The 144,179-nt window shown below is 40.8% G+C and overlaps 3 protein-coding genes across 8 annotated transcripts; 1 reads left to right on the top strand and 2 right to left on the bottom strand.

Moving 5' to 3' along the window:
- Positions 1-10,613: 10,613 nt before the first annotated feature.
- Atp1b4 (ATPase Na+/K+ transporting family member beta 4) lies at positions 10,614-28,244 on the bottom strand. The gene is made up of 8 exons (XM_034485585.2): positions 28,092-28,244; positions 23,721-23,970; positions 19,857-19,985; positions 19,495-19,599; positions 14,998-15,194; positions 13,949-14,005; positions 11,762-11,857; positions 10,614-11,039 (listed from the first exon to the last, which is right to left on the bottom strand). Exons 1-8 carry the CDS (start codon positions 28,152-28,154, stop codon positions 10,878-10,880), a joined length of 1,059 nt encoding a protein of 352 aa, XP_034341476.1. The 5' UTR covers positions 28,155-28,244; the 3' UTR covers positions 10,614-10,877.
- A 46,243-nt stretch (positions 28,245-74,487) lies between these two features.
- On the top strand, positions 74,488-125,709 carry Tmem255a (transmembrane protein 255A). Of its 4 annotated transcripts, XM_034485034.2 has the most exons (10): positions 74,504-74,749; positions 81,551-81,693; positions 89,411-89,473; positions 91,938-92,027; positions 98,733-98,801; positions 100,539-100,610; positions 101,017-101,105; positions 107,266-107,428; positions 115,850-115,993; positions 123,344-125,709. In XM_034485034.2, exons 1-10 carry the CDS (start codon positions 74,692-74,694, stop codon positions 123,506-123,508), a joined length of 1,056 nt encoding a protein of 351 aa, XP_034340925.1. In that variant the 5' UTR covers positions 74,504-74,691; the 3' UTR covers positions 123,509-125,709. The 4 variants fall into 4 exon arrangements, with proteins under 4 accessions (XP_034340926.1, XP_034340925.1, XP_034340928.1 ...); XM_034485035.2 differs by lacking the exon at positions 98,733-98,801 and having other exon boundaries at positions 74,488-74,749; XM_034485036.2 differs by lacking the exon at positions 100,539-100,610 and having other exon boundaries at positions 74,536-74,749.
- Positions 125,710-125,963: 254 nt separating this feature from the next.
- Zbtb33 (zinc finger and BTB domain containing 33) lies at positions 125,964-133,193 on the bottom strand. Of its 3 annotated transcripts, none has more exons than XM_076918575.1 (3): positions 133,054-133,193; positions 131,336-131,418; positions 125,964-130,753 (listed from the first exon to the last, which is right to left on the bottom strand). In XM_076918575.1, exon 3 carries the CDS (start codon positions 130,749-130,751, stop codon positions 128,736-128,738), a length of 2,016 nt encoding a protein of 671 aa, XP_076774690.1. In that variant the 5' UTR covers positions 130,752-130,753; positions 131,336-131,418; positions 133,054-133,193; the 3' UTR covers positions 125,964-128,735. The 3 variants fall into 3 exon arrangements, with proteins under 3 accessions (XP_076774690.1, XP_034340922.1, XP_034340923.1); XM_034485031.1 differs by having other exon boundaries at positions 132,880-133,177; XM_034485032.1 differs by lacking the exon at positions 131,336-131,418 and having other exon boundaries at positions 132,880-133,151.
- Positions 133,194-144,179: the final 10,986 nt, after the last annotated feature.

Here is a 144,179-nt window from a genome sequence, read left to right as displayed (position 1 = left end):
GGCCTTCAATTTGGATCCCCAGTACCTATATATGGTGGGTGGGCATGGTGGCCTGCATGTAATTCCAGTGCTTGGAAGGTAGAGATGGAAGCAAGCGAGTTAGCTGAAACAGTCATACTATTGATCTCTGGGTTCAACTGAGTCACCTTGCCTAAATGAATGAGGCAAAGAGCAATCAGGAAAGACTCCTGAGATCTGTACATACGTGTGAGCACACAGACACATGCACAGAGATTACCACATACATACATACGTATACACACACACACACACACACACACACACAAACACAAACATGCACGCAAATAAGTTAACATGCAAAAAAGTGCAATTGAGGAAGATACCCAATGTCAACCTCTAATCTTATGGGCACACACACACACGTACCTGTACACATACACATATGAACACGAGTGCACACATGGATACACACAGAAGTACTAGCATATGCTCTAACATGGGTAAATCCTAATGATATGAAGAGAAATGAAGTAAGCTAGCCATAAAAAGTAAATGGTACATGGTTCCACTTCCCTAGGATATCCAAGCAGTCAAATGCACAAAGATTGAAAATAGAATAGTTGATAGCAGAGCCTGGGAGGAGGAGGAGTTGTGAATGCCTATAGGATTTCAAATTAGCAAGATTTAAATGAAAGAAAAACAACCATCAATTTGAGAAAGGCTGAAGTGGGCACGGGAGGAAGCTCGCATGGGAGGGGCTATATTATAGTCACAATATAAATACAGTATATGCCACTGAAACATGTATTTAAAATGGTTAAGGTGTCAAGCTGTGTGTGCTTGAAAACATTTTTTGAAATAAAATCTCATTCAGCATCCCAGGTTAGCCTCAAACACATGGCAATGCTGTTCTTCAGTTCTCCCGAGTGCTGACACTCCAGATGTATGCCATCACCTATTAATTATGTGAGATTTTTATCATAAGGTAATGTAACCTGAACAAACAGAAGTATGCAAATTTCTATTTTCCATAAGAATGCTCGTTTGTAAACCCGAATGGCAATAAGCCCAATACACAATTTAGAAACAGTTAAATAATCTTTTTTTTTGTTTTTTTGTTTTTTGAAACAAGGTTTCTCTGTGTAGCCCTGGCTGTCCTGGAACTCACTCTGTAGACCAGGCTGGCTGGGAACTCATGGAGATCCGGCTGCCTCTGCCTCCTATGTTCTGGGATTAAAAGTGTGTGCCAACACTGCTTGGCAGTTAAATTCTATGTATTTCTATTCTAAAATAATATTTTTGTACAAAAGTTATAATGCAAAAAATTATAGTTGGCTAAAGCAAACCGAATAGTGTAGTGTGATCTTTATAACACGCAGTAGAAAATGTATAAAAATAATGGCACAAAAATGAAAGTGTATGTTTGAAACTTCCTGTGTTGTTTCATGTTTCAGTCCTATAGCAAAGTATCTAAGGCTGGTTACTTTATAAAGAAAAGAGATTCATTATCTTACAGTTCTGGAGATTCAAGAGCAAAGTGCTAGCATCTGTGTGGCTCTAGTGAAGGTCTCCAGGAAAATGATATCACAATAGTGAGAATTCATGGGGGAGATCATATGGTGAAACAGGAAGCAAGATATAGCCACACTTCCTTTATACCAGCCTCTACTGCAAGCTGTCTTCACATAAACCTTTATGAAACACACCCAATGTCCCAACATAGCACCTCCCATACCAATTATTAAATGGTATATTATTATAGTATAGGATGTAACATACAGTAATAAGTTAAAGGTATGTACTATGACTCTCAAAAACTGGTATCTTAGTTAGCGTTTCCATTGCTGTGAATAGATACCATGACCAAGGCAACTCTTATAAAGGACAACATTTAATTGGGGCTGGCTTACAGCCTCAGAGGTTCAGTCCACCTTTGCATTATGGCAGGGAGCATGGCAGCATCCAGGCAGACATGATGCTGACAAAGGAGCTGAGAGTTTTACACCTTGATCTAAAGGCTGCCAGGAAGAGACTGTCTTCTGCAGCAGCCAGGAGGAGGGTCTCTTTCACATTGGTGTGAGTCTAAACATAGGAAGAGACCACAAAGTCCATCTGCACAGTGACACACTTCTTCCAACAAGGCACACCTCCTAATACTGCCACTCCTTATGGGCCAAGTATTCAAACACAGGACTCCATGGGGGCCATATGTATGCAAACCACCACAAGTGTTTTATAAAAAAGATACTATGGCTTAAAAATCCATAAGAGGAATGAAGTGGAATGATTTAAAATTACTCTGTAGGCCGGTAAGTATCCACCAGGCCTCACAACCGGGAGTTTAATCCCCTGGCCCAACATGGTAGAGAGGACAGCTTTTCCAAGTTTTATCCTTCACGTATACCCTATGGCATACAGACTCCCCTCCCCCCCCCACACAATTAGAAAATAAAATTAGAAAAGCACATATTTTCTGTCTTCTTGGGTACATTTTGTTTTGAATATCTGGAAGCAGCTTTACAGGACTCCCAAGAGGATTTTTTTTAATAAGGAAAAACTTAGAAGAAGAAAGAACATTAAATTGAAACTAATTATCAAGCGCTGGAAATTTAGCCCCATACTAGAGCGCTGGCCTGCCATGTGTGAGGCTGTGAGCTGTGCCCACAGCTGCAAGCCAAAATGGAAAAAAAAATGCCTCTTGTGTTGGGTAATCATGATTGTTAACTGGACTGCATCTAGAATCAACTAAAATCTAGGTACTTGGGCATACCTGTGTGGGACAATTGATTATGTCACTTCAATTGAGAAGGCACACATCAAATCCAGTACATTTGAGGTGGAAAACCCCACCCTCAATCTGGGCCACATTTTTTTATGGCAGTCTACATACAAGGACCTGGCTAAGGATGCTTTTGTCTTTTCTGACTTCTCTCACTCTCCCTAGGAAGTTCATCCATACTGTTGCCAAGGCATTCCATCACTGGTGGTTCAGCCTTCCAGATTCCAGTGTAAACTGAAGTCTCTAGGAATTCCCCAGTTCTCTGACACCAGATTGGGAATACTGAGGCATCTAGTTTCATGGAATGAACAACTACTGACTCTTTGCTTTTCCATCAGGAGACAGTAATTGTTGGACTTCCTATATCATAACCCGTAAGTCACTATAATAATATATATGGGCATATATATGCTATACATATATCCATGTATATGAATATATAATATATATCCCATATATGTATATTCATTCTATCAGTTCTGTTCTTTTGGAGAACCCCGAATAGTACAGTATTTTTTTCCTCTAAAACCCATTATACATTCTCCTTATTCTCAGTTACTCCATTGGCTGATTCACTGGCCCATTCACTTGCTGGTTTGATCTTGATCTTTCTCCTTAAGATGCCCAATTCTCTATTAACATCCCTCCCTTCTTTCCTTCTTTCCATACTCTTTTTCCTCGTCAAAAAAGAATGAAACAAGGCTAGATTAGGGTGAAAGGATTGTTTGTTGGAGACCTTACTGTAAACATTTCCAAAACACTTTAGTCTGAATGTTCAGGCACAAACAAACGTAAGGTGGTGTGGGGTTTGGCAAATCCCTGAGGAAAAGGAGTAGATAGATTTGTCCTATATGCCATTGACACCCACTCCCCCTTGTTTGGTAATATTATTTTAGATTTCTTTGGAGAGATAATTTTTTCCCCAGACTTCTAATTTAGGTTGTTTGAGTGGCATCAATATCAACCTATCAGGCACAAGATTCAAGCATGACAGTCAGAAAAAATTCTCAGGGTATCCACAGAGTCAGGTTCAAAGATTGAAACCAATTTGAGACAATGGGGAACTTAGGAGACTTTTAAAAATTATTTTATTTAATTTGTTTAATTATTTCGATGGCTAGAATAAAAACGAATAGGTTTCATCATGGCATTTTCATACATCATTGTACTTTACTCTTATGTCTTCCCTCTTGTTATTGGATGCTGGATGCTGACTTAGTATCTTGTTACTTTGCCAAAAAAAAATGGTTGTCAGTTCCCAGAATTTTCTGGTGGAGACTTAAGGATCTTTTTAAGTATAAGATATTGTTTTCTGCAAATATGGATAATTTGACTTCTTCCTTTCCTAATTATATAGTTTTAAATTCTGTCTTACTGCTCTAGCTGAGACTCTGGGCACTGAATTGAATAGGTGGATATGATGGAAACCCTTGTTCTGTTCCAGATGTTACAGCGAATGCTCCCAGGTTCCCCCATTTTAGATTTGTCATGTATAGCATTTACTATGTTGAGGTATGTTTTTTCTTTTTTTTCTCTCTCTCACTCTCTTTGGTTGAGACAGGGTCTCACTGTGTAGCTCTCACTGTCCTGGAACTCATTCCATAGACCGGACTGGCCTCAAACTCACAGAGATCAGCTTGCCTCTGCCTCCCAAGTTCTGGGTTTAAAGATATGTGCCCTCCCACCCAGCTATTAATTTATTCCCTTGGTGTAGGTGAGTGTTTTTCATTATCTGCACATCAGAAGAGGGCTTCAGATTCTATGGGAGTTATAGATGGTTGTGGGCCACCACAGGAATGCTGGGAATTGAACTCAGGGCCTTTGGTAAAGCAGCTGGTGCTGTTAACTGCTGACACACCTCTCCATCCTGAAGGCATGCTCTTTCTATCTCTAGTTCTTCAGGGCTTTAATTGTGGAACTATTTTGAACTTTGTTGAAGGTCTTTTCTGCTTGAATTTGGATCAGTGGTTCTTAATCTTCCTAGTGCTGTGAAAACTTCTCATGTTATACCGACCCTCACCTATAAAACTATTTTGAGCCAGGCAGTGGTGGCGCACGCCTTTAATCTGAGCACTTGAGAGGCAGAGGCAGGCAGATTTCTGAGTTCAAGGCCAGCCTGGTCTACAGAGTGAGTTCCAGGACAGCCAGGGCTACACAGAGAAACCCTGTCTCGAAAAACAAAACAAAACAAAAGAAACCTATTTTGTTGCTACGTCAGAGCTGTAATTTTGCTACAGTAAGTATCTAATATGCAGGATATCTGGTACGCAGCCTCTGTGAAAGTCATTCAGCCTTCAATGGGGTTGTGACACCCTGGTTGAGAAGCACTGATTTAGATGATTGTGTGGGTTCTGTCCTTAAATCTTATGTGTTTAATTGTACTTATTGATTAACATATTGGAAATGAATTTTGCATCTCTGGATTGAAACAAGTTTGCATCATGGATGCAATTTTTCTTAATATGTTCTTGAATTAAATCTGCAAGAATTTCTCTGAGAAGTTCACTATCCGTGTTCATTAGGAAAATTTGTATAATTATGCCTTTTTTGTTATATCTTTATGTAGTTCCAGTGTCAGGGTGATGTTAGCTCTTAGACTGAATTTTATACTGTTCATTCCCCTTTCGGTTTTATAGAAAGTTTTGAGGGACTCAAACGTTTATTTTTCATGTGAATTTTCAGAAGAGACCTTTCTGCTTTTTAGGGTACCATTAGCCCTTAGGGTTATAGTCTAGCAATGCTGGCCGCCTGTCAATGTGGCCTCTTTTGATTGTGGAGCCTGATTATGAGGCTGTCATGATGGAGAGCAAAGGGAGACCTGGGGAAAGAAATACGAGAGGCCTTAATGACATATTTGAGTTTCTGGACATGACTTATACCAGAAGACAAATTGTATCCAAGTTTCGAAATCCCCTTTGTTTCTTCAGTAAAATTGAATGTTGGTGCTATTGTTGTTCATTGGTTTGTTTTGTCATGAGCAAGCAAACTAATTCAAAATGATGCACCAAAGGACACTGGATTAGAGAAGTCAGGGCATTTAAAAAGAGAATGGATACTAAAGAACAGAGAAAAGCTTCCTACAATGGTAAAGTTGATGCTTTTGTTTGTACTGGCACAGAAAAGAGTTGAGTATAAAGGCAAAATTGACCCCGTGGCTGAAGTTGGTTCAGTGACTGCTTATATTCTTCAGGCTTCAAAGAATCTTTGCATAGAACTTCCACCTGACAGCTGTGCTAGGCACCTGCTCTTTTAATCTTCCAGATACACAATTTTGCATTCTGCATTCTGGATTCTTCCCTGGGAGGCTGACCTGCATAAATCACATCAATAGCTGCTATTTTTGTTCCCTTGGTCCTGACTGAGGAGAATTACTAGCAGGAGGCAGAGGGAAGAAGATTGAGTATGTATTCTTTTCCCCCTCTCTAAATGATCACCTATCACCTAGGCTCTCTTGATCCTTCAATGAGGCCACCACTCTTCTCCAGGCAGACAACTCTACATACCCCACATCTGCCCCAGAACCACAAGGTCTAGGAGTGGCAAATGTTCATTCAGCCACTGCTAGGCCAGGTTACTGTGCTATTTGCATTTTCTTTCATCTATGCTTTCTATAAATGATGGTTTTGTAACTAAGCCGCCTTCTGATTATTAAGTTACCCATTGCTATTTACTTCTTACTGGGACTCTAATTAATGCTCTACTCATCAAAGGACCTATAAGACAGAACATCCTGGAGAGAAATCTGCCAGGCTGAGCCTATCATGTTCTTCTTAAATCTTTTGGATTTCCCTATCAAAAATTTTTAGCTTCTGCTATACTAAAGAACTTTGTGAAGTAGTCTTTCAACTTCTTTTCCTTGATTTTGCAGTCATCGATCTTGTCTATGCTCACTGCCCCCAAAACACATTGCCATTTTCCCTGTCTGCATTCTATCTCTCCTCCCCACTTCTCCCTCCTCCCTTCCTCCACCTCCCATACAGCATCCCCACAAACAGGCACTGACATTTCTGTATAGAGAAATGAATGCACCGTGTAAATCACATTTTTGTATGATTCAAATTATTTTAATGTATACAGATATTTTAAGGGAAACTCAGTAAAAGAAGAGCCAAGAACAGGAAAATGTATTTTTCCCCTTTCATAATATACCATAAATCAAACCATGTAAGTCTAGTAGATGGTCAGCCAGGGAAGCTTCCAAGGAAATAAAATAGCCCTGTTGCAGCCTAGCCTCTACGTTGAATGAAGAGCTGGGAATATTTGTCTTCGGTTGCTATGTCTATGAAATATTTGTGTTAGGAGACAGTTTGGGTGGTTAGATATGCCTGGAAGCCACTTAGCCAGGCTTCCATTGAGTGTTTTCAGGGTTTCTATTTAGATGATCTTGTTTCCATCCCCCTACCTCAAAGCAGTACTTAATGTATGCATGTCCTATATAAACAAACAGAACAATTTATAGCAGGATTCAGCCTTGATAAAGGAAGATGCTGATCATGATGGGGGCTAAGGCAGGTAGATTGTGACTTCAAGACCAGGCTAGGGGTAAAGCTCCTGTTTAGAAAAAGAGGATAAAATAAAGGGACCAAGCAAGGCTGCTATGATAAAGCATTTTTTTGAGAAATTGAAAAATGGATACTAGAAAAAAATGCTCTCAGATAGATCAGCTTTTAGCTTTATGTCCCTATCAATCAGCAGTTCTCAACCTGTGGGTTGCAACCCCTTTTGGGTCGAACAACCCTTTTCATAGGGATCACCTAGGACTATTGGAAAATACACAAAATTACAGTTATGAACTAATCTTATGGTTGGGGGTCACCACAGCATGAGGAACTGTATTAAAGGGTCGCAGCATTAGGAAGGTTGAGAACTGCTGTCATAGATGAAACCCTAACAACTAATAAAAAAAACAATATTGAGAGGAAAGCCAGTCTTCAGGTTGTCGGTTGTCAAGCTTTTCCCCCATATGGCTTGCTGCCCAATATCCGTGTGTGTGTGTGTGTGTGTGTGTGTGTGTGTGTGTGTGTGTGTGTGTAGTTTGTGTGTATGGTGTGTGTGTGGAGTCAGTGATAAGATCCAGAAAGAGAAATTGTACATTTTCTTTTTATTTCATTTATTATTGTCACCAACTCCCCAAGACAGTATAAATATTTTCTACATGAAGACCCCAAGTAAATGGATGCCTAAGAAAGATTTCTTTAAACTAATGATTTCAAAGGACTGAAAAGTGAAAACTCATACACAAAGTATAGCAAGAACAAAAGCATGAAGCCATGTGGAAGTAGTATTTCTCATTGACAATCAAGTAAAGCCAAGTGCACTGCAACAGATGGTATGGAAATCAAATCCTGGTACAGCACAGTATGGGAGCCCGTTTAAATTAATCAACTAGAAATTTATTGAACAGTTAGAATTGCGCATGAACGAACATACTCATTAATCCAGTTCTGTATAATATCCAGTTTTGTATAAGAAAGCTATTTTTCGTGTTCCAGCTGACAGCCCAAACTTTCTTAGTACTTTTTAATACTTCTTTGAAACTGTGGACATTATATCTGCCACTGAATGAGAAACACATATGACAAAATCATTCCTAATTCCTTATCTAATAGTTAAACATATTCAACAGGATCATGTATTATGTATAAAATATAGCACCAGTAGTTGAATTCCTGTGAAATGTTAACTATTTTAACTCAAGTTTGACATGTTTCAGAATGTTTGGGATATGGTCTATTGATTTTTCAAAAGATGGTACTTCCCGGTAAGCAGCAGCTCTGAGGTGAGAGAGCACTGGACCTGGAGTCAGATGCAATGCAGGTTGTTTCCCTTAAAGATTCTTTCCAGATCAGATGCTGTATACTCTTTTGCTATTAAATCTTAAGGTTTTCATTAAAGCCATTTTTAAATGATCTCAAGCTCTTCTCATTTTCATTTTATTAGTTTTCTGTTCAAAGGCTAGGAAACTTGAACTTGGTGAGAAAGTAACTCTGGAGGAGTCGGGATTTTTGTGATGGTGTCTTATGTAGCCTTGCTGTCTGGCTCATCTTCTGTTGCTTGTTAAATGCTATTTGCCCCTCACTAGTCTATGGAGAATATTTAGAAGGGCTCTGTAAGGGAGATTCCCAAGAGTAATAGCAGTCTCTTCGGCCACTAGACCCAGAGAAAAGCACCACATTAGGAGCTAGATCAGTGTGTTTACATAACCAGCCCAAGTTCCCAAGATTAAATATTTCCTAAATGAGTTCACTTAATCAAATGTTGCTTTTTGTCTTCTGCTTTCCTTCTCTTCTACTCTACAGGTGTTCATATCTCCACATCAATGTCTGACCAGAGGAAATTGCAAGATAAAACTGCCCCAAAGTGATCTTGACAACTTCCTTTCCAATCTCTTTCTCTTTTATACCTCATCTCGATTATCAGTTATCACTATCTCACTGATTTTAGCTAAGCTCAAAATTCTGGGCTCATTTTTCCACTTTTCTTCCTCTTCCCCCATTCCTGTCTTGGTTTCGTTCTTTCTATCATGGATTCATTCCTGATGTTATGACTGCCCCGTGCTCTTGATCAAATGCAAATGTGCTTACAGGGCTTCACTGATTAAAACACTTTAAAGACTCCCTTTCTCTCAATGTCCCTAAATACTTGTTCAATCCAGTCTCCTCATCCTTCCTCTGAGCTCTCATGTGAACTGTTCAGAATTACCAAAACACATGATGTCTTCATGTTTATGGCTTCGAATGTGTAAGTTCCTCTGCTACTTTCTCAGCTGGAGAGAGTCATTGTGCCTCATGTTTCCCATAGCATTTCCATGTACTATTTTTAGGTCTCTTGTCACCCTATATTATAGCCAAGTTTCACTTGTTTTTCCCCATCAGTCTTCCAGTTCCCCGTTTTGGGAGAAACTAAACATTATAGAGTAGATTCAGACTCTGCAGCCTTGTAAGTGGAATTTAAGCTTGCTTTGGACCCTGAGACAGGATGCTAGTCTGTAATGCTTGCCTCCTCTTTTTGTCCCAGCCCTCCCTCTGGTGGAGGTGTTAAGAAGCTATTGGAATGATCACATGGCCAAAGATAAAAACAAAGCAAGTTGGCTGATCCACAAACTGGATAAACATCTGCCTCATGATTTTTTTTCAAAGTAGATGCAAAACTGGCTAATGAGCACTGGCTTCAGGGAGGCCTGACAGAAGCTTTCTGTCTTGCCATGTTTTAGCTGGAGAACCCTAACTTCAATCCCCAAGGTTGTAGCTGGGGGTGGGGGTGGGTTCAAGGTACCCATCCCTTCTGATCTCTGAAAACCACACAACTGTAAAGCATATGGGCTAAGAAGATTTGACCAAAGAAGATTTTTCATGTTTTCTCTTCTGCCTGGAGTGGAGAAATCCTGTTTGCCTTTGGATAATTAAACTACAGAGCACTCAACAATCAAGCACACCCTGTGTTAACAGTTCTTCTCACTTACACTAGGATCTAACTCTCCCCACAAAAAGTATCACAGAAGGTCTTCTTCTCTAGCCCAGATCAATAACCTGTCAGCATTGCTTGCTGTCCTGCTGTCCTGGCTGAAAATAATAGTCGTTGAATCAGTATTGAGTCACCTATGGGAGACAGCCAAATTTTCAACCCCCACCCCAGATATAAAGTTCTGTAGAGAGAGTAGTAGACTGGGTTGGTCTGATGTTGGTTTCTAAGGAAAGACCTTGACAGACAGTTTTAAAGGTGTGTATGGGTTGGTTAGATTATTCACCTGTCTGGGAATAGTATCACCTCTAAAATCAACATATTTTTAGAAAACATGATAGAACATTCTTCTGACCATGGTGAATGTTATCAGATACTGTTTTTGTATATAGCAAGACTTCTAGCAGCAAGAATAGGTCTGAATTTGAAGTGAAGGAAAGGAAATTAATATAGTCATATTTGTCATCAAGAGAGATGATGACCTTAAAAAACCAAGCAGGTCCCACAATATCACTTCATACACATGTCAAAGGCAAGGAAAGATGATCTGCTGTCTTAGGCGTCCATCTGGCTATGTCTTAACTGAAAAAAAAAAAGGAATTGAGGGGCTACCAAGGATAACACAAAATAGAACATAATCAGAATCAGAGCTGGTGGGAGTAGCCCCCTGGAGTTCCTAGGTTTCTATGTTTAGGGTAAAGATTATCCTCCCAACAAATCGATCATTGATGACATCATTTACAATGCCTTTGCCCTTCAGCTGGCACTGTACAGGCACTGCTTGGTTCTTCACCACGTCTGTAAAATGCATTGCCACCAGCGGGGAGGTGTAGTTAACCTGTAGGTGCGAGAGTAATGAATTCTAAATGGGTCAAGTGGGCAGCAAGGATGGGGTGGGGGTTGTGATCATATACTCAAGGCAAGTTAGGATAGCATTGGCAAAGGGAACTGTGCAGATTTCATGATGCCAAATCCCAAATGACCCCACAGCAATCAACATGCTTTCCCTACTTTGAAGAAATTGTATGACTTGCTTTTAAGTCTGTGTCAAGATGTCTGATTATCCTCTGGGGGAAACCAATTCTGACTCAGAATGATTTGGTTTTTATGGATAGCAGACTATAAATCAAAATCAGAACTAGTATACATCAAGATGCCATACTGGACATGAAGCCTGTGGTGGCCCATGGTGTGTAATGGGAGAAACAGGAAAGTGTTATTACTTGAACATTAAATACACTGCTAATATCTGTGTCTTCCTGGCTTTGCCACTAATTAACTGTGTAACTTTAGGTAAGTCTCTTCCCCGTCCTGAGCTCCAGTTTTCTCATCTGGAGACTGAAGTGCTTAGATGAGACTAGATAAGACAGTCTTTCAGATTTGGAAAGATTTGTGGCTGTTAGAACTGTGTGGAGGGAGCTGCCCCTGCCCCCAATCCCATTATAGTTTACAGTTACTCATCTGTTACTACCACCATTCCCTAATGCTCTCAAATCCCAGGCAGCCCTTTCTTTGTCTTTGAGCCCTTTGTGACAAAGGAGAAGGAAGGATACAGCTTACGTGAGTCAGTTTGCCATAGTAAGGGTAGTAGCGGAGGTCAAAAGAAGCCGACTCTGGGTAGTAATTGATGGATCGAATGTCATTTTCATCACCTTTCTGTAAGCAAAAGCAGATGTATGTGGGATGTTGGGTTACAGTTAAGCCTAAAGGAACTTTGTGCTCAGGTAAAATCACTGTGTGACTCTCAATCAATTGTCCCAAACCTAAAATTAAAATTGGGCAGAGCTCAACTCTGACTTGTCTTCAGAGGAGAATTTCTAGGGTGTGACTATGCCTTTCTGAGTACTTGGCATTGTTCTAGAAAGAGCCAATGATTGCAGCTTATCTCCAAAGAATTACAGCATGGTACCCTGTCTTGGATTTTGGAGCTGAGGCAGGTATAAATTAGAAAACATTACCTAAGTCTTCACTGGAGGTTCACTTCTATTGGAACTCAGATCAGGCACACAGGAACCTGATAGATAGCCATACAGTCTGTAGTGAGCTTACCCAAACTCATGTTTCTGTCCACATTCTCTGTATAGCCTAATTACTGTACAAGGATTCAGAGAGTAAACAAGAGGAACCAAGTAATGGGACTGATTAAACAGGGCTACCCTTATCACATCACACCAGGTAATAGAGCGCTCGTGAGCTATGGCTGTTATAAATAGGAGAGGTTTGGAGGCTCAAGTGGACAAAGAATGCATCTCTACTAGCCAATTACTCATTAGGGCCATGGGATCACTTCTGTCAATATACTATATCCAATATAGTATAATTCTTTTTGGTAAAAATTGAGCATCCTATAGTTCATTCTGGTTATTAACCTATCCTGCTTGATTGCTACAAAGTAGGTGTGGATTTGACCAGTATTGATTATTAAAAAAAAGTATAGAGTGTGTTAATGTTTCTATTTTTTTTTAAAAAGAATCATTCTCAGTAAGGTTCAGTATATAATAACTTGGAAAATGAACAGCTTACATTAGGGAAATGCAAATAGAAGCTAGCCCAATTAATATGTTAGATTAAGAGCTAGGGATGTGGCTCAGTGGCATAGCACTTGCTGCTACTTTAGACTGCATTGGTCTTTATGATTTATTCATATATTAAAAAACGAACGAATTTATCTTTAATGAGGGCCTGTGGGATCAATTCCATTAGTTTGTAGTCATATTCCACATGTGACTTTATGCACACACACGTCCATCTGAACAGAATGGATGCTTTTCCCACCTTGTTCGGCTGGCAAATAGTTCCTGACCTTATGAAGCTCATCTTCCTTATTACCACTTCCCACACGGAACTGACCTTTCTCTCTTCTGTGTCTCCATAGTACCTTTCATTGTGCCTGTTAATATTTCTTGGCCCCGATTTCACAGTTATGTTTACCCTGATAGCTCCAGCAGCTAGTCAAATACCTAGTACATAATAAGTGATCAATAAACACTTGCTGAGTGTGTGAAACTGGCTTAACAAGTACTTTTTCTATTTTCTGGTCTGAAGATTAGAGTTGTCTGCTTTATTCCTAGTCATGACAAAGACTGTTTTTGCAATGTTTGCAAGACAATTGTCCAAGGCTAGAGGGTAGAGATGATGTCACTGAACAGAAGGGAGCTACTGCCTGTTTAAGAAGCAATGCCAAGAGCAAGGGCTTTTGCCTACAAAGGAGCCAATTGGTGAAGATGAGATAGGAGTTAATGGTCCCTTGAAGGACAGTTAATTAGCATATTAATGGACTTCTGTTTACACTTCCCTTGTAGTCATTTGTTATTGCAACATCCAGTGCCACTGGTCATTGCTGTAAAATGTGAAATTCAGTTTTAAAATCAGGGACTAATGACTCTAATGAAAGCTGCTTGTTTAGTTCAAAGAAACAAGCCATTAAAGCTAAAAGCAAAAGTGTAAATAGAATCCCAATTAATGTTTTGGCACAGCGTTGTTCCTGGCTGAGGCCCCTAGCTGAGGTTCAGTCTCTGGCTTTCACAGGTGTAAATGGCGCGTGCGCATGCACACACACACACACACACACACACACACACACACACACGCCATATTTTTTGGAAGTAGGAAGTCCTAAATTCATTAAAATGAGGCATAATTATGAAAAACACTAAAGCTCCCCCTATTCAGACCCTTGTAGAAGTTCTTGGAACAGATGAACTCTCTGTTTATCTGAGATAATACCTACTCAAAAGGATAGTTTACCTGAACTTTGCAGGACACCTTCACAGGATCTCCAAACTCAGGACGAAAGCCTACAATCTAGTGAAAAACAAGAAAAGAAAAGAAAATGAAAGGAAAGAAAAGGAAAGGAAAAAAAACCCAGTGCTTTATTTATTAATATACTTTAAAAAACAGGTTTCATAGCAAAAATGGATATTTTTCTCCCTGCTTTTGGTCACCACTCCTCACATATAAATTTCAACCATGCTCCTTTTCAGAAATGTTACAAACAACTTCAAAGTTGCATAGCTCAGTTTACTTACTGACACATTTGTATCTCAGGTCCATACACAGAAAAAAAGCTGCAAAGCCACCAACAGGATGTAAAGAACTTTCCACTTTCAATAAGAGTGTATCTGCCACTCCCTAAGGAAGGCATGATCAAAAACAGATGCATTAAAAATTAATTATTAATTTATGTGTATGGATGTTGGACTTACATGTATGTGTGTATATCTTGTACATGCCTGATGCCTGCAGAGGCCAGAAGAGGGCATTAGATCTTTTGAGACTGGAGTTACTGACAGTTGTGAGCTGTCATGTGGATGCTGAGAATCAGACCCAGGTCCTCTGAAAGAGCAGCCAGTACTCTTAACCACTGAGCCATCTCTCTAGCCTCGAACATTTTTAAATGATATGAGAACATAGAATTGCTCTCCACTATATTCCTATATCAGCTCTGTGTTTCAAACCTCTCAGAGCTCTCATTTTATTTTTGAGATAGGGTCTGGCCTGGATCTTGAGATCCTCCTGCCTTTGCCTCCTAAGTGCTGAGATTAGAGACATACTTCATTACATTCAACTAGTGGCCCTCAAGGGGCAGGTTTGGGCATGGGAAAGAAGAATGATGCTAGGAAATGTTCAGGAAAGATGAACTGGTCAATTTGTCTGGTTGTTTGCATTTTTGATGCTGTGGATAAAAATGGCCAAACCTGCAGTGTGTGAATACCAGAGTCCAACATAAATGTGGTTTATGCACTCTCCAACTCTGCTCATCTAGTATCACCAACAGATCCCAAGGGCTAAAATACCCGGTTCATCTTGAGGAGGATGCAAGGCTGTCCAGTAGAGTATCCAAAAGTGGGGTCCTCCAGCCCAGAGCAATTCTTCAGGAAGGAACGCTTAAATTGACAGGCCTTCTTGTCCTCATCTTCATCTCCATCTTGGATGAAGTACTGACCCGGAGGACAATCTATATTCATTTCCTCTTGAAGACTGTCATTATAGCCTGCAGCATAGGGGTTATGTTAGAGAGGAGCTAAGAGAAGCCCATGCTTTCAGTGGTTTTTTTATAATTTCTTTGCCTCATGTATGCTTGTACTACTTCAAAAGTTCACCTGTTCTACCTTAATCCCTGTGGACTGTTACTGGGTAACCAAGAAATATTCCTAGTAGCATCCCTTTAGGACAGTGGTTCTTAATGAACTATAGAAATGATTCATGAAACATAGTCTTGGTTCTTAACCTTCCCAATGCCACAACCCTTTGAATACAGTTCCTCATGTTTTGGTGATCCTCAACTATAAATTTACTTTTGTTGCTACTTCATAATTGTAATTTTGCTGTTATGAATTATAATGTAAATATCTGTGTTTCCCTACAGTCTTATGTGGCCCATGTTAAGGGGTCCTTTGACCCCCCCCAACAGGGTTGTGACCCACAGGTCAAGAACCACTGCTCTATGAAGCCTTCTTGTGTAATCACCTCAGCCCACCCGATGATATAATTCCTTGCTTCTCATTCTCTCAGAACTTTCAAGTGTTCATGTCAGAGTCATAGGTTGATAATTTTATACCTTTTCTCTATTTCCCATCATTTCTTTTGGAATATGGCAGACACTAAAGTTGGGGTAACCATCCCTTCTATTGTGAGAAAGGAATTGACACGTATCAGTAGATTTTTGGAAGAAGGGCTGTATCATATCAAGGCATAGTACATGTTAGGAAGCTGAATTCATAGGTTAAAATTCCTTAAGTTCAACTTGGGAAATATATCCCTTTGAAGTCAAGGACAGACAGCTGTGTTAGGGGAACAGAAAGAATATAAAAGGAAGTGAGAAGAGAAGAGGGGCAAGGAGGAGGGAAAACCCCAACAACTCTTCAAACTCTAATATAAAAGAACATAAGTCCAAAGTATCTCAGAAAAAGAGAAGTTTGCATTGGAGATAGAAACTTATGACAACCATAGAGTCTCCACTGAGAGAGTGAGGGGTGAGGTCTTCTCTAATTAAGTCTGAAATATTTTGTGTTCACATCCTTTTATATTAGATGGAGTTTAACATTTGTTCCAAGTACACATCTCAGGCAGAGAAACGGGGCTTTTGTTTCAGCTGCACATCTCAGAGAGAACTGGGACTATTTGTGTGTTCACTCTTCAAGCCATTGGATTCCATAAAACTGGGCTTTGGAGATTTACTGCATCAGTCTAAATAATGGAACTCTTAGACCCAGACATGCAGTCATGTGCAAAGTTACTCATTTTTTTTTCCAGAAAAGATTGTATACCTATGACCCACTGGAGGTAAAACTCAAAAAATACTGTGAGATCCACATCTCGACAGGTTGTGACTTGGATATAATGTTATTGTTATATAATTGGTAGTTTTATTTTTTTTAAATTCTTTGACTTTTGAATATTTAATTGCATTTAAGTTAGTATACAAAAAAAAAATAGGTTTCTTTATAGTATTTTCACACATAGATACCATTTTGTCTTTATCTCCTTCCTCCAATGGGAATTTTGCTTGTAGTGCTGGGGATGAAACAACATAGTAGGAAAATGCTGTGCCCTTATGCTGCTCCCAGCCCAGAAAATTTTAGGTGTACACCAAGCATGACAGCATTTTAATTTTTATTTTGACATGACTACATTTAGTTCAAGGATTTCTTTTAATGTTTTTAAGGACTAAGAAGTATGCTCAAGTCATAACTTTTAAAATATAAACTTCACTCAAATAGTCAGCATTTTTTCTTGAGGCAGTTCCATTAAGAATGTGACATGGGCATGGCATTTACTGCAACATCCCATCCTCCTGGGAGTGAAACTGATGCTCTGGAATGTCTATTTCAGATGCTGTTATTTTTGAGAAGGACATATCTGCTATTCTTTCTTCCTTTCATGTGTATGGATTATGTATATGGTGTGTGGGTACACCCATTGCACATGGTCATGTGGAGGCCCAGGATTGATGCTGGGATTCTTCCTGGAACACTTATTGATTGAGGCAAGGACATCTCAATATAACACAGAGTTCAACAATATGGCTAGTCTCACTAGTCAGTCTTCCAAGTCTGCCTTCTGAGGCTGGGGTTATGGGTTGTCTACCATATCCATACAGCATTTATGTGGCTTCTGGAGATCCTACCTCTGGTCTTCTTGCTTGCTTGGTAAGTGGCAAGTGCTCAGCAACTGCTGAGCCACCTCCTCAGTCACATATTACTTACTCTGTAGAAGTAACCCAATGCCTTCCTGCTGTTCCCTGCCTTCATCATCAGGTCAAAATTGGTATTTCCCCATCTACTATCTCATTGCAGGGATTTCCTCAGCAGAGATTCTGACAACATGCATACTTGAAATAGCTCACAAGCATTATTTCTTTCTTTCTTTCTTTCTTTCTTTTTTACAGAAAGACACTATGCTGACTAAGATGCCCAAAAATACTTTTGCAGCCCAAAATAGAACTACATGGATCAGAAAGAACTCAGCTCTGTCATTCTACAGGTGCAGGCTCTGAAGCTCAGTTTAACCTGAATGACAGTGAGTCTTACAAGCACAAAGCTGAATTTCTTTCTTTTTTTTTTTTTTTGGTTTTTATTTATTTTTTTTAAATTTTATTTTATATTTTATTTACATTTAAGATGCCATCCCCTTTCCACATTTCCCCTCCCTAGAACACCCCTGTCCCATGCGCCCCCCCTTTCCTTTTCAAAGCTGAATTTGTAACATCCGCTTAAATGGCAAATGGCAACAGCAGAGTTAGGACACAAGACATTTCTCAAGCTTAAAAGTTCATACAAATCATCTGAAAACCATGTAAATGGAGACCGAGTCCAGAGCTATGGGGTATGAGCAGTCTGAGGCTCTACCAACACCTGTGTGCCGCCTGTGCTGCAGCCCCCAGGCTAACACTTTTGAGTAACAAACAGCACTGAAGCATGCGCACTCCTAAACTGACTCTGCTGCTAGGAGATGGGGATCAAGCTGCTCCCTCTTTTCTGAGCCTCAGTTCTCTCATTTCAAAACTGAGGATAAAGAATTCTATTATGCCTGGTGAAAGTTGAATGACAAAAAGTTAATAAGACTTCCTGGCTCATGTTAAGAGACGGTTCCCCTAAATCAGTGTGCATTCTACTACCTATCTTCACCCCACCATCCAACCCTCATTTCAGCCAGGCCAGGCCATCCAAAGCATTCTAGCTAAGTTTCCCTATTCACAAAATTTAGCTGCAGCAATACAAACTTCAAGAGGGTAATCTATCTATCTATCTATCTATCTATCTATCTATCTATCTATCTATCTATCTACAGGTGGTTATCTCCCTAAATAGCAAGGGCTGGTCTTGAACTCCTGAGTCCAAGTTATCCTCCTACCTCAAACTCATAAATGTTGGTTTTACAGGCATGTGCTATCATTTCCAAGTTGAGGTTCTTAGTTACTTTTCTGTAGCTGTGATAGAATACCCTGGAAGAAGCAAATTAAGGGGGAAAGGGTTTATTTTGGCTTACAATTCTAGAGGGAGACAGTCCATCATGCTTGAGAATATGCGGAAACAGGAAAGGCACAGTGGGAGGAGCAGAAAGCTGGATAGCCACACTGCATCCATACCCCAGAATGAACAGAAGTGAGGTCTGTCTATAACACCTCAAGGATTACTCCCAGTGACTCACTTTCTTCAGAGTTGCTCTCTTTCCTAAAGCTTTTACAGTCTTCCCCAAACTACTACTGCCTTAGCTCTCACAGAGTGAAGCACAAGCCATTCATTTGTTGCTGAAAGTGTACCTGCTAACACTACATACAGATAAAGGAATTCTTGAAATATTTGAGATCAACATGCTAGTCAGAGATCTAGTCCTCTGACTCTTTTCTAAGTTGCTGTTACAAAAAGACATTTTCTCTCACGATAGCTAATACTCAGGATTCTCTTTTGGGGAAAGTATGGGAGGCGGGATGTTGCTCTTGGAGTATGTTGCTCTTGGAGAACATCCTCCTTTCCTCACTATTATCTCCCCCAGAGTGATCTTTTATAAGAAAACACTAATAAAGATGATCACTTGGATGTGCTCAGCGTTTAACTAGGTGCTGTAGGGTGTTCATGAAGAGAAAACAAGTTCTTTGCCTTAAAGAGCTCACAGTGGGCAACACACAATCAGAGCATTTTTAAATATAATTTTATAAAGGGTGCTGGCAGGTATGCAAAACAACACAGGTAGGGGGGACTTAATCAGATTTCCGGGCCCCATGGATTTTGACTTTTGGATTCCCACCCACTACTTTTCTAAAGAGCTTTCCACTCCCCAGGGGAACTTACCCTGGAGAAAGCCATTTAGGCTAATCACATAACGCTGCCAAGTTTCAGGTTCGGAAACGTTGAAGTTGAAGTTAAGGCTATGAGCGAAGGGTCTGATCATAACTCCTGCCAATGAAAACAGGTCTTGGATATATTAACCCGATCTTGGTTAGTTTTTATATAAATTCCCATGGCACCATCCCCTCCCAGGCAATCAAAATGAAAAGGACCATAATTTGCCAAGTATCATTTCACCTTTCCTCTTAATAATTGAATCTGTAAGTCATTACCAGGAAGAGCCAAAGTTAATTGAGGCTGAACATGGTGTGCAAACGGATTTCAGCCCAGAGTTCTGACAATGCAGGGCATTTGGGCACACTCACCAGGAGGTTTCACCTGCTCAGTGAAGGTCGGCATGTAAGGACTGATAGCTAGGAACAGCATGTATATGAATAGGGTGATCACAGCAGCCAGGGAGGCATAGAAGAAGAAGTAAATGACTAAAATAAGACCTGTAGAGCAATTGAAGATGACAGTGGTCAGTGCTTGCCAAGAAGCCCCACCTCCCCACTAAACTCACAAACCAGAATCAACTCAGGCAGATTCAGAATCTCCTTGCTTATTCAGTCTGGAATTGGTGACTGTCAGGGGGTCTGAGTGCAGTTTTTCTTCCCAGTATCTCCAATAGAAAATCTCGATGAGCACATGATGACTATGAACAAGATTATAGGGCTTCGACACAGAGCAGAGGGGAAATTGCTTAGGAGTCTTCTGGGCAGCCCACGGCTGATGTCCTGAATGTAGATCACTATTCATTATGGCAGATGTCTTGAAGAGACCTAGCCACTTGGTTTAAGTGATTAGAGATATTTGCAAGAGGTGAAAGCAGCAGTTTTCCTCACATGGTCTAGAATTCAAACCTTTGACTCATTTCCACCGGACTTCCTGCTAATCAAGGCTTATGCTTGCCTACTCATGTCAAATCTTATTCATCTTTAGTAAAGTTTAAGTGGCTCTTTCTAAAGGGAACACTAATGAAGGATGGGAAAGACAGTAGGAGAAATGATAATCACTGACACTTGCTGTATATGAACTTGGGAAAGCTGTAGAATCTATAACATATATTTATCTGCATCCCTGGCAATATATGAAATTCCCTCTTTTTATATTCTTATTCTGATCCTACCACTTCTAGCTGTTTAACCTTGGACATGATGTTTGCCACTCTAGGCCTTGGTGTCCTCATCTGGTAAACAAGGACAGTAGCATAGTACTTGCTATATTAAATAAACATTAAATAATGCATATCAACACTATGGCACAGAGCCTGGCAGATCCTAAGTGCTCTATAAATGGCATCCATCATTATTGCTATTCTTAATATTGTTATTATTGCTATAGGCTCAGATGCACAGTTGTGTGAATTGCCCTTCTGTGGGTTATATTGGGATTATGTTTGTCCCAGGACTACAGAGCACATGATGAGGCAAATGAGCACGAGATAGCTGCCCAGAAGCTCTCTTCCCAGTCCTTTGTGGAGACCTCTCAGGCAAACATATTTGGCTTTACTCATAGGGGTGACATAATGTTGGAACTACATATTTGAACTGAATCATGAACCAGAACCTAGGATAAACCACACAACTTTGCTGTACCCCCAAAAGAGTTCAAATGTTAATTTTTAAATTGAACCATGAACCAAATAAAATTGGGGGAGCAGGGAGAGAGATTGACTGTAGTAATCTAGCTGCAAATGGAACTGATCCTTTATGTTTGTATAAGATGAACTAAAAGTAGAAGTGGAGCATGGACACATTGATTTAGTTAGAGTCCCTAGAGAAGAAGCAACCATGCCTGTGGCTTGTGGTTCTTGCCTGTTGCCCACTAACTATTCTAAAGGGATATGTCCTGTGTTTCTGCCTCCTTTTCTCTACTCCTATTCCCATCCTGGGAATGGATAGACAGCCTAGAACCATTCTAGGGGGCAAAGAGATCCAGTTTCATGCACAAAGGGGAATCAGTGTAACATAGGTTAATTTCCTTGGCAATACCTTCTTTCCTCCTTAAGATGTGTGGGCCATACAAATGTAGATAGAAATGGCACCAGTAATGAGTCCCCTTGGCCCCACGTGGGGAAAGGTGGCTTTGACACTGTGATAGCCTAGTATCTCACCTCTCCTCAGACACCAGCTCATTTAAACTCATCAATCTCTGGAGTCCTTCCTGCCCCAGATAGATAGTTTTACCTTGGGCCCTTCTCTAGGCTTCTGTCCTGAATAACCCCCACCCAGGCTCAGGCTCCCAACTCTTCATCCAACAAAGCAGCCAATCTCTTGAGGCCTTCCAACTCAGGGAAGGCCTTGTTCATTGTTCAAATCCATGAAACTAGTGAGGCATTCTGACAAGAAAATGAAAACATATATTTCCTAAAAATTGGCATTGCCCATCTAACAAGGGAAAAAAAGAAGACCATATTAACACTCTGGGTGAATAATCTGTGTCCAATCTGGACACATGCTGATGTCCAGATTGGAGCAGGGTTAGGAAACGCTCAAGTGGTCACTTAACTGTCAGATAAGAGGGCAGCAATTCCTGCATCTCACGATGTAAGCATCATATGAATATTCAGCCTTTACCTTGAGACAATCTAACAGGTTTGTGAATTGCTGGGCTAGCCAAAGACCTGTGAACCACTGGTCTGGCTGCAGCCTACAGTGAAGCATCCCCATGGCTGTGTCTTCTCCCAAGTACATATACCTACCTACCCCATCCCTCTTTGCTGCCCCATGGCTTGTCATTCATCAGAGCAATTGAGATAGATGATATCTGGTGCAGTTCCAATGGCTGTTTAAGGGTTAAAAGTATGGTTCCTCCCCTCCCAGAATTGTGCTTGCACGTCACAAGGCCTGGTTTTCCAGTCCTCTTTAGGCAAGGAAGAAACAGCTGTGACCCCTCTGGAGCTCCAGTGAGTGTCTAGCATTTGTCTGCAGCTTCCAGAACAAATTGGAATGTCCCTTAAATGGTATATTAGTTCCAGTTCCAGGGATGGGCACGGGTGGGGCTGGGAACTGAGGAGGAGCAATGAGAGATGGGTGTTGTTTAGATCCTAACACCTGCTATTCCTAATTCTAGGAAATAGAGCTGGCTGTTTCATGCAAACTGAGCTGAATTAGCAGCATTGACTATAAAACCTGACAATTCTTAGCCAAAAGGGCCTTTGGAAGGAATGGCCATCAACTTCAACAACCTAGTCCCTTGGCAGCAGGGGACTAGTACTTCATCCATGATATCCACTGTTTTTGTTTGTTTTTTGTTTTGTTTTTTACATTCCCTCCTGTGGATTAACCTCGTTAGGAATCAGCAGCTGCTTTCATTTTTTTTTTTTTTCTGGGCTGTGTAGAACATGGCAAGCATGGATCTTACTACCCACAAAATCTTCTGAGGAGAAGGCTCGACAGTAATAGTTGAAGAAGTGAGTAGAACCCTGGGAAGGGAGATCTGGACAATTTGTAAAGTAGAAATGGGGGCAACATGTGATACAACAAGAAAGAGCTAAGCCATTTTATCATTGATCAAACAACAAGGAAACTGAACCTTAGTCCCTAGCAATGATCGTTTTAAAAGCAATTCTTCTGTGTCTACCATGGAGTTATAAAGCACTCGGAAGCTGGATAGGCTTCTGGGCTCTCCTTCTCTAACACAGGTAAGTGAACTAACAAGGCTTTATAAACCCTTGGTCATGTTAACAGGGCTTTGGTGTTGTATCCTAAAACCAGTCTTCTACACATTCCTTTCAACCTTATGGTTTTCAGAGTCTTATGCTGATTATGTTAGAGTGGCAGAGCAGAGTCCCCCATCTTCCAATTTGGCATGTGGAGAAACTGAGGCTACGAGGGAAAACGATGAGCCCATGGTGACATGCATAGAAAGTGATGGGACTTGGGCATGAAAAACAAACCCTGTGCTCTTTCAACTCATCCACAGTGTTATTTTATACTGTGTATGGAGACTAGTAGATTGGAGTCACACATTCACTCTTGTCCATCTATTTAGTGGCTTTTCTGATGAATCTGATCTGTTCACCGTCCAAGGATGGCACCAGCCATTGGTGTATTTCTGTGAAATATTAAGAGGAGTCTGTAACGAACCTATCCAGTGTACGGCCAAGGAGCTCTGGATACCACATCAAAAAGCCAAGGACACCAGACTGGGGCATTGGGATGAATGGGACTTACTCCGACTCTGACCTGTTCGGGCCAGAGACATCCTTTTCTCCGGGTCCCGCAGGTATTCATTCACGATCTGCAATTTCCGCCACCAGGCATTGCCTGTTGACTGACCCTGACCTTCTTCTTCCTCCCTTTCTTGCTCCTCCTCTTTTCCTTCCTCCTCTTCTTCCTCTTCCTCCAGACCAGGCGCCATCATCACCTGAGCCTCCTCTTCTGCTTCCTCCTCTTCATCTGCTAAGTAGTTGTGATTCACTTCATCTTGATCATCCTAGAGTGGTGACAAAACACAGACCTCTCTGTGAAAAAAAAAAGATCCCAGTGGCACATCCCAGAAACCCAAATAAATGGCAACAACTCAGTATTTGGAGGTGTTTCAAATTTTCAAATCCCCAGGAAAATACCCATTGTTGCAAGAGGCGGATTTTCTTTCTCTGTCCCCTCTGTTGGAGGGAGCATCCTTTCTGTGGCTCATCTTGAATCACGATTATTTTTAATTCAACATCAGGTATTAGGTTCTTCCTCTCGGGTATCTTATGTCAATTCTCTGTCCAGGGCCTTGAACTCCCATTTAATTTTGACCTATCAGGAGTGAGCTGAGCTCACACTGAAGGACTGAGTAGTCTTTGGAATTTATGTCTATGATGGTAACTTCCCAGCCAGAGCCAGCTTTGTCCTAATGCTCTGTGCACTTTCAGCTGCTTGACCTCACCATCCTAAGTTGGGCCTAAAAATAGGCTCAGGCAGATCATCAGGAGGAAAAGGCCAACTGCTGTACCCCTCCTCAAAACTTCCACTGCCTTCCCAACACAAACAAGGACTCATTTCCTGCTTCCTGCCTTAAGCTAGATGGACAGAACCCCCTGAGAGATGAGATCCCAACAGATATTTCCTTTGTTTCCCACTCTAGTTTAAAAAGTTGGGCACAGCTTAATTTGTTATCCAAAGCCAAGTGGTCAGTCCTGAAATCATACATATCTAAGTAACACTAAACAGACTGAGCAGATTGCATTTATACATATATATATATATATATATATATATATATATATATATATATATGCATGCAACTAAAGGAAGAGAGGCCATGAATTTGACAGGGAGTAAAAGGGAGGTAGATAGGAGGGTTCGAGATAGAAAAGGGAAGCAGAAAAAAATTAGCTAAAAATATAAAAACAAAAGTTGTGTACAAAGTAAGTACTCAGCATATATTTGTTGATTTATCGCAACTAGCACTTGAGATTTGAGACAGCAATATTTGAATTGTTTTAAGAAAGTTCAACAAAGCAGAAAGAGAGGAAGAAAGAAAGAAAACGAAAAACCCAGACGCCGCCAGTGGTATTTCAAATGTCTCAGAGGTAAAGCCTGGAGGGCTGCAACATCGTTCTTTGGGAGTTTGCCAAGGCTCACTGCAACAGCAGAAAATCAGGCCACCCTCCCTTCTCTGTGCTGTCCAAGTCTGAAGAGTGTCAAGGCTGGTGCACCTGTTGGGGTTGGATGTGTCAAATGCTAGAGGCCATGGACTCTGTACTGCCCCCTTCTTGCCTGATTCCTCAAAGGCCACTTAGAGGGCACTCAGCTACGCATGCTGCCTCTATCAGAGAGTTAAGAAAATTGGATTGTTCGGAATCAGAAAAAATGTTACAGACAAATCTCTGCTCTTTGCATTTAATCTTCCCAGAACTCCCTAGTTCTTGATAATGAGCGCCCTTGAATTGTTCTCTAATTTGTTCAAACATACAGCTCCATATCACATACCATATCAGAACTTACGGGGACTTCCAAAATATGATTGTCCAACTGAGCTCCAGAGAGGGGAGAGGATCTGGCCAAAGCCACACAGCAAATCCATGACAGAGTTGACAGTCTCGGAACTTGTGTCTCTTGATACTCTGCACAGTTTCTCCTCCATCACATTGGACACAAGTGGCTAGAAGTGGCTTAGCAGATTTATGAACATGATGATGTCTTAGCGTCTGTGTTCCCAAAGGATAGGTGCTTATAATCAGGGATTTCTGACTTTGACATGGATTCACAGTATAAGATTTAGGAAAATCAACCTTGCCTATCCTTCAGTGTTAAATGGATTAATGCACACCCTTAAATCTTTTACTTATGTGTGTACTTATGTATATATGTTTTTTCTCCCAAACCAGGTTTTGAACTTTGTTGTCTATCCACAGTGTGAAGCCCACCATGAGGTAGTTAGTGGATACTATCAGTGCTACTGCCTGGACTCTGGAGGAATATTCTCACAGATTTTGCCATCGTTAACCTCAGAAATCATGTATACTAGATTGGCTAGTCCACATGATCTCCAGAAAACCCAGGCACCAATTTCTCATGGAATATGAAATGTGACATTTCATCAGGAAGGGTTTCAAATCCCTTTAGATTTCTGAAATGATTTTCTTTTGTTGCCCATGCCTGCCTTCCACATCTTCTCTACAGAGGAAGCAGCTGGACACGGCCTCAGCCTTATCTTATTTGTAGATATGTACTCTCAAAATAATCTTAGTAAAATGACTGCCATTAAAGTCTTATCCTCCCAGGAAGAATTAATCTTCTTGGAGCTTCCCCCCCCCCCCCCGACGTCACAGATTCCTACCACCTGAGCCTTATTTCAGGAACCTCAAATAGCTTCTTTCCTCCTCCCTGCATCTAGGGACAAGGAAATGTCACACTGTGCCACACAGGCGTTTCTCAAAGGCTCCTTGTTAACGAAATCCTGTGTAAAATGCACTTCCATGCAATCATTTAACACGGTCCAGTAGGAAATGCTTTGGTGATGAGGGCGTGCATCTCCAAGGTTCTGCTTCTGTCAGTTTCCTAAAGTGGCACCACACTCATGTGATGGTGTGTGTGCGCATGCTCAGATATGGTAGTGGGTGTGTGCTGGGGCCCTCATGTTTCCCTAAAAGGGAAGCCTGAAGGACAGAGAGTAGTTCCATTTTGAGCAACCTAAATATATAAACATATAAACAAATATACAAACAAACGGTATGACCCAAAGGATAAATTTGTATCTTGCGCTGAGTAATATCGTTGCAAACATCTGGATGGCATGTTAATTTAAAAGGAAAAAAATTACACATACAATTGCATCAAATGATTTATTTTTAACTTGATCAGATAATATAAAGAGCAAGATCCCCCGTGGCACTTAAAATTCAAACGTCTGGACAAATTGTTGAAATTATACACAACAATTTTAGCAATTCAACATAGAAAAGAAGCCCAATAAGGTACAGCTACATATACTCCATAAACTGTGATTGGTCTTAAGAGAGGAAAGAACCTGCAGGTATCAAAGGAACGATTCTACATCAGAGTGCTAAGAAATTCCCTTAGTTGTTGACATGAGGATAGAAGAATTGTGGGTTTTATTTTCCAGCTTACTCTTGACAGTTTTCCCTTAATTCCCTAGGTGCATAAGTGGTCATATGTAAAGAAAATTGGTTTCTGCTTTGCTTCCTTTGGGATTCATCTTATAATCATTCTGCGAGTGTTGTAGATTCCCACATTTATGGTTTAAAGCAAAATAAATGTGAAGACACGTTTGAAATAAAAGTGTTTGTAAAGGAACTTGGAAGTAAACAGTGATACAGAAGGGGTGTTCGTTGTAGATGCATGTGTGCATGCTTGTGCCTGTGTGCATGCATGAGCATGTGTGTGTGTGTTTAGTGAGCTGTCAGACAGGTGATGAAAGGCATGACAGTGCATCAGAGCTTCGAGGGGTTGCATACCGCAAACACAGTGGAAAGAGCACAAGTTAGAAACAAGATGTCCATTCTCATCTTGGGATTCCCCACTAACTTGCAAGTCAGTCTGGCACTCTGTGACCCAGCAGTCTCTTCAAACATGACGAGGGGTTCTGGAGAGGTGAGGTCTAAGCTTCCTTCTAGTTCCTATCAAGGATTCTGTGATCTTTAGCTATAGTTTGAAATTTATGCCTTAGATAAAGAGCAGCTGGTTCCTAAAAGCCACCACCCATAGGGACTGAGACAGCTGGGCAAACAGCGCCTTTCATTTCCTCTTCTCTTTCCCCTTTCTCCTGACCAAATTTGCAATGAAACCTCTTCTCCCATACTCCAAAAGTCTGCTCATATTTTAGACTCCTACAATAAAGCTTCAGAAGGCTCCTAATTCCCTGGTATCTTCCCACTCCTTTATCTCTGTTTCCCTGCGAAGAAAGGAGCCCTCCTTCCATTCAGTAATTTAGAGTGCCCTGAGTTACTGGGAGTCACTGCTCTTCTTCCGAAGTCTAGGATTTCCAAAACTTTGTTTATTCCTGTTTATGCCAGGACAAGTCAGCCATAATTCAAGGTCTACACAGCACCCAACCCAACCAATTAAAAAAGGCAGCAAAATATTCTGCTCCCTGAGACTCACAAGTCTGTAGCGATAACCGTAAGGAAAGGCCGGAGCCCTTCTGGAGCGGAGTTGCCGTCTCATGGCTGTTCAGTGGGCCAAGATGCCGCAGAGGCAGGCGAGTAGGGCAGGGTTCTGGAGCTTCTGCTGGTACAGGAGACACTGGTTGCTGGGGACACTTGGCGCCTACTAAAAGTGAACCTTGCTGGCACGAGCCCTTCCCCAAAATAATCTAGCATGCTCCACTCTCATTGGTTGGCTCCTTCCTGGAATCAAAGGAAAGCCCTTTGGAAAAGCAAGCTCATCATTACAGGGAGGGGGAGATATTCTGGGTCACGAGGATGAGCAATTCACTGCCCCCTTCATGTGCCTTTCCACCCCTTGCCCTTCTCCAGGACCCGAGAGAAGATGGGCTCAATGGAAATCTTAAGTCATATTCTTCTCAATCAAGAGTTGGATATCAGTGTGTGTGTGTGTGTGTGTGTGTGTGTGTGTGTGCACGCGCGCGCTCGTGCGCAAGGGGGTGGGGCGTGGATGGGAGTTAGGGTGAGGGGAGATGGCCAAGAATAACTTGCTTTTTTCGTAAGGCTGATCTCATGCAAAAGGATCTAGGGTGTCAGGGAAGGTTCCCTTTGCTCTCCCTACCCTCTTCTCCCTACACTCTCTAAGCCACCTATAAAATATTCCTTACTGGATCCTGAACTTCTGAAAATGTCTATTATACCTTTTTAATTTTAGATGAAAAGCTTCTGCTTTAACCCTCCTTATCCCAAAGAGGGTCTTCGATATAAAGAAGCCTTTTTCTAGGCCACATGTCACAGTGGCCCCATCCGTCACTGCCCCTCATACACACACCCTTGGAATCCTGGCCAAATTTCTGTAGTGGTTGAGATCTATATTTATCCCTTAGCATCAGGGCAGGGAACAAGCCAGAACTTTGCAGTGTCAGTTTCCCAGACATATATAACTCCTGAAGACAAAATGGGATCCAGCAAAAGAAAATGAATAGAAACTGCTAGAAACATTCATTGTCTAGCACTTTGGGTCTGTTTGGTCCACCACTCTAGGGTCTCGGTAGAGTTTGTGATCCTCCCTTGAAATCCATTCTATCCAGGTGGCTGAGAAAATTGAAGAAACTAAGGTTCTTGGCATAACCAAGGTAAACAGCATAATCACCTAGGCAAAATTAATCATAATTTGAAGTCTATGCTGTTCTGATGACAACAGTTTTAAAGACTTCATTTATTTTAATGTCACTCATTAGGACTCTTCCTCAACAGAGCCTCTCTAGGATACCACTGCCCCATTTTTAAGAGAAAGAAGAAGCCACGTACAGAAAGGAGAAATCCATTTCTCCTTTTGGACTTCAATAAAATTAGGCTATATTTCTGGGAATGATTAGCACTGGACAGATGCCGTGTTCTGTGTCTTGTACTTCTCTACTCTGTTACTTTGTGTTATCCCTGGTGTTGAATATGAGAAATCTTAGGCCTATGGAAGCCTCAAAACTAAATGCAGGATCCATTCACTGGTCCTGTCTTCCTGGAGATTGGAGGGATGGCCTAGCAGTAAGAACATGTGCTGCTCTTGCCAAGGATCCGATTTCTGTTCCCAATATCTATGTCAGGTTGCTCACAACTGTCTGTAACCCCAGCTCCAGGTAAAGCAATGCCCTCTTCCGGGCTCCATGAATACCAACACTCACTTTGCCTGAGTGCATATACAAAATAAAATACATCTTAACAAAAGAGAATATGATAATTTTAGTTACTTTTCAAGAATCAGAGTAGAGAGACAAAGGATTTGGAGTGACAAAATATTGCATTCTCCAGAATCTTTTATCCTATAGCATTCTGGGTAATGAATACATACTTAATATATTTGCAATGCATTTTGACTACTGTTCAGATTGCCTTCTGTAGTGTCAACTGCTGGTAGGGGAAAACAAACCCATATCCTGTAGGATGTCAAAACCACCCCCCCCAAAAAAAAAACAAAAACCAAACCAAAACAGAAAAAAACATCACCACCACCACCACCACCAACAACAACAACAAAAAACCCCAAACTGTATAGTATATGTCCACATTCAACTCTGATTAAAGACAAGCTGTCAGAGTTGGAGAGATGGCATAGTGGTTAAGAACATTGGCTCCTCTTCCAGAGGTAAGTCATTCAAGCTGAGAAGTGACAGACCAAATTAGGGCCTGAGGCTGCCCATAAACACTTCCTAACAAAGGGTCTACTTCTTGTAATGAATAGAAGAGGGAGAATTCTCTTCTATTGTAGTGACCATGACTATCAAGGGAGGGTTTCTAGAATAGGCAGGCTTCAGGCCAGACCTTGAAGGACAGTTCTTCAGACTAGAATAGTTACTGCCTGACTTTTATGGTGTCATCCCAGTTCCTGGTGTCCAATGTTCCCCCTCCCGAACAGCTAGCCTCTGAGTAATGGCCCGTAGCCATAGCCAGCAGGCTCACTGGCTAAGATCAGAGGGTTTCCTTGACCTAAATGGTCCAGATTATGGCTCCAGATCCCTATTTCACTGAGTTCCAGGAAAATCCCTTAGCACATCACATTCCAAAGCAGTTTCCATCTGTCGAGTACAGTTGTAAAGTAAGAGATGCTTTCATTTCGAGGGACTGAAGGCCATGGGTTTGTGACTATATAAGACTAGACCCCAGGGGAAATAAATGGAGGCTTGGGAAATTGTGAAGTCCTTGTGGAAATTCAATCCTATTTCTACTGGCTAAAAGGCACCAATGAATATAATGCAGGCAAGAGATGTTGGTTCAAACAAACAACTAATTGGAATTAAGAGAAGAAGTGTGCAGAGGCCTGTAATGAATGGATATGCTAATTGGTCTTCTTTGCTAGCCCCTTGGGCTTTGGCTGTGACATAGCCTAGCCTATTAGATGCCTGCTCTGTAATAGCTGCTGAACGCTGGGGCCCTTTATTGCCATGGTAACATTGATGTCTAGAGTCTAGCTGAGCCCTGGATCTCTTAATTTACTACTCAGGCGGCTACAATTCTTTGGGTTTTATTATTCTTCGTGCCCCGGGTGACAGAGTGGCAGTGAATCATGCTTATTCATCCTCTGCACCACCCACGGTGTCTTTGAATAAGTCAGGGTGTCTCTTACTGTGTGTGATGAGCAGATTATTAAGTTAGAGCCTATTTCTGCCTTTGCTAGGTTGGTACCTCTCAGAAACCCAATGTGCCTCTGTAAATGCTTACTTACCTGCTGCCTCAAATAGCTTTTGGCAAGCAGAATGATGGCACCGCAGTGGACCCATAGTGGTTCGGCCTCCAAGCAACTTTTGTTTGCTTGGTGAGCAAGGTGGAGTGGTTCAATCTAGGAGAGGCAGGACTGACTGTGAAAATGAACTTCAGAAATACACAGGGAAGAAGGCATTTCAGAGTCCCCGCTGGGAACCAATGCCAGAACTTTTAGTTCCTATGTGGGAAAGCACAGTCCTTGTTCTGAAAGGAAGGCAGTGGCCTCCAAAGCAAAAATACTACAGGGCTAACAGATTTTCTTTTTGGAAGAGTTTTGTTAAACAAATCAGAGAGATCAGGTGCCTCTGCAGGTTAGGAAGCAGCTTGTCACTGGAGCTGCTCAAATTTTGGTGTCATAGGACAGAGGTGTCCGGAGCATTCACTGTCCCATGAGTAAGGAAGGCTTTGCTGCATGACCTCTTAGTATTCGCCTAACCTTGAAATGTGCTGTGTCTACAACTGATGCCGGCTGTTTTCTTGGGACATATGCTAAACTTGGATGATACTTTATATGTTCATACATTTTATTCAACAGTACATATGCTAAAATTGGGATGATATTCTATATGTGTGTGTCTGTGTCAAGCTGTAAGTGAGACTTTGCAACAGGTGCACACATACTTTCCTGAGACCTCTATCACTAAAATATGACTGGTCTGAAATTAAATGTTCAATGAAATCCCACGTCACAGATGGACCTTTTGAGCAGAAGAGTCTTTGGATTGTTGTGTTTGGTGCGTTTGTGTGCATGTGTGTGGGTGTTGACTATAATGTGTGTTGCTGTATATTTGTGTGTGCATGTGTGTATTTGTGTGTATGTGTGTTTGTTTTCATACATTTGTGCATGTATGTTGGTGTGCATTTGTGTGTGTGTGTTGGTGCATACTGTGTGTATGTGTGTTGGTACATATTTGTGTGTTGGTATGTATGTGTATCTGTGTGCATTTGTATGTGTTTGGTGCTTACTTCTGTATATGTGTGTGCATTTGTGAGTTAATATATATATATATATATATATATATATATATATATATATATGTATTTACATGTGCACATGTGAGCTAGTGTCTATGTATGCACATATGTATACATGTGTGAATGTATGTATGTGTCATGCGGGTCCTACTGCTGCATTTTCTGTGCATCCTTAAGCAGGGAGCCAGCCATCAGATAGAGCTGAAGGAACATGGTGGGGGAGCTGGCAGAAAGACTGGAGGAAAGGAGAGGGATTTCAACCCCATTGGAAGAACAACATAGCCTGGCCTGACTACCCAGTTCTTCCAGAGACTAGACCACCAACAAAGGAGTGTACCTAGTGGGATCCATGGCTTCAGATACATATGTAGCAGAGGATGGCATTGCCCGACAGCAATGGAAGAGGAGGCCCTTGGTCCTGGAGAGGTTTGATACCCCATCATAATGGGATGCTAGAGTGGTGAGGCAGGAGAGGGGTGGGTGGGTGGGGGGCACCGTCATAGAGGCAAAGGGGAGGGGGAGGGTAGATGTGGGATGTGGGGTGGGGTAACCGGGAAGTGGATATCATTTGAGATGTAAACGAATGGAATGATTAATTTAAAAAAGAAGAAGAAGAAGAAAAGGAAGGAAACTGTGGGCTGCAATCACTTGGCAGAGGATGGAAGGTGTAGGTGAGTGTGAGAAATCTCCTGGAAACAGTTATATGTTAAGAGGAGACTTTTCCCTGTAATACACAGGAAAGAGCTGCAAGCCTTAGGAGAGCCAGGCAAGCATGCCAAGCTTAGAAGAGGCACTTAGGCAACACTGGGCTTTCCTATGAAATCCTGCAAACCTGGTTATGACCAAGCACCTGCATTTCAGCAAGCCGAGGACTGTGACATTCGTCCCACATGACCTCACTCTAGATTCAGGAAAGCACTAGTCAGAAATCGCAGGGGCTCTCAGCTGCCTCATTAATCAAAGCAAACTCATAAGCAAGATTGAAAGGTCTCTCCACCAGCAGCCAGGACCAGTTACTCATTTGAAGTAAGGCCACAGGAATGTCAATTGATGTCTCAGAGGCATCATCTGCCAAAGCCCTCCTTGAAAGTCAGGTGACTGTGCTACCCCACTCTCAGGAATGTTTTGCGAACCTGGAAGTTTTGAAAAGAAACTGGGAAGAATTTTCTGAAGTCAGATAGATTATTTATTGAGGGGTATACTGTATAAACATGGATTCTAAAATGAAAACTGGGCTTTAATCAAGTATCCACACTTATTTGTTTGTTTATTTATTTATTTATTTATTTGGCAGTGCTGGGCATCAAATCCAGGCCATTGTGTATGCTATGAAGTGCTCTAACTCTAAGCTCCATTCCTTTGATGGGGTGCTTTTATGTAGCTGAGGATAGCCTGCAACTCAGGATCCTCCTGTCTCTGTCTCATGAGTGCTAAGATTATTGGCAAGTGCCTTTACCTCTACCTCCCTCTCACTCCATTCCCTCTGTGTTCTCGTTCTCTTTCTCTGTGTTGAGAGAGACAGAGAATACACACACACATACACACACACATACACACACACATACACACACTCACGGGGGGGGGAGAAAGAAGTGTTATATTCACTCATGAATGTGAGTGTGCATACCTGTGGACAAGCACACAGAAGGAGGGTTTCTCACCAACTTAGAGGGATCCACCTGCCTTTGCTCCTCAGTGCTGGGGTTACAGGCATGGACAGCCATGACTTCCTTTTCAAGAGGGCACTGGGGATTTGAACTTACGTAGGTTCCCATGCGTGCAGAGCAAACACTCTTACCCAATGTGCCATCTCCCCAGCCTCATTCCTGCTCGTAATAAATGAGTGAATATAATACGTCTCTGAGCCTTCCCAGACCCCCAGGTGTGCAGTCTTCAGATTGGTATAAAGATAAATGGCTAAACTTAAAGTGCCTGGCTTGGTTTACTATTATATCTTTTATTTGAGACAGGTCTCATTATGTAGTTCTGTCTAGCTTGGAACTTACTTCATAGACCAGACTGGCTTACAGCTCATAGAGATCTGCCCGTTTCTGCCTCTCAAGTGTTAGAACTAAAAGTCATTGCCAAGGTATAATATCTTGTATGACTGCTGTTGGTAAGTACCACCAAGAACACGTGACTTCTTAGGGATCTTTCCTCTTTTTATTAATACAATAATTGAATCCATGGATTCTAAAACTGTTGGTGAAAAATTTCAGGGCAAACCTCATTTCAGTTTTCAGTTTTTTTTTTCTTTTCAGGGAAAACTTAGATTTCATTCTAGAAGTATTGCTCCAAAGATTACTTATTACTTCTTAGCTAAGCCATCAACTTTACTACAGCTAAAAACAGGGTCATTGTTAATAACATGTGAACATTCAACTGATGTAGTAATGTCTTAGTTAGGGTTACGATTGCTATGAAGAAACCTCATGGCCAAAAAGCAAGCTGGGGAGGAAAGGTTTATTTGGCTTACATGTCCACATCTATAGTCATAACAGGAACTCAATCAGGACAGGAACCTGGAGGTAGGAGCTGATACAGAGGCTACTGAGGGGTGCTACTTACTGGCTTGCTTTCCATGGCGTGCTCCCAGGACCACTAGCCCAGGGGTGGCCCCATCCACAATGGGTTGGGCGTTCTCCATACCAATTAAGAAAATGCCCTAGAGCTGGATCTTATGGAGGCGTTTTCTCAGTTGAGCTTCCCTCCTTTCTGATAACTTTAGCCTGTGTCAAGTGGGCATAAAATGAGCCAGCACAAGCAGGGTATCAAATAACACTAATTCTGTAGTGCCCTTGCCCCAAATATTTAATCTGAATGTGATCATGAGGAAAACATCAGAAACATCCAGAAGGTGTGAAACACTTTTCTGGACTCTACAAAAATATTAGTACTAATAGAGGGGGGAAACAATCTTTTTTCAAAATCTAGATTAAAGAAGACTTAAAAAGACAAGGAAATCAAATCCATAGTTCTTTATTTAATCCTGTCACTGCAAACAACTTGGATAATTTGGAGGGAATTTTAGAATATTGAATCTATGTTATTTTAGGTTACTAAAATGTTGGCTTTCTTGGATATAATAATGCTATCTGACTGTGCAAGAGGAGATGATTCTCCTATTCTTAGAAGATACTAGGAGCATTTAACTGTGAATTGGTATGACAGTAATTTTATTTCTAATACTGTAGCCAAATGCATTATGTATGCATCATGTATATATGTTTATAAGTAAATATATATGCTAATATCAAATATTAACAATTTACAGATAAAGGGTAAGTTGGTATTTAAGCAAGGTTACTTTCAGTTGCAATATACTTTCCAAGTAAAAATTTGGTACTAAATATTAATACCTCTCCTACTTCATCTAATATGCACCTTCTCATATCCCAATAGCTACCTATATCCCACTTTCTATACCCCTAGTATCTTTAATCTCTTTTATTTGAAGAGTATTGGAGTTAAGGAAACAGGAAATCAAGAAAAGCTTCATGAAGGCAGGTATACTGGAGTTTAGCCTCTAAGGATGGAGTAAACTTTTACCTCCTGAGGGGAAAATTGGGGAAAATATTTCTAGAGCTGGGTAATAACTCACGGAGAGAATATAGCTGAGTCTCCAGTACACACAGAAATAAGCGGAGAGCACGTCAACAAGGCTGCTTTCCCAGCCCAATCCCCAAATTCTGATTCTGTAGCTGCGATGTATAGGTACAGAAAACTGAAAAGTTAATGTACCCAAGGATGAATGTGATTCAGGGTTCACGTGTCATGGTTTTGGAACATTGGCATGCAGAGCTACTTATTCCACATAGAGGACTTGTTTTTCTCCTGTTCAGTTGACTTTCTACTTGGTCAGTTTTCCCTAAAGCTGGACATTCCAGAGGGAAGTGCTCTACTCTGGGCCTGTCAGCTATGATGTCTGCAATGTCCAGTATTTAACTCATTCTCATCTGATCAGGGAGGCAGAGTCAGCCAGTTGTGGACATTAGTCCCAATTTTTTATTTGGAAAAAATGCTACACATTAAAAGCAAATGGTGATAAACAGCAGTACGCCCTATATCTATAAATTGTTAATGTTTGACCTTTACATACATACTTTCTGTTATGGACACATATATAGGTAATATAATTGTTAATATTTGACTTTTACATATATGCTTTTGTTATAGACATATATAGGTAATACGCATACATATGTATTTAATCTGTGAATTTGATTGTGTCAGGAATGAACCATAAATTTGATTATGGGCAAAGATACACAGAAGACCCTACCCAAATGGACAGATAGTAGCAAGCTAAGAGAATCAGAGTAACACCCTGTGGCATTATTTCTATCCATTATGAATTTTTCCAGTCAATGGTGAGAATAGAAAAATTAAAGAGGGACTCAGGAATATTACATGTGAGAACAGAGGGACTGGAAATATAGTTCAGCTGACTTACCTGATACACACATGTGTGGAAAATGGCATACTGCTGCCTAGAGATAGTTTGGAATCTCTGATGGCTTTCTAAAATATGTGTATGCTCCCCAAAACCTTTCCTTTCTTGTGGTATCCTAATGAAACCTCTGTTAGTGATGATGAAAGTGTTAAATTAATGCATCCTTGATAAAATTATCAGTTCTTAAAGAATTACTAGTTCCAGTTTTTTGGTCTTCTCTCTCTCTCTCTCTCTCTCTCTCTCTCTCTCTCTCTCTCTGTGTGTGTGTGTGTGTGTGTGTTTGTGTGTGTGTGTGTTGGGAACCAAACCCAGGGCCTTGTGCTTGCTAGGTAAACACTCACCAGTGAGCCAAATACCTTACCCTTACAGAATTCCTAATTCTTGGATCATGAAAAACAAAGCATTCTTATGGCTGCTGCTGCCCACCAGAGGTGTTGGAAGGGCAGAAATAAACTATTTTCTTTTCTTTTGCATCTTCAGGCAGACACACAAGTCAAGAAAAGGAACCTGGAGTCAACTTGTTTAGGACCCTCCTGACCATGTAGATCAGTAGTTCTTAACTTGTGGATTGTGATCTTTTTAGGGTTGAATGACCCCTTTCACAGGCCTAAGACCATCGGAAAACACAGATACTTATATCATGATCCATAGGGTAGCAAAACTATAGTTATGAAGTATCAATAATTTTATGGTTGGAGGTCACCACAACATGAGGCACTGTATTAAAGGGCCACAGCATTAGAAGGTTGAGAACCACTGGTTGTAAATGCTTGTGACCCCCCAGGGCCCACCTTTCCTAGCTCTAGTCCTCCTTGATTAGTTTGGAGTGGAGGAAACTTTATTCCCTTTCTGAATTTATTTTTTCCCACCACCTCTGGCTTCAACTGAGGTAGAACCCAGCCTAGAGAATCTATTCCCCAATGATCCAATTATCCTTTTTGCATGCAGTGTCAATAGCTGCTGGAGGAGCTCAAGGAGAAGATAGCAAAGGCTAGGGGGACTTCTGTAGTCCCCACATTTTTGCAGTACACCAGTCCTTAAACATCCCAAATGTTCCTTTTCTGGATGGAAACATGACACAGAAGAAGACTGATTCATCTTGCTGTTTGCCCTTGACTTTCTGACTTCTGAACACCCTGGACCAACTCTTCCAGAATCAAAGAGTCTTTGTCTTAAGGCTCTTATCATCCACCTCCTTGGAACTCCCCTCTGAACTTGCCAACATCCCGGGTAGGAAAAGGAATTCTAGCACAGGGCTGCTATAACTGCAGCGTAACGATGGCCCAGTCACTTAATCTCTTCAGGCCTTGGTGTCCTCAGAGGGCTATTGTGAGGGTGGCATGCAATCATTTTGATGAAAATCCTAAACAAATCATCAGGCCTTCTGGTGGAACCACCCTCGGGGAGCATGATAAATGAAAATGGCCTCGTTTCTCCACAGTCTCCTGTTTCCTCTCTCTCCAGCCCCAGGATGGCAGCTGTTTCTCTAGCTCTAGTGAACAAAGAGACAAAAAGGATTTGTAAACAATGAAAGGAAGAGACCTAAATGAACAATGGGGATGCTTGAGACACCTGAGATTAGAAATAGCATTGAAACTGCTTATGCAACTAATTGGTGGAATAGAAATAGATATAATCTTAGGATCCTACCACTCAAGTGGCCCAGAACTGATAAACAAAAGCAAGTGTTTTTAATGTGGGGTTTGGTCAGCATTCTTCAAACTGCTAAAAACTAGCTCTTTATTTATGAAGTGTCTAAGGTGCTCCAGTTGTACCACCTGAGGGTTCTTCCCATTGATATAACTACCTGGCACAATCCTGACTCTCACAAGAAACAGAGCCCCAGAAAAGAGCATAATTAAGCAAAAAAAAGTATTCCCACTAACCCAGAATATAGCAGGAAAAACAGTCAGACACTTTAAACTTGTTCTGTTTGTTCCAGATGGATCACCCATTCCCCAAACATGAAAACCGAGGTCAGGTCTAGTGGCCCATGGGTATGAAGGACCGCTCAGGGTAGAATGTCATCAAATGTTAAGACCCGCAACTTCTGAAACAACACCATCCTGGGTAAAGCATGTGAATGCCAGACCTAAAGAGCTCTGGGTACAATCCTTAAACATTTCACCTTGTGATAGAGAAGAGGTGTGAAGATGTAGAGATTTAATATGACCTGCATGCTAACCAGGTAGCTTGTCACATTTTCCCAGATACTATCAGAAGACATGAAACTCCCGACTTAATATCCTGAGAGATAAGCAACTGTCTCATAGCAGTAGTACTGGCCAGAATATAAACATTGTCATAGATTAATATCTTTTGCCCCCAAGTCCTGCCAAAGTTGCTCAAAGAGGAAATTTCTGAACACACTGAATTTTTCTTTCTTTCTTTCTTTCTTTCTTTCTTTCTTTCTTTCTTTCTTTCTCTTTTCTTTTTCCTTTTAAAAATTTTTGACATGGATTTTCTGTGTAATAGCCTTGACTGTCCTGGAGCTCACACTATAGACCAGGCTGTCTCAACAGAGATCCATCTGCCTTTGCCTCCTGAGTGCCAGGATTAAAGGAGTGTGGCCACCACTGGCCTGCTGGAACATACTGGATGTTGTGTTACAGGAAAGCAACACTGAGCTTTAATAAATCCGAGTCTTTCACGAGAGGAAGGAAGTATGTCTGACTTTTACTTGTTCCAGAGGGAATCTGTCTTCTAAAGCTATCAACATAGACCTGACAAGGTGGACTGGAACAGTGTCAACCAGTGTGAGTTCTCATAAGAGGTCCAGAAACCCAGGAAACCAGTAGAAGATGGTCATAGGAGAATCATCGTGAGCTAATGCTCATCTGTCGACTCTCAATTCTTCCTTATCTCTATAGCATGTTTCATAATAGTACTTATCCCTGGAATAATGAAGATGAAATGAATTCATACATGTTAAAGTAAGTACTAGGCGGTCAGAAGATGCTCAACAATTGTTGGTTCATATCCCCATCCTCACTCTTTCTCCATAATTAGAATAAGGTTCCACTTTTCCCATTCTGATCTTGCAGTCATTCCCTGGCTCCCACCAAAGACGTCAGCTTATTTTTTCACCACCCTTCCTCATTTATTTGCTAGTTTTCATCAACACTCTGTCAGGACTGAAGTCTGGTTTAATTGGTTTGTTAAGTAATGAAGCCATCCATTTATAAACCAAATGGTCAATAGAGCACACTATGTCAGAGAGTGGTACTCGGGGGAGAGAATGAAAAAGGACATGCTCATCTCTCCTATGATATTTACTCTTTAGTTTGAAAAGAACCAAATGAATCACATGAAATTATTGTTCATCGGGAAAGCATACCATTTAGAATAGAAGACTGTCCTCATTTTGCTAATTTGATATGTAGTGCCCCACCAAGAGAAAGGTACTGTCTGTATAGGGCCATGTCTCTCCTTACTTTTCCTTGAGGGAGTCAAACTTCACTCCTGGGCCTTAACTAGATGAAAGGTCAGTCTAAACTTGTAGGGCAGCTGAGATGTAGCACACTGTCCAAGGAGAGGAGTCCTATTTCTTCTTAACACAGGCAGCAACACTGGTGATAGAAATGAAGGTCATGGAAATAAGGCTCCTGGAACCTGCTAAGGTTTTTAAAGAACAGATCCCAGTAGGCTTTAGCACGGCCATTCTTCATCTTTCTCTTTTTACCTTTTCTTTCTTACCATCTTTTTCTCCTATCCTTTCTTTGGTAAGATCTCACTGTGTAGCTCAGGGTGGCCTCAAATGTGTAATTCTGCCCTGCCTTAGTTGTCCAAGTGCTGGGATTTCAGGCCTGTGCTACCACACCTGCTTTAGCAGGGCCATTCTTTAAAACACCTATCAGAGAGAGGGATGTTTGAAAATAAGTATTTTGTCTTTCATTCTTAAGGAGCATATACAGTACCTCACATTTTTAAAAGATAGATTTTCATGTAGCCCAGGGTAGCCTTGAACTCAAAATCCTTCTTCCTTGGTTTATCAAGAAAGAAGGTTTTACAGGAGTGTGCTGCCATGCCTGGCTAGTGTCCTCATTTCCCCAGTTTATTAGCCACACAATACTTCCTCTCATAAAAACTCAGCCTCACTCCAGATAGAAAGGACTGTATACTGGTCAGTTTCTATCCTTTCTCTTCTCCAGTGAATGTTTTCTCTCTCAAATAAGAGTATATGAATTTTGAAGGCAAGAAGTACACCTTATAAATCCCTTATAACTTCTGCTCCTCCCATTTACAGCCAAGCCTGTATCTGTTAAAGGATAAAAAAAAATCTGTTCCTTAAAAAACTATGGCTAAAAAAAGAAATGATGCCATGGAATGGTGTTTACAAGCACAATCATGGCTATTTTATTTATAAAAATTCCCAGACTTCTTTAGTCAGTCACCCTTATGGTATCAACAGAAACACTTTCTCCCAAGTAATTTTTTAGCCTAGACATATTGGTTTACCTGTTTTCACAGATAGAAAGTCAAGTGTTAGATTGGGCCAATCACATGCTAGTACAGTACTGCTAGGAATAGTAGCAAAGAAACAGTATCCCTAACTCTCACTTTAATCATTAGCTTGTCTTCTTTCTTGGGCTAATCCCCTTGATCCCAAGTCAGGAAAGTTTCCAAGTGTGATGTCAAAATTCCTTCTGTGCTTCATCCTGGGAGATGGGTAGGAAGCAGGTGCTGATTGACTTCTAGCAAGGGGTAGCAGAGGGGCAGAGGGATCCCCCACCTATTATGACTTTTGGGGGTCAAGGGGAGAAGTTGACTCCTTAGCAAGATCAGGATCTAAAGGAGCCTTCAAATATAGTGACAAAGGAACCTTTATGAATAGAGGAAAAGAAGAAAGCTACAATAACTATAAAAATTGGTCTGCTTACTAAATCTTACTATTCAGTTGTTGGGATTAGAACAAAGAGTTTTGGGGAAGTCAATACTTCCTAACTTGATTCTCCATAAGGATGATATAATGGAGAAAACATAGACTTGGAAAAGACATTGAATTTGGATGGAGACATCTCAGTATACATAACTAGGTCCAAAATTAACCTTCTGACTCCTACCAAAAATAAAAGAACCTGGCCAGGCATGATGACACAGGCCTTTAATCTCAGCACTTGGAAGGCAGAGGCAGTTGGCTCTTTATGATATTCAAGGCCAACCTAGTCTAAATAGCAAGTTCCAGGCAGTCAAGACTACAAAGAGATACCCTGTCTCAAAAATAAATAAATAAATAAATAAATAAATAAATAATAACCAGGAAGCATTATAGTTACAATAACTTCTCAGACACTTATCTATTTCAAAAGTGTGAAAGAAATGCATATAATCATTTTCTTTACATTGCTAGGGATGCAATGCAGGGTCACATGCATACTATGTCAAAGTTCCACTACTGAGCTGCAGCCCTGATAACAATACATTTTAATTGGCTTTATTCAGAGCCTTTTTGGGTCACAGAAAGATAGGGCACCAAATAAAGATAACTCAAATATTCCCTGCTCTCTTCCATATCTTTCCCCACTACCAATGTCCTCCATCAGAGCGGTACACTTAGGATAGTTGATGAGCCCACACTGACACATAGCTATCACCCAAAGCCCATAGTTTACATTAGGATTTACTTTGTGTGACAAATGTATCTTGACACGTGTCCATTATTCACATAGCATCATTCACAATAGTTTCATAGCTCTCAAATCCTCTGTATTCTACAGTTCGTTCATTATTTCTTAACACTTAGCAACCGCTGATATTTTTATGGTACCTAGTTTAACCTCTTTTAAAAACAAGGTTATATAATTAGAACCACACAGTACATGACCTTTTCATATTATCCAAAAAGATAGATATTTGTTAGTATACCTATAATGTTTATATCCATAGATATTGTTCAATATAGGACTACCATTTATATTTCACTGCAAACAATTTGATACCCAAAAGTAATTTTGATAGTATGAATACACTAAACCTATAACAGCACTAAGAAAATAAAATTACAAAGAAGTTTTAAAAATTAAAATGTTGCATTTAAAATATACTTATGTAAAAACATCAACAAATGGATAATACAGAAACAAATGTAAAAGACGTGGCACATACAACAAAACAAGAAACAGACATGAATCCAACTCTACAAGTAATGATATTGAAGCTGGGTGGGGTGGCACATGCCTGGAATCACAGCCCTTGGGAGGCTAAAGCAGGACATCTTGGGCTACAGGCGGAGATCTTAGCTCCAAAGCAGTGACATCTATGGTATTAAACAAGCTTTCCAACAGGCAGAGGTTTCAAGAAAGATTAAAAGACATAGCTAATATATGCTACTTCAAAAAAAAAACAGTTTAATTTCAAAAACATAAAATAAGTTAGAACTAAAAGAGAGGGAAGAATACATCATATATGTGCATACAATTATTAAGAAATAATTTTTAAATAAAGTGGAACAAGGTAGATTTTAAGAAAAATGCTAGAACATAAAAGACATTTAGTTAGTTAGTTAGTTATTTTACATCTCTATAGCACCCCCACTCCTCTCCTCCCTGCTCAACTTTCACATACCCCTCCCTCCATTACCCCTCCCCTTCTTTGAGGAAGGGAGCATCTCCCACTGACACCAAACAAGGCAGCCTAGGTAGGGGAAAAGGATCCAAAGGCAGGCAATGAGTCAGTCAGTCACTGCTCCAATTGTTAGGGGACCCACACGAAGACCAAGTTGCATATCTGCTACAAATATGTGGAAGGGATAGGTCCAGCCCCTAAATGCTCTTTGGTTGGTAGTTTAGTCTCTTTGAGCCCCCACAGTCCCATGTTAATTGATTCTGTAGGCCGCCTTGTGCTGTCTTTTGACCCCTCCAGCTTGCTCAATTCTATCCTCCACTCTTCCACAAGACTCTTGGAGCTCTGCCTAATGTTTGGCTGTGAGTCTCTGTTTCCATCAGCTGCTGGATGAAGCCTCTCAGGAGATAGTTATGCTAGGCTGCTGTCTACAAGAATAGTGGAGTATCAAAAGTAGTGTCAGGGGTTGTCTCTCTCTTATGGGATGGGTCTTCAGTTGGGCCAGTCACTGGTTGACAGTTCCCTCAGTCTCTGCTCCTTCATCTTTATCCCTGTACTTGTAAGCAGGAGAAATTTTGGGTTGAAGGTTTTGTGGGTGTTTGGTGTCCCCCTCCCTCCAATGGAAGTCCTGCCAGGCTACAGGAGGTGGCTACCTCAGTCTTCATATCCCCAGCTACTAAGAGTCTCAATTAGGATCACTCCCGTAGACTCCCTGGAGCCTCCATCTCATCCCAGAGATGCCCCCAACTGAATTCCATTTCCTCTGCCTGCCCTCCATTCTCTCAAACCTGATACCTGATCTCTGCCCCCATTCTCCTCCCCATCCCTGTCTGTCTCAGTGTCCTCTCTCCTTCCACCTCTGATGTCTATTTTAATACCCCCTTCTGAATGAGATTCAAGCATTCACCATGTTACTTACTTAGCTTCTTTGGGTCTGTGGGTTGTAGTATGGTTATCCTGTACTTTACGGAGAAAATCCACTTATAAGTGACTACATACCATGCATGAAAGACACATTTTGTAATGAGAAAAGTTCAATCAGTGTTGTATATGGAAACCAAATTAAAAGTTCAAGGATCTAGCCCTCCTCACTCCCGAAGACACCTCTGGACCACTTCTGTCTTCTGTGATGTTGTTATGAGTGTCAGTGTTTACAACAATGATCCAAGGGCACAAGAACAGAATGAGAGCGGCTGAGGCACCTAATGTGGTGTGGCTTGCCAGAAACTTCTTCGATGGATAACTACCATTTCAACCAAGAAGTCAGATAGTAAAACTTCTCTTCATCAACTTCCTGAAAGTACACAGCACCTCCTTTCTGAATACCTATATCAGTTTCCATCTGTTGCCCATCACAGCAGCATGGAGTGGCCTCTTCTGGGTCTCAGTCCAAATTATACAACATGGATGGATGTCATGGAGAAGTATAGCTCTCACACACACATTTAGGAGACTAGCCTATACTTGAGGTCATCAGTGACTGTGTAGAAGCACGAACAAGAGATGTTGCATTCTGAGACCAGAAGGCAGGCCTACGGTTAGCCTCATCTCTAATAAAAATAAAAAAGAGTGATGGAAGGTAATTGGCAAAATACTTACAGAGTGATTGATTGGCTAAGACAGAATGCAATTAGCTACACTAAACCATGGAGTTGAATTTGCCACATACCCTTGCATCAGGAGTGGTCCAAAGAACCAAGGAAACATGAAAGCATAATCCACCAGTGGCTTAAAAGTCACTTTTTTTCCCAGCAGCAGTGGACACTAATAAAATGGGGGTTCTCGAGCTGTATAAAAATATGTTCATGCATAATAAACTGCAACAGCATTAGTAATAACTAAGTTTACTTTACTTTTGAAAATACATCCTGTGAACTTCATTCAACAGCTTAATAGTGTGGAGGACTGTAAGTTGAGGGAGTAAAGTAGGTATTATATCTTGAGGCCAATGATTACACAACTACATATTTTCTTTTCTTTTTTTTTTTTTTGTTTTGTTTTGTTTTGTTTGTTTTTTTGAGACAGGGTTTCTCTGTATAGCCTTGGCTGTCCTGGAACTCACTCTGTAGACCAGGCTGGCCTCAAACTCAGAAATCCACCTGCCTCTGCCTCCCAAATGCTGGGATTAAAGAGGTGCGCCACCACCTGGTGAGACAGCAAATATTTTTTGTCTTTTGTTTTTTGTTTTGTTTTGTTTTGAGACAGGGTTTCTCTGTGTAGCTCTGGCTGTCCTGGAACTCACTCTGTAGACCAGGCTGGCCTCAAACTCAGAAATCCACCTGCCTCTGCCTCCCAAATGCTGGAATTAAAGAGGTTCGCCACCACCTGGTGAGACAGCAAATATTTTTTGTCTTTTGTTTTTTGTTTTGTTTTGTTTTGAGACAGGGTTTCTCTGTGTAGCTCTGGCTGTCCTGGAACTCACTCTGTAGACCAGGCTGGCCTCAAACTCAGAAATCCACCTGCCTCTGCCTCCCAAATGCTGGGATTAAAGAGGTGCGCCACCACCTGGTGAGACAGCAAATATTTTTTGTCTTTTGTTTTTTGTTTTGTTTTGTTTTGAGACAGGGTTTCTCTGTGTAGCTCTGGCTGTCCTGGAACTCACTCTGTAGACCAGGCTGGCCTCAAACTCAGAAATCCACCTGCCTCTGCCTCCCAAATGCTGGAATTAAAGAGGTTCGCCACCACCTGGTGAGACAGCAAATATTTTTTGTCTTTTGTTTTTTGTTTTGTTTTGTTTTGAGACAGGGTTTCTCTGTGTAGCTCTGGCTGTCCTGGAACTCACTCTGTAGACCAGGCTGGCCTCAAACTCAGAAAACCACCTGCCTCTGCCTCCCAAATGCTGGAATTAAAGAGGTTCGCCACCACCTGGTGAGACAGCAAATATTTTTTGTCTTTTGTTTTTTGTTTTGTTTTGTTTTGAGACAGGGTTTCTCTGTGTAGCCCTGGCTGTCCTGGAACTCACTCTGTAGACCAGGCTGGCCTCGAACTCAGAAATCCGCCTGCCTCTGCCTCCCAAGTGCTGGGATTAAAGGCATGTACCACCACTGCTCAGCACAACTACATATTTTCAAAAATGATTTCTACTAAGACTATATTGTTGCAGATCTCTGACAGCTTAATAGTGGAAGTTTCTCTGGATAATATAGAATATGAAATACTTTAATAACTGCTGGTTATTATTTATGAACCATGATGTTTCATCACTTACTTGTATTTGATGCGACCATTTGGTTGTATTTGATGTATTAGAACTATTTAGTGGAACATAAGCCCTAGATATTGCTGATTTTGCTACATTAAAAAAATAGTGTGTGGAGAAGGGAAAGCTTCAAAAGGTTCAAAGAGGATATGAAGTCTCCTTCCTTTTCCAGTCAAGTCCCCTTCCAAAAGGCAACGACTAAAACCGTGGAGCCAAGGAACTGTTGGATGGGGAGGAGCAGGCCTGGAGCAAGAGTGGGGTCCAGACATTTCCAAGGAAATCTCATTCTGGGTTCAACAGCAGTAGGCTTGCTCCTCGGCCCCTGTCCTGGGCCTGAATGTCCTGGTGGAGGTAGCCCTGTGCCCCCTCCCTTGCCTCACCAGAGGAGGTCACTTAGCCAGTAGCTAGGTTAACCTTCCTTTCTTCTTACAAAGTCATGTAAAGGAGGCACCCCCAGTACCCTGGCCCCAGGTCAATGATATACACTCACCCCAAGACCCCTACCCACTCCCAAAAGGTTTAAATAGCCTTTGTTCCTATCCGCAATTAAACTGGCTGTCTGGCTGAAGTCTCTCTCCTCAGAGTCTGTTCTCACCACCAAGCTCACTAGCGGCCTGAGGTCTCATCCCCGCTCTGTCCCCCCATATCCCCCACTCCCTCACCCCCACCCAACCCCCCTTGTTCCCGCCTTGCTTTCCCTCTCAGGCCACCAGTTGTGATTTCTGGCAATCACACAGCTACTGGTGTGGGAGCAGAGTGAAAATGACATTCAAACTGTATTATTTTTTATCCATTTGTGGACAAGTAGACATTTGCCACCAAACGGACACATTCTTTACACACACATGCAAGCACACATAATTAGTAATATACTATGTTGTTTCTTCTTACATGTTTCATTCTGGTTTATCTATTTACAATTAACAGTAGACACTGAGAAGTGAAATTGCGGAATCAAGAATAGCTATAAATTTTTTGCAGATTTTACCAAGTTACTTCTAAAGAAGTTTGGGTAGTCAGTGGTGTCACCAGCCTGATAGCAAATATTTTACTTTTAAAGTTATCGTGACTATCATAGATCCAACAGCCATTAGAATTTGAAATATGATTACATTCCCTGTTTGTATTTTTAATTAATCTCTCTGTTGGTTGTTAGCCTTGGTTTTCTATAGAATATGTGCTTTAGGTATTATCTTTTGACAGGAAAAGAGGGGAGGGAGCTGGAGAGAGAGTTCTGTGATAATGAGCTCTAGCTGCTTTTCCAGAGGACTCAGATTCAATTCCCAGCATCCACACAGTGGCTCATAACTGTCTGTAATTCTAGTTTCCAAGGGTACCAGATACCTTGCAGTGCACAGACATAAATGTAGGCAAAACACTCATACCAATAAAATAAAAAAGTAACACATAAACAGATAAATACATATTTAAGAATACTGGCAATAATATTTTCTTTCAAGATTGTGTTTTGATACTGACTTTAATTTTTGACATGTAGAAATTTGTATTTTCTTGCAACATTCTTATAAATCTTTGTACTAAATACTTGTTATGAGTTTTTCAATTCAATATTCTTTAAAATGTTAAAAAAACCCAGCTTAACCCATCTTAAAAATCATATCAAATATATTTTTTCTTAACAAAAGGTTACTCAAATGCATAAAGCAAAGTTAGACAATTAAATGGAAAAAATAGACACATTAACCAATATCCTATTCTCAGAATTGACTAGGACTACAGAGAAGATTCATAAGAAAATGGTGGATTTGGCCAGTAATAGAAGTCAAACAGCTCTAACAGTTATTTGTAGAACATTATCTTAATTTAGGTTTCCATTGCTGTGAAGAGACACCATGACCAAGGCTACTCTTATAAAGAACATTTAATTGGGGCTGGCTTGCAGATTCAGAGGTTCAGTCCATTATCATGATGGCAGGAAGCATGGCAGTGTGCAGGCAGACATGAAGCTAGAGAAGGAACCAAGAGTTCTACATATTGATCCAAAGGCAGCCAGGAGGAGACTGTCTATTCCAGGCAGCTAGGGGGAGGGTCTCAAAGCCCATCCTCACAATGACACACTTCCTCCAACAAGGCCATATCAACTCCAACAAGGCCACACCACCTAATATTGCCACTCCCTGGATAAAGCATATTCAAACCGCCACATTCCACTCCCTGGTCCCTATAGGATTGTTCAAACACATGAGTCTGTAGGGGCCATATGTAGCCATAGCATAATACAAAATACATTCATTCCAACTTCAAAAATCCCATAGTCTATAGCAGTCTCAACAATGTTAAAAGTCCAAAGTTCGAAGTCTCTTCTGAGATTTATCCAATTACTTCACTGTAATCCTTACAAAAGCAAAAGAAAAAAGCAAATCACATATTTCCTACATCACAGGCTATACATTGCCATTCCAAAACATCATAGTGAGGAAATACTGGACCAAAGCAAGACCAAAAACCAACTGGGCAAACTCTACATCTCCATGTCTGATGTTAAAGAGCTCTTCAGATCTCCAACTCCTTTTTGCTTTGTTGAGTGCTGCAGAAGTTTTTCTCTTTGCCAGGTTCAATTCCCTGTTAGCATCCTTCCTCAGCAGGTAGCCCACAGCTCTGGTATCTCAAACATCATGGGGTCTCCAAGGCAACTTCAACACTGCAGGTTCTTGTTCCAACGTCTGGGATCCACACATGATCTGCTGGGCTCCTACAAAGGGCTTGGGTCACATCTCCAGATCTGCCCTCAGTAGCACTCTAGGCTCTGGTTGACTCCACTGTGCTGCTGCTGCCATTCTTGGTGACCACTCCATGGTACTGGCATCTCCAATACACTGGGGTCTTCCACTGCAACTAGGCTTCACCAATAGTGTCTCATAGGCTCCCTTCATGGTGCCAAGCGTCAACTTCTTTGCATGACCCCTTCAGTCCTAGGCCATCAACTACAACTGAGGCTGTACCTTCACCAATGGCCTTCCATGGTCTCTCATAGTGCTGAGCCTCAGCTGCTCTCCATGACCCCCTCATGCCTTCAAAACCAACACCACCTGGGTGACTCTTACACATTACCAAGTCCAGCTGCAGCTTCACCAAAAAAGTCTCTAGGCTACATATTAACATTCTTCTCCTTTGAAACCTCTTGACCCAGTCCCCCACAGTTCAAATAACCCTCAACAACAATGTCAAACCACAAAACTATGACAATAAACCATTCTTTCTTTAAAAGAGCACTGGCTACTCTTTCAGAAGACCCAGGTTCAATTTCCAGTACTCAGAGGACTCAGGTTCAATTCCCAGCAGCCACATAAAGGCTCACAACTGTCTGTACATTTTTGATGCTTATTTATATTTATCTTCTGTGTATGGGTGTTTTGCCTGCATGTATGTCTGTACACCATGGACATGAGTGTTCTCCAAGGAAGACAGAGAAGGTGTTGGTTTTCCCCATTGAAACTGGCATTATGGGCAATTCTTAGTCACCTTGGGTGCAAGGAATTCTGAACTCAGGGCCCCTGGAAAAACTATCACTGCTTTAACATGAGCCATCTCTCCAGCCCTACCACTGGCTTTAGAATGACATGACATCTCCCCTCCATTTTGCATAGTGCCAAATCTGTCATGATGTATCACAAATCTCCATATTATAGGAATTTGTTTAGAGCCATTCATTTTGGCTCCTTCTCTCTAATTCTGCCAATATTATACTGCCTTGTTTGCTGAGGCTTTACAATAAGTCTCATATCTTGAGCTGAGGAAATGGCTTAGCCAGTAAAGTACCTGCTTCATAAGCATGAGGACCAGAGTTGGGACTATAAGATGCTGGGCAAAGTAGTACACATATGTTGGTGGTGGCAGGGGTGGTGGTGGTGGAAGGAGACAGGAGGAGCCTAAAGCTCATTGGCCAGCCAGAATAGCCAGTTAGTGAGCTCCAGGTTTAGTGAAAGTCCCTGCTTTCACACACATGCACACACACACTGGCACATACACATATACATATGCACACATACGCTATGTACACTCTCCCATACACGTGTACATGCATACATACATGAACACATGCATAGATAAATAAGACTCATATTTGGGAAAGCAAATCTTTTATTTTCTGCTTCATCAAACACGTCTTAATTCAGCCTTGTTTTTCTAATACATGTATTGCAATATTAGTTTTTTGGTCAAAATACCTGCATATGATGTACATTGAAAATGGCTGGATGGAAATAACAAAATTATCAGTAGTAGTTTTCAGTCCATGTGGAAGATTCCTTCAAGTTGTGAATATGGACTTCTTTGGTAGTCTGAATTTAATAGACAAAATCCAAATTTGAATTCTTTTGCTTTGTTTTGTAGTGCTGAGGGTGAAACCCAGATCTTCCACAATGCTGGGTAAAAATTCAACCACTGAGCTACATCTCAATCTGAATGTGAGCAATTTATGAAAGTATTGTCTGTACATAGGGATGCCCTTTGAGGGTGGTCCCCGAGGAGAGCAGCCTTGTTATGGTGAAAGCAAATACAAGGGTTAAAAGCAATGTTAGGGTTAAAATGCTGAGACCTTGAGCACTTGGGGAGGATCATAAAGCTTGATAGTTAAGCTGAACAGACAAGAGAAAGGACAAAGCTCTGGGCAAAACAACAAAGTTGTTTTGGGCAAGCTCTGACCAGCTCCCAGGCACTGCTTCCTGGGAAAGGATATGGGAGGCATTTGTTTTCCCCTTGTAAATTCAGCTTTGTGCTTAGTTACACCTTACATCTAACAGACTGAATGCATTGTAACAGATTCAATTGTGGGGAAAGATGGCTTCTAAGAAAGCCTATGCCTATTCCAGGAAGGAGAACACTAGAGGGGTGGGCAAGGGAGGAGAAAATGGTGGGTTAGCTCTAATGAGTCCAGCCTTTTGCCATTGCCTCTGTTTGGTGCTTCCTCTACCCTGGAGAGTGTGTTTACTTTCTGCTTTTATTTTCAATTGCCTGCTGCAATAAGCCTTGGTTACTTGATTGCTTTACTAGATCTGATCTCCAGCATGAATTCTTTAGAAGCAGGAATACTGAGAATGCTGCCTTTGAGATGAGAGGGAATCTGAGAGGAGGCATCTTTTCTCCCAGTTTCCATTGTCACACTCCCGGGATCTCCAGCATTTCTTTTCAGCCACCTCAAATTGCCCCCTCCCATTCTCTTCACACAACAGGGGCTTTTGGGGCATCCATATGCCATTTCCAATGCCCTTTGACCTGTTCTATAGTTACTGTTCTTCTAAATCACTCACGATGCTACTTGAAGTCCCTCATGACTCTTAAAAAGATTCATCTATTTTAATTTATGGGCATGAGTGTTTTGCTTGCAGGTATTTCTGAGCATCTGAAGAGACCAGAAGAAGATGATGAATCCCTTGGAAGTAGAGGTACAGATGGTTGTGAGCTGCCTTGTGGCTGCTGGGAATCAAACTTGGGTCCCCTGGAAGTGCAGTTTGTGCTCTTAGTCACTGAGCCATTTATATAGCCCTTTCTCAAGATTCTGGAAGGCACAAGTAGTTAGTCTCTCTGAGCCTTTGTACTCTGGAATTCTTTGTTTTATGTTTACTATAGGATTTGCTTACTTATTAACAAGGTTGTGAACCGTACTAGGCTGTGAGCCTACTGGTGATAAAAAAGTAAATACCCCATAGGTAACTAGCACTACTCCGGGGCTGGAGAGATGACTCAGTGGTTAAGAACATATGCTATTCTTCCAGGGGACCCACATTCAAGTCCCAGTACCAACATGAGTTGGCTCACAACCAACTGTAACTCTACCTCTTTGGGCTCCAACACCTCTGTCATTTTGGGGCACCTGCACTTATGTGCACACACCCATACAGATGCATAATTAAATATGATTTTTAAAAAATTAAGTAGACTGCTCAGTAAATACTAAACTAAATTTAAATTTACCTTCCATCCAAAATGGAATCAAAGAAAAATAAAACCAACAACAACCAAAGTATTGAGTGTATAAATACTTCAGTGGTAAGGTTGACCACCAAGAACAAAACCTGTTGTCTTTAGCACCTACACCCCCAAAATGAATGGATGATATCAGGGGTCAGTACATGAAACTTGGAAATGCTAGAACTTTATAAACACAAGTGAAAGACTGCTCCAAAACTGCGTGTCTGGGATTCAGAATACTGTGCATTTGCTGCAGAGCAGTGGCAAGGATTTCCTTTGACTCTAGTTACCAAAGTTAGCAAGCTAGGTCATATGATTGTTTTTGTTGATTTGTGGTATTACACAGGTATTAAAAAACAGAGCCATTCTCTCAATGTCAGAACAATTATCAAACTCAGAAATTAATACTGATACAACAACATTATTAGATGTGTCAAATTCCTATTTAAAATTTGGTTTCATCAGTGTTGAACTAGTGGCATTTGTAACAAAAGAAAAAAATCTAGTCTAGGATCCAATCCAGGACTATACACAGTATTTAATTACTGTAACCTTTTAGATTCCTTTAAATCTTTCACAGTTCCTCACTCTCTGTCTGGATGTGACTTTTTCAACAATTAAAGGTCTGCTATTTTTAGAATGTCTCTTAATTTGGGTTTCTGCTGATTCCTCATTATTAGATTTAGTTGTTGCACTCAGGGCAGACGTGTCACAGAGCTGCTGTTCTTTCTGTTTTTAACTACTGATTTATTTATTTTTTTCTGTGCATAGATGTCTTTTCAGCATGTGTGTTTTTGCACCACTTGCATACCTAGTGTCTGTGGAGGCCAGAAGAAAATGATGAAACCCCAGAAACTGGAGTTACAGATAGCTGTAAGTCTTCTTGCAACTGCTGTGAACTGAACCCAGTCCTCTATAAGAATAGCAAGTGCCTATTACTATATATTCTTTTATTTATTTATTTATTTTTTATTGGATATTTTATTTACATTTCAGATGCCATCCTCTTTCCCCATTTCCCCTCCCTAGAAAACCCCTGTCCTATCCCCCCCTTCTCCTTTTTGCTTTTATACAATTTTTTAATGTTAATCAAAGGCTTTATAAGTTTGGTAATGCTCAATAACAAGATGCCCATACAATTAGAAGTGTAACCCAATACCTAACCTAGATGTATCAACTATCTTTGACTGGCAAGTGCCTATTACTGATGAGCCATCTTGTCAGCACTGATGTTTATGCACAGTGCATCATATTGGAGATACACAAGACTCCATTGTCCTTTGGTTCATAATTTTAACTCTATTTCTTTAATGTGGTCCACAACAGAGGACTTCTTTCCTTCACTGTAACATTATATACATATTGCAGTCAATGCACATAATTGCATAAACTAACTATTATATTGAAATAAATACACATTTATGGATTCTTTGAGACTTCTAATGGTACCTATTTTCCCCTATAATTTCACCTGCTGGTTTTAGCAACTGTTCATGATTCTTGCCCAAAACAAATATTATTATGGTGGTTGCCAAATGTTAATTTTTAAATTCCATCATTTGTGTCTTACATTTACCAACTGATATTTTACAGTATGAAAGTGTTTATTATTTATTTTAGTGTGTTTGTAAACATTTGTTGCATATGTATTGTAATTTATTACTATTCTCTATACTGTTCATGAATTTGTCACGTATTTGGCCAGTTGGTATCATTTCAGGTCAGTTTCTGTGTCCCTTTGACATTTATCTATCATATTTTCAATATTTCTTTTTTAAAATTTATTTTTTATTTGGATATTTGCTTTATTTACATTTCAAATGTTATCCCCTTTGCCAGTTTCCCCTCTGCAAAGGGGTTTGCATCCCCTCCCCCTCCCCCTGCTTCTCTGAGGGTGCTCCCCCACCCACCTACTCCTGCCTCCCTGCCCTAGCATTTCCCTACACTGTGGCATCGAGCCTTCACAGGACCAAAGGCTTTCTATATTTATGATTTTCCAGTAGTGCAAGGCATATGCTTTTGTTCTATCCTGGATCCAGCCATTTCTCTAAGTTTTCTGTTCCTTTACTTAAGTTTACTTAAGGATAATAATCTAGATACCAAAATACAGGCACTAGATATGCTCATTACTACAAGGGCATTTTCTCCTTCCTTCCTTCCTTTCTTTCTTCCTTCCTTCCTTCCTTCCTTCCTTCCTTTTTCTTTCTTCTTTCTCTTTCTTTCTTTCTTTCTTTCTTTCTTTCTTTCTTTTTTTCTCTTTCTCCCTTTCTCTTTCTCTCTTTCTTTCACTACTGAGCCTTAATTGTTGTATCAGTCATACATATCAATAATCATGAATTCCCATTGACTATAGTGTTTCAGATCCCAAACAAAAGGCTACCTCCTAAGCATTCTCTTTCTATTTTGTGATTCCCTCCTCTGACACCAAGAAGCCTGATGTCTGTTGTTTTTGAGTGCATTTACAGAAACTTCCAGAGTTGTTGAACTCTGTCAGTGCATAAAAATATGCTTAGTAAGTACTATTTCTTACAATTCCTTTGTTTTTAACTTGATGACATCCAGTCGAAATAGTGTTAAAACATTTCTCTGTGTATTTTCCCTCTATGTATAAATCCCCCAAATGATTATATTATGTATCTGAAATATTGGTAGGTTTGTTTGCTTCTGCTTATATTCCATTTTAGGTTCCCATTTCAACCTCTTAATTTTGGAATGTATTTACTGAAACATCGTTGTTTTGTAATCAGCAAATTTTATGCAAATATTGCCTTGTAGTTTCATTGTATTGCTTCTGTACAGCACCAAACATACAGGGTTTCTTTAGTTTGCTTTTTCAGACTTCCTAACACATTCAACAACACTCATTCACTGTTTCTCTCTTATTTTTTAAGTTTATTTTTATGAATATAATTTTAGGTTTATATGTTGTGAAAATAATGCAAAGATATACCTCATCTAGAATTGACAACTTTTGAATTGTTTAGAGGGCCACATTAAAAACATAACATTCAGGAACAAAGCAAAATATTTTAGATAGATATACATATAAATAAAGATATACTGGCAGAAAGATAAAAAAAGATCCAAGAATCCATAATGAAGGATACAGACTGATTCTGTTTTAAAAGGCTTCCAAAACGAGCCTGGATTTGAGCAAGAGTTGAAAAGATTAGCGAAATAGACAAACTTTTGTCTGGTACATGTAACAAATGTCATTGTTTGAAGAAGAGAGCTGCTGCTAGGCTAGATACAGGCATTAGTGATTCTATATCAGCAAGAAGCAAGATGGGGACTATCCTGGTTTTCAAACTATGGATGGCTGTCAATAAGAAATTCATTTCAAAAACGTAAGTTTTCTGGTTCATCTTGCCTTTTTGATCATGCTTTCTTTATCTTCTGTTTTTCTCTAACTTTTAAGTATTTCTGTTCCTTAGAGTTCTGTCTTCAGGCTTCCAAATCCTTCAAATTCTCATTGAAAGACCAATCCACTCCAATGGCATCTTCTACTTATATCTTATATTATCTCTTATACTAAAATTCAAATATTAATACGCAGCTTCACAGAGGATATGCCTGCATATCTGTATACCAACAGATAACTGCAATGCAAGTTCAAAAACTGTATCAGCGTGATGTCAGAAATAATGGTGTGGTAAGGAAGAGAAAATGTTTTATGGAAGGAACAGAGCTGTGGTCATAATGGTAGGAACCAGGAATGAGAAGATGCTCCTGTGGTTAAAGAGCACTTGTTCTACTTGTAGGGGACCCAGGTTTAGTCCCACCACTAAGGTGACTCAAAACTGTCTATAACTCTAGTTCCAGGGGATCCAACACCCTATTCTGACCTCTGTAGGCACCAGGGACACCTGTGGTACAAATACATATATGTAGGCAAAACACTCAGAAAACATACAAGGAAAATGTGAGAAGAATAAGCTCTTTGGTGTTTTAAGGTGTGACATGACCATCTCTGGCTCTCTAGCTCTGGAGTTGTTTGAAAATTGGCATTCTAGAATCATGTGGAAATACAGGACCTGACAGCTATCAGAGGAGGCAGAATGGAGCTGCAGCGTCTATAAAGTCCTATGCTCTTATTTATGGCCATTAATTGGCTTGTCCCATCATTTCTTGGAAGATGCCATTAAAAAAATCTGTCCTTATTTGTCCTAATTCAGTTTGTCTTTTCACTGAGTTGAAAATAACAAGTGGGAATTATTTGAAAGCAAGGCCATTTGATAAAGATTGGAACAAACAATGTAGGATGACAAAAAAAAATTCTCAAAATGAAAAAATTGAAAATAAAGGTACATAGGGTGCTGGCAAAGTTCTGACAGATCCAGAGAAGCTAAAAAGTCCCACACACAAATAAGGCTGTATATTCACAAGAAACACTGCAGAGTCAAAAATCTCCGCAAGCTGATATAGAGGCTCTACAGGAACAGATTTGAAGAATGATACCAAGTTAAAAATTGTGAAGCTGAGTGTTGCTCGCCTTTGAGTGAACACAGGGCCCCCAGAGAAGACATGCTATCTCTGTCAGGGTTTGTATTCCTGCACAAAACATCATGACCAAGAAGCAAGTAGGGGAGGAAAGGGTTTTTTTTCAGCTAACACTTACTCTTACTGGAAATCAGAACTGGAACTCACACAAGGCAGGAACTTGGAGGCAGGAGCTGATGCAGAGGCCTCAGAGGGATGCTGCTTACTGGACTCCTTCTCCTGGTTTGGCTCAGCTTACTTTCTTACAGAACCCAGGACTACCAGCCCAGGGATGGCACCACCAATGGGCTGGGCCCTCTTCTCTTGATCACTAATTGAGAAAATGCCTTACAGCTGGATCTGATGGAGGCATTTCCCCAAGAGAGGCTCCTTTGTCTGTGATAACTCTAGCTTGTGTCAACTTGACACACAAAACCAGCCAATACACACGCAAACTCATTGGTGCCAGCAATTTTTAAAAGATCTATTAAAATCCTTACGGGACCACTCAAACTAAACAGAGACTTCAGTGACCACACATGGCAAGGGGTATAAACATCACAAAGTCACTTCAGTAAACCATACAACAAACTAACGGAAATAATATCAAAATAATTAGTGATTAAAGTATAACACAGGATTTAAAAAAAAAACTAATTTCCATGATTGCCATATTACATGACTTAAAATATCATTAAAAAATTAAGAAATAAAAAGAGCAAAGAATGGGTGATATGTTGATAGAGAAAAATAATAAATAAGAATTGTCACTGAGAAAGCTCAGGCTTAGAACTTATTAGGTTAAGTTTATAAGTGAGTTCTTCTTTACAATAGAAGAACTCAAATCTACAGAAGTATTATACGATTTCACCAAGCAATCAGTAACAAGACAACAATTCTGATGTAGAAAGTGAGGAGTTGAGTCAGGTGTGGTAGCATACACCTTTGATCCCAGCACACAGGAGGCAAAAGCAGATGGATTTCTGTTTGAGGCCAGCCTGATCTAGAGCACGAGTTCCAGGACAGCAAGAGCTGCATAAAAGAGAGGCTCTATATAAAAAAAAAAAAAAAAAAAAAAAAAGATGAAAAGAAGAAAAAGAATAAGGAAAAGAAATTGTGGAGTTGAAATATAAAGTAACTGATGCAAGTGAGTCACTATGGAAACAGACACAGGAAATAATCAGCAAGCTCAATGATAAGTCCATTAATATTATTAAGCACAATGGCTAGAAAGAAAAAAATGTCTTAGCGAACAGAGACTCATAGTCATATTGGATCAAGCATTCCAACATGAGCACAATGGGAGGCCAAAAAGGAGAAGGGAGAAATTTATTTGAGAGAATGTAAAGTCAAATCCTGCATTTCATTATAGTTGCATGATAACATGAATCTACACATGTAAGAAATGAAGTGAACTCCAAATAGTATAAATTCAGAGCTCCATGCCTAATTCTATAATAACTAAACCATTGAAAGATAGCAAAGTTTGCAAGCAGAAAGGGAAAAGTAACTCATTGCACATAAGAGATATTCACCCAAATTAAAAGTTACATTTCTTATGAAAACTATAGAGGCTAGAAGGCAACAAGATAGCATTAAATATATTCAAATAAAAAGATTGTCATCTAAGAATTCTATATCAATCTTTAAAGAGGTTGTACATTCCTAAAATCCTAGCTACTTGGAGTCTAAAGCAGGAAAGTCACCAGTTGAAGGCCAGTATGAGCAACAGACTGAAAATCTGTCTTACAAAATGAATTACACACACAGTAAGACTATTCATTGAAATGAAAAGGAAGAAACTGAGTGTGGTGGGACATGGTTGTGATCCCAGCACTTGAGGAAGTGTTATTTCAAAGAAAAAAGGTAAAAGAAATTAAGATGTTTCTAGATTGGGATGGTTTGTATATGATTGGCCCAGGGAGTGGCACAATTAGAAAGTGTGGCCTTACTTGAGGAACTGTGTCACTGTGGAGGTGGGCAATGATACCCTCCTCATAACCACATGGGAGCCAATTTTCTCTTAGCGGGCATCAGATGAAGATGTCGAACTCTCAGTTCCTCCTGAACCATGCCTGCCTGGATGCTGCCATGTTCCTGCCTTGATAATTGACTGAACCTCTGAACCTGTAAGCCAGCCCCATTTAAATGTTGTTCTTACAAAAGTTGCCTTGGTTATGGTGTCTGTTCACAGCAGGAAAACCTTAACTAAGACACAGATTAACAAATAGTCATATTGCCAATAGACTTGCTTTATAAGCAATGAAAAATGGTAATATTCATGTGGAAATGAAAGCACACTGGGAACTTAGATCCCCATGAAAGGAACAAAAAGCAAGTAAATGTAAAGGATACTGTTTTTCCCTTTGAATTTCCTGATTTGGGTCATATCTTCAATTCACTGGTGAAGGACGGATCCTCATAGGTTTATAGAAATAGTTAAACATGTAACTCTTGTTATTGCTCAGATGAGACTGACAGTCAAAAATACAGACAACCTAACAGAGGGGGACACTTTGTACCATGAAAGTCCACAAGAAGTTGTACTTGACAATAGAGTGAACAGCAGGGTTCAGCTCTTGTAGGTTTTTATGTGCCCCTTGGATTCCATGGAAGGTTGTGATTAGCTTCTTTGAGTAATTCCATGGGCTCTTCAAGAACTGATCCCGCCCACATAGGGATAAGCAAGAAGTGTGCTAAGTTTGTATATATATTAAAGATCAGGGGTTGGCTAGGAATTTTATCTACAGGAACTTAGTGGAGAACGAAATGTATGGTTAAGCTATTTTATTTTTGTGATTTTTCCAGATGTCAAAGAAGTACTTAATTTTAGGGCTTATGCCATCCATGGTTGATCCTCTGTCATAATCACCCTAATTTAAACTGGTGACAGTTGAGACTTGTGGAAGAGTAGAAGTATCTTCCTGAGAGCTGAAGCAGCCACTTAATTAGGACTATGAGGGTCATATGGTCATAAAAAACCATGATCATTACAGTTATCCCCATATATAGCTAATAATGGCATTTGAAGGACCTATATGGTGCTTATGTAGAAGATGCTGGCTCCTATGCATGAATTTAGATTAATCAATGCCTTTGGCAAAAGTGACATTCAGTGGGGTCCATTTGTCACTTTTCAACTTAAGAGTTCTCTGAAGAGCCCATTAGGCTTGCAATTAAAGCAGCTGCCCATAGAGAAGGAGTTATCCTGGATGCCTTCTTTTTAGCGTGGTACTTTTTCAGGCACTGCTAACAGGGCCTGAAACTGCAAACGGGGTAAGTCCATTTACTGTTAACTTAGTATATGCAGAGATATAGTACATTGATTTATAGTTTGAATATCTACAAAAAAAGAAAATTTAAGAGTCCTTTATTCTAAAAGAGACAATTTTAAGGCAACAGTCCAAGAGTAAAGTATATATAAGATCATTTATTTGTTGACCAGGACATTCAGTTGACTGTCTAAATCGTGACCAATTATGTTAAGTCTTGGTCACATTCTTCTCAGGGAAATTCTGGCAAAGGGAAGAAAAATAATGACATTCTAAACTATGGTGATATAGCATCCGTAAAGTGGATTAATTCATACCTAGCCAAGGGCCTGTGAAAAGTTTAACTTCCGTATTATGTACTATGGCATATAGCAAATGATGGAGGATAGGGAAGTCCAATATCTTTGGTAGATAGGGCTCACTAGAGGGCCCAGACTCAGGTTCGTTGTGAAGAAAGGAGGCTTCAGTAGCTTTGCCTGCACAAAGGCAAGGCTTGTGTTCTTGAAGCAGAGATGGTAAACTACATTGAGAGGTTGTTTAAATAGACATTGAATAGAACATCCAAACCTATATTAACATAGTATTTACTGCTTCCTAATTGGATAGAGTCATCAATTCTAGTAATGTTGGCTGTTGAGCCTAAGACCCTTAATGGATGTGACTTATATTGAAGTGCAGTTACCTACTGAGGCATTATTTTTTTTCAGGTTTAAAACCAGGCACATTTGGAACATTAAATAGAAAAGCAATTGGGATAGTTGCCCCTTTTGCTGCTTAAGTCTTCTACTTTTTCATTATTGAAGACCCTGGTATAAGTCACACTGTGCCATCATTCATTATTTTAATGAAGCTATTGCATTTTATTTAACTGAGCCAAGTTTAAAGCGCCAAACCTTCAATTATTTATTACTCAGAGTATCCATGCCCACTTAAAGGATTTTTTTAGTATAATGAGTACAACGCGACCATAGGGACTTTAGGCCAAATAATGATTGTGACAGTTGAGTTGAGACGCACATATGTGCCCTCCATACTTAATAACTCCCTTACCATTGTTGGGAGTACTTTGTTTAAAGTTCGTGGACCTCTCTATAAAGCTATAATTTGATCCTCTATATTGATTCAATCTATAAAGCTTTACTAATTGGTACATTTCAGCAAAGGAATTCAGAATCTATGCTGCAATAGAGGGGCACAAAAGCTACTTTGCCCCATTTTGTGCTTCACCATATACATTATATTAATTAGTTGTGGGTTTCCAGTTTTGTCATATTCTGCATCCATGTTTCAATCTCTTTTCTGCACCCCTGAAAATGGAGTCCTTTGTTGCAATGACAACATATGTAACAGAGTGGAAGAGTAGGAGAGCATTAACCCTACCAGTCCGCTGCAGTGTAACTATACACTCCCTCTTTGCTCCATAAAATGTTTCTCACAATAACTTAGTGATAGTCATCTTTTTACAGAAATCACACAATATTCTCTTTTTTTATGATTTAAGAGACAGTTACAGAAAGCTATCCTAACAAATCTGCATCACTACACACCCAGGGATTTGTAATTTCTATGACAACCATGAACAAAGGAGAAATGCATTGAACTAGACTGAAATAATGTTCTTTTTTTCCCTCTTTGTCCTTGTGTTTTTTCTTTTACTAATTAATGTTTAAGTTAGCATACTTTTACTGTGAAAGAAAAATGTCTGTTAAAAAATGATCCAAATGATCTTATTCAGGTGTGAACCCTACAAACATTAGTATCAGCCATCTAGGCGCAATTTGTCTACTTGTGCCTCAGCTATTATGGTGATAATTAGTTAACCACCCTTTGATTGGATTTGAGGCTTACTCCACAGGAGGGAATCCATGCCTGGTACTGTAACCCAGACAAAAACACATGGCTGAGGAAGTCCTAGGCTCCAAAGGAGAACTTATTACTATTCTTTAATTGACATAGCACCAAACTGCCTTCTAAATACCTACATGTATACCCATAGATGAATGCTGCTCTCAGCCTTGATCAGAGAAGTTTCTCTTTGCAGAAAATAGTGAATTCATAGACTCACAGCTTCACAGAGTGCTGAGTTCTTAGCCATAAATAAGACATGTATAACAGCCCCTCTCAGACTCAGGGGGACAGCATGGATGAAGAGGCAGAAAGAATGTAAGTTTCAGAAGATAGTGTGAAGGGTTGTGGAAAGCCATCTCTGGGCAATCATGAGCTCACAGTAGCTTCAGTTACCTGTACTGCGTCTACACATGGCTGGCCATGTCAATTAAAAAATGTGGTGACTGGAATTGTAGAGAAGAAGGAGGGATTGACTGTCATGGGAAACAGATAAGAGAGGATGGGGTGAAAGTAATTAGAATGTATTATGTGCATGTAGGATATCATCAAAGAACAAAATTAACACAGTTTTTAAATGATCCAACTATGGGCTATCTGCAAGAGACAAGGATTTAGATTAAGACAACACAATTAGGTTACAATAAAAAGAGAGATCAAAGTAGACCATGTAATCTGACCGAAGGAGAATTGAAGCACATACACTCCAGACAAAATAGACTTTGAGATTAAAAAAAATTGTTAATAGACACAAGGTGCTATATTTCATTGCTTAAAATGGTCAGTAATTCATAATCTATAACAGTAATAAATGCACACCTAAAACTACACCATATTTCTGCACTACCAGGATCTCTTGGTTGTTATGTCTCAGAGCTAGTGTCTCAGCTAGAACAATGAAAGAAAGGAATGATTCAGTAACTGTTGAAGATCTCACTAGCCTACTTTAATACAATTGCATAGTAGTAGATCAAAAAAAGAGAAAGAATATGAATTATCTAAACCTGTTCATCTTTTTAAAAACTGATCGATGTGTGTGTGTTTATGTGTGTGTGTGTGTGTGTGTGTGTGTGTGTGTGTGTGTGTGTGTACAGGCCTGGAGGCCAGAAAGGAGAATTAGATTGGGTTTCTTGAAGACAGAGTTACAGGTGTTTGTAGGATGCTACCTTTTTATATTACCCACATTGGGATCTGAGTTGGGGGTTCTCATGATGGCATAGAAAGTGTTATTATCCATGGGGACATCTTTCCAACCTCTAAACCATATAGTCTGGACAGAAAAGTATATACTGTCCCTCATGTATCTCAAGTGATTAACACTCGGATTGGCACATATATGCACGTATTCATTTGCTCACTGAGCATTTATTGAGTTTCTATAATATTCCTGGTACTATCCTTAGCTTTAGGCATACAATAAAGAACAAAACTAGTCCCTGACTACATTCATCAAGAGTAAATATTTTAATAATTAAGTCATGTGACACTTCCTCTGCACCTCCATTCTATGGACCGCTTCTTAGTCCTCTCTCTCACTAGCCAGAACACAACTTTATCAATATCCTTAAGTGTTTGTACTGGAAAAAAATTGAAAGAGTCTTGCCATGCAGCTCACAGACTTAGCTTCCAACCTGTGGTCCTCTGCTTTGTGTCTTCCGGGTGCTAGAATTACAGATACGTGCTATTAACCCTGGCTGAAATAATGTCTCAAAATTTGTCTTGCATGCATTTGTCTGTCTACTCCCAGGTAGCAGGGTATGCATTTTCCTCATTTCCTGTGCTCACTTGAGGGTCTGTTCCATATTATTTGCATTGTCTTTTAACTAGGATCGGTTCCATACTATTTATAGTAACGTTTAACTATGGCTAACATTTCTTCACATTTCATTCATTCCTATTTCATCTCTATAACTCTCCTCCACCACAAACCTACCTTAATATGGCTAGGAACTCTAACCTAGCTTCAGTTTTCCCTGGATTTCACATTTATTTCAGACACCCACATTTATTTCAGACACTGGGCCCTCAGGAGATGTGTATGAATCTTGAAGTATTCTCAGTAACCCACAGGACAATAGACTGTTCATCCTTTGATGTTAGATAAAGCTATTCACATTCTATTGTTCTATTCACTTTGACCCTTCAAAGCTCTCTTCCTACTGTGGACTGTAGGCTTCATGGTTTCAAGTACTGTACTTATTCTGAATCGCACATTTGTGATTCTGGGGACAATCTGAGATTCAATGAAAAAAAAAAAAAAAGCAACGTCCAACTAGGGCAACAAAGTTCAGCAAAGAAATTGTGACTAGCTCAACGGTATTATCTCTTCTATTAGGAAAAAAATCTCATGCCATAGATCCACACATCCTGTCAGGGAATGACCCATGTAATCAGCTTGCATGCAGAGTACACCATTTGTGCTAGGAGATGCCAGGCACATAAGCCTGTGCTGAATTTCCTACATATTATAGAGTATAATACTGAGCACAGAATTTCTGCAAGTCAGTGTAATCACCTCTGTGCTTCTGATGCTTCGGAAAACAGGGCAAGAAGGGTTAATTAGACCTGAACATTCCCATCATTTTCTGTGAGGCAAGGCCAGTTTTTGTTTCATTTAAACCGTGAGAATATCTGTGAGGGGAGGGGAGGGGAATTCGTTGGTGTGTATGTGCAAGTGTGTCTTGAGAAAGCTGTCAGTGAAAGCCTTGGAGCTGCAGTGTGAGGGAGGTGCTGAGTACGATGGATCTGAGGACACACTGGGAATGGATAGGAGGTGGGTAAAAAGAGCTGACAAGGAGGGCCCCAGGGGTGGCCAGGAGACTGATAGCAAAGGTCCTTGGAGTGAGGAGGAACTGACAGTCTGACAGTGATGACCCTATGCAGAACCATGGAAGGGCCAATGGTATTTGCTGGATTTCCCTACTAGTTGATCTAGTGTCCTAGTTGGGGCCCCTTGGGTTGAACTAATAATGTACGTGCCCTACTACAATGCCAACACATCAAACAAGCCACCATTAGAACAGGATCATTTTCCTCCAGGCAGCTGCTTGCTGCAATCATTCTGCTGATTAAATTTCATTCTGGAAAGTACTGCACAGACATTAATCAGGTGTCACAGCCACTCCATCCTATAGAGCCAAAGCCTCTCTGACCTTTAAAAATACACCAAACAGTTGCTAGAACACATCTCCCCAGGGAAGACAGAGCCTTGGGCCAACCCATGGAAAGCTATGCTATTCTACCCCCTTTCTACCAACTTTCCTGTCCTTTGGTGAGACTAAAGACTAACAAAGATGTTTCTAATAATTCCACTTAGGGATCTCTGGTGAGTTCTTTCCTGATGAGAACATCATCTTGAACATACGTGTGTTTGAAGGTCTGGAAAGGTTTCTCCATTTTAACATGGTTCTACTCTTTGATGTTTTTACTGTAGTAAGAAGTCTTCTCGTGCCCTGTTATCCAGAAACCCAATTGAAATAGTGAGAGATGAAGCTAGTTTATTAGAACAAATAGTTCATAAGGAATACTTACATCATATAATCAAAGAGCTCTTGCTTACATCTTTATATTCTCCTCATGAGAAAAGATATGAAATACTGAAAACAGAGATCTGCATGGTTCCCATTTCACAGGCATTAAAACAGATTCAGAGAGATTTGCTAATTTGGCCAATACTTACAATGGAAAGTGGTCTTCTGATCCCAAGATTTAAACATACTTAGCCATGCCAATACAAATGAATACTAGTAGATAGACAGACGTGCTAAGACGAATAAGTTTTAATGGAGGTGTCACACAATGGCTAAAGAGTTCATCTAAAGTAGGATATCAAGATAAAGGCTTGTAGAGAGCCAGAGAGCATGTTTGAAACAATGAGTGATTATTTCAATTTGGGCAAGGGGAGGCAGATAGGGTGGAAGACAGCAGAAAGCAGCAGGCTTCCTTTATTGGTTCAGATGGTCATACAGGTGTTTGTCCCCTTCTTTCCTGTCAAACAATAGATGGCGCATAAATGCCTTATCTGAAAATTGGGCCTTGTGCCAGATGCTGGAGAGATGCTGGGTGCGAGTGGAGGAGCAACAATTTATGCATCTGTATTTGTGCTACCCTTGGTCATAGGTACCAGCAGCCTCTGGCTGCCCACACTCTTCAGACAGTGCTCATTCAAGTTCAGGATATTAATATCAAGATAGGACATTATAACAGTATCAATAATGTAAGACAGCTCGGTGTCCTTAAAGCACAATGTAATTTAAAATGCAGTGTGTAGTAGACTGCAACTTAATTGGAAAGGATGCCTTGAACTATTCGGGATGCTACAGAACATTTGGCATACCCATTAAAAACTGTTCTCCAGAGCCCAGGAAACTAATTGCAAATGGTTAGGTAATGCATATCTGATGGAAGGAAGATTTTCTCTTAAATTGATTCTGTGGTGTGCACGAAGGCATGTTCACCACATTGCTTATACGTATAAAAAAAAACCCTGGGACTAAATTAAATGTCCAATCATGGAGAGTTTTTTTTAATCTAAAACCCTATGGAATAATATGCAGCAGCTTTAAAAATGAGGTAAATTTATATATAGTGACATAGAAAATAGATTCACAAAATGTGTTGGCTTTCTTTAAGTATGTTACAGAATAATGTTTACAGTATGGTTCAATTTTTGTTCACGATTACAAATATGTGTGTACTCATGTGCTTATTGTATATGCAGAGGAAAAGTAGAAATGTCTGAAAATATATACATTGGACTTTCAATAGAGGCTACCTTTGGAGAGTGAAATTGGGGGAAGGGAAGACTCGTGTTTTAATGCAGTATTTGTTTGATTTGAGATTGCCCTGTATATTTTTACTTCTTTTGTTTAGGAGTTTTTGTTGAAGGAAGATAGCCTTTACTGAACAGTCCCCTCCTTGATATAAAAAGATTCTGAGTTCCTGACAGAGATGGGAGACAGGTGTGAGTTTAGGTGCATTTCACCTCCAGCAGGATTCCTTATAAGTTCACTTCTATTCCCTTTAAACAGTAATACATCAAAACACTGTCTTAGGGAAATCCTCTCTAGTAAATATAGTTACTGCCTGTATCGCTCTCTATATTAGGTCTTGCCTCCAAATTTCTGTCCCTCTTCCTCAAGTGTCTGCACAAAGTTCCTTTTATCTTCCCAGATAGGCCAGCTTTCTACCAAACGGTGCTTTCCTTCCGGGCACTTCACAGAGTAGACAGCCCTCTACTGGTGTACTTTCAGGGGCATGAACAGCTGTACCAAGATAAGTACTTGCCCACCTGCCAGCACCAACAAACATTAATCACACCAATGAGAACTACAAATTCCCTTGAAAGAGGTGTCACATTTTCTGAAACTTGTACAAAGGCAAACAAAACCGAAATAGGGGTGTGTGTGTGTGGGGGGGGATGTACATCTAAGTAACTTCAGGCATGCACTGCAGGGTTGAGAATATAATTAACACCCACCCATTTATTTAATTGATTTATTGAATGGAATTGGTTGGCTGACACTAATTTTAGCAGGGCAATTTTTAAAATATACTTGAAAAATACAGGAAAGTATAGGATAATTTGCCATTTTCCTACTTAGATATAATTAAAGTTTCAAACGTCCTTTGAGTCATTTTGTCTGGACATGTGTGAAATTTTAAACAAAACTGGGATCAAAGCATACATGTAGATATTAACCCTACCCCTTCACTTATTGTTATGTATATTTCTAGGTTCTTGAATATTTTAAGAGACAATTTTTACTAGATATAGTCCAAATTCATTATGTGGCTATGGCATCATCTTTTTAATCATTCTCCTAATTTTGAGCATTTTTCCCTACAATTTTTAGGCTGTAAATAACATTGCTATTGCTGTCCTTCCACATAAATCTTAGTCTTTCCCTAGTGCAGATTCCCAGAAGTGGAATTACTGGGTCACAGAGTGTAAACATTTCTAAAGGTTCTGCGGAGCAGTTTTAACTGGTAGCCGATCTATTGATTCCCAGAAACTACTGAACACAGAAATCCTCTCCAGGCTAAACCTGAAAGAAGCAGTTGGACACACACACACACACACACACACACACACACACACACACACACACGCTTGTGACAACGCACATGTAATCAGTTGTTTAATGACTTTTTTATGAAAAAAGGAAAAGGATGTACTGAGCTCAGTAATTAGAGGAAGGAAACAGGCCAGCTATGCCTTAACTGAATTCTATTGTATGTACTAATCTTACCAACTGCCACCTGCCGTCAGGCAAACCAGAGCATTTAAATGATGATATACCCCTGAATGTTTCACCAAAATAGTTCCCATGGGCTTAAAGCCCTTCCTCTACCACCTCCCCCCATTTTCCGGTTATTTTCTTTAATAAATATTTACACTGCAAAATATTTTATTCCTTGACTGATCTCACTCTGATTTTAGCTTTTAAAAAACTTATTAGAATCTGTTGCATTTATTCTAAAACTTAAGCATGTATTCTAAAATGCAAGCATTGTCTAGCTGTTTTAGTATCACACTGTTCGCTGGGTACCCATTGTCTTGTGCATTATTGTTCTCTGTTGCACTTTTGTGCCTTCACATTAGGGAGACGTGAAATTCTGTGGGAAAACACATGCTTTGACCTTAAAAAGAAACCATCTCCTTCCTGTAGTAGGAAACAGATTGCTCATTCTTCAGAACATTCCTATCCAGAATTCAGTAGAAGTATGTATCCATGTATCACTGTGATGTTCTGTTAATGTTTCCAAACAAAGTAATTTGAAATAAAAATGTTTTTGTTCTATTCATTCTCACAGAACTCTCTTGATACTTGTTACCACACATTAGTAATGAGAATGGAGATGGAATTTCTACTCCCTTCCTGTACCAACTCAATATGTGTCATAAAGTTGGAGGAGGTCTTATGACCTAGGAATGAACTCCTGTTCAGTTTGGTTTGTTGAAGATAGACTTTGATGTAAGACATTTGTGAACTATTAAATATATCATAATGATTAGTAAAAGATTTACTGTTTTGTTATTTCAAAAGTTTGCTTTTAAAGAAGTTCATTTAATTCTCAAAATTGACGAGCAAAAGTAAAAATATTCAAAGAGAAAAATTCTGGAAAATGAAAAACAAACTATAGATCCTTATTTTTATTGTATAGCAGAATTGTGGGGAGCTAGTAATCTGCTACGGTGAAACTCAGCAGGTAAGGGAAGTTTTACAACATCACCATGTATTTTAATTAAGCAGAAAAATTATAACTACAAAGTGTTATATATTCAACAAGTATTTAAATGCCAGCTCCATACCAGATATAGCTAAGTGATTAGTGTAGAAAAATGGAAAGCCATGTGTAAATACTATGTCTGTGCAAAGGAGGACAAAAGACACTTCAACAAGGGAACCTGGGTTCAAGTCCCAGCACCCACATGGTGGCTCATAACTGACTATAACTCTAGACCCAGGGAATCCTGTTCTGGCGTATTTGGGAACCAGGCTCACACAGACATATACTTGGGCAAAACACCAAGCACATAAAAAGGTTGTTTGGTTTGTTTGGTTTGGTTTTTCGAGACAGGGTTTCTCTGTGTAGCCATGGCTGTCCTGGAACTCACTCTGTAGACCAGGCTAGCCTTGAACTCAGAAATCCGCCAGCCTCTGCTTCCCAAGTGCTGGGATTAAAGGCGTGCGCCACCACTGCCCGGCAAGGTTTTTTTTTTTAAATAAAAAGAATGTACTGATGAAAACATGTGAGTAGTTGGAGGATTTTAAGATATGTATGGGCTGTGACCATGTTTTCTGTCTGCTAGGACTGATTTCAGCTTCTGTATTCTATATCTGTGGTGCCTACTGGAAACCATTTGCTCAGGGGAACCCCAATTCAGCTTCCCGACTCTCTCTGCATGTTAATGACTTTATTGTGGTGTATCTTCAGCTAAGTATCTCCTTTTCTATGGCAAACCCAAAAGGTATGGAAACTGAGATACTTTCCATGTCTTTCCTCCCAGTGTTTTGGAAGGCAATCTGATGATACTTACTAAAAACCTTAAAGGAATTTGGGCTTCAGGAGTCCTCAATCTTACACAAAGAACTACAGACAACTGAGGAAAGTTGGGAGCAGAAGCAGTGGTCCTCCCTAGGGACGACAGCACCAATTAACTCTCCTGTGCCAAATGGTCAGCTCAGAAAACATACATATGAGTAACATGATATGGACTTGATAGGTCATATTTAGAAATACATATGCATAAACAAATGCATATATGCATGCAATAGCAATAGGAAGAGAAGCCATGACTTTGAAGAAGAGAAGGGGTATATAGGAGGCTTTAGAGGGAGGAAAGAAAAGGGAAATGTAATTAAAATACATTTGCCAAAATAAACCAAAAGTATATGGGCTTGATGACAAACATCAGAGTACTGGTAACTTCTTGGAGGGTAACTGAGAAAGGGCATCCATGTTGGAAACCTTCATCTGGTTGTCTGGTTTGTGATTGTGTGTGTGTGTGTGTCTGTGTGTGTGTGTGTGAAAGAGAGAGAGAGAGAGAGAGAGAGAGAGAGAGAGAGAGAGAGAGAGAGAATAAAATGTATCCACGTTTGCACTTTATGTATGGGGATAAAAATTCATTTAACAATATACAGTTTGGAACTCTTGAATTAATAATTCCACTGTAGACCTGTAGCCTCTGCTTAAAAAGGATGCAAGATTCAGTTCAAGTTTGAAGATTGGAAACTTCTAAAATGTCTAGTAACCGTAGAGTTGTAGGCAAATGATGGCCCATTCACTTAAATGTCACATTATGATAAATTTCTTACTGCTATTGGAAAATAGTGTTTGATAATCAAAGAACAGCATAAATAGAAAACAACAGCAAAGCACAGACAAGTGCCATTGTTGTCCCCTGGTGCTATAGTTATTTCCCAGTTACCCAAAGAACATGGCCAACTCACAATGGGAATGAAATTTCATGGATGAAATAAAACCTTGAATTATGGGGTATCTCGAGTAAAGACTCATTTTGTGCTATAGACACCGAGCAATAGTCATTGACCTAAAGTAGTCGGGTAGATACAATGTTTAACCTTAATTAGGAATGCGTGAACTCTGAGATGCTCCATTTTTCTGAAGCTCCTCTGTGTCTTGGGTCAACAGAAATCTGAAAGCTAAGAAGTAGGTGGTAATGATCAGTGTGTAGAGATAATGGTTTAGATGTTCATAATAGATGCATATATGTATAAATATGTGCATATTATGTTTTTGATATGAATATATATGACTACCACTTTAAATATACATGCATAATGTGTGTGTGTGTGTGTGTGTGTGTGTGTGTGTAGACATGATCCTTCTAGCCTACAGTCCTGAATTTGGAATCTGGAAGGTACTACAGTAATTTAACTAAGTCAAATTGATCATCAAAATAAGGAGGTGATTGTTGTGAGTATTCCCAGGGTGAACGTGTTAGAGATAGAGGGCCATCTGGCATCTTTCTAGTCTGAAGGCTTCTGGGAAGAGTCTTCATTATTGGCTTCAAGAAGATAGAGAGAATTAGGTTGCAGATCCATTGGCAAAGTTTCCTGATGCTGTAAAATAGTTTGCAACCCAGGGCAGCACTGTATGCTTGATTAAGCATGCAATGAAAAGGATTTATTTTAAGCTACTTTAATAATTTCTCTTTTTTTTAATCAAAAGCTAACCAAGCAATTTTACAGTAGCCTCCATTTGCATGAAATACCTGTTCCTTCATCTAGATAGTTTGACTATTGGTAAAATTTATCAAGAGTCCATTTATGCATAAAATCTGCATATGTTTTGACAGGAAGAAAATCAGGATGAAGTCCATGAAAAATTCCCCTTTGCTTTTTAGTTGCCCATCTCATTATGAATTCAGATAAACTTTCTTTGGATGAAAAGAAGTTTAGGGACCTGAAGTAAGTCCCTCACCAGGTCCCCTGACCCCACCAGTTCTCATTACATATAGCCCCCTCCCCCAGATCCGAACAAGAACACAATTTCGGGGCAGAAGGCTGCTACTACTCCCTGCCTTGATATGGCTATGCTGTTCATCTCAAGGTCATGTTTGACTTGACTAAGTGTTTGCTGTGTTCCAAGTCCCAGAAGTTCCCACCCCCTCTGCAAGAGACAGTATAGAACACACACACTGCACGTAAGTCTTTTAAACAGCTGGCTCCTCTAGCTCTTTTAGAAATGATGTTTAGCTTTCACAGATACTGCAGAAGGCAAAGCTTTTCCCTCCCTTCATTAAGGAGTTCTCACTGGTTTGTGGATCTTTTCATAAAGGTCCAATCCCATCTGCTCTCTGCTTCATTGGATGGGTAATGTATTTCTTTCTAAAATGAAAAAAAGCTTAGTCGAGTCCACTTAAAGCAGCATGCTACAGTAACAAGTGTGTATTTGGCATTTTCAGGCTCTCTAGCTGCATGGCTAAAGAAGGTGGTGGTAAACATTTTTCTCTAGCCTGTATTAAAAACTTCTTTTCCTCAAGGCTACTTTCACAGAAGCAAAATAAGCTAATTATGAAGCACTCCTGAGAAATCAGTGCTGTTCACAAGAGTTCTTCACATTAAATATGAGATATTCAGAGTGGTGGAAGGAAGGGCTAAACAAACAGGACTGAAAGACTGACTGTCTTTTCAAAAGCAGAAATACAAGCTTTCCTTCCGCCTTGGTGTAGTTCCTGGAGAATGACCTACACACCGAGCTTGATCTTTACAAGAGTGGCCATCTTGTCTGTATCTAGGACATGGGCCACAGATCTTTAGTCCATGTCTGTAGTGTAGGACTGCTAATAGTACGTGACAAAGCACTCAACCTGGCCCCTGGGGTATCCAAGCTCTTTACAAAAGCCTTCCTTTTAACCTTCAGGAAGAATCTTTTCTTCCTTTGGAAGGTGAAAAAGGGCAAGGGCCTTTGGTTACATTTCCTGGGTAAGGAAACAATGTCTCACAGCAGATTAGCAAGGCAGATCTGGGAGGAACCCAGAACTTTCTTTCACTGGGTTCATGGTCAAGTCAGGAGTGTGTGTGCACTCGCCGGGTGTGTGTGTGTGTGTGTGTGTGTGTGTGTGTGTGTGTGTGTGTGTGTGTGTGCTCGCACATGCTTATGGAGGCAAGAGGTAGGTGTCGGAGGTTGTCCTTAATCACTCTCTCCACCTTATTTTTTTGAGACAGCATCTCACACTGGACCTAAAAATGGCCAGCAAACTCCTGGAGATCCTCCTGTCTTTGCCTCCCCAAGACTGGGATTGCAAACAAGTACTGTTGCACCTGATTTTTTCCTTGGGTTCTGGGGAATGGGACTCAGACCTCAGGCTTGCCAAGCAGATGCTTTGTCTATTGTCCCATCTCCCCAGCCTGTTTGGAGAAGTTTACACTTAGCTTGGATTGAGTTGTGGAAACTGGGCTGTAGAGATGGCTCAGCCTTTAAAGGCTAGGCCTTCACAACTTAAAATATGAGTTGTAGGAACAGGGGCATAGAGGCCGCTTCCTTAGTAAGAGCACTTGAGATCCAGGTTTGCATCTCACCTCTGGTAACTTAGCAAACGCATGGAGATTTTCAACTGGTATTCAGTTTCTTCATCTACAAAATAGGTTTATGAATCATTCCTCTTTCTCTCTTACACAGCTTGTATGGTCTAAAAAGCCTACCAGGATATAAAATCTTCTTGAACAAAAAATACAAACTGGGGTACTGGTATAGTGTCATGTTTTCTTTGGCTGAACCTCCTTATAGCTCTTAGGGGGCTGCTGGTTCTTGAATTATCAGTTGTGATGAATAAGGCTGTGTTCTCTGTCTCTAACTGCATAATTTTATACACTCTGGTCACATCCCTTCTCAGCCTTCATCGTTCTAGACTAAAGAGTGCACATTTGTTTAATCTATCTTCATAAGGCATTCTGCCCCCCCCCTCCAACTACCACCATCCTTTTGATTATAGAGTGGCCCTTCTCTAGATCGTCTCCAGCTCCATTCATTATGTTATTCTGGAAGCCTTAAGATCAGACCTGCACAAGTGTGTGCGCGTGCTTGCGTGTGTGCGTTTGTGTGTGTGTCTGTCTGTCTGTCTGCCTGCCTGTCTGCCTGTGTCACTGTGTGCGTTCTCCAGCTCTGAACTTCTAACTCTGTCCCCCTCCCCAATTATGAATCTTGTAAAAGATGATTGCCCAAGACTCTCTGTTCGAACTGCAGAGAAAGCCCCTTGGCCCCAGGCTGAAGCCTCCTTTTTCTCTCTGCGCAGCTTTGGCCCCAAGGGGCGAAACCGTCTCCCTGTCTGGCATGGGAGGCTGGGAGGTGGATAACTAGGATGGGGAGGCCGAGGGGGAGGAAGAAAGGGGGGTCTTGCGCAAGCGCACGATGCTACACGGACGCCAATGCTGCTGGCTCCCAGAGCAGAGGGAGGCAGAAGAGGAGGGAGGGAGAAGAGGGGGAGGGAGGGGGAGGCGGCACTTGGGCTGCAGCTCTCAACCCGAGGCAGTCAGTCTCTCAGCGCTCGGGAAGACCAGAGAGGCAGCGGCAGAGTAGGATGCTCTGCGGGGCGCCCTGAGCCAGGGGCTCTTGAAGCAGCTTCAGGGACAGGGACAACTGGACAGCTTTCACCATGCATCAGTCCCTGACTCAGCAGCGGTCCAGCGACATGTCCCTTCCCGATTCCATGGGTAAGTCCTGTCCTCCGGGAGGCAGCAGTAAGGGGGTAAGTGCGTTGTCCTTAGGACAGCCAGTTCCTGGCTGCCACAGTACCAGAGAGAGAGCAACTGGGATGGGGGTCCACAAACTCGAGTATCTGGGAGGTGATCGAGAGCCCCAAGGGAGCGGCCCAGCTGTGACAAGTGTGACGCGCTTGAGATTGGAGCGCCAAGCTAGGGTTGGAGTATCCTTACCTAGCCCTAGCCCGGAGTGCATGCGTGTGTGTGTGTGTGTGTGTGTGTGTGTGTGTGTGTGTGTGTGTGTGTACAGACTTGCAGCCTGTGGTAAATCTCAGCTGTCTGGGCATCAAAACACTTCCTTCAACCTGTGCCTTTGCTTTCGATTCGACACTCTTCTTTGCAAAGTCCACATCACTTCTAAGATCATCACGACTAAGGATAATTAGAAGAAGCAGGGTCTTGCCTCCTCACCTCCCACACACACACACTCTAGGTGATGTCTTGAAATTCATATCTGCAGTGGTCGGGAAGCTGATTTACACTTCGCAGACGGGGGGGGGGGCGGGATGTGGGGGGTGGTGTGCTACTCAAGGGAATGGGGGTGGGGTAAGAAGAAAGGGTACCGTGGCGGGACAGGAATTCCTGGGGGAATCACTCAAGACACCTCAGCCTGGACATACGCAGCAGAACCATCAGTCCCATTCTGCCCCAAATGCACAGAATATTTGTGTGTGTGTGTGTGGGGGGGGGGCTGAGAGCACCAGAAAAATAAGATCCAGCTCAAGCCCGCGCATCTTCTGAAGTCGCGCTTTCCTCTTCAGCGGAATGAAGGGGGAGGGGCACCTTTCAACACCTTCCTAAAAACTAGGGGGACTGCTAGCATCATGCACCAACTTGGAGGCCCCTCGAGGGTGCTTTTCGGTAGCTACAAACAAATTTTAAAAAATAAAAACAAAAACAAAAACTTGCCTTTCGCTGTTAGGCACCTTCCTAAGTCTTTGCTGGAAGAAGAAATTAATTTGGAGCCTTGGGTAAGCGGGAGGGGATTGCGGAGCCATAATTCCACCTAAACTTAAAAATTTGCCTTGGATTCACTTTAATCAAGTCCAATTCGTCTTTTCTATCATACTTCACATTCTGCAAAACTCTGTCCCGAATCTCTGCCATTCAGTTTTCTCAGCTCTTCTCCGATGAATTTGCTGGAACATCCACAGGGGAGGGGCGAGGAGAAGATTGAGCCCAGTGTGAGCTCTCTGCTGCCTGCAAAAGATTCAGTCGCAACAAATTTCCGTTCAAGGGCCCCTGAAAGTGTTATCATCTGGATGGTGCAAGGCGTATCAGTAGAAGCCCCGAGCTTTTCATTTTTAAGGTCGTAGTTATTTGGAACCGGATGCAAAATGAGGCCAATGTCTGGGGTCCAAATCCAGAACCCAGCAGTACCAGACTTTCCAATACTCTCCCCGCCCCCCGCCCCACCCCACGCATACTCAGGCACACAGAACTCCAAATGCACTCCTTGCCTTGGCCAGCTGTGGCGCTGCCACAGCCTAGTCTCCCAGACATCTAGCTACAGTAGCCTGAAAGAGCTGGGCGCAAGAGGGCGAGGGTTCTGCAGAGCCCATCCCAATTGCGTGCAACAACCACCTGCAAACCAACCCTCCCCACCCAGAACCCTATGGCTACGGGGACTGAGCAGATCAGAGGGGCAGGGCTGAAAGGCTTGCTACTTGACACTACTCTGTGGGTTTCAGAACAAGAGGAAGAGAGTTCTCTCTTGTATTCCCAGGGCCCCCAGCCTGTCTTGCATTTTGCTAAAGGTCTGCGCAACAAGAAGCTGAGTTCGGCATTGCAGGGAAGGGAGTCAGATCTCATATAGACAAGGAACAATCATCACGAGAATAGCGTTTGGTAAAGAGTCCACAGGCCGAAGTCAGTAGAAAATTCTTGAGTAGAGTGATAATTCTAGGTTCCCACAGTGTGAACAGGGGAGTCTCTTCGGAGTTCCCTGGCGCTGGTCCCACAGCTTAGGCCTGAATCAGCATCTAACATCTAGGATACTTCCACTTAACTAAGCTCTGGTTTAGTGTTTCTGCCTCCAAGGGCAGCATTTCTGACGGGATTCCTTTTACAGGAAAGACACAGCCACATTCCCCCAAAATGTAACACACACACACACACACACACACACACACACACACACACACGCACACATAATCACCGCACCAAGGTGTCTGCACTACTTTTGCGGGCTGCCTCAGGATCAGCTGTTAGTGTAAGGCTCTGAAAGAAGCAGACATTTGGGAATTGTGAAGATAGTAATTTGACTCCTGCGCACCTCCATCAGCTCCCAGCAACCCCCTCCTCCACTTTGACAACAGCGCCCCCAAGCGTTGATGCACCTCTACTACATCAGGGCATCCTCTACTTCCAACAACACGTTTGTAATTTACTGAGCCGGGTTTTTTTTTTTTTTTTTGGTTGTTGTTGTTGTTATCTCCATGTCCTGAATAATTTACTAAGAAGGTGAAAGTAGTAGATTTCAGCACCTTTAGGGAGACGTTTGGGAGACTGGCAGAGCTTTAAGGTTCTTGTGTGAGCAGCCACCTGTTCCCAGGGATGCTCAAGGCTGGGACTTCCAGAGATCCACTCTGCAGCAAAGCTGACTCAGGTAAGCAAATCCAAATCCATTCAAACATTCAAACCTGAGAATTAACACGTTACCAACACCGCAGCGTATCGAGCATCTTCGCTACATTCCAATAAACATTTCACACTCTCTTTTAGGAGAGGGTTATCAAGAAATATGCACAAGGTAAAAACACAAGTGTGCAGAAGTAGCATCCTATCTTATAGCACTCCAAGCTCGGCTCCTGTCAGATATGCAATCCTGGAACTGGTGGACATCATATGGGTTTGTGGAAGAAACCTGCTGTCACAGTTTATATACGTACTGAGTAAGGCATCTAGGCCATTAGAAACCAAGCTAATGGGTGGTTAGAGTAGTGGGAGCTTGATTAAGATAAACTTTGTGGTGGAGGAAGTTTTGAGCTTGCTTCAAATGAAGAGAGGAATTCAGATTCAAATACAGATGAGGGTTTTGATTAAAAGGACCAGGAGGAGCAAGATGATCCTGTCTGAAAGGGTGAAGCAGGACTCCAGAACTCCATCATAGACCTCCTCTGGTATCTGGCATGGAGGTGGGGCACTGCAGAGAGGGAGGGCTGCAGTGGTTCTGCAGAGAGGCTGCTGGGGGGAGCAGGCAGTGCCAATGACGAGATTTTGGACTCTCACTACTATTGCTTGCAATAGTAGTTTAAATGCTAGGTACCAAGTAGACAGGGTGGTGAAGCTCTTGTGGTTCTGACACATTAGCCACAGAGTTTTCAGTTCTGGGGAGCCCTCAGAGTGTACTCCATTTCAAAAAGTTAATTCTATGAGCACAGCCAAATTCATTTGCACGATTCCTCCAACAGACCACTAGAGGGAAAACAATTATGAGATGTTGCCACTTGTTTGTTTTTTTCAGTAACCACCAGCTCCTTCTTTGCTGTGTATCTGATACAGCAGAAGGCACTGCATTCCTGCTCTTGAGGGTATTTTTAAGTAGCTCATGGTGTCTGAGCTTATTTTTAAAAAATTAATCTATTAAATAAAACCTAAATAAGATGGTCCTGTGCTCACAGAATCATAGTAGTAAGAACAGGGTTCTCCTGCCTTCTAAAGTAAAGCAACAAGCAGGTAAATGGCACGAGTCCATCAATTATCTGAGTTTTAGGATCACTGGCCACACCTCTTGAGTACTTTAAGGTATGCCTTATCCAAGTAGAAATGGACTTTATGAAATCAAATTGAAACCACAGGCAAATGGGGGGATACCTCTTTATTTCAAAAAGAATTTACCCAAGCGTTCTTTTAAACAGTCAACTCTCCAAGTGCAATTAAAAACATTTGACTTTATGCAGTTGAGGTCTTTGTAATATAAAATAGAGGGTGACTGGCAGAACAGAGAATAGATAGTTTATCTAGTGCCTTAAGAGTTTTCTTAGCAATTTGATCCAAAAGAAATCTTATCTGGAGACAAGCCCCCTGTAGGGTGCTAGGATCTTTCTGTTTTTCAACGGACTGAATTTCAATCCAGATTCTAAAGCAAAAGGGGGAAAAAAAGATTTTCAAATGACACCATGTGGTTTGCTGAGTCACTTTTCTGACCTGCTCCTGTGCTTTTAAGAGTTAGAGTGATATTTGCAAAGCAGACTCAAGGCCTGTAGAGAAGATTAAAGGTCAGTGGGTAGGAATGAGCAGGTCGGTGAGGCAATAAATTAGAAAGATCATGCCGACACTCGTGCTCCTCCAATTGAGTCTCTAAGGTTACACAGCCTCTATGTGAGTCCATCTCGGTGTATTCTGGGGCAAAAAAGGCTAGAGCTCCTGTGTGCATGGCAAACAGGAAGGCAAGAAACGAATGAGGCTGTGTTGGTAAACTGATGTTAGAACCCCACGGTGAAACCAACTGGGAGACTCACCAAGTATTTATCATGAGATGGAATTTGGAACCTTGGTTTACAGACTCCTTTGGGTACTTGGGTATTACAAGATGAATAAGGAACCTGTAAGTAGATGAAAGAAATAAATCTTGTCCATCCTAACCCCACCCTTCTTCTTTCCCCTTTCAGAACCAGGCGGTCCAAATTGCTGGCCTTTGCTCATTAGTTTACCAACAATCATGCTGTTATTTGTACCCCTGATAGCCACCACTGATATCATAGGTGTCTAGGGACCTTCCTGTCTTTCTGCATGGGAGATGGCTTCCTAGGTCACTGCAGAGCAGACTCGTTTGCAGCTCCCTTTACCTCCTCTCCCACGGTGAAACTGGAACTTTAATGTTTGCTAGGGGCCTATACCTGCTCAAACCACTTCTATATTTTGATGTAAAAACAGTCTTAGAATAGTATTGTATTAGACTTGTATCTGATGAGTCACATCTCTTAGTTTCAAGGATGATGTCAGGGGAGGCCGCCAGCCCCTTCCACCCCACCCACCTCAGAGCCCACAGGGCTCTGATTCCACAGGGAAAGCTGGGATGGCATTTTTGTCACTGTTCTTCTATGTGAAAAGAGGTTTCTGCAGGAGGCTGTGAGACCAGCCATAGCCCCCTGCTCCCCATGAGCTCTCACTACCAACAAGCCTCCTGGGTCTCTCTCGACTGCTTTCCACCCCTCCTTCCACCTTCCTCTTTTCTTTCCCTCCCTGTCACCCCACAGTAGTGCAGTCTGGTCAGCTTCTCTGCTCCACAGCTTGCAGAGGGTGCAGTGAGGCCTCTCAAAGCGCTAAGTCTTATGAACAGGCAGAACCAAAGGTTCTCTTTAGTCCCACACACGATATTTAAACCATATATCATACAGCTGCCTACTGCTTCTTTGTCGTTGTCCTCTTTAAGGCTTCAAAGGAACTGGATCCTAATAGCCTTGCCCATTTGTTTTGTTTTGTTTTTTTTTCTTCTTCTGAGAACGCCTAGGTGGTTAATTCTCCCATTGTATTTACTGTGAAGGACCCCTTTCTTGTGCTAGAAAAAATACCTACATAGAGTAAGATAGTGTTTAGAGCAGTGCTTGGTTCTTTAAAAATTGTAAATTGAGGCGAGCCTAGATACCATTTTTTTCTATCCAACTTAATAAGCTTGTTTTCGAAAAAACATTGCATAGGAGGAGCTAAGTGGGAAGGAGTACTGAGAGGAAGAGATGGAGTAAGGAGAGAAGATGAAGGAGAGGAGAAGCTAGGTGATGAGGGGTGGGGGAGACAGGGAGGCAGATGTTCACATGTCTCCACCAGTCAAAGATAGTTTATATATCTAGGTTGGGTATTGGGTTATACTTCTGATTGAGCATTACCAAACATATAAAGCCTTTGATTAACATTTTAAAAAATTGTATAAAAGCAAAAAGGAGAAGAGGGTATGGGATAGGAGTTTTCTAGGGAGGGGAAATGGGGAAAGGGGATGGCATCTGAAATGTAAATAAAATATAAAATAAAATTTAAAAAAATCAAGTAACATATAAAGGCAAAGAAAAAAGAAAAAATATTGCTTGGTGCTATCATGTCTGATAAGCCGTGAGCACGAGCAGGGGCTTCTTGCCATTTAAATTTATGCCACCCTCACATAAGCATAAATGTATGTAAGTTATATCTTTCTAGTCTACTTCCCTTGATACAAATCTTCGTGGACTAATAGCCTTCAACAGTTTATTTTATTACGTACATTTGTTATGTGACACATCTGGCCAGGACACCATTTTTAAGTTTATGCACGAGGCAGCAAATGTCAGAAATAAATGAAAAAAAAAAAAAATAAGATGCTGGTACCTGGCTCAGGTCTGATATTTACACTAAAAATGAAATTTCATATCTCTAGCTTTTAAGCGAAAAGGTTCTTCATTACCTACTGGCTTTATAATATTTTCACTTAATACCCTCATACAAACACTTCCCATTTGTGCCTTTGAACCTGCCCTTAAAAAAATACTCCACTGAGTAGGTATGATACATCTTTTCTAGAATGTCAAAAACCCAAAATTGTCTTGCTGTTATATACTGGTTGTTTATTTTCAAAGAAGCAGTTTTTTTTTTTTTTTTTTAAAATTAGGAAAGGGTCACCTAATGACTGCAGAATGGAAAGCTTCATTCTTTCACCATAATTCCACTCCCTAGAGATATCCCAGTTACCAATAGGGGGGAAGAAAGAAAACTCTTATGAGTAAATTTTCTCTTCTTTTCCCAGATGAAATGAGCAATTTCAATGTCTCTCTATTCTTTCAGGAGCCTTCAATAGGAGGAAGCGGAACTCCATCTATGTCACCGTTACTTTGCTTATTGTGTCCGTGTTAATTCTCACGGTGGGCCTTGCTGCAACTACCAGGACCCAGAATGTGACTGTGGGAGGTTATTACCCAGGAGTTATCGTAAGTACAGAGAGCATAGGTCGGCCTCTACAGCTTGCTTGCTACAGCGTTCATGACTTTTCTGTGATGGTTTTCAATTCTGTTAGAATTTATAGTTTTTGCTCTGATTCCCTCTCTCTGTTTCTTTGTAAGTACACAGAAAGGCAACTCTCCTTAGGAAAAACACGATTTGACTGAGACTTAGAAGCGTCCCAGTGTCTCCCTCAACTAAGACTGGGATGCTAAGGAAGTCATCTTATTGTCTGGGCTCTGGTTTTCTGGTTTTAGGAGATGCTCCTTTCTAGCCACATCAGCTTTAGCTCAGGATGTGTTTCCTATATGAGGTCCCTGATCTTTCCTGGAATCTGACACCTCTACTTTCTATGGCTAATGCCACTCCTCATTCATTTGCAACAGGGTCCTGCCAAGAAAAGGTGTGGAAGACATAGTCTTAATACATGCATATTTATTCATGTGTAAATCATATACACACTCACAAAATGTATGTAAAATGGAAATTCAAACATTAGATGAAAATGGAATGCCAATTTTAATATCTCTTTTTATAAACTGTAAAATGTAGGATGTTATATACTTAGTGTGAAGTTTGTCATTAAAGACAATACCTAGAAATCCTCATTTCAAATGACCAATGAGCTATTTGTGAATATTTTTGACTGGCTTCTTATCATACATGTTTAAGTTGTTATCAGAGCTGCTGGTCTTTTAAATATCCTTTAAAATGTGGCCCTCACAGAGTGTCTGACTAAAAGCTCCTACGGGAGGGAGAAGTATCAATTCTGCCATATTTCACTGGTCATTTGTTATCAGGGTCAGCTTCAATTTACAATTTCTCAATAGGATTTTCAAATCTCTCATCCATTTTGCTAGTGCTAATTTGGTTAAAACTAGACAATATATCTGCACATACAGAAAGCCCCTTATCACTAACCCTTCACTGCTTGGAACTTGCCCTCTTCACAGAGGATGGTCTGGCCTTCATAGCCATAGAGGAATACGAGTGACCGTCCATTTATGGAACATCAGTGATGGCTTCAGTTTTCTCATTTCAGATAATAACTAAGAAGCAAGGTTCTAATGACTTCTTTTCATAGTCCAGTGGGTAGTTTACCGTCCCCTGCAGTGCATGCAATTCATTTTTTCAACATGGAATTTGCTACATAAAAAAAAAAACCTCATTTACTAGCTTGGTAACATAGTAAGAGTCTGTCAAAACAAACAAACAACCCTCGTTTGGGTCTATGAATAATACTGTTTAACCCCAAGTCTTAAGTCTAGCAATTAAATCTTATTTTAATAACAATTGAATGATTCCTGAATTATAATTGCTAAAGAGTAGAAATATGTTAAGAATGGCTAACTTTTTTAAAAAAAATTAACACAGCAAAGAGATCAGACATGGTTTTAGGTTTCTGTGTTTCTCAAAAGAGAAGAGGTTAAAGATGATGCTTTTAACAATCCATCACTATGAGTGACCAGCTTGGAGCCTGTTGCCTAGGTCACCGATTCCATCCCACAGTCTCACTACTCAAGAGCTCTTTCATACACTGGGCCTGATGTGGGCTGTGATGTAAACTAAATCTCCTTCAAGCCTAAGTTCTGAAGTTTGGAGGAAGGTAGGGATCCCAGCCCACGCCACCCATAGCTTAGGGCAGGTGTCTCACAGATACCAGTTTGTGCCCAGGGCCCTCTGTTAAACATGTGATATGAGAACTCACCCTGTCCACTTCCTGTGGTGAGGCAAGAAAATCATCTGTCAGCAGAATTGAGTTTTTATTTTTAAAAGCAAGCAAAGGAGAAGGGAAGAAAGGCAGGGGGGGGAGTGGTGAGAGCATTCTGGTGGCTTGGAAAGGAATTTACAGGGTCTGTGTGACTTTGTGTGCTTCGGGTAGCTGCATTAGAGAGACATTGCAAACTGAAGAGCAAATGCTCAAGCCAAGATCCAGAGTGGCTGTGGGTGAAGGGAGGGCATTTTTCACGCTAGTACAAACCTTCTCTGTAGAGTATCTGGCTGTGGGAGGCTAGGTTGGAATACATTAACAAAGGAATAAGGACTCATGATTGCTGTTATTCAAGTACTTGATGTTCAGCTAGCACTGGAAATGGAAGCAGTAGGGGCATCTCTCCCTCTCTCCCTCTCTCCCTCCCTCCCCCCTCCCTTTCTCCCTCCCTCCTTCCTTTCTCCCTCTTTCCTTCCCTCCCTCCCTCCCTTCCTTCCCCACCTTGTGTGTGTGTTTCACTGAAAACAAACTTACTAAGAGAACTACCTTGAGAGGATGGCTGTATTTCTCCTTCAACACCCCCCCCAGTCTCCCCCACACACTGGTTTAACTTTTACAAATTTGCTCTCTGAATGCCTGTAGATAATTTTTTAAAAATGGCTTTTAATTATACAGAGCGAAGCAGAGAAGATAGCAGATTGAGCAGTCGAAAAATCCATTACGTTTATAGGTCAGATCGTGTTATAGCAAATACAATTAGGACTCCTACCTCTGCAGATGTAAATGCCTGAGAACCCAGATTTGCCTGGCAACAGAGTGCTTTTGCTAATTGAACAGTTTGGTTATTAGGGAGTAACCATATAAACTCTTAAACCAGCCAGTTTTCCACCCAGGTATGAAAAATACCCCAATGCAGCTTCCCACCATCCTCTCCTCCCAGTCCGTCCCTCTAGCAACCCTTGCTCTCTCCCTCTCTCTTTCTCCCCTGAGAAGGGGAGTTCTCAGTGGTAGCATTTCTAAGCTATTGGGGTCCACAGTGTAGTTTACCATCTTTGAACTCTCTACTACCTTTGTTCATATGGGTCCACAATTACTTAGGCAAAATATACGTTAGGATTTAGACTTTAATTTTGGAGAAAATTACATCATATGCCTTCTAGCGTTTCAGTAGGGCTCCGAGAAGCACACACAGGCAAGTTCCTTTATTGTTCTATCATAAAATATGAATTTTAATATAAAGTAGGGTAAAGATTATTAAAAAACATTCTCATATAAGTTCCAGATCAAACTTTACCACCAAATCGGGTATTAGAACATTTCTTTTAGTTTTCAGAGATTTTTCGAATTTCAAGGTTATAGAAATGGTTTGTGGACTGTTTCAGCCAACTGTAGCTCAGATCTCCTGACCCCAAATTTCATTGCCTTTGCCACTACATTCTACTGCATCCCCCAACTCCAAATCATAGATCAAATGTGAGCTATGCCACAAGGTGCCTATCCAATTAGTGTTTATCGGGCCTCTGTCTTGGGTGTCTGTGGCAGCGGATGAGAATACGAATAGGTAATAGGGTCCATTCCCTAGGGTCCTTCAGCTGGGGGGATGCCCCATTCCTGTAGTCCCAGCATGTAGGAGCATGCAGCAGGAAGGATAGCACAAGCTCGAGGCTACCTGAGCAACTCAATGCAGCTTGTCTAAAATCCAAACAATAAACCCCTCAAACCATAAAAACTCTTTAATCTAACTCTGATTTCTAATGATTTGTCTTTTTACTTGACAAATGGAGGGCAGCCAAAACATAGAAAACTAGTTGTTCACTCAGGTAGTTGGAAATAACAGTGCAAGTACAAAGGTCTAGACATCAGGTCTTGGGAGCTACCATTACCATTTTTTAAAAAGTTGCCATTATTTTATGTGCACCATGCCAGAAGGGGCCTCATGTCCTCTGGAATTGCAGGTAGAGGTGGCTATTAGCCATCACACAGGCCCTGGGGACAGAACTCAGATCCTCTGGAAGAGCAGCCAATGAGGGGTCTCTCTGGTTCCCTAAGAGCTAGCATTCGATTAGAAGTAGCTGCCCATTTTCAGGAAACTGCTGGTTCCTTTCTTTTCACTCTAAGCTCTTGGTCAGACAGGACTTCTCACTTCCTGAAGAGAACACTTTCTATAAACAGTGGCCTGGATGAGGTAGGACATATTTTAAATTCTGGGAGCCAAAGGCAGGGGGATCTCTGAGTTCAAGGCTAGCTAGAGTGAGATCCAGGACGGCCAGGGCTACACAGTGAGATCCCGTTGTAAGAGACAGCACTAACAAAAACCCTACTACAAAAAAAGCTACTGTGATGTGGGTGTTGTTCATTAGAGACTCTGAGGGCAATCTCTGGCTTTGAGATTAAGGTGCTGTAAAAGGAAATGAACTCTTACAATTCTCTAGGCTTCTGCTCTCCCTTCTGTCAAACTGGAATGATAGTAACACTCCCAAACCCTGCATCATTCCTACAGTCAAAGCTGGGAGGGGTGGGGCACAAGAACACATGTGAATGGAAGGCTCTTTAATTGTAAGGTCTTTCAATAGTATTGGTGAGTTTATCTACCTACCATCTAGGTAAGTGATTGCTTTCATTCAGCACTCAATAGATGTTAGTTCCTTTCCCATTGAGCTCTGCCCATCCTATGATGAGCTCTGCCCATCCAAATAAAATACCTCCACTTATATAGAAATGTAGAGGTTCCTTTTATTTAGCAGCTTACCTTGTGTAAATGCCATATACTTTATCTTTATACTGGATCCTTACAACAACACTGTCTCATAAATACTTTTATGATTCTCACTTTTAAAACGCTTTCTAATTACATTATTTATTTGTTAATTTTTTTGCAGGAGTGCAGGGAACATGAGCAGATCATGTCACAGTATGTGTGTGTGTTTGGGAAGTCCAGGGACAACTTGTGGAAATTGGCTCTCTTTTTATAGAATATGGATCCTGGAGATGGAACTCAGGTTATCAGGCTCGGCATCAAGGGCTAAGTTATCTTAATGACTCCATTTTATCCCACTTTATAGATGAGAAAGCTGAGGCACAGAATCTTTAATAGACTGGCCCAAGGTCATACAATTTATGAGTAACAGCGACAGGGCTTATGTAGTGCTTTGTTTTTATAGCCTGTGCTCCTTATAGTCTGTGTCTCTGTCTAGACTGTGAGCTCTTGGGGGCCAGGTGTGATGTCTCCTTATAGGTTGGACTAAGTGACACTGAGTCAAGGTGGGATGACAAGCAATAGAATGGGAGGCATAGATGATGTAATAGATAGGCCCAAGCTGTCCAGTTCTGTAGTGTCATGTCTTTCCAGCCAGTTTGACAAATGTTCCATCTATCTCTTCCAGTAACCAGCATAAAAGAGTTGTTTGAGAATGTCAGGAATAGCTGGTGTCTTTGTTTCTGGTATCGACTAACTACTTGCCCTATTGCTGCAACAAAATCCTTGACAACAGTAATTTAAGAGAGGTAGGATTTATTGCAGCTTACAGTTGCAGGGGACACAGTTTCATTATGCAGGGAAAGCTATGGCAGCAGGTGCCAGAGGCAGCTGCTCACATTGTATTCAGAGGCAGGAAGCAGAGAGTGGTGGATGTTCATGCTCAGCTAGTTGCCTCTTTTATACACAGTCTGTAACCCAGCACATGAACTGGTCCTGCCCACACTCAAGGTGGGTCATCCTCTCCTTAGTTAAATGTTTCTGTAAACACCTACCCAGATATATCCAAAGGTGTGTTTCCATGATGATTATAAGATATTTTATTGTAGTTGCTTGCTCTGTCTGTCTATCTATCTATCTATCTATCTATCTATCTATCTATCTATCTATCATCTATCAGCTCACAATCATCTGTAATTCCATTTTCAGGGGATCTTGCACCCTCTTCTGGCCACTAAGAGCATTGCACATACATGGTGCACAATGACAGAATTTTGCAGTTCAAATCACATTAGAGTGGTTCAAATGTTAAATGTCTTTTGGGTCAATGAGATGGCTTAGCAGGTAAAGGCATCTGCCACAACGTTCAACAAGCTGAGTTCCATTCCTAGGACCCAGGTGGCGAAAGGAAAGAACTGATTCTTTCAAGTTGTCTTCTGACTTCCCTCACTCACTAGAGCACTCTCATGTGTGAGAGTGTGAATAAATAAATAAATAAACATAATAAAGAGTCTTAAAAACATAAATATCTTTTTAAAAATGTAATACTGGGGGCAGAGTGGTTCAGTGGTTAAGAGCAGTGGCTGCTCTTCCAGGGTTTGATTATTCCCAGTACCCATTTGGCAGCTTACAACCATCTGTTAATCCAGTTTCAGGGGCTCTCGCACCCTCTTCTGGCCTCTGAGGGTTTTGCACATACATGGTGTGTAGACATACATGCAGGCAAAAATCTATATACATAAAATAATACACATTTTTTTCATTTTAAAAATTATGATTCAAATCTCTAGAACAAAACAGTATTTTCTCAGTATGCACCAAGCAGGGGATATGCCAAGCTATTTGAATGTATTATTTCCATTCAAAGTCATTTGAATGGATTGCTTCTCTTAATCCTTACAAAGCTCTGTAAGATAACATTTCTGTGGTTCCTTCTGGTTTATACATAAGGAAAGAGGATGAGTGGTTAGTCAGTTCTAATTACACAGACGTTAGTAAAAGATCTGTGTTTGCAAGCCAGGCTAGTGTGATGACTATGTTTACATTGGTATATTTTGCAGCAACACATATTAGTTATACTTTAAATAAGATTGGGTTGGAAAATGTTTATGTCAGCTCTTGCATGAGGATAATCTCAGTATCCTGGGATGGAGTAGTTTGTCCATTCAGACATATAAGCTTTGGTTTCCCAAGAATGGTTGCTGGTCCTGCATAAGGAATCTTTACTTCCTTTCAGTCTCTTTCATTCTTGGGGTTTTGAGGCAAACAGTTCCTGGACAGGGGTTCATCAGCCCCAATCCTTGGGTTCATTAGACTTCCCAGTTTAGATGTAAAACTTGGGAGTCTTGGATTAAAACAGTTGCCTCTGAGAGTCAAGATAAGGCTGCCAGTGTAAAGCAAGACCATTAGTGAGGCTGAAGAGAGGTGTACCTACATCACTGAACATGCGTTAAGATTTATTGGTCCATTCCCACCACTTTTTACTTCTTCCCTTTCCATCTCCATCAATAGCTATTGGTTCGTGATCGTTTTCAGCTGAGACCGGCAGGCTTCAGTCTACTAATGGTAGAGCTGAGAGGGCAGTTGGATCTTCTACACTAAGCTGTAATCCCAGCCACTTAGACAAGAGAAATTGTTTTTCAGGGTTTTACACTGCCATTTCTGTTCACCCTTTAATGAATGCTTTCTGTCCATAAATGAAGCAGAGATGGAAAAAGAGGCGAGTAAGTGCTAACATAAATTGCAGCAGGTCAACCACAAATATAGGCTTTCAAAATAAAGTTCTTTTCTATTTCTATTTTTTTTTAGTGTGGGTTAAGGTGCTTGCTGATTTCTAAAGTACTTCCTGAGTTTGATTAGTATGACCGATGCATCAAAAATTGCCTTTGCAAACCTTTATTCTGTAATCCATGCTTCAGAATTGAAGGTCCTTTTCAAAACTAGATAGAGATCTGACAATAACGTGTGCTTTTCACCATTATATGTCTCTTACTGAATCACTGGTCATATGCTAGGTAATGGATATTAAAATTGAAACAGGCACGCACTAAGAAGCTATAGTTGACCTGTACTTTTAGTTTGGGGGACATGAGCTTCTTTTTCAGTGTGAGTCATTGCTACAGGAGAAAACTGCAAATAATGTGAGAATATACTTTCATTGTACATAATGTGTTTGTGTAAGCTACATGTGGCTTTGACATTTACACTTCAGTTCTTTTCCACTGTCCTGAATCATGGCCAAGGACTGGAATGACTGTGTGGGAAGGTTGATTGTCTTCCTAAATGCTATGTTGTCTTACAGCTTGGCTTCGGATCATTCCTTGGAATCATCGGATCAAACCTGATTGAGAACAAGCGGCAGATGGTAAGTTTTCATCCTCTAGAAAGCTCAGTGTTTATGTGCATAAGGAACACATCTCTTAAGCTTGTGCAAACTTGGCCCCAAAGGAAACCGTTATTTTACCTTTTCCCCTAAGCCTCCATAAAAACTTATCTCACAGTGTTTTCAGGCTGGTTTGCGGCTCTTTAAGCTTTCTCCTTCATTCTCAAAAGAATACTTCAGGCTGTTCAATCAGGCTGCTGGTCTGGCCTAGAATGTCGGGTTTCTGTTACATACATTATTGCAGCTCTGAATATTAGTGACTTTCCTAGCTTCCTTTTGGTTACATAATCTTTTGGAAAAGTTGTCACAAAGTTTTTTTTTTTTTAAATCTTTTAGGATATTATAATCTAGGGAACTTCGATTAAGAAAATAAATGTAAACTGGGCCTGGTGATTTGTGGCACTCGGGAGGTTGAGAAAGGGGGGTGGGGAATCTGGAGCTCACCTCATGGTCACCTTTGAGTGATTTTGAGTTCAAGGCCTTCCTGAGCTACTTGAGACCTTGTCTTAAAACCAAAACAGGAACTAAAACTAAAAAGAGGAAGAAAGTAAACGTGCTTGAAACATAGATCAGACAAACTAAAATCATGAAGTCAACTTCACAATATCTTTCTGTCTTTGCCGTCCATAGTTCAAAGCCAAGTACGCAGTAACGTTGAGAGAGAGGATCAGAATTTGACAAAAGGTGAAGCTTAGGAAGTTCACTGTCCTAATACACTCTCCCAAAGGCGAGCTGTTGTATTTTCCTGGTTTAATTTTGAGAAGGCTTCCTTGAGGGCAAGGGATAGAACAGAGAGGCTGAATTGCAATCACAACACAGTTTTGTAGAATTACAGTTCAGGAAGTCTGGTGAGTGATCAGACACTGGACTAAGGTTAGATTTCCCCTTCAACAACTCTTAGTGGCATCCAAACTTTGGCAGTGGGGTCTGTTTAACATCAAGCTTAATCAAATAATGTAATGGCTCTAGGGACACAGAACTCCAACCATATGCTTCCCCCAGCAATATGGGAATCACTGCCAGGGTACTTCTAATAGTTTCTTCTTCCATTTCACCTGGACTCCATCCCTTGCAGTTTCGTTTTCACTTTGGGCTTAAATTATTCAAAATAATGGGGGAGTTTTAATTGTAGAGCTGGTCATGGCATAGCTAATAATAATAATAATAATAATGCCAATTTCATGACATCGTTCATCCATTATTTACTGATTATCTACAGTGCTGTGAAGTGAGATTTATGGAGAGAGGTTTCTGAACAACTCCCAAAGGAGATAAGTATTTCCTCTCAGTCTGCTGAAGTGGGTGAACCCTAGGGTAACCTTGGCTTTGATTTTTTCCTTCTCCCTGGGGAATAGCTTGATGCCATGCTATTTCCTCCTCTTTCTCTTCAAAAGCCTCAAGAAAGAAAAATGCTGATTCCATGTAGTTCAGAAGGTCAATCATGGCAGACTGTGGGTTCGTGTATCCTATCTCCTTGTCCTCAAAGACATTCTGAAATTGTGATGATCCCATACCTTGATATGTAGCATCATCTTGGTATTAGAAGATGAACTTTAGGAAAATTTATGTTATCTAACACATAATGAATAAATTTGGCAATCTGGTTTTCTTATTTTAAAATTTCTAGTTAGGCATGGTGGTACATGCTTGTATTCCTAACCCTTGGGTGGCTGGATCAGAAGTTTAAGATGAGGCTTAGCCACAAAATAAACTTGAGACCAGCCTGGACTACATGAGGCCATGCCCCCCCCCCCAAAAAAAAAGAGTGAGAAAGAAAAATTTTAGATAGTCCACACAGAATATATCCACTTCAGAGACACTAATTCTTGCAAAATCTCTCTGGCACTTAACTGGTAATAAAGTGAATATCCCCCTTCTTCAATGATGTATAATGTGATGTAGAGTTATGTAGGACCCAAGAATCACTCTTGTTATCATCAATGTCCACTATGTCATCAAGCAGCTGAGTTAGGGGTATAGAAATCAAAGGACCAGGAACTGGTGGGCATCAGTTCTTTTATAGATTCACAGTAGAGTCGCTGGAAACACCGTTTCCCTCACTGTGCCTCCATTTCCATATAAATAAAATACATGATGTCCAAGGTCCAACATTTTTCTGAATCTGAGGATGAAAGGGCTATGCAGTCGAATTCCTTCATGGACAGCATACTGGATACCAGCAAGCTTCTTCATTTGGTGCTCACAGAATGAATTTCTGAGCTTACTCTGAAATATTTTTTAAAAAATGCTTCAGTTTCCCATTCTCTTCCTCCCTGCGTACCCCCCCCCATACCTACTCACCCTGCATGACTGAAAAAACAAGCATCCTCGTCAGTGACAGAGTAGAGTTCTGCTTTGGCTGGCAGTTTCTTGGGGGATTATCTAGTCTCCAAAAGCAGCAACAGTGGAAGACTAACAGACATGTTCCTTTTGTTCCCTCCTGCAGCTGGTGGCTTCTATCGTGTTTATCAGCTTTGGTGTGATTGCAGCTTTTTGTTGTGCTATAGTTGATGGGGTCTTTGCTGCCCGACACATTGTGAGTATTATTAACCTTGAGTTGAATTGTGCAATGCTATAGCCTCGCCTTGAATGTACACTGAGTGCTTTGAGGGGCACACATATACAAGGGAGAAGGAAGCTCCTCCTCTGTCTTCAATAGCTGGTAGACAAGGTGAGAGCATCAGTGAAAACTGTAAGCATGGAGAAAACTGGGCCTAAACTGACAGTCCAGACACCAGGTGCTGTAGTGGTTCACCTTGGGCTCCAGAGAGCAGAGAAGGCTTCCTTTCCCAGTGGCAATAGGAATGGATATAGCCACTTAGCAAGTAAAATTTGGAAAGGCAAAGACAAAAAGGCATTGGGTTAGGAGATGTCTTGAAGGTAGGGAAAGAGCAGTAGGGCACTATCATAACCTTAGACAACCATTATGGGGTCCTGTGTAGACACAGAAAGACCATTTGATTCTGTAGCAGGAAGCGATATGGTCCAAATCAACCTCCCCTTCAACAGCTAAAAGAACAGGCCATGAGGACAAAGGTACCTTTCTCAGGTACCCAAATAAATGCTGTTCTTATGACAGTGGCTGGGATCTAGTGATGAAATTGGATGTCTGGAGAAAGTTTAGCGCTAAATCCCCCACCCTGAGTTCAGTCCTTTAGTCCAGGTGTCAAGTGCTTCCCACTCTGCAGAAGCCATACATTGGCTAAGGGCCATTTTCACTCCCGAGCTCTCGATCTCTATAACTAAAAGCACGTCCACTGAGCTCTCTATAAAGGACCTTGCTCCCTACTTTTACATTTAGTTCTTTGACAATTCCATGCATGTATATAAATGTATCTTGATTGCTGCCTCCATTCCTCTTCTTTTTATCTCCATCCCTCTCCTATCAACAGCCCTCTTCCCTTCCTGCCCCTTTCCCAGATACATAATTTTTGCTTTTGTGTATGACTCCTCTGATTTGTTCAGAGACATCCATGGGGCCATTTGATTGGAACTATCCATTGCAAGTTGGTTGCATTATCAGTGGGTACATAACTGAAGGAAATGACCCCCCCCCTTTTTTTTTTAACTGAATATATCAGTAGGAAATCATTCATCAATATGAATTAGGGTTTCCTGGGCTCCTCTTGCTTTTGTGCTTGGCTGCTAATGGGTCCATTCTTATATATACCCAGAAAACACATTCATAATTGTAGAAAAAATGCTTATTTACCTCTGAAGGTGTCATGTTTTCAGCCCCTCTCTATAGCCCTTACATCCTTTCTGCCCCATCTTCTACAGTATGTCTTGAGCCTTGAGGGTAGTATGGCATCAATGTCAGGTTTAGGGCTGAGCACTCAACTGTCAGTGATCATCCACACCTTTTGCAGCTGTAAGTCTCTGCATTTATCACAGCTCACTAGGAAGAAAGGCTCCCGTGACTAAGGCTGAGAGTGATAACTGTCGGTTTGTATAAACATATATTTAGAAGGTGGTTCAATGCTGTGTCAATTTAGCTAAACAATGGAATTAAGGTCTCCCTTGGGGCCTGTGACTTCCCTCACAGCAGATTTCCAGTATAGATTCCCTCCTATGGGGTGGGCTTCAAATCCAATTACAGAGTGCTTGATCACCACCAATAATAGTTGTTGCAAGTGGTGTGTTTTGCCTGGAAGGTTGGTATTATAATTCGTAGTGTTCAAAGCTGGGTAAGAATATTCATGCCTTCTCCCCACTAGCAGCCTACGTAGCACCTCTTGCTCCTGCCCTTCTTTTACCATGTTCTGTTTCACACTGTTCCAGATTTCTGGCCCAGGAACAACTTTTCCATTAATCATAGTAAGCATAGTGCCTAGGACTCATACTAATTTTAGAGTGCCACAAAAGTGGTATTATTTCTTCTCAAATAAGACGAAAAATGGTGAACTTTTAGGTTGAGATAAAAATTTGGCACATAACATAGATATACTTGTTTTTATACCAATGTGGTTATAAAGCTTATTTAAAAGAATACTTTTCAGTGGGAGAAGGGAACAAGAAAAACAACAACAAAAAGAGTCTTGGACATAGGAAATCATTAAGTAGCCTCGATGTTCTCCAAAGACCAAAATCAAGAGCAAGATGTAGCAGCTAAGCCCCAGAAAAAACTCAGTTTTTCAACTGAAGTAAACTTGGAAAATGAAGATGTTTTGTGAACCCTTGGAAATTGTATTTGCTAAACTAGTTGAATTAGAGCAAATTTAGCTTATTAAAATTTTCTGTGGGTCACATGGCATGTTGTTATACTTTAGTCATAGGCTAGTTGTTAATTTTAAGGGCATTTGGAGATAAGTCAAGGATGTGATGTGCATTAGAAGATCTGAAACATTATTTCAATTGGAGCTCCTTCTTGGAGTCTTCTTTCAGATGGAAGAGTCAGCCCCTTATTTGCCAAGATCAAAGGAGATCATATCATTAATGCTGTCACCTAACCAGCCTCTGAAATAATAGCTTAGGAAATAATCTAGGTAGGGAGAAAAATAAGGTATAGGGGAAAGATGCCCTTTTTCTGACTGTTTTGAGGGTCAGGAATATAAATATTATCCCCTCCATCAGATTTCTATGTTCTGCTTTTAGCTGAGAGGTACCATCTTTTATTCATGTAGTTTTTTTTTTTTTTATTCCCAAATGATATATCAGTAACTCTTAATGGTTACAATTCTGTCCCCTAACATAGCAATTTTTGTGGTCCTCAGATACTACTCTCTAAATATATACATGTTTTTGTATTGTTGGTTGCAGTCAATCATAGTGTGCATGCTATTTTATATTTAATAGGAGATATCCTAGTAACACTAATTCTTTGTTTTTATGTATTACATTTAGCTTTTCAATGTGTCCTCACATCTATTACTTCATTTGAGACCTACAACAATCCTGTGAGATAAGTAGGGCAGGCATTATTATCCCCATTTGACAAGCACTACTCACTCTGAGACAGTTTCCATGGCAACATCGGCCTAGTGGCTCAGAAGCCTGCCATAGATTTTGATGGCATCATGAGCTAAAATGGCTTCCATTTCTTTGTTTTTCTTCCACTCATAGTGTTTAAATTTTTTATTATATTCACAGTTGCATGGAAATAACAATTTTAGATTTTTTTATATCAAAAAGAATTGTTATATCCTTTGTCTGTTATAGCCTGTCTCTCCATCCTAGTCAACTCTAAGCAACAGCTAATATACTTTCACCTTAATAGATATTCCTATATTAGACATTTCATACTAAAGGAACTCTATATGTGGACGTTATGATTGGCTCCTTTTATTTAGTATAATGATTTCAAAATTCATCCACACTGTATCGTGGATCAGTACTTCATTCCTTTCTATGGTGTACTAGTGGTACACTATATGGATATACCACATTTTGTTTGTCCATTCACCAGTTAATGATTCCATTTTATGATTATATACGATGATGCGGTTCGCATTTGAGCACATGTTTAAGAATGGGCATATTTGCATTCTCATTTCCTTTTTGCTTGGGAGCAGAACTGCTAGGACATTAGATAGCTGTGTTTAATTGAGAAACTGCCTGCCTGTTTTCCAAAATGGCTGTGCCATGTTATACTCACCATTGATGTATTACGATTCTGATTTCTTCACAGCCTCACCAATTTCCATTATTATCTGATTGTGCTCGTGAGTGTGAGGCAGTACCTCATTATGATTTTGATTTGTATTTCCCTTATGGGCCCAATATTTTAGATCATTGGCTTCAATGAAAGGCAGTGATAAATAAACTTCCAGCCTCTATTTATTGGGAAGTTCTCCGTGATGATCACAGTTTTACTTACTTTTCCAGTTGCCGTAATAATGCCTTGACAATCGCAACTTATGGATGGGTTTAATTTTGCTCACAGTTTGAGGATATAGGCAGGGTACATGGCAGGGAAGTCATGGTGGCAGGAACCTGAAGCCATGGTGACATTGCATCTGCAGTCAGAAAACAGGAAGGAAAAATGCTTGTTCTCTGTTCTCTTTCTACTTTTTCAGTGCAGGACCCCAGCACAGGAAATGTTGCCACTGTCCTTTAGGGTGGGTCTTTTCGCTTCATTTAACCTAATCAAAATTATCACTCACAGACATATGCTAAATAATTTCTCACAAATATGCTTGAAGGCTTGTCTCAGGGGTGACCCCACATCTTGTCAAGTTAGTAACCATTATTAACTACCATACCAACCTAGTCACCTCTAAGCCCCTTTGTAAATTTTATAGTTGGTGAGTTGTACCGTGGTATTATATTTTATAGATTTTGATGGTATCATGATGCTGTTAGATCACAGATCCACTAACTGCCTTTCTGTCTCAGAAATCAGACCACATTCCCTGGCAGCCTCAGTTTCTCTCTGTTTCTCTATCTCTGTTTGCCCCACCCCCACCCCAGCCCCAGACAGAGTTGATAAGAAGGCATGCCGTGACCTTCCAGAGTTGACACCTTGTTCCCTTTCAACTGACAACAAGTCCTGCTCGCCAGATCTTGGATTTTAACTTTACTTTCTCAGTGCCTTATGAATTCCAATCTATTTCATGTTATGTGGAAATCATGCTCCAACCCCCAACAAACCTGTAAGACTCACTCGAACCACTTTCATAAGAACAGCAGTATTTGGGGACCTGAGAAAAGTATCTTTGTCCTCTTGCTCTGTTCTCGTAGCTATTGAAGGGAAGGTTGATTTGGATCATGTGGCTTCTTGCTACAGAATCAAATTATCTATGTTTCCACAGGACCCCATCATGGCTGCCTAAGGCCATGATACTACCCTATTAATAAACATTTCTTTTGAAGGATAGTCTCAGCTTCCTTTCTACAAAACTGCCTTCTTTTAGTTATAATGTATGCCATAAGATAAGGCTGGGTATGTCTTCAAGAAAATGTTTCTTCTACCCTGAAACCTGCCCAAAGATATGTGGATTATTTAAATGAAAGTCATGTTTAGATCCTAGTCCAACTTGGGTGGGATAAAGCCAGCTTGCCCTGTTGGTGAGACCCTTTAAAATCACCTAGCCATGTTTCTTTGGCTTGAGTGAGTCTGAACTTTGCCAAGACCTGTTTTTTTTTCTATTCCTTTTCTTGTTCCATCTTCCCACCCATGGCCATTCATTAGCTTAAAAAGTCACTTTATTATATTATGTTGTAATTTCTCTCTTTCTCCCAAGTGTCTATAATAGAAATTTACCTTTCAGGGTTAGAAAAAGACCAAAATTAAGTAGTACACAGGAGCACACAGCAGTCATGTAATATATAGCAGTACCCTTTTCCATCCCTTCTTGCCAAGGTTAGCAGTCCTTCAGGCTAAAGAGGTTGCAAACTCAGGTTCAGTGAGCTCTTCTCACCCCTGAGTTGCCCTTTTTTTTTTTTTTTTTTTTTTTGGTGATTAAGTGTGGAATAGCAGCCAAACATAATGAGTAGGCAATCACCCTGCATCCCTCTCTCTGTCTAAGGGTGGTAGCTGAATGGCAAAACCAGGTCACATAGGGCTATGGCCAGCACTATGGTCAAACCTTTTCTTGAGCACAATAATAAGGAATATACTGTTACTCCAATGTAGAAAATAAATCCTGCCAGTTGTGAGCATGAGCTCCTTCCTTTCTAGTCCGACCCCAGACCAAATGAACAGCAATGCATTTTTGTTACACTGAACAATGAAGAGAATTGTGGAGCATGAGCTAATGGAAAGTCCAAGGTCATGGACGGGGTCACAGAATAGAATGCAAGAGGCACTCAATGCTGAGTATAGGGGATCCTAAATCACAGGTACAGCGAAAATAATCATCAGGATTGGAAATGAGGCAGAAGGGGAAAGGCAAAAGATAAACCCTTTCTGCCTGGGCACTTTGAACTAAGCCCTTAAGGCCATTTTGCATAAACTAGCATCTTAGGCTAATGTGACTTCATCCAAAGACCCCCTACTACACAGGGATGCCTAGCATCACTTGTGCAAATGACAGCATTTTCCAGTTACAAGTTTCCAGACATATCTGACTTATCTCTTCTTTCCAACACTCATGCCGGAGAGAGTTTCATCAGAAAGTGAGCAGTGTAAATCAACTGTCCTTTATCTTCACATTAAGTTTTCCCCTCTCTTTTGCCTTAAAAGTACCTTTTTGAGTTTGTTGGCTTTACCTATCAGTGTAGGAGAGTGAAAATGGCTTGTAGTACAGTTGACTTAAATTCTGCAGCTAACTTATGGCTAGCTGCCCATCCTCCAGCCACTGATTGCTTTGCCCCTTTTGAAAAGGCATGGGAATAACAGCAGGGAGCACAAGTCAGTCAGCCCTTATCTAGTCCCCGGGTGATAACGAGACTTCATAGTTAAAGCCATGCTCCATGCTCTCTCTATTTAGAAATGCAATATTGCAATAACCTGGAGTTTTGAATCTTGCTCCCTAGGGACTGTTTGCAAGGAGACAAAGCCTAGAAGGGGAAAAAAAAACCAAAGAGGAAATTTCAAGAGACTCATTTTTCAATCAATCTTTCTGGTTTCTCATTAACTGAAGTAGTTCAACAGAAAGCAGTTGTTAGAATGATCTTGCCTGACCCATACATTTTCAGGCCCCAAATAGATAGTTTTTAGAATTTAACCTAACCTATTGCCTCTCTGTGGTGTGTGTGTGTGTGTGTGTGTGTGTTTTCAAATCTTATATTAGCAAGCAGGGCTCTTGATGTTTTACCTTACAAAGCCAAAACCCTTTTGGTTTGGTGTTTCCCTTTATAGGATTTGAAACCACTCTATGCTAACCGGTGCCACTATGTTCCCAAGACATCCCAGAGGGAAGCTGAGGAGGTGAGCCACAATGATGCTGCATGTCTTTACCTCATGGGAAAGTCCCTTGTTTTATCTGAAAAAAAAAAAAAAACCTTTCTTTACCAAAAACTAGATTTACTTACTATTTTAAGCATATGAGTGTCTTACCTGCATGTACGTATGTGCACCACATGTGTACTGGAGTTACACATAGTTATGAGACACCATGTGGATGCTGGGAATCGAACCCTGCCCTCTGCAAATGCAACAAGTGCTCTTAACTGCTAAGATAACTCTTAAGCCACAAAACACTCTTTCTATATTATTTCTTTCCACAGGCATAAGGTTTACTACTCGATGTTTTGAGCTATTTGTTCAGTGGGTCAAAGCACAGTGTAAATGAGGACATGGAGATTGGAGCCTCATGAGGCCTAATCAGATTAATTTTGTTCTATGGCCATAGGCTGGCCCTCTGACCCCAGCCAGTAGTCTCTCATTGTGTGTCCTTCCCCCATCTCTGCCAATAATGATTCAGTTGCCTGGACTTGGTGTTTAGCCAGAAGAAGATATGAATCCCACCAAGACACTGTGCTAAGAAGGCGAGCCTGAATGTGACACATGGAGTTCAAATCAGGATAACTGAGCAATCTGGTCTATCTCATGGTTCTAAGGAGGCCCAGCTTGTTGGTGTAAGAGGCCAGCCTAGTAATCCTGAGTAGGCTCAAGAGAGTATTTCTTTCTTGCCCCACACATGCCCTGTGTTCTCTATTACTTCAGCTAGAGGCACTAGCAGCAGCAACATTGGGGGTGGGGGCATGCACTTTCATTTCAGCAAATCCCAAAAGCCCTTCCAACCAGTGTATTTCAACATATGAAATTCTACCTGTTTCTGGGGACATTGACAATTTGGGACTCTGTTAACCTCAAAATGAAAGTCATTCACTGTGAGGATACCCCCAAGAGGATATTCACAGCACAAATCTTGAACTCTATGGAGAGGGGAGGAGACAAAGTTGAATGGATAGGGAAGTGGGGAATGGGCATAGGATGAGTAAGGAAAGGGGACAAATAGGATGCAAATGCATTGTACGAGCTTCTCAAAGAACAAAAAAATTTTTACAAAAATAACATTAAAAGATAGCACACCTGTGACTGGAAAGGAAAAAAGAAAGGGGGAGGCAAAATGGCCACTCCATCACACAACCTTCTGGGGGAGGCACTTTACATAAAATACAACAGGAATAGTGTCCTTGGAGTTAGACAACGTCATAGTCTTGCTCCCAAGGTATGATGTTAAATGCTTTTATTATGATTGTACCACCTGGCTCCCGCCATTGGTGGTCAGCAACCACAAAGTTACCATTTTTCTAATTGTTCCTGGGTTAGAAGGAGGAATAAAATGTGTGTGTGTGCGAACAGCATAGCAAAAGGCAACAGGCATTTGGATGAAGGACCCAATATGAAGAAAAGAGTCTATTTTCTATGACTATTTCTGCAGCAAAGCCAAACAAGTGTGCAAGTACTTTCCTGCACCCTTATTGGGAAGGGAACTTGAACAACACTCTTGCAAGCAAGAGAAGGTAAATGCAGACTTATATTTTTAGTTTTGAAAAATGTTTTTGAAAACTCAAACCATGGAACCCTATTACAGCGATTCTCTTGATTTCACTGTGATAACGTTCTTGTGCTAATTTGCCAACTGCACAAGTATTAATAACAGTTTCCATACGTTTGCTTATAATCTTGTTTCTCTTAACTCGATTTTTCCTGTATAAGGTCATAACTTCTTCATCCAAAATTACTCCTTCTACGAGGGCTTTGAGGAACCTTACGCAGGCAGTTAAAGAGGTACTATTGTACTTCAGTGTGCATGTGATAGCCCTTCTACATTCCATTGTACCAGATCCTCTTTCATCCAGTGTCCTGATTTTCTCATCCCTCATATCCTCATTCCCTAATATCCATAAAATATTACATACATTGTTCCATCTGTCCTTTCTCTCCTCTACCTCTACCATTTGTGAGTGGGGTACTAAGGACTGTGGCTGGGGCTACATAGAATCCCAGACACACAGGTGCTTGCATTATGCACAAGCACAGCTACCATTCTGCTTAGCCCCGTCTTTCATTTGCATGGGTATGTGCATATTGTAGCCATCATTTCTGTCTCTGTCAGTCACTAACTCACATTTCAATTCCAGAGGACCATTCCTGTCCAGTGCTAGCTTCTCCCATTGTTGTTTTGTGTCCTCAGGTGAACTGCCCTCAACTTAGCCGTGGACTCTGTACACCTCGAATCCGGGGCAACACCTGCTTCTGCTGTGACCTCTACAACTGTGGCAAGTGAGTCTGGTGTCATGGGCACAGCAGTTATTGTTTGACTGTATTGGGTGCTAGGAGAGCCAAGACTGGTGAGGGGGCTGTGGTGGGGATTAGAGAAGTAGTGGCTATTGGTCTCTCATACATACCACCTTACAGGCGCTACCCACCTTCTCTGTGCAAGGCATCACACTGGCTACTTTCACAAACGTTATAGAACGTGAAGATACAAGTAGTAATCAAATTCAGCACTATTTGTACAATCAACATCATCCAACAAATATTCACCGAGCACCTTCTCAGTGCCCGGCCCTGTTCTACACACTGATTCAGTAGTAATGAAAGCAAAAGTCTTTGTCCCATGGAGCTTACAGTCTAGCAGAGGGCAGAGTATAAGCACATATAATACATAATATAATGTTAGGTGTAAATAGAGTTTCACAGAAAAATGAAGCAGGAAGACATCAGTGAGGGAGAAACTGTACAAAGAGTAGGCACGGGAGTAGACAAGGTAACACGTGTAAAGGGACCTGAAGAAAGCTGGAAAGCAAATCAAGAAGATAGCCCAGAAAAGTTTTTAAGCCAAGGGGACAGCAAAATATAAAATCTGTAAAGCAGGGTTGGTGCCGCTTCTGCTAAATCATCCATACTCTCTGCCTTCCAATTAAGATTACAGCAGTTATTCCTTCAAAACCTTAGGTGCTAAGAATTAGGATGTCAGACTAGTAGGAAAGGCAAGTAGATGAACAATTGAGATGTGAACATAATAGCACAGTGAGCATCAGTGGATATAGAAAGGACTCTGGTGGCATAATGAGGGACAAAGGATAAGGAAAGGTTTAAGATATGAACCAAAAGCCTGTGGAGGTGGGGAAGATATGTTCCCAAGTTGTCAGGACTTAAGAAGTGGAGGGAACTAAGTGATCTATTACACACACACACACACACGCACAGGCACACGCACACGCACACACACACACAAACATACCTTTGTTTCTACAATAGGTATGTTTCAGAAAAAGGGTTGGAAAAAACTAAAAGGTTATTTAAATCCCATTTATCTGAGCCACAAGTGAATATTTTCTATTTTTGCCCCCAGTGGAGACTCAATCCCAACTTATCTATTTTGGTAATCTAAATTTTACAATAACTGACTTTCATAAGGCAACTATTTCCAGTATTATTTTTAAGGAAGAAAATTTTTCTAGTTTATGAAATATTTTTAATTTCTTTCTTTCTTTCTTTTTTTTACTTTTACAGTCCCTCCCCTCATTCCTGTTTCCCCTTCTCCTCAGAGAAGGGGAGGCCTCCAATGGGTACCCACCCACCCTGGTATGTCAGGTCACAACAGGACTAAGCACATTCTCTTTCACTGAGGCCAGACAGTGTAGCACAGCTAGGGGTGTTTTGTTTTATAAAAAGTAAGAATGAGCCAGGCAGTGGTGGCGCACACCTTTAATCCCAGCACTTGGGAGGCAGAGGCAGAGGCAGGCAGATTTCTGAGTTCGAGGCCAGCCTGGTCTACAGAGTGAGTTCCAAGACAGCCAGGGTTACACAGAGAAACCCTGTCTCGAAAAAAAAAGTAAGAACGAGGAATATATTTGGTAGTGGAATGGTGAGGTGGAAGATGGTGTGTCTGTGGGCCCATGCTAAGGCATCCCTTCCCCCTGAGGTACCAGCCATATGATGGATATAGTATGGAACAGAGTTTATTTAGGGCATGGGGAGGGGAGTTGAGGGAGTAGAGATATTGAAAAGGAGAGGGAGGGAGGGAGAGAGAGAGAGAGAGAGAGAGAGAGAGAGAGAGAGAGAGAGAGAGAGAGAGAGAGAGGAGGCCAGCTATGAATATGTGGAGGGGGGGAGGGGAGTGGGGAGAGAAGAGACAGAGAGGGAAGAGGGGAAGAGAGTAAGAGAGAGAGAGAGGAGGGGGCAAACAGCCCCTTTTATATTGAGTCAGGCATACCTGGCAGTTGCCAGGTAACTATGGGGTGGAGCCTAGAAGAAATGCTAACAAGGGGAAGGGGATCAAAGGCAGGCAACACTCAGAAAAAGTACTTGTTCCAATTGTTGGGGGACTCACATGAAGAACAAGCTGCATGCCTACTACAAATATGTAAGAGGCTTTGATCCAGCTCCTGCATGCTCTTTGGTTGGTGGTTTAGTCTCTGTGAGCTCACACGGGCCCAAGTTAGTTGACTCTGTGAGTTTTCTTGAGGAGCCCTTGTCCATGCCAATTTGCTCAATGCTATCCCCGACTCTTGCATAAGACTCTTCAAGCTTCTCCTATTGTTTGGCTGTGGGTCTCTGCATCTGTTTCCATCACCTCCTAGATGAAGTCTCTTAGGAAACAGTTATACTAGACTCCTGTCTGCAAGCATAGCAGAGTATCACTAATAGTGTCAGGGGTTGGCTCTCCTATGAGATTGGTCCAGTCATTGTTTGGACATCTGTCATTCTCTGCTCCATCTTTATCCCTGAACATCTTGTAGGCAGGACAAATTTAGGGTGGAAGGTTTTAGCGGGTGGGTTGGTATCCCTCTTCCTTCACTGGAAGTCCTGCCTGGCTATAGGAGGTGGCCACTTCAGTCTTCATATCCACAACTGCTAGGATTCTCAGTTATGGTCCTTCCCATAGATTCTCATGAGTCTTCCCTGTCCCAGAGCTGCCACCCTCCCCATTGATTTCTGTTCTCTTACCCAGCCCTCCCCCTTTCCCCACACTTGAACCTCTACCCCATTCACCTTCCTACCCCCTCTCCTGCCAAGTTCTCTTCTTCCATCCACATCCGATGTCTATTTTATTCCCTCTTCTGAGTGACATTCTAGCATCCTCCCTTGGGCCTTCCTTATTATTTGGCTTCTGTGGGTTTGTGGAGTGTATCCTGGGTATTCTGTACTTTTTTGGCTAATATCCATTTATTAGTGCATGTATATCATGCATGTCCTTTTGTGTCTGGGTTACCTCACTCAGGATGATATTTTTAGTTTCATCCATTTGCCTGCAAAATTCAGGATGTCCTTGTTTTTAATAGCTGAGTAGTATTCCATTATGTAAATGAACCACACAAGAAAAAAAACGTTGTTAAGAAGTTGCACTAAACTGTGGACTTCCACAGGGCAGGGGACATGATTTGATTTGGCATGACTAAAGAGCTGATGAAAACGGAGAGACATTTGTTGAAAATCAAAAACAAAACCTTCCTTTTCACCCAGGAAAAGGATATATTAGACAAAGCAACAGATACGATACGGGCCATGCTGTTTCTAAAGATCTATAAGCTCTGGAGTAGCTTTAACCTACCCTGAACCTAGTAACCCAAGCATCTGTCAACATTCTTTCCCAAGTCTGGGTGGCCAAAATCCCAAGGGCAAAACCAATAGAACAGGACTTGCTTATGTGCATCAGTTCAGAAAACAGCCATAAGACTAAATAGGGGACAGACTCGAAATGAAGGGAAAGCTTTTTCCTTGACCCAGGGGTTTTTGCAGCCAGAGCCAATGGGAGTTAAATTGGAGACCTAAATATAGCTAGCAACCAGCATTCTGAGGCTTGGAGACTTTTTAATTTTGCCGACTGCATATTTGTTTTCCTCACACGAAGCCTATTTTTAATCAATTGCCAGCTCCTCCAGTCCATTTCCTGGAAAGGAGGCCAAGAAAAAAAAAGTGGGAACAAAAAACATCAGGCAGTCATTTGTACAGCACTACAGAAACAGAGTGTCTACTGTCCCCTCGAACCCACAGACCTTCACTGACGTCATGGGTGGTGAGGTTTAATACCAAACATAGATTATTCCATTTAGCCTTGTGCAGGAAGGTGGCTTTCTCTAGGACACAGCTTCTCTGCGGTGGCCTTTCAGAGCGTCTCTGCCTTCCATCTCACTCACTCATCTTTGGAGAGGTCAAGTCAATATCATTGGTTTTTAGTGTGTAACCTAAAGGAAATGGAGTGGTTTGTGTATGGCCTCGGCTTGGAACACAGTGATACAGGACAGCTTACTTCCATTCCTCAGCTCCTCTAACAAACCTTTATGACATTCCTACTATGTGTCAGGGGCTATAGAAACTCAGTGTACCAGAAGGGGAATTTAAAAATATGGAGAATGGAGGGTAGGGGAAAGGAGGGAGAGAGGGAGGGAGGGAGGAGAGGAAGGAGAGGGAGAGAGAGAGTCAGAGACAGAGAGACAGACAGTAAGAGATAGAGAGGGGAGAGGGGAGAGAAGACAAGAGGAGAATTACCACTCCAAGCTAAGATGTTGTCTTATTGAAGAGCAGAAAGATGCCTTCCTGCTTTCCTGAAGATCAACTGCCACTTCCTGCGTTAAGCAGTAATTTGAACGCACATTTTCTGCCTCTTTAAGCCTATCCAGGAAGTGGAGTGCAAGAAAAAACAAGCCTGTATTTGATGCTCCATTTCATGATGAATGTAAAGATGAGGCTTTGCACTCGTTACTCACTCACTGTGCTCTTCAATCTTTCTAGTGCTGTTCTAGGCAGTAAGAGAGACACAAAGAGATGTCCTGTAAGATGTCCTGCCCTTGCTTTTGAGAGGTTACAAGACAGAGACCTCATGGTGGCCTTGGGCTTGGCCATAGCACAACACTCAGCACCAAGAAGCCTCTCAGTATATATTAGCTTAAATGAAAAACTAATATCAACAAACTGAAAAGGAAAGTCTGTCTAAGTCTGTGAGTGTTTAGGGAAAAAAATCTAGTGAGTGGGCACTGGAGCCCCTTGAGAAGGTGCTGTTAAAGCTTTGATCCTAAGGTGGGATTTAGACAGACAGGGAACTGAAGACAGTACCTTCTCGAATCAAAAAAATCTGAGGACGGTTTTTGAGTAAGCTCCCCAGCATTTCTAGTCTGGGCCTGCTAAGAACTGTAACGTAGATAGAGTATAGACTCTGTTTTTAACCCAGATTATGACACATGGAAATTTGGGCAATTTTTCATTTAAAATTTTTAAATATATTTGTGTGTGTGTGTGTGTGTGTGTGTGTGTGTATTTATGTACGTACCACAGTGCACATGCACTCATAAGATGACAACCCGTGGAAGTTGTTCTGGGAATGAAACTTGGGTCACCAGGTTCTGCAGTGCCTTTCCCCACCGAGCGTTTTCATTGCCTCTGGATCGTCTTGTGTCTTACCTTGCTGATCGTGAAAAGCAGTGAAAAAGTTTTGAGAAAAAAGGAATGGCTTTAAGTTTCAGAAACATTTTAGGAAGACTCATTGAGTACCAGTGGAGTCTGTCAGGAGTGCCTCGCAGTCTTGGGAGCACAAGGATGAGGTCAAAAATAAGGCAAAAAATACAATTTTAGGGATTTTTTTTTTTCATCAGGAAATGGACCAAATAAAATCATGACTCTCAAACAGAAGCAAGCCACATTAATTTGCTAAAAACCATATTATATTTAATTATTAACTTTCTTTTGCTTCATGGGTCAGTTTTTAAAGACGAAGTAGCTGCTGAAACCCACTCACATTGAAACCAACTGTAACCTCTGGAAAGTTGGATGCTTTGTCTTTTTTGAGGTGCCTAACTTGTGCATGCTAACTTGTACATGCTAGGCAAATGCTCTACCACTGAGATAGATATCAAGTCACAAATTATTGTATACTCTGAAATGAACTACTCATATTTCCATGTTGGGGCAGGTGTCCTTATAGCATGAGTGTCTTTAAGCATGTGGTTCAAAGATCTGAATTAGTTTCCAGACAGTGGCTCTCATAAGGAAACAACTTTTACTATTTGTTATGGGCTAAAGTACTGCTTTATACACAGTCTTTTAAATTTTAGTGTGTGTGTGTGCGTGTGCATGTGCATGTGCGTGTGTGTGTCTGCCCATGTGTGGATGTCAGAGGACAACTTCTAGGGGTCAGATCTTACCTTCTATTTTAACAAGACAGGGCCTCTCTTGTTTCTTCGTATGCTTGCTGGTCCACAAGCTTCTGGACAATTCTGGCTCCACCTTCCATCTTGCTTTATTGATTGTAAATGTCTTGATTTATTGTGGTGCTATACTCCAAGCAAACTACAATGATGCTGTTTACAACAGCTCCCCATCTGCTTAGGCAGCTGTTTTCCCCCTGAGCTACACTGTAGTCAAATCCTGGTGGTGGGGGCAAGGGAAGAAGATTTTCTGCTTCTAGGAGACTGATTGCACTATGCTTCTCCCCATGCAGCAGGGTGGAAATCACTGGCGGGTACTATGAATACATTGATGTCAGCAGCTGCCAGGACATCATCCACCTGTACCACCTACTCTGGTCTGCCACCATCCTCAACATTGTTGGCCTGTTCCTGGGTATCATTACTGCTGCGGTCCTTGGGGGATTTAAGGATATGGTAAGAAAGAAAGTGACTTTCCATTTCACAGTGACTTCTGTTTGGTGATGGGTGAACAAGGCTAGGATATTTGGAACAATGGAGATACAGAATTTGAAGTGAGGAATCACAATGTAGCATATGCAACTGCTTTCAAATATCTCAAGTTGAAGTGAGAAGTGCCATCAATCTATATATATTCTTATGAATGTGGCCTTCCCGGTATCTTGAGGCATATTTTAGGAGTGAAATAGTGGGAGAGGGTTTTTAAGTCTTCCCGTTCACTCACTCTGCCTGTGTAAACAATCCATCATATCTTCCCCCAACACTTTTAGTAGGAACCTTCCTACCTAGTTTTCTCCTTAATGATCTTTGGGAGACAATGAAGGAAAGAGATTTATGTATAGCTGTAGGCAGGATTAATGCTAGTCTCCTACAGGAATCCCATCATGGAGTTTCTATACTAAATGCACCTAGGCTGTTTTTTCTTGTACCTGAAGACTCAGCCCCAGGCTAAGCTGCTTGCCAGGTCTTGCCTTCAACCTTAGCCTACCCACATTCGTGCTCCTCTCTTTGGCATCGTTTCCATCTTTGTGTGCATGACTGTGAATGCACAGCAGCACTCAGAACCGTCAGTAATGCATGTTCCCTCGATAACAGTCCATTCCCCCTTTCTGTGCTTTCAATACATTTCTCATAATTTGCTATGTTGGTAAACTTTAATCTCTGATTGTGGAGCTGATAGTTTTGAGCCATGGTTATTAGTCTAGCTTCATATTAGAATTACCTGGAGTATCTAAAACAAAGCAAAACAAAGTAAAATAAATCCACACGTTTGAGTCCTTTCTCCAGACATTCTGACTCAGCTGGTCTACATGGAAACCTATCTAGCAATGGAGTCTCAAGATCACTCCAGGTGATTCAGGTCTGTAGGTGGGCTTGAGGGCCACTGCTTCACATATCCGTAGAAAATGATTTTGTGCCTAAAAGGGATTTTCTTTTGATTCAAGAAGTGAGATAAGCAACTTCTAGACCCTTGGTTGTTTATGCCCACTTTAGGGTCCCCAAAGAACAGGATCCTGAATAGTAGTCTCTGATCTAACCCTAGATAGATAGTCAAAAGGTGGTAATGGTAAAACTAAGGGCCCCATAGGTAACGGAAAAAATGGAGTTTTGGTTACAAAGTCCCCAGTAGAACTGAGCTGTTTAGGAATATTGGGTGTTCCTGCTTGCGACTCTGTCATGAAAACCCTTCCATGTCCACCCCTACTCTGTCAGTCTTGCTTCTCTCCCTTTCCCTTGTACATATTTCTCATTCCCTCTGTTCTTACTTCAGAAAACCCAAGTACTAAGGAGTTTGTATGGTAAGTATTGATGTGGCAGTCACTGTAGGAACAAATAGGATTTCCTCTTACGGGGCCAGGGCGGGGTGGGGCAGGGCTGAGGAAGGTTTTAGGAGACATAGGTGATTCTGGGTTTAGGCTTTTTTAGAGAAAAAAAAAATGCTATTGCTCTTGGAGGTTTTTCCCAGGAGAAGCTCAGAGCAGGTGAGGATTTCCTGAATAGAAAGAGCTTCCCAGACCCAGTTGAGGGGCTGCCTTGAGGAATGAATGCTGCTTTATGGGATTTACCAGCTAGGTGATCCTCCAATTTTACCCCATAAAGTCACAGCACTAAAATTTCCACTGTTTCTCTTCCACTTCGTCCTCGTCCCCCTCTTCTTCTTTTTCTTCCATATTTTCTGATAGACTTTGCCACTTTTTGTCTATTTTCAAAATTAAGATAATTAAGAAATAAGGTAATTTAAAACTAGGATTTTATTTATTTTATATTACTATTATTTATTTATGTGTACATGTATGTACATATGTATGTATATGTGCCTGAGGTTAGGGGCATCTCCTGGAGCTGGAGTTAGAAGCAGTTGTAAGCTTCCTGTTGTGGGTGCTGGGAATTGAACTTGGGTCCTCTGCAAGAACAGTACATATTCTTAATCTCTCTAGCCCCAGATAGTAACATTTTAAATATGCTGGCTAATATGCCACATAGGTGTTAAAACCTTATATTATATAACCTCTCCAGTGATTTGATAAGTTTCCATGGTGACAGAAGGACTTGGGGTGTGAAGTCAAAGTGTGCCTGAGAAAGACAACTTTCTTCAAAGAAAGTTCTGCAAGTTGGAAAGAAGGAAGGAATGAGATGATGATGTTCTAAGAAATACAGCCCTTCTGAGATTTTGGTCTTCTCTTCAAACACCAATCTATTTGAAATGCAATTCAGTGACATTCAAAATGCCACATTGGCTATGGCCTTTTCATTAAATGAAACCGGTAACCATGACAGAGCTACTCCTTATCCCTCTTGCCCAGAACTATCAGAAACTATTAGTCTGCTATCATTATGGGTATTTATCTTCTAGATATTTCCTACAAATGGACTAATAGAAAACATGAAGTTCTCTGTGACTCCTTTCACTTACCATAATATTAAGACTTATTTAGCTTTCAGCACATATCAGTGCTTCATTTCTGTTAATATCTGAATAATATTTCATTCTATGGACATGTCACATTTTATTTAAATCTATTAAATAATATATATTTAATATATATTAAATGTGTTTAACTCTTTTAAAATCTATTGATGGACATCTGTTCCCACCTTTTTGGCTATAGAGAAATGGTGTTACAAACATTTATATAAATTCTCAGTTTTTTCATATAAACTTGAAGTGGAAGTTTTTTTTTTATTGTATGATGCTTTAATATTTAGCTTGCAGAGAGGAAGCCAATCTATTTTTCTCATGAGATATTATTTTATATTCTTGCCAATAATATGCAAGAATTCCAAATTCTCTATAAACTAATTCTAGTAGGCACATTATAATTTTGACTTGCCTTTCTATAGTAGCCAATGATGTCAGGCCTATTTCATGTGCATATGGACAATTTGTATACCTTCTTTGGAAAAATTGTAAATCTTAGTTTTTGACATCTATCTATCTATCTATCTATCTATCTATCTATCTATCTATCATTTATCTATCTGTTTTTTTAGGCAGGGTCTTACTCTGTAGCCCAGGCCAGCCCCTTGCACAATCCTCTTGTCTCAGTGTCCGGATAAGTGGGATTATAGGCTTGTGCTACCATGCCTGGCTTTGCCTGTGATTTTATTTTTTCTTTTGACTGTTTCATCTGTTTGCTGTTGAGTCCTAAGCATTCTTTTCCTGTTACAGATACTAGACCTGAATCAAATGTATGATTTACTACAACACATATGTTTAAGAGAGTGATATTTCCCCATTTGGCTCTTAATTTTCCTGTCAAAAAATCATTTGAGCCACATGTATGGATTTTTCTTTGAATTCATCATTTCAGTTATTTTTTTATGTACAGAAAATAAGGGATTCCATTGATTGTTCTTATAGTGGCCATGTTCCCTTTAAAAAGGGCTTTGTGCATATATTTTTGATCAATCTTTGTTAGCTAGCTTAGATACTCACCTCAGGTAGATATTAAGTACTCTAACCATTTAATATATGAGCAAACAGATCAAGAAGGCTCGAGAGATTTGCTCCGAACTAAGTAAGTAACAGAACTTGGACTGTAGCCCAGATCAACTCTTGCTCCTTCTACCCCATCCCTCCTGCCTCAAACTGACATTTGCCCAGTCTGTTCTGCTTCTTCAAGTTGTGTATCCAACACTACCTGCTATTTGCTTGGGAGCTTCCTTAACAGTAAGGGTGGAAAGCCAAGGAAATTCTGAATATTATGAAACCATAAGCCTGGGAGCTCTGTTGAACATCCATAGGAGAAAAGGAAAAAAAAATAAAAGCAAAGATCAGTTAGTTCATGGAATAAGAGAATTCTAGTGGGGGTAGTACATGAGGCCACTAAGGAGATGATGTCATCGAAATGAGAACATGATATAGAAAGTTCTAGAATATAAATGTGTGAGCCAATATAAACATGTGGCCTAGGTCCAAATGGAGTTGGTGCCTGGCACGTCTGCTCCTTTATTACAGTGCCCTGTAATCTGTAGGGAGGCTCATGGGTACTGGCTGATGCAAAGATAGGAGCCAAGTGCTGTGAGCTGGCAGCACTTCCATACAATGGGCTAGGAGCCACTTTTCTTTCTTCTTCTTTTTTTTTTTTTAAAAGAGTTGTTGCAGAGTCCTGAAATGAAAAAAGGGACGTATTCACATCTTAACCAGACGTGCTCAAGAGTGGTCCTAAGGAAATGGTTTGATCAAATGTTGCTTGATCAAAGACATGAGGATTAAGATGAATCTTGAAATAGTCAACATATATCCATGCATTGGTTCCTAAGTGGCGTCTCTTATTTTAGAATAAGTTAGAGAAGAATAATAGCGGCATCCTTTGCAAAATCCATGACCATTGTCTCAGTAGACCCAGTTTGGTCCAGGCAAGATTGCTGTCACTATTTCCTGTGCCTCCTAGGAACCTTTTGTTTGACTAGAGCTCAGAAAGTTCATGATCAGTAATGGGGAAGGAAATCTTACAATTGGAGCTCCAGAATTTCAATGGACACACACACACACACACACACACACACACACACACACACACTTGCACACCCATAAGTACTGACAAGCATGTTTTCGGATCCTAATTATCTATTTGAAACAGAAGCAGATCATCCTTTGGCCATCTAAGTTGCATCATGCCTGCTCATGTCTTTGACCCTTGACTCCCTCCCCTGCCGGTTTCCTCAATCCCCTCTAGCTTGGCCTCTTCAGCAGCTTTCCAACACCCACTCACTTGGTCTTCCTTTGATGTTTCTTCTGTATGTCTTTCTTTGTAATAGTTAACTTTCTTTCAAATGTGATCCTGTACCTGTAATGTATTAAATGTACAGGAATTTTTTTTTTATAGATACAGTTTACATTGTTGGATTGCTTTCCTATGGTTAGGCTTGATTAATTTAGATTTTTTTATTTAGATTTTATTTATTTAGATTATTTAGATTTATTTAGTTTTGTTTTGTAAAAGCTGGCAGAGTACATTTCAGGTGGATAGGAGACCAAAGAAACATACTTTCTGGTACTTCCTTGTAGGGTTCTAGTGTGGGTGTGGGTCCTGTGGGTTCAGCATCTGCCCCTCCAAGGGGCTAGGGCCATTGGCTCAGAGGGACAAAGGCACAGGAATTTGACTGTGTTCACTCCGTGCCCAGTTTTGGGCGGATGTAGGGCTATGTGAAGCCAAGGGACTCCCTTGGGGGGGGGGGGTGAGGAACACAGTCTGAGGTCCCACGGAGAGGGGGAGAAGCTCTGGCTGTGTCCTGAGGGGATGAGACTCTTGGTCGCAACGACTTGCTTGGCTGGGTCATGGCTGCTGGGCTGCTCGGCTTGCTTGCTTGAGTTGGTAGCCTCTGTGGTTGGAAGCATAGAGAGGTAGTTGAAAACTTTCTCCACAGTTCCCCACAGTGGGTCCCAAAGAAGAGAGATAGGTTATGGTCTTAAGATGTTTATTGTCATGGAGGAAAATGGATGAAATTATACCCCAGTATTCTCAGGGAGGGCCTGAGGTTAAATACTTTTTGCAGGGAGGAGGGCCTGGGAGGGAAAGCTTAATTGGCTACGCCCTCTGGCCTTTAGGTATCTCATCAATATGGAGATCTATCTTGAGGCTCCAGTCCTGTAGTCTTGCCTTCTACCTGTAAAGGGGCCAGGGGGCATTGCCCTATGTGACTGAAAAGCTCTGATCAATGGAGGTCTTTGGCCTCGTGTCAGGAGCCTAGATTCTGGGAGCGTGGCAAAATGTATGCCGTTCCTTGCAGGGAAACCTGTGGAGTCTCTAACCTGCAGGGGTCTCTGGCCATTTCTAGCTGGTGCTTGACCAGAAACCATGCTGTCCTTTCACGGTCCTACACTTCCTCAGGGGTGAAATGTCTTCTTGGAATTTTGGTGGAGAGATAACGGGACTTCTCAGAACTCTTCCTCTGTAAAGTAAGGCAAGATCTCAGGCCTCTCCCACACACAAGGTGTCTGTGAGGTGCACTGTAATGACTGGGGCCTGTAGATCTCACACCCTTAGGGATCTAAACTAACCCACTCCAAGCAGCAGAGCAACAGAACTGTGCAGAAACTTTCTACAATGAAGTTTCCCTGCCAACACCCAGATGCGTGATCACCTGTGCTGCTGCAGAAACTTACCCACATTTTCACTGCTGCAGAGGTAGCTCCTGTTGTGTGATAACATGGTGTCGATATATACTAGAAGGAAGACATCCATCTTTCAGGCATTCTTGACTATCCATGCAAGCAGGCTCTATGACATGGAAGATACAAAAGTGCAGGGCTGCATGTCTGCCTCGATGCTGGAGTGTCCAGAGTGCCAACAGAGCACTCAGAGGAAGCAGAACACAGTCCCACAGTCTGTAATGGGGGTCCTCAGTCTGTACTTTTCCCCTGTTTTTGGGAAACAGGGGACTCTGGGATGATTGCTGTGGCTCCCAGTCTGTGTATCCAGATGCCACAAGAACGGGTCCCTGGTCCGAGCTTATCCCGAGGGCATCCACATGCCAGGCAGGAAGGGAAAGGCAGAGCCTAGATGAGGGCAGAACCCAGTTTGGTTTCAAGCAAGTGCCAAGAGTATGGAGAGAGGGACTGGAAGAGAGAAAGCCTTCTCCCGGAGATTTAGGCTCAGTCTTTACACTGAAACTCCACCCCTCCCCTTGATGAAGAGATGATCCTTGCTTGTTCAAAGTGCTTTATTTGATGGTGAATTGAATGCATATACCTTACTTAGGGTGAACCAATGATTCAGTACCTTTATCAGGAAGGAATGCCCAGGAAGGGAAGTTCATTGGCTGATCACTCTGGGCCTATCCAGATACCTCATTAGCATGGAGAACTCAGGTTTTTATGCTACCATGACTTATTGCCATGGTCCTCTCAGTGGGCTGTCGTGGTTCTGTGTTCCAGATCAGGTAGGGTTTGGCAGGGAGCTGCCCAACTGTTCTCAATTTTGAGTTCACTCAACCTTACCAGTTCTTCTGTCCGGTGGCATGGTCCACTTGCTCCATAGAAAAGGAAAGCATTTACCCTGTACTTAGATCCATGTGTCACAAAGCATGCTTCTACCTGGGAACTAATGAGCAGGCCTCTAACCTGGACAACAGTGGCATTGACTCTGAAAGGGTGACACCTGTCAGCAGGTCATAATGATAACAGAAAATCATTCATACACTGTTTTATTTGCAAAAAGAATGAAAGCATTACTAAAATGATTTCAATATTTTGGTAGATTTGGATTTTTCAAGATAAAAAGTTATGAGGTGGGGAAAGTGGACAAATGGCTCAGAGGTTAAGGGCAAGCTCAGTTCTTAGCACCTATCACAACCATCTGTAACTCCAGCTCCAGGGGATCCAATGCCATTGTCTGACTGCCACATTCATGTCCTCACATGCTTATATGCAGACACATGCACACATATGGATGCACACACATATGCACACATACATAAATATAAATCTTTAAGGTGGAGGGGATTGGAGATATTGCTCATTTGTGAAGAGCACTTGTTGCTTTTGCAGAAGACCAAGTTTGGGTTCCCAGCACCCTCATGGTGGGGCACAACCATTTGTAACTCTAGTTCTGGACCATCTGACATGCACCAGGCATGCACATGGATGAGGTGCACATACATATGTACAGGCAAAACACTCATACACAAACATAAAATACATGAATCTAAAACAAATCTAAAGCTTTAGGAAAGTGACACAATGTGTACTGATTGCAAAAATATTGTCTTATATATTAAAAAGTAAGAGTTTCCATTTTTTCCTAATATTACTTCCCTCTGCAGAGGTAACTACAAAATAACAGTTTGCAGTGAATCTTTCCAGAGTAATGTCTTTGTATTTACACACATAGATATAAAACTGGGATTTTCAGAACATGAACTAGAGCACTCTATTAATTTATCACAGTAGCTTTTTTTTTTTTTTTTTTTTTTTCAGTACTGGGGATTGAATCCAAGGCCTTTCGAATGTAATGCTGAACTATATCTCTATATCCACAGTAGTTTAAAAAATAACAATAACAACAGGGGCTGGAGAGATGGCTTGGTGTTTAAAAGGACTAGTTTCTCTTCCTCTTCTAGAGGACCTGTAATTTCCAACACCCACATGGCAGTTCACAATCTGTAACTCCAGTTCTAGGGAATCTTACATTCTCTTCCAACCACCTTAGGTACCAGGCACACACATGGATGCACAGACATACATAGAGGCAAAAGACTCATTCACATAAAAGATAACAGTATACTTTGGAAAGCGTTGTCACTAATTACAGCTCTGAATATTTGTTTATCGATAGCTCAGTGATACGTTGTTATATATCTGTGCTGTGGCTTATTTAGCCATTCACCCAATGATGGTGTGTAATATATTGTTTGTAACTTGTTTTTCTGCAGAATCCTACTCTTCCAGCACTAAACTGCTCTGTTGAAAATGCCCACCCAACTGTTTCTTACTATGCGCGTCCCCAAGTGGCATCGTACAATACCTACTACCATAGCCCTCCTCATCTGCCGCCGTATTCTGCTTATGACTTTCAGGTATGTTTGGAGAGAAAAAAAAAAACCCTCTTTATTCCCTGAGCTGTAACACAGTCCTTTTTATTGTCCTTGACTTATTTATAGAATCTTCTCTTTGCTTTTGGAATTGAAAGGGATTAGCCCAGGTTCTCTACACCTGATCGCCTTTATCAGTGTGTAGAAACCAGTGAGCAGATTAAGGACCAGCAGGGATGGAAGACACAGGAAAGTGGGTCGAGCATGAGAGAAGAATAGAAATGGGAGGAAAACAGAGGAGGATAAGAGTAAGGTATCTCAAATTGTATTTAAATAAACTAAGGGAATATAATTTGGCTGAGAGATGGCAGCTTGAATAAGTAACTATAAATCCCCTGCTCAACACTCGCTTTTGCTATAGGGAGAGGCATAGCCCTGAAATGTGACATAAGGGAACTCTGAGCCACAAAGAGGTCTGAATCAACTCTCCAAAGAGGAAGACTTTTTCAAGCATCCTAACTAGAACAACATAGAGAAAATACTTTTACAGCACTCCCCACTTTCTGTTTCGTTTCATTTGTTGTTTTGCCTTATGATACAGGTCAGAAAAAGTGTTACCGAATTTGCACTTTCAACCTTTTTCTTTTCATCTGTGCCTAAGTGCAGGGAAATGGAAGCATAAAGGGGATCCATTGTGTTTGAGAGCACACAGACTGAGGAGGCACTTTGGAGAAACACATCAAGTGGGTCTTTACAAATGAACGGTTATTGTGCTCCAAGCTTTCCTGCACTATGACAAAACCCAGGGGGGTCAAAACAAGTTTCTAAACAGGAGAGAGCTATTCTTGCTCAGTTTTGGATACTTCAGTCTGCGACCAACTGGTCACACTGTGCTTTTAAACATTGTATCACCTCCTCTGAGTGCTGGGGACCAAATCAGCCCCATCTGAACAAAGACCAGGTCTTTGTTTTAGGGGAACCTCTGAAAACCATTAACCAAATAAAAATCTAGTTACACTAAAATCTGGTCAATCAAAAACTCAAAATGATTTTTGCTTCAATTGATTAGAGCCCATAAATGATGCAAAGGGACACAAACTTTCTGGAGATATTTGTAGCTAATGTTTGGTAAGCAGGAATATTTGGGGAACCTGATTTCAGTTTTAGTTTACCAAAAGTAGCTAAAACTTTACAACGGTTAGTTGCATGTGGTTTGGAGAGGTCTATAGCTTTACAACAGGGTAATATAGACATAGACTTGTTCACTTCCATCAAATGCAGTATCACTACCAGGAGAAAGCATTAAGGCTTAGAAAAATTATGTTGGAATTTGCATTAAAGCCTTGTAGCCACAAAAATACTTCTTTAGTCTTTTTTAACCAGTTAGGTGGTAACTATGTTCAAGACAGGTACAATGTCAGTAGTGACAGAGACAACATGTTTATTTTTGAAGAGAATTCAACTCTGTTGACATTTAGACAGGGATGGCACCATTCTCTTAGAGCCTACATAGTAAAACAAACACTCCTCAGATAGAGAGGCTGTAGGCAGAAAACAAGTTTCTTCTCTTTTTCTCTTCCCTTCTTTTTATTTCTTTTTCTTTTTAAAAATGTGTGTGTGTGTGTGTGTGTGTGTGTGTGTGTGTGTGTGTGTGTGTGTGCCACAGCATGTGTGTAGAGGTCAGAGGAAAACTTGTTCTCTCCTTCTCAGGGATTGAATGTCCCAGGGATTGAACTATATAGAAAGGCTAGCCTTGAATTTGTATCAGTACTTCTGATTCAACCTGACTGCTGGCACTATAGGTGTGAGCCTCCATCATGAGCTATTTTCATTTTCATATCAAACTAAATTGTATTGATTTTAGGAAGTTAGACTTTGTGATGCACCTTCTAACTAGGGATAATAATATCTAGTGTGACAGTTAACACAAACTCTTAATAGGAAACTCCCCTTTAAGATATTCAGATATATATTTGTCCATCATCTTCTGTTCAAATCCTACCCCAGGAATCAAAATAAGATTGGCAAATATTTCAGTGATGACTTGGATTGTTGGTTTCAGCTCAAACAATGCCTGGTCAGATACTGGAGCTGGGGGGGTATGGCTATAGAAGTAGAGTAAGACAGTCCTTATATTAAATGATTTGTCTAGAGACTTAAGGGATGATTCAGAGGATAGTAGTCATGACAAAAAAGAGTAGATAAGTGGTGTGAGAAAAGGGTACTTAACCCAAAGAATCCAGAGAGGGAATCACAATTTAGTCACCCAGTCAAAATTTACAAAATTTACTCTGGAGAAGTTGAGATAGTTAAGTGTGTAAAAGCACTTACTTCCAAGCCTGATGACCTGAGTTCAATCCCTATTACCTGCATGATGGAGAGAACCAGCTTCCACAAGTGGCAATGTGCATATCCATGGCATATGTGTGTGCACACACACAAAGAAAATGTGTATGCATACATGTGTGTACATATGGACATATATGTATATATTTAAAAATTAAAAAGCATCTATGTTTTTACCTTCAAAATAAACCCCACTCCATTCTGGGTTTGTAACAAGATTATCAAGGATTATAGAGTCCTTTTTTTTTTTTCATTTGTTTGTCTGAGGCATGGTCTCACCTTATAGTTAGACTGGCCTCAAACTCATGATCCTCTTGCCTTGGCCTCTCAAGTGCTGAGATTATAAGCCTGTCTACTTTTCAATAACAAGTATTATTTTCTGAGCAATTATACATCAATAAAATACTCTTGCCACTGCAATTTGTCAAGTTGTGATGACAAAATAATGATGAGGTAAAGTGACTTCAAGTTCAGATAAGTCAGAAGAGGAGGACAAGCATTTCTACCCATAACTGCTGGTTCCTGACAGGAGTTTGGAGAATTCTTTGGAGAAGCTATGAATCTGAGTGCCTATAGAATCCTTTCCCTGGTTAAATTAAAGATATCTACACTTCTTACTGTTTGTTTTTCTTTATGAGGTTTCTAAATATGACTTCAGGAAAGTCCTATTTACTCTTTTTCATTAGATTATCAAGTTGATCTCTCCTGAAAGGAGGTTCCCTTGCCCCATCCATTTCCCAATTCAGGGGCCACTCAGATGTTTGCTTCCTGTACATTTCTGGTTCTTTCCTTAGGCTCATGCCGTCTTTTGTATTTCCTACTTGGAGCCTTTAGAGTTTTATGGTATAGGTCTTGGAGGGAATATATTTTTCTAGAACTTAGTATATAAGTTCAAGATGTTTTTATTCCCAAATGTACAATCACTTATAATTTCTAAGAAGAAAATACCAGTCTTCCAATGAAACATCCAACAGGCTGGGGAATGTTTGCATATGATCCTACATAAATAAAAAAGCAGTGTTCTCAGGTTGACAATGACCTTCATTATAATCAGACTTTGAAAGACTTTCTTCTGAAAGACTTCATTTTGTTCATTTCTAAATAGGGTTATCTCTGTGACTCTGATTTGATCATTTCTATTTCCTTTTTACTCCGAGGTTAGTGAATTAATTGTGTGTGTGTGTGTGTGTGTGTGTGTGTGTGTGTGTGGTGTGTGTGTGTGTGTGTGTGTGTGTGAGAGTAAATTGAGCTTGGTGGCACGTGCTTCTACAGGATGAGCCGTCTCACTGCCCCCCCCCCCCCCCGAGTTTTGTTTTCGTCCCTCAAAATTATGCCTTCACTGAGTAATGATCCAGTTAGGAAGGCTGGGAAACATTTCTTGTGGTCAGAAATGGGCAAGGATTTGTTTTGGGTCAGTTGGCCCTCAGGAAGTTGTAAGCCCTGAGTGTGAGGTGACAGACTATTTCAGTTTTACATTCCAATGTGTCCTCACATTTAATGAAGTTTCCATACTTCAAAAGAGGGAGGCTATCTGCTGAGATGGCTTCAGCCTGCTTACTCTCGTCTTCTTGGTACCACTTCTCTTGCCTTTTGAAATCATTTCCCCAGGGCCCCTTAGGTTTCAGCTTAGCCCAGATTCTATAGGGCATTACCAGTTCCTACAGAAATTGAACTCAGTGTAGTTTTATCTAAAACCTCAAAGGTTCCCAGGCATTAGTCCCAGTCTGGAATGTTAGGTTTGTTCCTCTCCTTTCCTTCTTCTCCATTTGGTGAATTTCCAAGTTTAAGTTCAAAAGTCTCAGCCTATGAAAAATGCAAATGGCGCTACTTATATTCTTTATTCAGCACCTGAAAGTACATGATGTTTCACTGAAGCCATTAAAAAAATGACTCATATAAATTGAGCTCATTTAATAAAAGGGCTGCTTCAACCCTGTGGGGGTGGGAGGAGTTGATGGTGCAGGTTGCCTTGAAGCTCAGAAAGCCATTTCCGCCTTTTCTTTATTTCCCCTCCCTTTCAACATTTCCCTTTATTATTCTTTTTTTCTAGTCTGCATTTTCTTCTTCCTTTTATCTGCTGTTCTTTCCATATCCTTAACCTTTTATTTCAAGGGCAGAATGCAGGGGAAATGTTTTCAAAAACCAACAAATCTTGGAGTGTCCCCTGCCTTTGAGACACAATTTCTCTAACTAGTCATTGTCACTAGGCAACCTTTTGTCACCAGGGAACCTTTTGGAATAAAATGTTCATAGACCTCCTAAAGAGAGGTGTGCTTATCTTCTGAGAGAAGTGCATAGATGTTGAAGGATGTGGACAGGCACAGGGCAGGTGAGGCGGTGTAGAGAGATACCTGTGTTCATGAAGGGCAGCTTCCCACTTAGCACCATTAGAGAACATTATGTACCCTCTTAGGAATATTAGAGGGTGGTCTCTAGGTCACCCAGGCCTTAGAGGCATCTCAGAAAGCCAGAGCTGACTAGGCCAGTAGTGGGCTGACTACTTAGATGTTCCTCGTGCTTTGTGGTGTGCAGAGATTCAAAGCATCAGTGAAATTGAACTCTCACCCAAGAACAAAAACACACCAAGCCAGTTCTCTAGCTACAACAAAGCCAAGTATTTCCCAAGGTGCTTGCCTGTTGCTAGGAAACTACACACTGGTACTGTGGGCCTTTTTCTTCTCCAACTCCCAAGGGTATGTGGACTGCAGCCAGTTAGCTCCCTAGCCCTGCCAGGAAGCTTCAAATGTATCCTCCAGATTTCCAGTTTTGATCTTGGAGGGGAATGAGGATCACCTCTTGTCTGCTGCCCACCCCTCTGATAGTTACCACCAGCATGAAACTGAGAAGTGAGGACCCAGAGGCTGTTGGACTAGCTTTTTTATTATTAGTGTACACAGAGGCTGTTGGATCAGCTTCTTTATTATCAGTGTACAACTGCCGCCCACAGCAGCTGCCACCCACTGGAGCCTTTGTATGGCTCTCAGGAAGCAACTGACTTCAGCGCTACTGCAGGGACATGTCCTTCCCTTCTGTGGCCATGAACATCTAAAAGTACTCGGCTGCCTCTTGCCATCTCTATAGTGGGATTTAGGACAGAGTGCCACATATATGCTGAGGCACAGAGATTCTTCCCTGTGTAGGTTTTACTTTCCTCTTTGAGTAAGAGGAACATTCTTACTAGAAGAAAGCGACAAGAGAGAAGAAAAGGAGGATATACTTACTTTTCTTATTGCTGTGATAAAGTACCTGACAAAAGCAATTTAAAGACAAAAGGGGTTAGTTACTTACTTACTTAGTTAGTTAGTTAGTTAGTTAGGTTTTTGAGACCTGGTCTCATTATGCAGTCTTGACTGACCTGGAACTCACAGAGATCCACCTGCCTCTGCCACCTGGGATTAAAAGCCTTTGTCACTACACCCAGCCTAGGAAGGGGTTATTTTACTCACATTTCATTGTGCTGAGGGCAGGATGGTGACAGGACTGATACCACACTCACCTTACTTTAAGTGAACAAGTTTGCCCGGTGATCTAGCAATGTGTGTGTGTGTTTAGAACATACCTATTATTAAATAACATAAACTGGACTATTTTAGTAAAGGATATCTTCTTGGAGGAAGGGGGTAGTGTAAGCTTAGGAAGACATCTTGCTTCTCTTGGTCTAGTCTCTGAAGTTACTGTATTGCTTTTAGTTTCTTCAGGTTCTCTAGCCCAGTTATTTAGTCATTACTCAGAAAATTGATAGGGTGAAGGAGGAAGAGGAGGGTGGCAACTTTCTTCACTCCTAACATTCTGTGATGCAGATATTTCAGTGTCTCATACAGGACCTAGGAATTTCTAGTCATTGTCTTCTCAGGAGTATAGACTTCTGGCCTGGGGATGAGACTCTGCCAACTAGTCTCATGCTCTGGAAGCCTTATGTCAGGGTTGGCCAAACATTGCTACAAGCATGGAAAGATGGTGTGATCCAAAGTATGACCCCCTTCCACCTCACTTCTGTGTTGAAATAGTACTTGAACTCTTGAGAAAATTTAGTGTAAGTGGCTCTAAAAAAGTACCAGATACTCACGGAGCCCAGATACACTAGAACACCTGCAGGTTTCCTATTCTGTGTGCTGACTAGGCGACCCAGTTCAGGGTCTTCTTAACTCTTACTGCCTTTGTCATTCCCTCCAATCATACTAGAGCAAGGCTATGGTGATGTTTTACGCACACTTTAACTGGCCCCTTCATTCTTTACAGATTAAGTATCTCCATATGAGAGAGAATATGGGGTTTTTGTCTTTCTGAGTTTGGGACATCATGCTTAGTATTATACTTCTAATATCTCAATAGATTCATTTAAAAAGCCCATATAGCTCTTTCCCTGAAGTTAGGCAACAAAAAGTAAAATTGACTTTTCAGTCTCTCTCTGGCAAACTGACAAATTGTTCCTCATTCTTATCATTGGTTTTCTCACCCTCATGCCCTTGTTAAGCCTTGTTTTCTGATCTATGGTATGTATGGGTAATGAAAGGAATAGTAGTTTATAAGGAATAGGACTTCATACCCTGGGACCCAAGCAAGCCAATTGATTTGTCTAACCTCTGTTTTAGTCTGTAACATGGGCCCCTGGCCCCTAGACTTCCCACTGACATATTCTTACAGAAAAGTTTTTTCTAGGGATCAGTTACTTAACCTCATTAAACATTCTTAAACCCCCGACATTTTGAAAGACTAGTGGTAATGCTTAAAGCATCTCTTAGGAGAGGGGAACTGATGGGCTGAATGACACCCAAAAAATGGAGCAATGTCTTCAAGAGGCCACACAGCAGAAGCAACAGGATCAAGTAACTGTCTAGATGTAGAGTTAAAGGGGAAAAGGGGGAGGATCCCCAGTGTTTTTAGCCTGAGTGACTTGATGTGGGGCTGTTTTATGTCCTTTATCGACACCATAAGATTTAAGAGCTATTCTAAACAGGAACCAATTTGGTGTATATTCATTTTAAATACTAATGGCTATGAAAGGAATTGCAAACTCACTGCCTGAGCTGTTTTCTCTTCATTACACAGCATTCCGGTGTCTTTCCATCCTCTCCTCCCTCTGGACTCTCCGATGAGCAGGAGCCCCAATCGCCTTCTCCTTCACCCAGCTACATGTGGTCCTCCAGTGCTCCACCCCGTTATTCTCCACCCTACTACCCGCCTTTTGAAAAGCCACCACCTTACAGTCCTTAAAGAGGAATACCTGTCAGCTATTGAAATTATTGTGGCTTTTGTATTTCTGCTCTAGTGGAAGTGTGTAGGGTACATCTAAAGTGTGACTCTTCTACATAACGTTTTACGACAGCTTGCCAAGCTAGGGAAAGATAGGGATGAAACTTATTCATTATCAGGGAAGGGCAGGATTGGCTAGGCCAAACCCAGTACTTCCAAGATAGGAAGTTCACTAAGCAGGGCTGAGGAGCCAGTCCAGCAAGAAGCTTGGCTTCTTCAGATCTGCATTTCCTGATGCTCCACTTCTATACAGTCCAAGTGTGGCTGCCATCTGCTTTACTTTATGTAAAGGACTGTTGTCTTCAGGCCCTTGGTAGATGGCCATGATAGCACCTTGGTTGAACCACCTGGTCTACAGGCCCTATCTTTCCCTACCGTTAATGTCACTCTTAGGAAAATTTCCTAGCTGATTGGGCTACACAGTAGTTCCAATACAGAAAGTTCTGGCTTTTTGTTTGCTCGTGTTTGAATATTGAAAAAAGCTGCCCATATCTTTACTCTGTTCTTCGAGTCTTGTGAAAATGGCTGTTGTGATCATTCAGCTCAGCTTTTGTGACTGGCACCTTCTAAGGGGAAACGTGCAATAGTCCCTTATCTTGAGTGGTGAGAGATCAGGACTGATGGAGAAGCACTGAAATATGGAGCAACGTGTGCTGTTTTCAGTAGATCTCAGTATACATCTGACAACTTAGGAGACAGTGTTCCTACTACATGTTGCATTATTACAAAACACATTTGCTACTGGAGATATAAATCTTACAGTTGAAATTCAAAGTTTAAAAATGCTAGATTAGATTGGGTCATGGTATGAATTGTTACCTATCTTTGTGACTATTTAATGTTCAGCTATTGTGCTTTAACCCCAGCAAACCGCACGACCCTGCACCCCACCACTGAAAACTCATCTGTATTTTAATGCCACTGCTCTTATTGGTACTTTTTTTCTGTTGAGATCAAATTGTGACAGCATTCAATTTAAGATTATGAAGTTATAATGCCATTTCAAGTCTTCAAGACCTCAAAAGTATTGCCAACGTGACAAATTCTTAAGTGTTATGCATTTAAAACCCATCTGGCATATTGTGGTAGTTATATGGTTGTTTTAATTATAACAGAGCTTTAAACCATCAAGCTGTTGAGTTAAAACACTCTGGCACCCATACCTTCACTCCAGCATGAACACGATCAGTGGAATTTTATTTTAACCTGAGAAACGGTTTAAAAGAAGATTGATAATCCTACACTGGTATTATGTAAAAGTACAGGAGCTACAGAGGATGCCTAATTGATAGTTGTGCAAACACGAGGACACACACACTGGAAACATTTCCAGCCCATTTCGCTGTCTCCCATCGTTGATGGTTGGAGGCAGCAGACAAATGCTGGTGCTCCCATCTACCTTGTAGACACCTGGTCATCAAGAATCACCAAGGCACAGCAAGTGCACTCACTCTTCACAGTAAATGTTTGCGAAATAACCAGTTTAACTTTCAATGTCATATTCTCTTATCCAGACTTCAAATCCAAAAGACTACAATTCGTTTATGTTACACAAAATTACTGTTATTTTTTCAGTTCTGAACATATTAAACTTCTATTGGATTTCAAAAAGGACTAATAATCAATTGACTTATATAAATATCTAAGGGTTTTTTTTCTTGTCATTTACACTTTACCCCTTGCTTTAGTGAATGTGTATATTTTAAAGGCACCATTACAAAGTCTATCTTTAATGATCACATTTCTTAAAGTGTTAAGATTCTATGACTCATTTCTATGTATTTTTTTTACTTTACAAAGTAACTTGAAACAGTATAGATTTTGTAACACTTAATTTGAGCAGCTTTTTTTTTATTACATCGAATTATATCAAGTGCATGCTACCTTATGAAAAATTAATATTTGCTGCTTCACTTCTGCAAAACATTTGCTGTTATGAAGGAATTTGTATTTCCAAATGTATCTTCACTGCATTTTATAACATTTACTGCTTTCTTCCTAATTCTGCTTTAAAGTATTGAACTGGGCATGAAATATCAAAATATTAATTCAATACCTGTATAAACTAGATGTTGCTTAAAATCTGTATCACTGCCATGTTGGAAACCCAGACAGCTTTTGTGATGTTTCAAATTAATAAAATTATCCTCCCTATCCACTCACAGGCATTCTCGTGGTGTATCAAAAGTACAGCAATCCTCTAAAACAACTGGCAATGCCACCTTACTTTTAACTGCAATGGTTCAACACTGGGATATGCTTAACTAAAACACAAAACCTAGTAACAATTTCTGCCATGCTGTCATCAGAAACACAGCTTCTCTCCTGCTATGGAAAAAACTATAAAACAATAGGATTGCAAGCCTATATAATTCACTCACCAGAATCTTGTTAAAAAAAAAAAATCACTCAAAAATTAGAATGAATACGTTTTATTTTGTCATAAACTCTATGAACTAGTATCAGGTAATGGTTAATGAAAAGCAGAACTTATGTCATAATAAGGGAGATTGTACAAATATGAAAATTACAGTAACTGGGGAAACGAACAAGGTTTCATATGACTAACAGAGGTAAAGAAGCCAGTGCTATTGAATTTACATTTAATTCCTCAAAATACACACACTATAACATTTTAAATGCCTACAGCAGGGTTCATTTGTTTTTATCTTTTTAGTCCAATCGAACAAATTCTTCAGTGACTCTGTGTGAAGGATAGTGACCACCAAAATGATAACAAAATGTCTCCATTCCATCTTGCAAAAATGCTATAACGTTTTAAAAATGTTGGCTTTCTCTTTGAACAAATTTACTATTTCAAATAGATTATACCAAAAATAACTACAGAAAATTTAGCAATTGAGTAAAATTGAAGCCAACTTGAAAGAAAAATAGAAAAATCAGTAGTCAGAAAGCTAAGTAAAAATTAAAAAAAATATTCACAATAGATTTTAAATAGCACTTTGCTACAAAATTCCAATCTAATAATGGCTAAGAGTAAAGAGTTACTGTCCAGAGGAGTATTCCACAAAAAACTCTGAACTTTAGATATATAAAGTTATTTTTAAAAATCCCCAAACACATGTAAGAGTCTTCCTGGCCAAATTACAATTTAACTTTCTAGTTCTTCTCTTCCCTGCATACTCTAGAAACTGCTTTTCAGTAGGCACAAAGTATAGAAGTCCTTATTAGAGACTGACAGAACACAGCAGCAGTGGTGAGTCACTTTACCAGTGTTATTCAGAACAGACAGTTTTTCCATTATAGAATTTCCAGTTTGTTGTAACAGGCTTGTAGGAGCTAGCAAGTTTTATTATGACAAACTGATTTTACTTAGCACCTGACACCGCAACATCATTGCCACTGACACTGGTAGAAGTAATGTCTAACTGCTGAGACTGCGTTCAAGAAGCTCACATTTCAACTGAGAACCTTTTTGAGCAGACCCTATACTCAAAAGGTAATGCCATCAATAGCTACAGAGAAAGGAAATGAATATTGTGATCAGACATCAGAGTCGTGAGTATTAAGTTTTCTTAAGAGTTAGCTTATGATGGTTTGAAGGCCTAAGCTTATTAAAAAGAAAATGCAAATGTACAGCACTCTACTTCTTGGTAAGCGGGGACTATCCTTTTCCTTTGTATTTCTGCAAATACTGATTGTTTTGATACCCTCAGCTACCAACTTAAGATACACTTAGAATTTTATCTTCACACCTAGTTTACCCAGAAGAATGAGCTATATATGAAAAAGTATGATTAAAGCTTTAAGTTCAATGTCAAGAAATAGACAAAAATACAGAGAATGAAAATACCTACGCTGAACTAAGAAATATATAAGCAAGGTCACGAATGACTAACAACTATCCAACAACCATTTTCAGTATCTATTATTTCTTCCATTGCAAAACATTAAATTTTTACAGAATTGTATTAAATCTGTTATAAATGCTAAACTATATATTTGTTCCAACCTGCTTTCTTTTATTACTAGCTCTTGGGTAAATTTTAAATTCTTCTAAGTGTTTAAATATGTGCCATCTTAAAAGGAGGAAAGTTGGTATTATTGTCAAACAGGAAGCGATATGCCTGTAGTATTCCAGTTATGGTTTCTGCTATAATACAGCAGCAGTTTGCACATGGATTGGAACTTATTTTAAAACTTTATTTTAAAAAACTCAAAAGACCTTGTTGAAATGACAGTTCTAGATTGCCATTTAAACTACTTAAAGTGAAAACTTCCCACTGGAGAGTCTAACATGAGCATTTAAAAGCTGTGCCAGCAGCTTCCCACCCCAAAACCACATGTCTCATCTATGGAATCTCAACATTGACTAGCATTACACATAAAGATGTATTTGGTGGCTTTCAGATAATAAATTCACAGCATTTTGTGGGAATATTTTAAAACATAATTAACAAAAGGAGGTCTTCATTCAACTCAACTGCTGCAGTCACATGAAGGCAGAAGAGCAAAGATAAGCACAGAAGAACCTCCTGTCTGCACTACATGCATGTCTGCTAGCTTGCCCTACCCCCGGGACCATATTTTAAAGGTACACAGTGGCCTTGCCATCAAAATCAGAGTATGGCAATATAAGCAATGATTAATTCTAGTTAGCTAAAACTCAGTCTTCTTAGGAGAGATTTGTTTGTATGGTTATTTTGTGGTGGGAGAGAAGCAGAAGGCTGATCTCCATTTAGACTGACAGAATAAACCACTAAGTGAGGACTTACTTTGATATTTACTAGCACAACTTTTGGACATCACTTCTTATGTCATATAAAACACAACACACTTAGTCTTAATATTAAGAAAACTGGAAAGTCAGCTGTAGAGTGTTAACCTGGAAGAGGAACATTATAAGCTGTACTAGAGTATGTTAGTAACTCCAGTAATTCTCAAAGAATAGTTACATTTCTTCAAAATCTATTCAGAAAACTATGTCCCTGCACCTTTAAAAATTTACCTTTTTAAATGAGCTGAAAACTAAACTATACAGATACTTCAGGGGTGTTCACTCTCTACTCAAACTTTTCAGAAAAACTGTTTCTAAAAATTAACAATGCAACTAGGCTTTCAGAGGACATGGTAGATCAAATTAACATGTTTTCACGTTGACTTGTTTTATAGGTCTTCTGAAATCCCTGCCCCTTTTTTCAACCCAAACTCCCTGATATCCAAGAGTTCAGTAAGATTCTGGTATTATAAATTCAAACTCAGTACTGCCGTCGGTTACATTCTGTTTAAAAATGGAATCATTTTCTTGCTGAATAAAAATATCTTCCCAGAACGTTGACTTGTTCTGAGGAGGAGTAGATGTGGTCCCTACTGGAGGCTCTTTTCCAGCGTCAACCTTATACCCAACAGCATCATCCTTCATGACAGGCGTAGCACTTGACTTATCTGAAAGATATGCATACTGTCTGATCTGTAAAGACTTGCATGGATGTAAGCGATAAAGCTTTGAGTCCCCAGAAGGATCTTGACTATGAACTGACTTTATGTGTGAAGACATAAACTGATAGTTGATGAAAGATTTGCCACATGCTAAACACTGATACCTTCGCTCCCCTGTGTGATGAATTTCATGCTTTGTGCGATATTCTGCAAGAGGAAATACCTTATCACAGTAACGGCATTGATACTTCTTCTCCCAAGAATGAATGTTAAAATGTCTTCGCAAGCTTGTAAGACATACATATGACCTTTTGCACACAATGCAAATATAATAGATCCTCCCATCTACTATTAACTCATAGTGATCATCATGTTTTACTTTCATACGCTTGTTTGATGGCTCACTGTCAGATGTTTTTGGTAGCTCATTCTCAAGTTTGGCCTCCCCTCCATCAGGGTCATCTTTGACAGGGATCACTATATCATAAGTATCTTCACCGATATTTGCATAAACCTTGCAACCAGTTGATAAGCCTTCAATTTCAGTAGCTGTATCTAACGTAATGATCTTCTGACCCTCCATTACATGTTTTGACCTTAAACCTGCATCATTAGTGTTTCTAGTAATTACATCTGAAATTTTTAAAGAATTGGAAGGTGGCTCTTGAGGAAGTATAGGAATCTGCATCTTCTGTGTCAATGATCCATCAACAGTGGTACTTTTGGAAGTATCAGCCTGTGGGACCAAAGATGTATTACTGACTGCTGAGTCTGGACTGGAGCTAATGATGTCATCATCATCATCTATAATTTCTTCCTCTTCCTCAGCCTTGTTTCCTGTTAAAACAGCACTGTTTGGCGTCTGCTGATTCTGTACAAGTAAATTGACTGAAGAGGACATATGATTTGGGAGTGAAGAACTGACACTTGGTGGTGCAGTAAGTGGAGCCTGATTTAACAAAATAATGTTAGGAGTCAGATGTGTTGAAGCTGAAGACACTAGCAATTCTTCACTTCCTTGTGTTTGGCTTAGAGTTGCCTGATTCACAGGAGTGGGAAGTTGAGTAGGTGTGATGTTTGTTAAAGGGGGAGAGTTACTGCTAGCACAAGGTGTCACTTCTGAAATAGCAACAGAGGCTGGGTTAGGCTGGACCTGTGTCGCTGTGTTGTTACTTGGCAAATCTTCCTTTGCAGGCAAAATTTCAGAGCAGAAAATGACATCATCATCATCGTCATCATCCGAATCAGTAACAATGATCTTTTTTGTTTCATAATCTTCAGCAGATAGTGAAAAAGACTCAGTTATAATGGGCATTACTGTAGCCCCATTATCTTGGACTTCATCTTTTGATTTTTCTATGTCAAGGCTTTTGTCACTAGAACTAGAAGGTAAGGTCTCAGCAGTACCATCCTGTGCTGTACCTGATATGCTTTTAACCTGTGACAGCGGAACACCAAGCTCTGCTATAAATTTCACTCCTAGTAACTGCCCCGATTTAATTAACTCGTCAAGTAAATCTGCTCTAACACGGACAATCTTGGAACTGTAGATATAGTTCAGAATTTCTGCAAAAATCTCAGCCCTTATAAAGCTCAGTTCAACAACTTGCCCAGCAACTGAGAAGAGCTGATGGAAGTATGTACTCGAGGCTGAAAGAATGTTCTTATGGGCCCGGAATTTTCGATCTTCCACAATAACAGTAACATCACAAAAGAGTCCATGGCCACGCTGTTCATTCAAGGAGCTCAGCAGACTGGCAGAGTATTGAATGTCTGTAGCAGAGATCAGTTTTCTACTCTCCATGCCTATAAGGGAAAGCAAAGAGGGAAAGCGGGGAGGATTAGGGAGGAAAAAACCCCAAAAGTACTTGAGTATTCAGAATGTGAGGTATAGATGTGTTAGACAGTTTATTTAAATTTTAGTCAAAATTTGGTCTAAATCTTGACTTCTAAATATGCTGCTTTTGACCATGTGTCAAATCTTAGGACTTACTCTGAGAAAAGTCAAAAAAAGCTTTAAATTGCCATGCAGATCTGAACAATAATCTCCCTGGTTATCTTCCTTTGAAATTCAGGAAAATACATTTCCATTAATCACCTTTAAAAAATTAGAATTCACTTTCCTAGTCCCAATTTTATTTTATTTTCCCCTCAAGATATCAGAGTTTTTAAGACAAATCATCAAACATATAAATTACTTCTGCAAATGGATGGTTTAAATGCCACAACAGTTTAGTGTGTTTAATATTAAGTCTGAAATTTATACTCTCTTCAATTTCAGCTATAATTTTATTAGTTAGATCATATTCAAAAGTTCACCCTCACAGGCAAGGACAATTACAGATACTGACAATTACTGCCTCATAATTTCACATTATTTTTACCTACCTCTTACCCTTCTATTCTGCCCCACAAATTTTCCAGAGGTGCAGTGTTAAACAGAGCACCAAGTGAAGTCAGCACATACTCTCCTGAAGAAACAAGAAAATAGAAAGGGAAAGTGTTCCACCTCAGTGCTTATTTACATAAAAACGGCAAACATATTTTGTTGGTAAAAAAAAGATGTTCACTAGAGTAAGAACCTATTTCTCTTCAAACGAGTTAGTAAAACAAAGAACAGTAACTTGTTGGAACAGAGGCAGTATTACTACAGAGAAGATAGCACGTGTTTCTGCTGTGTTACACTCCAAACACTTTCTTTTTGCACTTCACAGAGGCTATCCAGTTAACAGTGCATTCAGAGTGCACAATGGGCCTGTATGCATATTATAATATTTATAAGCACAAAACACATTATATATGAATATTATGCATTAACCATTACCTGCTAAGTACATATGACAAAGAATTATTTTATTAACAACTTACTGAAGAATGTCACTGTCACCTGGTACTTTATGATACACACATACACACTCACACATAAACATAAGGGAGGTCAGAATATCCCCGTACTTAAAACATCATAGCTTAACAAACTATGGGCAAAAGTGTAAAAGTCAAGAATTAAAACCGTGCTAGCTATTCCACTTTAACAGCACCAAAGACAGGCAATCACAAAGGCATTCGTCACAAAGTGGGGCCTTTACACAATCTGCCAACAATCCAAAATATGAAGGTTTCAACAGAAACCACTTTGAAATGGAGAGGTTTCTGTATATGGCCACATGGTTTTTATCCAATATGTTTTTTTCAACGTGGGAATGACGCAAATGTAGGTGTCTAGGTGACACTAGGACCTGGTTTCATTTTGTTTAGGTAACCAGCTGGTCAGAGCTAGCCCAGGATCAACGCAAGTGGGTCTCAAACCTTTCCTCCCCAGAGATTTGTAATCTGATTTATGGAAAGAAAAGTCATCTCACAGCATTGTGCAACCAACCTCTGGCTGTCCGCTGGTTTAGAGGGCTGGTGACAGTAGGGAAGAGATAAAAGCCATGGACCAGAGAGTGAAACCAACCCAGGGTGCCTGCAGCTGCGGAACATCTCTCTTCCACCATCTCCCTCTTCTCCGTTTGAACTTAGATGCAACTGAGATTTTTGAACGCCAAGTCACATTAAAAAGCTAGCCTCTTGCAAACAGAGATGGAGATGCAAATAGCAGAGCGAAGGAGGGAAGGAGGACTGAGGGGTGTTGGAGAAAGTAGGCCTAGTTCCTAGGGTGCTCTGTTGGGGGTGGCGGGCCATGTGAAGCAGTAAGCATTGTTGTGTTCAAAGAAGGGTCTAAAGAGGAGGATGGGCCCCATAGTAAAGCTCAATCAAACTAGTAGAGAGGTGGAAAAAGAGCCCCCCTCCCCGCCCCCCAAAGCGGCAGAATGGAGAGGGAGAAAGCCAAGTGGCTACTTGGCGTGTCCCCCACGCCCTAAGGCCTATCCAAGGGTACCAGGTGCCTCTGGCACTGGACAGTGAAGGGGACCACGCATGCCGCGCCTTACCGGTTCTTCTTGTAGCGTTCCCGGACCCACACAAAGAAAGAGCCGAGTAGCCGGGCCTCGGGCTCCGCTGCTTCCTGGTTCAAGTGAGGCGACCGCGAACGGTAGGCACGGCCAGGGCATGGAAGGCGCAGGCGGGCTCCGTCTTCCCGGCCCGGTGCCCAGCCCACTCCTCACCTGCTCCTCGGCGGCCGCTTTCTTCCTGCCGATGAAGGGCCAGAGTCCTCCCCCAGGAAGCCGGACTCCACAACGCTCCAGCTACCTCTTTAAATATTGCTCCAGTTTCCGCTGACGTCAAAGTGGCTTCCACGGATGCCGCTCCCGACGCTCGCTCCGCCGACAGGGGGCGCAGCGTAGGAGGCGTGGCGTCCTCACCTTCCTCTTCCGAGAGCAGCCCGGGGTTGTCCGGAAGGGCCCGAGGCTGGCCTTTGGCTCTTTCCGTAACTGCGAACTTCTGTTTTAAGTGTTCTGTGATTTTCAGAGCTCAGCAGGGTGGAAAAGAGAAAGACCTGATGAGCTTGTTTGGAGTGGAAGGGAAGCTAGTCTTGTTTGTTCAAACTCTGTGGAAGCCCTCAGGGCTTAAAAATGTTCAGAGGTTGTGTAAATTTCATCTCTTTTCTGTGTTTGAAATCTGCAGCGTTAGCCTGTTGCTTGGATGATAAGCTACCTCGAATATAATCTGCATATTAAAATTTAACTCATAACAATTCAAATTGTAGGATAATAAGATAACCAAATTACACTGTTTACTTTTAAGAAGAAACCTGTGTTAACTCAAGTCATTCTGGATTTCTGATGGGGTTGAAGACTTAAAGTCTCATAGCCAATCCCAGCTATTTACTTTGAGAGAAAAGGTTTGAGAGGATGGTTTTCAGCTGACATTCATTCTAAAGCCAAGAAAAAAAAAGCCAGGTTCAGAACAAAGTGTTTTAGTTAGGAGGGATGACAGAGGTTCTGGTTAGTCAACAAAATGATGGATTGGGTATTAGGTCTATCTTGTACCTCACGGGTACAAATTGGTATAATTATGCTCTAATTATATTTTGAAAGAAAAGTTTTATTTTAACAGGAAGGGTGATATGTAGGAGGAGCTAAGGTGGGAGGAGTAAGGAGAGGAAGAGAGGAGTAAGGAGAGGAAGAGGAGGAGAGGAGGAGCTAGGTGACTAGAGAGAGGTGGGGAACATGGAGGTGGATGTTCCTGTGTCTCCAGTTGATACATCTAGGTTAGGTATTGAGTTACACTTCTAATTGTATGGGCATCTTGTTATTGAGCATTACCAAACTTATAAAGCCTTTGATTAACATTAAAAAATTGTAGCAAACTGCTGGTGGCTCGGCCCTTAAGGCGCCCGCCCGCAGAGGGCGCGCGTCTCTTGGTGCGCACGTTCGAATCCCGTGTCTTGTGGGAAAAAAAAAATTGTATAAAAGCAAAAAGAAGAAGGGGGGATGGGATAGGGGTTTTCTAGGGAGAAGAAATGGGGAAAGGGGATGGCATCTGAAATGTAAATAAAATATCCAATAAAGATTTTCACATCTCAAAATTTTTTTTCCAAAAAAAGAAGAAACCTGTATTCTCATAACTCTTGCTAATCGAATGTTAAATGGGGCATGCAGTACCTTGTTAACTCCATTTCTATTAACATAGAGATCACATTTGATCTGCAGCAAATATACACCAGGCCCTGTGGGATAGAAAAGCATGTAAGGCAAGTTTCTCTCTTTTCAGTGGGCTCGGTAGGAACATACACATGAACAAAAGAAAGAATAACAAACCTAAGAGTGTCAAATGAGCCCTATCTTGAAAGGCAATAATATTTGTGTTATCACTATTATTTCCATAACATTTCATCCTCAGAAGCATTTAGAGTCTTACATATGACTGTTGGTGATTGTTTAGCGAATAGGTTATTTAGCTGAGTAAAATCCCACTGTGTGTAGTTTAATACATTTTCATTGCCCTGTTTAGCGAATAGGTTATTTAGCTGAGTAAAATCCCACTGTGTGTAGTTTAATACATTTTCATTGCCCATCCATGAATTGACAGACATCTAGGCTTGTTTCCACATCCTAGCTATTGTGAACATAGCAGATGTAAACATGAGTGACTATGTAACTTTATAATTATAATATATATATATATATATATATATATATATATATATATATATATATATATATCCAGGAGTGGTGTCAGGTCATATGTTAGATCTAGTTCTAATTTCTGAGGCACCTCCACACTGACTTTCACAGTGGCCACACCATTTTGTAGAAACTCCAGTTTACTTGTTACTTTTCCATTGTTGTAATAAACACCATGACCTAGGCAACTGTAAATTTGGGCTTACAGCTCCAGAAGGTAAGAGTCCATGATAGCTAAATTGAGGGAGCATGTATGGTGGCTGAACAACCAGCTGAGAGCCCACATCTTGAACCAAAAGCAAGAGACAGAACAAATTTTAAAATGGCATCAAGTCTTTTAAACTCTCAAAACCCATCTTCAGTGTGGCATACTTTGTTGAATAAGACCAATACCTCCTAATCTTTCCCAAACAGTTTTACCAACTAGGAAGCAAACATTCAAATACTTGAGCCTGCGGGGCGTCATCCTTATTCAAACTACCACAAGTACCCAGATCAAAGCCAGTTTGGAAAGTTTGTAACCCTGAAGCTCTCTGGCCAGCTAGTCTAGCTGTCTTAAAAAATAAGATATAGAGCAATAATGGAAGACATGCTCTTCAATGTCTGGCCTCAACAGACTTGCATGCACACCTTCATACGCGTATATACAGTATATGTGTATATATACTGTGCACACAAACACACACAAAAAGGGGGAGGGAGAGGGAGAGAGAGAGAATGGATATTTTATAGTGAGCTTATCCAACTGGAGGATGAGACCAAACAATGAAATTAATTTTGACTGTGTGACAGAATGACATTTGTAAAATGGAACACAATATAAAGCTATTAAGTTGCTTAATATGCATTAAATAAAATAAATATACTCTAGGCCAATCAAAGTTCTAGGTATTGAGGATATAGTTACCATTAAAGCACAATTTCAGTCTTCATGAAACTTACATGCTAATGGGAAGAACATACAATAAACATATAAATATATAATTTAAACATATACTATAGCATCTGTTTGGGTTTGAATGTGAATGGTCCCCATGGGTTCATATGTTGGAATACTTGGGTTCCCAATTGGTGGAAGTATTGGGGGAGTAGTAAGAGGTATGGCCTTGTTGGAGGAGGTGTATCACTAGGGACTAACTGAGATTTCTAAAGAACCAATGCAATTCCCAGTTTTCTTTCTCTGCCTCCTGCTTTCAGATCAAGACGTGAGCTCTCAGCTGTTTTGCCACCATGAGCTTCAAACAAAGACCATATGCAGAATCAATAGGTTGTGTTTTTTGTGTGTTTTGTTTTTCTTTCAGGGAAAGAAAACATATACTCCAGGAAACCGTGGACCATCACAGTAACAGGATATTAGAAAGAATCTGTTTGAGCTGGCCTTCTGATGTGTGCCTGTGAGCCCAGCTCCTTGGGAGGCTGAGGGAACAAGGTCAAAGCTGTGAGGCCTCCCTGAGCTATAAAGCCAATTCAAGGTCAGCCTTGACAACTCAAGTGAGGCCTCTTCTCAAAAAAAAAAAAAAAAAAAAATTAGAAAATAGCTTGGGAGGTAACTCAGCAAAAGAGCACTTGCCTTGGGTTTAATCTTCAGTACCAAGAAAAAAAAAAACATTAGAGGAGTTGGGCAACTTGAAGAGCTGGGCAATTTGAAGGCGGGCCTCTTATTTATAGTGGGTACACACTTAAGTGAGAATAACACTGTAATTAGGAAAATAGCAATCACCTATGTTGCACAATAGGGGACATTCATTGGTTCCCGGGTGGTGTATTGACCTTGTTTTGCCTGTGCTTAGACAAAATCTTTTAATTTAGTCTCACTTGATTATTTTCCCATGGCCTAACTTAGTGTCTTGTGGTTTTATGTCAACAAGAGAAAAACCTGGCAAGTTGTAAATGATATCAGAGGTTGGACAAATGCCACTTTCTCAGACAGCAACTGAAAAGCCTAATCCAAGGAACAACTCTTAGAAATGTTGAAGGAAACAGAAAAAACAAGAGTGGCTGTCACTTCTTCATTAGAAAGGAGCCATTGTGGCTAGTTATGTAACTCAGTGGTAAAAGCACTTGCTTAGCATATAAAGGCCACGTTTAATAGACTGCAACACACACAAACACACAATCATATAAACACACACACACACACACACACACACACACACCAAGGAAGCAACCAAACAAAATTTACACTATTCATGAGTATCTCTAATTTGATGACCATGGTGGTGCATGCCTGTAATACCAGCCCTTGGTGGGCTGACTCAAGAAGATTATGAGTTAGAGGCCAGTCTGGGTTCTAAATTTTGAATTCAGGTTGTGAGGCTTTTCAACCTTTACCTACTGAGCCATCTTGCCACACTCAGGAGTAACTATGAGACATATTTATACTAAAACAGTATTTGTGCTTTATTTGAAATTCAAATGTAAGTAGGTCTTGTTGGGAGCCGACTCGTAGCAGAAAGCGGCTATCAGCTTTGCAGCCATCTCGAGCCATATACCCTGACAAGAGACTTGTTTTTCAACAGCCTACAACAGCTGAGCACACTCTGATAAATATCTTGTTTATCCCACATATCTTGTTTTGCTGTTTAGTGCCCACAGCTGCAAGGTGCACGTGGTATCCACACCTGCAAGGCACTTGGCAAAAGTGTATAAATACCCTGGACTTCCCTTCAATGGGAGAGACAATAAAAGAGACTGGAGACTTGATCAGAACCTCTGTCTTGTCTCCATTCTTCAAGTCTCTTCCCCTTCATCCCCACTCTCTTGCTAGACCCTGGCCAGCAGACTGGAGCAGCAGCTCGGGCCGGGACATTTTGGCCCCCAAGTCTGGGGCAGAGCGGTCCAGGACAGGTCTACTGTATATTTTCCTTTTATCAAATCAAACAGAACAAAAATAAACACACTGTGAGTTAATTGGATCCTCTGAATCTGTGTGGGAAATATTTTGAATACTTTCTCCCTTTTGTAACCATCTTTAATATCTATGGCTGGGTGTGGTGGTTCATATCTTTAATATCAGCAGTTGGAAGGCAGAAGCAGGCAGATATCTATGGGTTTGAGACCAGCCTGGCCTACACATTGAACACTGTGCCAGCTAGAGCTATAGTAAGACCCTGTCTTTAAAAATAATAAAAAAATACATTAATTTCAACCTGTCACTCATGGCTGTGACATTTTAATTTTAAAGTAAATAGTACATGTAAGGTACCTAGTATAGTACCTGACACACAAATAGTCATATGACTTCTTAGGAGTAATTACTTTGAGATAGAATCTCCCTATGTAGCTTTGGATGTTATTTCATATAGTTATTATCATATAGGATATATATATATATATATCAAATAATTTTAATATATAATTATTCTTTATTTGAAAGACTCTTTTTGTTTGTTTGATTTTGTGAATTTGAACTATTATATTTTCTTTTGTGGAATAATATAAAACCAAAATAAACACACTGTTGGTTACAAAGGATCCTCCAAATTTGTGTAGTAATTTTGCTATTTTGTCCTTTTTTGCTATTCTTACTAAAATTTTCCTTTTCATTCAGATACAGGAAAGTATGTGACTTTATGTACCCTATTGTTATACAGCATATATATGCACACGACTGTGCATATTATATGAACATGCATGTGACACAGTATGAGTCCAGTAAGTATCCACAGTAGGCATCCACATGGTATGAGAGACAAGCATCCAATGTTACAAAATAAATAATATACACTCACAGAAAATTCCTGCAACATAAGTAGGACTGATACAACCACTGTGTGAAGTGTTCACTTCATGTATGGTCCAGCCTCTTGTCCTTCAGGTATTATAAGCATCAGAGGCTGAACAAAACATGGTCTCTAATTCAGTTTAGACCTGGTAAGCTAAATGGGAGAATGAAAAGCTGGGTGGATTGGTTGCAATGGCAGCCTATTTACACCCATGCACCTATACCTTCCCCCTGGCTGGAGGGCTCAGAAACCTGGGTAAGACTTACCAAAGCATTCGAAATGCTTATCTTAACTTTGTGTGATTCTCCAAGGTGCTTGAGCCGCCACAGCAGCAGGTGGTGAGTGTGTGTCCTGGTTTAGTGACTTCTACATAGCCAGTGCTTTGTTCCAAAGTTCCCAGTTGGAAGAACTCCAGCAAGCTCTGCTAATATGTACATTCCCAGGCAGGGGATGGTGGCACTGCTCTGGCTTGTGATCTTGGTTGGGTTTCAGAGTGCTAATGACTTCAACCATCAGTGAGTCTAAAACTAGTTCTGCTGCTTCTGTTTATGGCCCCCTTAGCAGCTTCGCTGTGCCTCTTCCCTTTCAGTTTCTTCTGCTTATCTCCTGCTACAAGCCCAGACAAAAGCACTCGGGCAAAGAGATCGAGTTTAGTGTGGCATAATTGAGGTTTTTTGCATTTCTGAGAACTCTTTGGTATTTTCACATTTCTCTTCTTCCTGTGGTCAATGTATCCACCAAAGTCACTTTCTTTCCTTATTAACCCCCTTTTCTGCATTAGATTCCCACTCATTCTTGGGTCCTTTTCTTAGGTGCAAAAGTCCCCACTCCTCCTCCCGCCCCAGATATTAAGTGGGACTTAGAAGAGATCTAAATACAGCATTGGTTTGCATTACCACTATATTCTTTTACAATTTAGATTTTTTTGTTTCTCTTTTTGTGTTTGGAAGGTTCCATGATTTGCCAAAGAATGATACCTCAGACTCAGATAGTATGCAAAGGCGAAGAGTGTTTACTCTGCAGAAATTGCCAGCATGCAGGGATCTCCATCCACCAAAATGGAGATGCTGAGTGAGGTTGTAGACCTACATTTAAAGACTGTTACGGGAATTCCAGGGAGGAGTGGGTGACCTCTATCCTGATGTATCAAAACAGAAACTTATGCCTAGTCCTTAAACTACCACTTTGGAGCCTATCATGGAGTCTGCCTGGCTTAGCCCCTGGTTTGGACCTCTCATTGCCCTCTCATTCCTTATTCTGATTTATAACTAACTGAATCAAATCAATCTGATTCATCAGTTCTTTTTTCCAAGGTCTGACTCATTGGCCAAGGGGTCAAAATCCTAAGAATCAGAAGTTATTGCCAGAAATAGGGGCTTTTTTGAATTAGCATTGCAGCCTATAAAATGGGGTGATGGACATCGTATTTTTTTCTGTAACTGCTTTCTGTTGGCATTAGGACCTTTTCAAAGGGGGCCCAGGAAGGCTGAAATGCTAGTCAAAGGCAATGGGGGCATTTATCAGAATCATCCAATTAGGTGATCCAGTTGAAAGACAGTGAACCATTATATTGATTGGACTGGTTAATCATCAGCTTTGAGAATTCAGCAGTTTGCAATCTTCAGATGAAAATCTACTGAGACAATATAAACGAGGGACAGAAGTTAAAATTTGTCTAGTAACTGGGGAAGGTAAACCCCAAGACCAAGAAAAAAGTCCTATTTTTAAGAACAGGTAGGCATACTTACTTGAAGTGCATTTAGACTGTGATAAGTGGATCTAAATCTTACAATTTTTTGATTCCCTGAAGCTTATGTGAACTTTAGTTTACAAAAGTATTTATCATTGGATTGAAATCCATATTTTAGAAAAAGCAGTTAACAGATATCTTTAAGACAACATGAAACTAAATGGAGAGAAACTTGAAGCAATCCTACTAAGATCAGGGACTAGACAAGGCTGCCCACTCACACCCTACCTATTCAATATAGTACTGGAAGTCCTAGCCAGAGCAATTAGACAACAAAAGGAAGTCAAAGGGATACACATAGGAAAGGAAAAAGTCAAAATTTCACTATTTGTAGATGATATGATAGTATACTTAAGTGACCCTAAAACTTCCACCAGAGAACTCCTAAACCTGATAAACAACTTCAGCAAAGTGGCTGGATATAAAATCAACTCAAACAAATCAGTAGCCTTCCTCTACTCAAAGGATAAACAGGCTGAGAAAGAAATTAGGGAAATGACACCCTTCACAATAGCCACAAATAATATAAAATATCTTGGAGTGAATCTAACCAAGCAAGTGAAATATCTGTATGACAAGAACTTCAAGTCTCTGAAGAAAGAAATCTAAGAAGATCTCAGAAGATGGAAAGATCTCCCATGCTCCTGGATTGGCAGGATTAACTTAGTAAAAATGGCCATCTTGCCAAAAGCAATCTACAGATTCAACACAATCCCCATCAAAATTCCAAATCAATTCTTCATAGAAATAGGAAGAGCAATGTGCACATTCATTTGGAATAACAAAAAACCCAGGATAGCAAGAACTATTCTCAACAATAAAAGAACTTCTGAGGGAATCATTATCCCTGACCTCAAACTGTACTACAGAACAGTAGTGATAAAAAACACTGCATGGTATTGGTACAGACAGAGGCAGGAAGATCCGTGGAATAGAATTGAAGACCCAGAAATGAACCCACACACCTATGGTCACTTGATCTTTGACAAAGGAGCTAAAACCATCCAGTGGAAAAAGGTCAGCATTTTCAACAAATAATGCTGGCTCAACTGGAGGTCAGCATGTAGAAGAATGCAAATTAATCCATTCTCATCCCCTTGCACAAAGCTCAAGTCCAAGTGGATAAAGGAACTTCACATAAAGCCAGATACACTGAAACTAATAGAAGAGAAGTTGGGGAAGACCCTCAAATACCTAGGCACAGGGTAAAAGTTCCTGAACAGAACACCAATGGCTTATGCTCTAAGATCAAGAATTGACAAATGGGACCTCATCAAATTGCACAGCTTCTGTAAGGCAAAGGACACTATCAACAAGACAAAACGGCAACCAACAGATTGGGAAAAGATCATTATCAATCCTACATCTGATAGGGGGCTAATATCGAATATATACAAAGAACTCAAGAAATTAGACGCCAAACAACAAAATAACCCCATTAAAAAATGGGGTACAGAGCTAAACAAAGATTTCTCAACTGAGGAAACTCGAATAGCCGAGAAGCACCTTAAGAAATGCCCAACATCCTTAGTCATCAGGGAAATGCAAATCAAAACAACACTGAGATACCACCTCACACCAGTCAGAATGGCTAAGATCAAAAACTCAAGAGATAGTAGATGCTGGTGAGGATGTGGAGAAAGAGGAACATTCCTCCATTGTTGGTGGGATTGCAAGCTGGTACAACCACTCTGGAAATCAGTTTGGCGGCTCCTCAGAAAATTGGACATAGCACTACCTGAGGACCCGGCTATACAACTCCTGGGCATATACCCATAAGATGCTCTAACACATAACAAGGACATATGCTTCACTATGTTCATAGCAGCCTTATTTATAATAGCCAGAAACTGGAAAGAACCCAGATGTCCTTCAACAGAGGAATGGATACAAAAAATGTAGTACATTTACACAATGGAGTATTACTCAGCTTTTAAAAATAATGAATTTGAGAAAGTCTTAGGTAAATGGATGGAACTAGAAAATATCATCCTGAGTGAGGTAACCAAATCACAAGAGAACACACATGGTATTTACTTACTCTTAAGCGGATATTAGCCCAAAAGCTTGAAATAGCCAAAATTCAACTAGCAGACCACAGGAAGCTCATGAAGAAGGAAGACCAAATGTGGATGCCTTGGTCCTACTTAGAAAGAGTAACAAAATACCCAAGGGAGCAAATATGGAGACAAAGTGTGGGACAGAAACTGAAGAAGGGGCCATCTGGGGACCATTCCACCTGGGTATCCATCCCATGTGCAGTCACCAAAGGTAGACCCTGATATGGATGGCAGGAAGTGCATGCTGACAGCAGCCTGATATGGCTGTCAGAGTCTGACATACCCAGAGGCAGATGCTCACAGCTAACCATTGATCTGATCAAGGGTTCTCAATGGAGAAGTTAGAGAGAAGACTGAAGGAGCTGAAGGGGTTGGTGGCCCCATGAGGAGAGCAACAATACCAACCAACCAGAGCCCCCCAGGGTCTAAACCACCAGCCTGGGAGCACATAGGGAGGGACCCATGACTCCAGCTGTGTATGTAGGGGAGGATAGCCCTGTTGGGCATAGATGGGAGAGATCATCTTTGGTCACATGAAGGCTGAATACTGAGTGGGGGGGGTATTCGAGGGTGGGGAGGAGGGAGTGGGGGGTAGGTGGGTAAACACCCTCATAGAAGCAGGAGGAGGGGGATGGGATAAGGGGTTCCTGGGTGGTGGGGGGACTGGGGTAAGGGGATAAAATCTGAAATGTAAATATAGTATCCAATAAAAAAAGAAAAAAGACAACAGGAGTAGAGTAGTGTCATTGAGACTCAGTAAAAGCTATAGGTTTGGGTTAATAGACGTGGAACATTTTTTCCTCAGTCCAGAGGGCTAGCACCTACCTAGCATCTGTGTTAGATAATCTTTGTCTGTTCTTAGTTATCTGCTCTAAATTGTATCTTGCAAACATAAATCAAGAGACTAAATAAAGTTTTAACATATACTTAATGGCATCAGTTTTTATCCTGACTCTAAATATATTTCAGAATATGGGATTTGATTATTTACAAAGTTAGGTATTACCAATCCCTATTAACTTCAAGCCTTATAAGTCATTTTTTGGCTTTTCTGGCTTGTGCCTTTAGCTGGGTCAGATCATCAGCTTATCTACATCTCTGAAGACTTCACAGTCTGAGGGTGTCCCGGGAGAGCTGCAGCACCCAGGGCAACTGATCCTACAGTCTGAAGGCCTCCAGGAGATGTGCAGTAGCAAGGGCAACAGATCATCCATGTGAATGACCCACTGAAGACACCACAGTCTGAAGGCCTCCCAGGAAACCTGCAGCAACCCAGGGACACAGGAGGCAGGCTCCTGACAGAGACACTCAGGCCAGTTAACACCAAACATAACCAGATGGCAAGAGGCAAGCATAAAGGAAGACCATAAGCAATAGAAACCAATACTGCTTGGCAACATCAGAACCCAATTCTCCCATCACACCTGAAAATCAGGAAGCTGACCTAAAATCCTATCTCATGAAGATAATAGAGTCCTTTAAGGAGGATAAAAATAACTCACTGAAAGAAATACAGGAAAACACAGGCAAACAAGTAGAAGCCCTTAAATAGGAAGCAAATCAATCTCTTAAAGAAACATAGGGCCAGGCAGTGGTGGTGCACGCCTTTAATCCCAGCACTTGGGAGGC

Source organism: Arvicanthis niloticus, chromosome X (genome assembly GCF_011762505.2).
Source record: "Arvicanthis niloticus isolate mArvNil1 chromosome X, mArvNil1.pat.X, whole genome shotgun sequence".
Classification (NCBI taxonomy): Eukaryota; Metazoa; Chordata; class Mammalia; order Rodentia; family Muridae; genus Arvicanthis; species Arvicanthis niloticus.
The sequence above is the reverse complement of the archived record's forward strand: the minus strand, read 5'-3'. Positions and strand labels throughout refer to the sequence as shown.

Coding starts and splice junctions, on each gene's coding strand:
- Atp1b4 (XM_034485585.2), bottom strand. CDS start 28,154: ATGAGACGGCAACTCCGCTCCAGAAGGGCTCCGGCCTTTCCTTACGGT. Junction 23,971..28,091: donor ACGGTTATCGCTACAGACTT/GTGAGTCTCAGG, acceptor TCACCACTCTAG/GATGATCAAGATGAAGTGAA. Junction 11,858..13,948: donor AGGTGTCCTGCAAAGTTCAG/GTAAACTATCCT, acceptor TTTTGCTTACAG/AAAGGTGATGAAAATGACAT.
- Tmem255a (XM_034485034.2), top strand. CDS start 74,692: ATGCATCAGTCCCTGACTCAGCAGCGGTCCAGCGACATGTCCCTTCCC. Junction 74,750..81,550: donor GTCCCTTCCCGATTCCATGG/GTAAGTCCTGTC, acceptor CTATTCTTTCAG/GAGCCTTCAATAGGAGGAAG. Junction 101,106..107,265: donor GACCTCTACAACTGTGGCAA/GTGAGTCTGGTG, acceptor CTCCCCATGCAG/CAGGGTGGAAATCACTGGCG.
- Zbtb33 (XM_076918575.1), bottom strand. CDS start 130,751: ATGGAGAGTAGAAAACTGATCTCTGCTACAGACATTCAATACTCTGCC.